Source organism: Medicago truncatula, chromosome 4, assembly GCF_003473485.1.
Source record: "Medicago truncatula cultivar Jemalong A17 chromosome 4, MtrunA17r5.0-ANR, whole genome shotgun sequence".
Lineage (NCBI taxonomy): Eukaryota > Viridiplantae > Streptophyta > Magnoliopsida > Fabales > Fabaceae > Medicago > Medicago truncatula.
In genome coordinates this window covers 32,000,396-32,112,265 of record NC_053045.1, presented here as the reverse complement: position 1 = coordinate 32,112,265, position 111,870 = coordinate 32,000,396, and the positions used below count along the sequence as shown (strand labels likewise).

The window sequence follows — 111,870 nt, the reverse complement described above, 5'->3', positions numbered from 1 at the left end:
TGCAAATATATTTTTGACCTATTGAGATTCTTTTTGATGTATATTCCGTTGATATGTATTCATCCATGTTCTTAATTTTATTACATGATTGTTCTCGAATGGTTTTCTTTTATTCATTGATATCAATGCCTTTAATTTTATTTTTCCGTCGATACCTTTATGATTAGCCTTGCGATGACTTTCTGCTTGGCATATGTTAATCCATACTTACCTTTAATTCACCCAATGATTATTGATACCTACATATGTTAATTGTCGACATTAATGCCATCAGTAATTAGTAAATGCCAAAATAGTTTAAGGGAGTAATAGTATACTAGTATTTGCTACAGGATGTTTTAGTCTTGATACTTTTTTTTTATAATTATAATCTCTATATGGTTCATTATTAGTTAGTTATTTCCATGTCCAAGAGAGCCTCATGCCTAGAAGTTTATAGGTTTCCCCTTATTATTATTTGGTTAATAACTAATATTTGCCTCTTTTGGTGACTAAGGACATGTCTACAAGAGTTAATTAAAGGAACGGTCTTGGCCGAACAGCTAAGATGGTAAAACAAGAAAAATATAATTTTTGAATACTAAGTTGCTCACATTATTTGATAATGTTTTCGCCTTATCTAATGCCTAGAAGTTTATAGGTTTCCCCTTATCTAATGTTTGCACTATTTTTATATTTTGTTCTAGGCCTGAAGTTTTTGTGTGTCGTAGTTACCATGTTCGGTTCTTATATTTTTAATTTTTAATTTTTAATTTTATGAATAATGTTATGATAAATTGAATTTACGTGTTATATGAAGATGTGTGTTTTAAAGGTGTTATATAAAGATGTGTTATTTGAAGATGTATTATATAATGATGTGCTATTTGAAATTGTGTGATTTAAAGATGTGTTATATAAAGATGTGATATTTGATGATGATGTTATTTAAAGATGTGTATTTGTCGAGTCATTTAAAGATGTGCATTGTCGAGTCATTATTTGGTGTTCATGCATTCATGGTCAGTCCGATTTAAAGATGTGATTTAAAGATGGGGGATAATTCAGTAACATAACTCTGATATCCAAAACTGGTACCACATGCATATAGAGTCGAGTTAGAGACATTGCATACATAACTGTAGGTCTATTTGAAGATGTGTGATTAAAAGATGTGATATTTTAAGATGTGTACCTATTTAAAGATGTGATATTCAATGACGTGCTTCTATATGATTATGTGTGAATGATTTGTTTTTTTATTAATGTCTACTTGATATTCTTAAATGTTGTTGATGCTTATATGTTATTATGAGATGTTGATTGATACCTATTTGATTTTTATTAAATGAAATTTTATATTTAAATGTGAATGTTATCTGACTATGATGCATATATGTCTAAATGTAATTGTTGTGTTCTTTTATCTGAATCTATACATGTGTTTATGCATCTCTTATGTTGAATATATTCTCACCCTCTAGTGGCGGGTTGAGCGCCTGCACCCTTGTGGTGTAGATTTGCAGGAAGAAAATCTTAGTAGCAGTGAGTCTCGGAGGATGGCGTTGGAGCCTTCTCCTTTTTGTGTATTGCTTTTGGGAGTCTTTATTTAGTTGATGCTCTGATCTGTGACGCTATGGATTGAGGATTTATTTTATTTTAGACTAGGCTTTAAAAATCTTTTGAACTCAGTTTTGATTTGGAACTATAAATATGAAAAATCACTTTGATGTTATGAGAACTTTTCCGCTGCGATGTTTTTAATTTAAATGAAGTATGTTTATTGAAGAAGATGTGAGACACCCTTGCATGTTTAATTTTATTTTTTTAAATGTATTTTTATTATAAAATAATATGTGGGTTTTTAGGGTCTTACAGCATAACCCTGAGAGAAAGGTACTTAGGGAGGTGACATACCTAATATTGGTGCATACCTGCCAAAATCAGGAAGTAACTAGTTAGTAATTAAGAAAAATCATAATAGCTTTAATCACAAATGTTTATAACTATAATTTTTATCAAAATTCTATAAGGAACACCCTACCATAATAGACCAAGAAGAAGACTAGGCAAATCCTTCACAAGATGCTATCAGTGGCTACACATAATGGGTTCATGATCCCACTCATAGAAGAAACAAGTGGGACCATAATGTTTTCCTAAAAACCACTTTCAAGAGGTAACTGGAGCACAAACTTATCCTTCCCACAAAAGATGTTATCATTTTTGGATCTTCACAAGGACCACACAATAGTTTTCCAGATTAATAAGAAATCTAACCTCTCATGTTTTCCCCTCACCTATGTCTAACCTAATACTAAGAAGACTCACTAAATTTGAAGGTAAAACAAACTCTCACCCCAACCTCCAAAACACATGATACCACACCTGGTCTAAAAAATGGTATCTAACAAAAACGTGACAAACCAACTATACATGCTCATTACAGAAAACACATTAAATACCACCGTGATCAAATATAATTCTCCTTGAAACGAGACTCTGTCGAGTTGGAATCTTGTCTTGAAGCAGCTGCCAAGAGAAGACATTCACCTTTAGAGGATACCAATACTCTCACACCCTTGATGAATCATTGCTGAAGACCCAAAAGTCTACACCTTCAGAGGTAGGACTCTCTAAAGCTTGGAGAAGCTCTCCAAAAATCACTCAAAATGATCCCTCCTCCACTTAAGATCTCTCGTACCCAAATTAGATTCCTCATCACGGTCATATCAATGACTTAAGCTTTTTTTTTTTTAAAAGAAACTTGGAACCAGTCTGGGGAAACGAATTCTTATTGGAATATCATCCAATCAGGGATTTTTCAAAAAATTTGTAGATCGACCGTCACTAACATTTTTGACAATATTATCAAAGAACCAATTAGTAGACTCAAGCTTACATGTTCTCAATAAGGATATCTCCTTCCACCAGTTAGAGACACCTCTTAAACCCACCACCACCCCCATGATGATCCCACTGAGACCCTTTTGCATATCTAGCTCTACTAATATATTTCCACAAAGTTTCCCCTCCTGTGGAAAATATATATTATCTATACCTATAATTTTAATCAAAATTTCATCAAAGTTAATGTTCATAACTTATACACATTAGCGCAATAAAAAGAGCAGACGGACAGACATGGTGAAATATATTTCATCAAAGGTATTGTATTCTCCTATAACAATATATAAAAGGGATATGAGGTTTTGGTCTGAATTGTTATGTTTCGGGAAGAATACAATTACATGACTCAAATACAGAAAACATTACAAATGTTCCGAAATCATATAAGCAATTGCTCTAATACTCCTTTATTTTGGATGTAAAACCTACTGAAAAACATGCTAAAAATAACGTAAGATGATGTGCCATCAAGCCACACCTTGATATTCTTCATTCAAAACAATAAAAAGCTGGATTATTCTAACCAATGTACATGTCATATTCTGAAACTGTAATAGGACATGTACATTGTGGCATAGGTCTATATTGATCTAATTATTCCAATAATCCTCTTAAATCAATGAAATACTCTGTAATCCTGTGATTTTCTTGCTTCAAGTTAGCAATTTCTTACTGCAATTGTGCTACTCTAATTCTATCTCCTCTCATAAAACAATCCTAAGATCATTCCACATATCAACAACATTTTCTATAAACACAACACTTTGAGCAATAGATAACGAAATAGAATTGATTATCCGTGTATGAACAAGATTATTGCACCTTTCCCATGCAATCCGATTCAAATCATCTTCATCATGAACATGAATAGATTCATCTACAAACTTAAACTTGTTCTTCATTGCGAGCTCTTTTCGCATCTTCATGGACCACGAATGATAGTTATCTCCAGTCAATTGTGGCATAGCACTAACGGTAGTAGAATTTTCTGAAGGATGAACAAAATATGGATCAAGACTGTGAACTTGATTCTGCACATCGTTATTGTTTTTCACCATGATGCAAAACACTTTCAGAGAGAAAGAGTATGAATAACAAAGACGAAAAGATTCAGTGATGAATCAATCCAAAAAATGGATTATGAACGATATCGAAACAATAACAAATCAGAAGATGGACAAGAACAACGAAAGGATTGTTCAATCTTCACGAAGCGGAAGCAGAGCAGGACGAACTTGCTCTAATACCATCTAAAAATTAAGATGGTAATGTGGCTTAGTTTAAGGTGGGATATATTTAGGAAAGCAAAGGGCAAAAAGTGCACAAAGTGGTAACGTGGCTCAAGGGAAAAATAGTCAAAATCGCACAATTTCAAAACTTAAAAAGTGCAATTAAACATATAATATACTGAAACCGGATCCCTTCTCTAGGGCATTTAGCAAAGCTTTCCTTGTTGGAAAGTGGTAAGTTTTCTTTGTTATTTCTTTAACGTAATACCTAATTGGGATTTGGGAAAAAGTTTATTACTTGTATTACATATGTGTGATACCTATTTAACATGCGGTTAGAGTGCTTAAAAGACTTGGACTTGAGGACTGTTTTGAAAGAATTATTAGCTTAGATACAACATTAACCCTCCGAATTACAAAGAATTATTGGACATTTACCGACGGTTTTTGTCGTTGCTATATGACAAATTTCTTGTAGTATACACACGCCGGCCTGATTCTGATATGGTGCTTCCAAAGACATCGGTTATCTGCAAATCCTTTAAGTTTAAAGATGCATTTGATAAGGCTTTCAAATTGGCAGATATTGACCCTCAAAGAACAATAAGAACACATATTTCCCTTATTAATAGATTAACCTCTTGAAGATCTTGTTAATAGATTATCTCTTTCCAATTAAATTACACACTTTTCTTCGCCATCTTCCTTCTATAACTTTTACATTTAATGACTAATCTATTATAGTTTAAACTCCAAAAGGATAGGGCATGATGCTTTAAACCTTAGTTATTAGCAAACAGGTTATGCACGAGAACACTATCAATGTTATCATTGTTCTTGTTCTTTGATGAACAGAATCCACAACTTACCTAAACGTTTTGGCCTCCATACAGTTGCGGTAAGTGGTCCCTATTGGTTACTGATGAATGAACAAATATTACTTGCAGTTGGTTTGAACACATCAATTTAAGTATTAAAATTGTAGTATCCTATATACTAGGGTTTTCCATTTCTAGTTTTTATCTGTTTCTTATGATTCGAAAGTAATTAAGGTCAAAAAAAATTATGAAATAACAATTTGTCAAGTATGTGTGTGCGCGTTTTGTTTTCTTTCTGCAATCTGCGTGTAACATAGCATGTACTATACAAAGTTGATTTATGTGTCAATTCTAATTGCCATATGATGCATGTGGGGACATCCATGCACAGTACAAGAGTGGATCATGCATTAGAGAGTATCCATAATATCAGAGAGGCTTTTCCAAAGGTTGCAATTGAAACAACAGTGAAAGCGTAGCTCAGAAGTTTATCCACTATCATATGTCAGTGAGTGGTGTCTTTTACACAACTCTATCTCTTATACAATCTGATTCCTTAAGCCATTCGTAATGAGATTTCTTTTGCCTGATCTTGTATTACACTGACAGATTAACTTTCCTTTGCATCTATATATCTCTAAGTGTCAATTGAAACACAGAAAAGCAGTTGAAGTCAAAGTGTGTTCACCTTGTTTTCCCTTTTAAAATTTGTTAGATCTGAATGTGAATCTTTTGTTCATTTTTTGCTCTTTCTTTTAGTGCAAATATCAAGTATTTCAAAAACATTGTGATGTAGTGTATCTCTTCTATATGGTTATTAGTAATTCAAAGTGGCGTATAAATAGTGCATGTACGATATTTAATTTTACTCACTAGTAGACAATGTAATGATGAGGTTCAAATAAAGGCAAATTAAATACAAAAAAGACGTTAATTCATTGAATATTTGTTAAATGGTATATTTATAAACTTTCCAAAGCAATAGTCATAATCACAAACTTAAAAGAGAAACATGGATATGCAAGAGTAACATCTGAACTTGTGCTCTAAGCCATGTCAACTAAAAGAAACTATTGAAATCATCTTAATGAATACTTCTTCCCCAAGAAAGCTTGGAACTGCGGGGTATCTGTTTTCTTAGATGACTCTTGACTTGCACTCTTCAAAGAAGCCTGTTAAGCGAAAAAATCATTAGATCATGTCAATAAACCATAAGCTGAATGTAATACAAGTTGCTCCAAAAAGTCAAAAAAATTCACTATAGATGAAACTTACCTTTGGCTGTGTTTGAACATTGGATGCATTGGCATTTGACCCAAAAACAAGCTTCCCAGGAGTTCTAATCGAACTGTTGGTTTTATTTTCAGTTTGTTGCTGCTTTATAATTGGAGTAGAAGTTTGTTCGATTGATTGTGCCGACGGTTTACCATCCAAACGCCTTCCAGAACCACTAAACGGAATTAGTTTGGGAACCTTAGTTGGTGGCTCTTCTTCAACTGAAATGCAAACAAAATAGTCAAAATTCACTAATGAAATATTCACTTGAAAACAAACACGTGAAATTCTTCAAGCATATTCCAACAGATAATAAAAGAATCACAACCTTGTCGATGTTTCTTATGAGACAAATCAGATGGCAAAGGCTTCTCAGGTTCTTTGTAATCAAGAGGTGGAGCAAAATCAACTTCACAGTCTATTTCAATTATACTGATTGCGGGAGAAGGTTTCGTTTCAACCACATCAATGTAATATTTTTTATTGTTATATGGAATCATTATAGTGCGGCCAGTTGTTAAACATGAGTAACTCCTCAATGAAGTTTCTAACCTGCAAATCATAAAGGGGAAAAAGAAAGATATTATACATCGCAATAAGCAACTATTGAGTTCCTCAATGAAGTCTCTAATAATTAAGTTCTTATAGCATATACACATATCTTTGAAGTGTTTATATATAAGCAACTATTTTTATAACAGAGGTAAATTAAATTCAAGTTAAATTCAAATTATATTTATACATGCAATAAGCTATTTTCATAAGCTATCTTGGAGATAACTTACAGAAATAAGTTGAAAACAACTTATGAGCATGTTTTGAAATGTTTTTATAAATTCTCTCAAACAGTTTCACAAGTACTTATGCCAGTAGATAGATAAACTCAAATAAATCAACTCAAGTAAACACTAAATATGATATTTTAGTTATTCATACATGGCTTTTGGATTGGAGATATCCAAAAAATCTTTGCTGTGAGGCTGGAACTTCACAAACTTTCCTTTTTCAAGACTTGTGCTTTTCAGAGAGACAAGGTCTCCTTCCTGTAGGAGCATATCTTCCATCATCTGACAATTACAAAAAAAAATAAAAACTGCTATAAATAAAAACGGTCACTCAATTAACTAAAGAGAAATAAATGTAAACAAAAAAAAAAAAGATATTTTAAATATAAATGGTCACTCAAAAAACTAAAGAGAAATAAATATGAACAAAGAAAGAAAGGAAATCAGATATACCCAATTTGGTAAGAATACAATCCCCTCATCAGCAGTGAATTCCAAGACTCCACAGTGAGTAGTTCTTTCAGCAGAAGTATTTCTCAGTTCAAATAACATTGGATATTCTATGTTCAAACGTGCTGAAATATTTTAACAATAAGAGTACTAATTTAGTATTTGAGGAAAAAAAATCAAATTATTGAAACCTAACTGACAGATATAAGCTTACCAAGGCGATCTAGAGCTGAAGAGGGCATGATAACTGAAAGGAAAAAGAATTTGTATTAGCTATCAAAATTTCACAATGTTTGATACCAAATAATACAATGTAAACTATGTAAGGTGTTAGTGCACTTACTTTTATCACCATTTTCCAGAATTGGCTGCAAAATAGAAAAATCAGAAGTAAGAATTGGTATTGAAATTTGAGGTTTAAAATAGCATCTACACATTAGATTGAAGATGTGTATGGTGTACGACTATGTTTGTGACTGATCGACATAGACACATATTGTTACATTGAATCACTTTCATTTTCGTAAATTATTTTATTATTATTATCTATCTGTCGATAACAGTCATCATATTTGGTGTATATATGTATCGGTCCTTCATAGTTTAGGAGTCACATAAACCCACTTGGGTTGGTCTGGTGTTGTTGGCTTCGGACCTAGAGAGTGCTCCTCTAAAAGTCTTATGTTTAACTCTCCTCAATATTTATTTAGGTGTGCTAGTTTAGCTTCTTTAAAAAATAATAATTTGGGAGTCACATGCAAAGACTAAATTATAAGTAATGAGTAAATAGAAAAAAGTAGTCTATCCAATTTGTGTGCATATAATGAATGTTCAAACATCAGAGTTATATAAATCAAAACAATATGAATGTCTGATACGTAACTGCAATGGGTTTTGCCAAAGATGTAATTCTATATTACAATTTGTTAGTTTTCTTGGTGAGTAGTGATTGATTGTCGTTGTAAAACAATTTTAAACTGTACATAAGAATGAAATTGGGTTAGAGAAGTTAGATATGCATAAGGTGACATACCCTATTCAGAGATGAGACAGAGAAACAACTGTAAACATGTTCAAAGATCTCATTGTGTCGTATATTCCACTGATACTCATGAATATCATCATTATGATCCTCAGACAAATCCTGATTCCACTCACTCTCAGATGAAACCTCATTTGAAGCTTCACTCAACTGATCCTCATATTGATCATCATCCTCGTCCTCATCCGCTTCATCCTCATGTGAATCTTCACTTAACATATCCTCATCCTCACTCTGCTGAAGCTCCGATGAATCTTCATTCAACGGATCCTCATGCAAATCCTCATTCTTCTGATCCTCATGTGAATTCTACAACAGGAAAAAAAAAAAAAAAAAAGTTAACGCGACCAAATCATAATATCATAACCATAATGAACAACATAGAGCAATTTTAGGTAGAACAACTACATAACAGTTTAACATGCGATAACACACATAATTTCATTAAAACCGGGAGATATCAACATTCATTATAAAACAACAACTAAGCATTGAATTATCCTATAAATCAAGAATTGAAATTCAAAATAAAATAAAATGCAACATACCATGTTTAATAAGCCTCTAAGACTATATAATAACCGATTATATATCTGCACAACAATAAAAATAAACAAATAAACAAAGGCGTGAAGTTTGTACTAAACATAAAATAAAAATCAAAGACGCGACGTTTAAAGTAACATAGGTAAGACTCTCATAAAACTAAACATGAGGTTAACCTTTCACTAATCTCGACTTCTCTCAGTTGATTTTTGGTCGGACCTCCTATGCCTCCAAGTTGGTTCACAACTGACTTCCAGTGGTTACCGAAGGGTTTGCGGCTGTTATATTTTTCGGGTTTTGATATGAATGGAAGTCTCGATAAACTAGGTTTGTTCAAAAGTTGCGGGCCTGGGTTGACTACTGATTTGGTTTTCTAATTTAACAACCAGTTTAAAATATTTCCAATAACTTAGATTTTTTTAAGGGATGGTTTTTTTTTTTTGTTTGAAATCTTTCAAAATAAAAGAGCAATGTTATATATCAAGAAAGATTTTATCAAAAAAATTTTAAGAATGACATGGCAGAATAATCACCCTTAGATTTTATCAAGAAATAGTCTTGAAATTAATGTTAGTCAATAAAATCTCAGCCTGACCGGAAATCATGCGGTGGTGGGTGTTATGTATTTTTTTTTTTATGAAAGATTAATAAATGAGATTGAAATCTAAAGATGATTATTATGCCATGTCATTCTTAAATCTTTCTTATAAAATCATTCTTGATATCTTTCTTAGGTTTTTTTAAGGGATGGTTTTTGTTTTTGTTTGAAATCTTTCAAAATAAAATTATCAATATTAATGTAATGTTTTTGTTAAAAAATAATATATGTAAAATTCAGTTAAATATTTGCACACGTTCATTGTATTTTTTTGTGTGACTAAAAATAAACGATATTCATTCATTCAAATTGAGATAATACATTGATACAATATAAATTTGCTAAAAAAATGGTAAATTTGCGAACAAACTCACATCTTTCATGTTAATCGCATAAAACGACAAAGTACAAAAGTCTACAAATATGATTGTATTCAAGTCTCTGGAGTAGTCATGTATCTAGATCTGCAACGTTGCAAAGTAATTGATTGAATCTGCATTGGATCGAAGTTGATATGATAATATGAACCGAACAAACATCTGAACAAGATGAGAATGACAAACAACATCGCACAAAGACGATGAAATCATAAAAGAAAAAACTAACTAGATGTGAAAACAACTTCTTTAAATAAAAGGGGAGGAGAAAAACTATTTAAAGAGGTGATTTTCGCAACAAAAAAAAAAAATTTGACCTCTTTGTTAGATGAAAGAGAAGAAAATGAGGTTTTAGGCGACGGCTCAAAAAAGAGAGAGAGGAATTTTTTTTTTTGGCCCGTTGTAGATTTTATTTGTCTATATATGTGAAAGTCGATATGATAACATTTTAAATGCTTATACCTATTTTATAAATATCAATATTAATATAGTGTTTTTATTAATTATTTTCTATTTTATATGCAGAACATCGTGGTATATATCTTTCACGCCTATTGTCAATTATGTGTTTATATCTATGGGGGAAAATTTTTATGTACTGATATGAGAAAGACGTTATGATAAAATTTTAAAATTCATGAATATTTTTAAAATATCAACATTAATAATGTAGTGTTTCTAATAAAAAGAATTCATTTGATATGTAAAACACTATTGAATATTTGCACTGGACTCGTTGCGAATTTTATGCGTATATATCTGCGAAAACAATTTTTATGTATTGATATGAGATAGTTTTGAAAGCTCGTGACTATTTTCAACATATCAGCACAATGGTAGTGTTTCTATTAATTTTTAGGCTAAATTACACTTTTAGTCCCTTAACTTAATTTTAGGTAACAATTTCGTCCTTTTATCTTTTTTTCATTTCAATTTTATCCTTTTGGTTCATTTGCATATGAATTTTCAAACTTCAAATTCATGGTTTTATTTTCTTATGACATTTCAATCTTCAAATCTATGGTTTTCATCTATGTTTGCATAACAATATTAGATCTGAAACTTGAAATTTTTTATGAAAATGGACCAAAAAGACAAAATTGTAATATACGTCATTTCCAGTTTTCGCCCCTATAAACTTTTTGGTTTGATTTGTGTCCTCGTAAAAAAAATCAAGAAATTTTGGTTTTTGAATGACCTATTAAGGGTGTTTTATGGAAAAAAAAAAAAATTTACGATGATGCAAATCAAACCGAAAATTTGATAGGGACGAAAATCGAAAATGACATATATTACAAGGTAAAAAGCACTATTAACCCAAAAATATATTAAGGACCAACATATTACTTGAAATTAAGTTAAGGAAGTACATACATAATCATGCCTAATTTTAATTTGAACAATAAAAACCTTGATATAGTAAATGTAAGTTTGAAATGCAAAAAAAATAGCATAAGTTAGTGTGAGAAACAAAAATACAATGAGGTGTAAAGAAAAGGGGCTCGGAGCACAAAGAAAAATAAAAGGAGGCGATCTTTTCAAGTAAGGTGATGGTGATTCACTTCCACTCTCACCACAAGTGAGGATTGAGTACTCTTAGAAAAATAGGGTTGCCTGCCAAAATAAAGTGAAAATAACACTTAAAAAGAAATAGAGGGATTATTAACTAAAATCTTTAACATCGAAAAAAAATTAGTTTTTTTTTCTTACAATTTATAGAAGAATCAAAATCCCTAACTAGAATTCTAGTTTAAGATTCCTCCTTGCAGTTAGAAATATCAAATCATTACCTACGATTTTGTATATGCATACTCTACAACTACCAGCGATTTACCGGTCACGATTGCACCTCCTACGTTTACATTTTCGTTGCTTCATTTTTTTTCATGCTATTCAAAGGTCGTCTGTAACGCCCACTTTCGTTTAATCGTTATTTAATCGAGTTTAGGCCATTATATTATAATTATATAGTATATGCATGATTTTGATATGTTTTGATGATTTGTGGTGAATTTAGTGATTTGATTGATGACGTGATAAGTTATGAGTTTTGGAGGATTTGATTATGATATGAGAATTATTTTATTGATAAATAGAATAAAGATTTGAAAATAATATAAAATATTTAGTTGAGGGCTGTTTTGATATTTTAGATAGTTTTGGGGGAGAAAGTGAGATAAGATAAGTATTTTAAGAGGAGATATAAAAGAATAGACCTAGGTTTAGAAAAAACACTTTGTACGTGAAAACTTTTGGAAAAGGGAGAAAAAGCTTAGAGAGGAGCAAGAGACCAAAGAGGGCTGCGATTTCTTCATAACCAGGTAAGGGTGAGACTAATAATTCAATAATGTTATTTACTGTAATTCTGATGATTAGTTGACAAAGTTAGGATTGATTTAGAGAAGTTTTGGAATTAGGTCAAAACCCTAAAAAATTGATGATCAAACGGTAAAACTTGTTTAGATTGATGTAGAAACCGTCCTTTAACCTTAGAACATGTTTAAGATGGATTATGGAATCAAAATTAGGCTTTGAACCAGGTTGTGTGATGGATTTTTGAGAAAAACCCTAGTCTGCCCGTGCTTCTGTTCATCGCTCGCCACGGCGAGTGATGATCCTCGCCTCGCGAGTGATGAACTTCATCGCTCGCCACGCGAGCCCCTTCCCTTCGCCTCGCGAGTTGTTTGGTGCAACTCACCATGGCGAGCAACCTTTCCTCGCCTCGCGAGCTTAGGCAGAGTGCATGTCATATTTCGTGTTTCGACCTTTTTAGTTGAATCTTGTATGCCTTTGAGTACCTGAACATACCTAGCATTGATTAGGAATGAATGTAGGATCAGAGGGAACCCAGAACAACCTTAGTTTGGGAGTTGAGTGGTACTTGCCATGGCGAGTAAGTTATCTCGCCTCGCGAGTACAACCAGGATGAACTTGTTTATGTGTTTATGCGATCTGTGTCGCACTTGTTGATCAAGAGTGAACCCCTAACTGGTAATGAGACCTAGTGATGTCGTTTAATGCAGACTGTAGAGTTGTTTAAGTTATATTAATATTAATTGAATATGAACTATTGTATTGTATATTCATGCAAGATAAGAAGATGTGATAATGATACAAATTATGTGCTTTGATATAATGATATCATCTTGTTATGTGACCTGTTTATGCTGCTTCCGTTATTTAACTAAGTGCATAATTATATGATGAAGTTTAGCTCCAAATTATTGGATGCATGTTGATAAGTTGATTACGATGTTTTGTTCATATGTGTCCATGCATAGCATATCATTGAGCTTAGTCCTCACCACGAATATTAGGAGCTTTGTCCTCCGCACGTTTTATAGGAGCTTTGTCCTCCGCACGATTAAAGTATATTAATACTTATGATGACGATTGGTACCACATGCATATAAGGAGTCTAGGAGCATTGTCACATTGTCATGATTAAGATGCCTTGTTGATAATGAATGAATATGTGATTATGTGATAAGTGTTTATTGATTATGTTACGTTGTTCATAATGAATTGGATATATGATTACGTGATAATTGTTTAGCATTTATGCAAAGTTAGTAATGGAATGATTATGATGTTAATTTATGATTCGCAATTACATTGATTAATGTTATTTTATTATGAAATCTCACCCCTTCTGCTTGAAAATGTTGCCCTTCGTATGGGTAACTTGCAGGTGATCGTGCTTAGTGTGCAGTTGCCGTCGTGAGTGGTCTTGCCTTCACTGTGTCGTCTAGGTCGTTCTGATACGTAACGGGATGGGGTTTTATGCTATAACATGCTTCATTCTCTTACGTGAACTGCCATGAATATTTACTGTTTTGATTAACTCTTTTGAGATACTTGTTGGGCCTGCGTGCCAAAACGTTTCATGAATTATGGTTAAGATTTTCCGCTGCAAATGTTTAAGATATTGGTTAAATTATTATTTAACTGTTGGATTACGTTATATGTGATATCCCGTTGTTTGATGTTTACTCTGATAAATGTTATGTTTTTAAAGAAATTTTAAATATTGGGAAAACGGGGTGTTACAATTGGTATCAGAGCAGGTCGGTCCGTCCGGTCAATTAGAGAGTCGTGTCGAGTCTTAGTAATATTTATATTACTATCTTATGTTGTTGTTGCTACTTTTGTAGAATCTCGGAAATGGCTGGAAGAAACGATGCTGCGTTAGCTGCTGCTCTACAAGCTGTTGCCCAAGCTGTGGGACAACAACCTAACGCAAATGCTGGTGCGAACGCGGAAGCTAGGATGTTGGAGACGTTCATGAAGAAGAACCCTCCGACTTTCAGAGGACGTTATGACCCTGATGGAGCCCAGACGTGGCTTAAGGAAATTGAGAGGATTTTCCGGGTTATGCAGTGCACTGAAGATCAGAAGGTGCGGTTTGGTACTCATCAGCTAGCCGAGGAAGCTGATGACTGGTGGGTTGCTCTTCTGCCTACCCTTGGGCAGGAGGGAGCTGTTGTGACTTGGGCTGTTTTCAGGAGAGAGTTCCTGAGAAGATACTTTCCGGAAGATGTTCGCGGGAAGAAAGAGATCGAATTCCTTGAGCTGAAGCAAGGAAATATGTCCGTGACAGAGTATGCTGCCAAGTTCGTGGAGCTGTCTAAGTTCTATCCGCACTATACTGCAGAGAATGCTGAGTTCTCGAGATGCATCAAGTTCGAGAACGGTTTGAGGCCCGACATTAAGAGGGCGATTGGGTACCAACAGCTGAGAGTTTTTCAGGATTTGGTTAATAGCTGCAGAATCTACGAAGAGGATACGAAGGCTCACTACAAGGTAGTGAATGAAAGGAAGGGCAAGGGACAGCAGAGTCGTCCTAAGCCGTACAGTGCCCCCGCTGACAAAGGTAAACAGAAGATGGTCGATGTTAGGCGGCCTAAGAAGAAGGATGCTGCAGAGATTGTGTGCTTCAATTGTGGTGAGAAAGGCCACAAGAGCAACGCCTGCCCTGAGGAAATCAAGAAGTGTGTCCGGTGTGGTAAGAAAGGTCATGTTGTAGCTGATTGCAATCGTACAGATATTGTGTGCTTTAATTGCAATGGAGAGGGTCACATTAGTTCACAGTGTACTCAGCCTAAGAGGGCGCCGACTACTGGTAGGGTCTTTGCTTTGACTGGGACTCAGACAGAGAATGAGGATCGTTTGATCAGAGGTACTTGCTATATTAATAATACTCCTTTAGTTGCTATTATTGATACTGGTGCTACGCATTGTTTTATTGCTTTCGATTGTGTTTCTGCTTTGGGTCTTGATTTGTCTGATATGAATGGAGAGATGGTTGTCGAAACTCCAGCTAAGGGTTCGGTGACTACTTCTCTCGTATGTTTGAAATGTCCTTTGTCTATGTTTGGTCGTGATTTCGAAATGGATTTAGTTTGTCTACCTTTGAGCGGTATGGATGTGATTCTGGGTATGAACTGGTTAGAGTACAACCACGTTCTTATTAATTGTTTTAGCAAGTCAGTGCATTTCTCTTCCGTCGAAGAGGAAAGTGGTGCAGAGTTTTTATCTACTAAGCAGCTGAAGCAACTGGAACGCGACGGTATCTTGATGTTTTCGTTAATGGCTACTTTATCTATTGAGAATCAAGCAGTGATTGATAGGGTACCGGTGGTGTGTGAATTTCCTGAAGTTTTTCCAGATGAGATTCCTGATGTGCCTCCAGAGAGAGAAGTTGAGTTTTCTATTGATCTTGTTCCTGGAACGAAGCCGGTCTCGATGGCACCTTATCGTATGTCTGCTTCTGAGTTATCTGAGTTGAAGAAACAGTTGGAAGACTTGCTTGAGAAGAAGTTTGTTAGACCGAGTGTTTCACCTTGGGGAGCGCCGGTTTTGTTAGTAAAGAAGAAAGATGGTAGTATGAGGCTATGTATTGATTATCGACAGTTGAACAAGGTAACTATCAAGAATAGGTATCCACTTCCGAGAATTGATGATTTGATGGATCAGCTAGTGGGTGCACGTGTTTTTAGCAAGATTGATTTGAGGTCAGGATATCACCAGATTAAAGTAAAGGATGAAGATATGCAGAAGACAGCTTTCAGAACGCGTTATGGTCACTATGAATATAAAGTTATGCCTTTTGGTGTTACCAATGCACCTGGAGTGTTTATGGAGTATATGAATCGCATCTTCCATGCATTTTTGGATCGGTTTGTGGTTGTGTTTATCGACGATATTTTGATTTACTCCAAGACTGAAGAAGAACATGCTGAGCATCTGAAGATTGTTTTGCAAGTGTTGAAAGAGAAGAAGCTTTATGCTAAATTGTCTAAGTGTGAATTCTGGTTGAAAGAAGTGAGTTTTCTAGGCCATGTTATTTCTGGTGATGGAATTGCAGTGGATCCGTCTAAAGTTGAAGCGGTATCACAGTGGGAGACTCCTAAGTCAGTTACTGAGATTAGAAGTTTCTTGGGTTTAGCTGGTTACTATAGAAGATTTATTGAAGGATTTTCTAAGTTAGCTCTTCCGCTAACGCAGTTGACTTGTAAAGGTAAAACTTTTGTGTGGGACGTCCAGTGTGAGAAAAGTTTCGGTGAATTGAAGAAGCGTTTGACGACTGCTCCAGTGTTAATTTTGCCGAAGTCAGATGAACCTTTTGTGGTATATTGTGATGCGTCCAAGTTGGGTTTAGGAGGTGTACTTATGCAAGAAGGTAAAGTGGTAGCTTATGCTTCAAGACAGTTGAGAATTCATGAGAAGAATTATCCTACGCATGATCTCGAGTTGGCGGCAGTAGTCTTTGTATTGAAGATATGGAGACATTACTTGTATGGTTCGAGATTTGAGGTGTTTAGTGATCACAAGAGTTTGAAGTATTTGTTCGATCAGAAGGAATTGAATATGAGGCAGCGAAGATGGCTAGAGTTGCTAAAGGATTACGACTTTGGTTTGAATTATCATCCGGGTAAAGCTAATGTTGTTGCAGATGCCTTGAGTAGGAAGACATTGCATATGTCCGCTATGATGGTCAGAGAGTTCGAATTGCTTGAACAGTTTAGAGATTTGAGTTTGGTTTGTGAATGGTCACCTCAGAGTGTGAAACTGGGTATGCTGAAGATTGATAGTGAATTTCTAAAAAGTATCAAGGAAGCACAGAAAGTTGATGTAAAGTTTGTGGACTTGTTGGTTGCTAGAGATCAGACTGAAGACAGTGATTTTAAAATCGATGATCAAGGTGTGTTGAGATTCCGAGGAAGAATTTGTATCCAGGACAATGAAGAGATTAAGAAGATGATTCTTGAAGAGAGTCATAGAAGTAGCTTGAGTATTCATCCGGGAGCTACGAAGATGTACCATGATTTAAAGAAGATTTTCTGGTGGTCTGGTTTGAAACGAGATGTGGCACAGTTTGTGTATTCCTGTTTAGTTTGTCAGAAGTCGAAAGTTGAGCATCAGAAACCTGCTGGAATGATGGTACCTTTAGACGTGCCAGAATGGAAATGGGATAGTATATCGATGGATTTTGTGACGAGTTTGCCAAATACTCCTAGAGGGAACGACGCAATTTGGGTTATTGTTGATAGGTTGACGAAGTCAACTCATTTTCTACCTATTAATATTAGTTTCCCTGTTGCCCAGTTGGCAGAGATTTATATCAAGGAGATTGTGAAGTTGCATGGTGTTCCTTCGAGCATTGTGTCAGATAGAGATCCAAGATTTACTTCTAGATTTTGGAAAAGTTTGCAAGAGGCCTTGGGTTCGAAGTTGAGATTAAGTTCGGCGTATCATCCACAGACAGATGGTCAGTCGGAGAGGACAATTCAGTCGCTAGAGGATTTGTTGAGAATTTGTGTTCTTGAACAAGGAGGAACTTAGGACCGTCATCTTCCGTTGATCGAGTTCACTTATAATAATAGTTACCATTCTAGTATTGGAATGGCACCGTTCGAGGCCTTGTATGGTCGGAGATGCAGAACTCCGTTGTGTTGGTTTGAATCAGGAGAAAGAGTGGTCTTAGGACCAGAGATTGTTCAGCAAACTACTGAGAAAGTTCAGATGATCCAAGAGAAAATGAAAGCGTCGCAGAGTCGACAAAAGAGTTATCATGATAAGCGTAGAAAAGATCTTGAGTTCCAAGAAGGAGACCACGTGTTTTTGAGAGTCACTCCTATGACTGGTGTAGGACGTGCTTTGAAGTCAAAGAAGTTGACCCCGAAGTTCATTGGTCCGTATCAGATATTGGAAAGAGTTGGAACGGTGGCTTACCGAGTGGGTTTACCGCCGCATCTTGCGAATTTGCATAACGTTTTCCATGTGTCGCAACTTCGAAAGTATGTTCCGGATCCATCTCATGTAATCCAAAGCGACGATGTGCAAGTTAGAGACAACCTTACGGTAGAGACTTTACCGGTGAGGATTGATGATCGTAAAGTGAAGACGTTGAGAGGCAAGGAGATACCTCTCGTGAGAGTCGTTTGGACGGGAGCGACTGGTGAAAGCTTGACGTGGGAGCTTGAGAGTAAGATGCTGGAGTCTTATCCAGAGTTGTTTGCTTGAGGTAAATTTTCGAGGACGAAAATCTTTTAAGTGGGGGAGAGTTGTAACGCCCACTTTCGTTTAATCGTTATTTAATCGAGTTTAGGCCATTATATTATAATTATATAGTATATGCATGATTTTGATATGTTTTGATGATTTGTGGTGAATTTAGTGATTTGATTGATGACGTGATAAGTTATGAGTTTTGGAGGATTTGATTATGATATGAGAATTATTTTATTGATAAATAGAATAAAGATTTGAAAATAATATAAAATATTTAGTTGAGGGCTGTTTTGATATTTTAGATAGTTTTGGGGGAGAAAGTGAGATAAGATAAGTATTTTAAGAGGAGATATAAAAGAATAGACCTAGGTTTAGAAAAAACACTTTGTACGTGAAAACTTTTGGAAAAGGGAGAAAAAGCTTAGAGAGGAGCAAGAGACCAAAGAGGGCTGCGATTTCTTCATAACCAGGTAAGGGTGAGACTAATAATTCAATAATGTTATTTACTGTAATTCTGATGATTAGTTGACAAAGTTAGGATTGATTTAAAGAAGTTTTGGAATTAGGTCAAAACCCTAAAAAATTGATGATCAAACGGTAAAACTTGTTTAGATTGATGTAGAAACCGTCCTTTAACCTTAGAACATGTTTAGATGGATTATGGAATCAAAATTAGGCTTTAAACCATGTTGTGTGATGGATTTTTGAGAAAAACTCTAGTCTGCCCGTGCTTCTGTTCATCGCTCGCCACGGCGAGTGATGATCCTCGCCTCGCGAGTGATGAACTTCATCGCTCGCCACGCGAGCCCCTTCCCTTCGCCTCGCGAGTTGTTTGGTGCAACTCGCCATGGCGAGCAACCTTTCCTCGCCTCGCGAGCTTAGGCAGAGTGCATGTCATATTTCGTGTTTCGACCTTTTTAGTTGAATCTTGTATGCCTTTGAGTACCTGAACATACCTAGCATTGATTAGGAATGAATGTAGGATCAGAGGGAACCCAGAACAACCTTAGTTTGGGAGTTGAGTGGTACTTGCCATGGCGAGTAAGTTATCTCGCCTCGCGAGTACAACCAGGATGAACTTGTTTATGTGTTTATGCGATCTGTGTCGCACTTGTTGATCAAGAGTGAACCCCTAACTGGTAATGAGACCTAGTGATGTCGTTTAATGCAGACTGTAGAGTTGTTTAAGTTATATTAATATTAATTGAATATGAACTATTGTATTGTATATTCATGCAAGATAAGAAGATGTGATAATGATACAAATTATGTGCTTTGATATAATGATATCATCTTGTTATGTGACCTGTTTATGCTGCTTCCGTTATTTAACTAAGTGCATAATTATATGATGAAGTTTAGCTCCAAATTATTGGATGCATGTTGATAAGTTGATTACGATGTTTTGTTCATATGTGTCCATGCATAGCATATCATTGAGCTTAGTCCTCACCACGAATATTAGGAGCTTTGTCCTCCGCACGTTTTATAGGAGCTTTGTCCTCCGCACGATTAAAGTATATTAATACTTATGATGACGATTGGTACCACATGCATATAAGGAGTCTAGGAGCATTGTCACATTGTCATGATTAAGATGCCTTGTTGATAATGAATGAATATGTGATTATGTGATAAGTGTTTATTGATTATGTTACGTTGTTCATAATGAATTGGATATATGATTACGTGATAATTGTTTAGCATTTATGCAAAGTTAGTAATGGAATGATTATGATGTTAATTTATGATTCGCAATTACATTGATTAATGTTATTTTATTATGAAATCTCACCCCTTCTGCTTGAAAATGTTGCCCTTCGTATGAGTAACTTGCAGGTGATCGTGCTTAGTGTGCAGTTGCCGTCGTGAGTGGCCTTGCCTTCACTGTGTCGTCTAGATCGTTCTGATACGTAACAGGATGGGGTTTTATGCTATAGCATGCTTCATTCTCTTACGTGAACTGCCATGAATATTTACTGTTTTGATTAACTCTTTTGAGATACTTGTTGGGCCTGCGTGCCAAAACGTTTCATGAATTATGGTTAAGATTTTCCGCTGCAAATGTTTAAGATATTGGTTAAATTATTATTTAACTGTTGGATTACGTTATATGTGATATCCCGTTGTTTGATGTTTACTCTGATAAATGTTATGTTTTTAAAGAAATTTTAAATATTGGGAAAACGGAGTGTTACATCGTCTTAGTCTGGTCATTCTCTGACAAACCTCAAGATATTCAACTTTCTTATATCCTTAATTTCTTATAATCTTAGATGTCTAATAATTTTGAATCTATCTTATTTTTAAAAAAAAAAAATATCTTAAATATACTGTGCATTTGAAATTTATTTTTTCTTTACTAAATTATACTTTCAACTCAGTCTTCCCTAAACTAAATTCCTGGCATCGTCCATGAAAGAGTATAACATCAAAATAAAAAAGTTTCAGGCAAATACAAGACCTAGTTATATCAATCCAGTATCTAAAAACAAAAACTCAAATGCATAAAGAAAGAAAAGAAGATAATATTGCAAATGCATAAACTGATATAAACTTGTATATAAAGTACATAAATAAGAACATATCCAATCTTAATTCAACTTAAAATATGAAATGCTTATTTATTAATTTTGTTACGTCTGCAGCAATTTAACCTAATTTTTTTCCGCTCATTTGTTTTATTAGGTTTGCAATTATTTAACTTAACAAATTCCATCTAAAAAAATGCATCGCGCCAATTTCATTCTATCATCTTGCCTTTTTTCTTTGAAGAAAATATTTTCTACACTTATCCTTATTATTTATTAATTTTGTTACGTCTGCAGTAATTTAACCTAATTTTTCCTTATTTATTAATTTTGTTACGTCTGCAGTAATTTAACCTAATTTTTCCTTATTTATTAATTTTGTTACGTCTGCAGCAATTTAACCTAATTTTTTCACGCTCATTTGCTTTATTAGGTTTGCAATTATTTAACCTAAAAAATTCCATTTAAAAAATGCATCGCACCAATTTCATTCCTATCCTCTTGCCATTTTTTCTTTTGAAGAAAATATTTTCTACACTTATTTGGTGCTGCACGTTTGTTCTAGAAACTATGAGCATATCAATGATCACGTTTGATGCCTTCTATTTTATACTTTTTTTTCGGCTACCCTAATTTCTATGTAAACTTGGGTATATATACTCTAATTATTGATAGGATTACCGAATTTTCTTTTGTAATATTTTCAGATTTCATACATTTTATGAAGTGTTTTATTTTGTCTACGGATTATCACGTGTTATTTTTTCACCTTACCTATTATATATTGCATTTTATTATTCGTATGTCAATCCCTTTACAATAAACCCGAGCGGAGCACGGGTGATAAATCTAGGGATTGTCTAAACCTACTTAAATCCAAGATTAGTATACCCTTACTCAGCACTCTACAGTTTACCACTTCACACAAAATTTAGAAGTTAATCACCGTTACTTCAGCACAACATCTATAGGACAAGTCACCGTACGTCACTGTTTCATCAGGAATCTTGTAAACTTCTTCAATCAGGCCAAATTTGTCTGGTATGAATTCAAGGTCAAAGATGGTAACAACCTGTTAATAATTTAAAAAATAAATAAAAAAATCAGGAAACCAAATGTTAAGCCATCATCACGAGCAATTAAGAAACAACTTCCTTTTCTGGGAAATAAAGGAATTCACAGATAGACAGACAAGGAAAACTCACTTGTGTTTTAAATTTAAAGACTCGGAGAAATCGTCACTAAACATAGTCGCCATGGCCCCTTGCGTAAGATCCACTGCAGATAGAGACGGAACTTAAACTTGAGGAATGAAAATAAATAGGATAGGAAGGAAACTTAAAACACAATAAGTCATACCGTCCGAAGAAAAAGCAGAATTTGGTAGCGGGATGGGTTCTCCTATCTGATCACATTCTTTGACTATAACATCAATTTCAGTGATGATAATACGCTTACTGTCGAACTCCATAGGTTCATCGACTGAGAAGTTATTGAGTTTAACAATGGAGCCTATCTTCAACCTTCCGGAAAGGACCAAATGGCGGACAAACACAGCAGGATTAAAATGCTTACCATCAGCAGGATTAAAGTGACATCAATAATTTGCAGCACCGGATTAAATTCCTCTTCATCATCATCACGGAAATGAAGGAAACGGAAACTGTCGCCGCAAATTCTCTTATCGCTCCATCAGTCAGAACCACACCCATTGTTATTGTTTGCTACGATTTTAGAAACCCTATTCGGGTCCAAATGCAAATAAATAGTTTCATAATAATGCTATATTGTTTTGATATTATAAAAGATAAGAATTTTTGTTATATTTGTTATATTATTGTTTCTTTTTTTTGAAGGAATTGTTATATTATTGTTGTTATTGAAAAGATAAATATGATTTGTTATTTTTAGGGATAATATGGTTTGTTAGATGGCTAAAATAAAATATGTCTCCTTTTGATTTTAATATCTTTAAAAAAATTTGTAGAAAAAATATTTTACATGACTTTTTTCTACAAAATGAGATCAGTCATCAGGTGTCACGTATGGAAATCAGCACAAAAGTGGATAGGGCCTTCCAACTGCAACAATTGTCCTATCATTACATTCGGGTACAACCTTCCAACTACAATTATCTTACCTAAAATTGGGTAAATTCAAACTTACTAAACAACACCTCTCAAGCATTCACCAGACATCTCTATTGTTCCATTCAAAAGATTGAATTATTGAATTGTGCATAAACGTCAAACATAAAAATAACAAATCATGAACGTCGAACCAAAAGATTGAATTACTGAATGTCTTTTTAAGTGACACCAAGGTGTCGAACAAGGTGTCGGGAGAACCTTAGAAGTTGAAGGTTCGAACCAAGTAGTTGGAAGAATTGTGCATGAACGTCGAACATATCGGTCATCGCTTCAAATATACACAATAAGAAATTAAAAACAATTAATGAAAAAGTCATTCAAACATTTCATCAAACACTTTTAGTGCAAATTATACATAAACCCTAAAAATCATAAAAATAACCCTAAAATGTTTAACTCTAAAAAAACATAAAATGCAAAAAAATATAACCTAAATTATTCATCTTATATCTACTCTTAAAATAAATCATATACTCTTAGATGTAAATATACTTAAAAACTAAAATAAAAAAATAAATATAAAACACCAAAATTAAAAATAACCCTAAAATTCTAAACTATAGCATAAACATCATGCAAACATTTTAACTAAATTAATCTACTTACATCTACTCTAAAAATGAATTATAACATATAAATCTACTCGAAAACTAAAAAAAAAATATACTCAAAAACTAAAAAAAAAAAAATTATAACAACTAAAATGTAAGTTATTAGTTTTAAAGAACTAAAATGTAAGTTAATAGCACTATGTTTTATTTGTGATTTTGTTCAATAAATTTGGTTGGAGTTTTTAGAGAGATTGGAGAATTTTTTTGAGATTTTGAGAGTAATAATGGATGAGAGAGCTTCTGTCAAATTTGTATCAGGAACGTACCGACAGTTAACTGCCGATAAAATGCTCGGCACTTAACTACTGTCGATTCCTTTCATAATCATAATTCGGCAGTTAACTATCGCCACCGAAGCTTTCCGTCTTTTACACGTGTTTTTCAGTCTAAACAAATACTTCCTCCATCCCAAATTGTATGTCACTTTAGAGAAAAAAGATTATCTCAAATTATATGTCGCTTTACAATATAAATGCAACATTAATGTTATTTTTTCTATTATATATAACCTTAACTATTTATCACTCTCTTTTCTTTTAATTATTTCTTTTATCTTTCTAATATTATTTATTAAGAACAATTTTTTAAAACAACTCATGATATCTCTTTTTAAAACAATATTAATTGCATTTCTTAATAGATGTGAAGTGCTCAAGACATCATACATTTTTGGAACTGAGGGAGTATGTGTTTTTCGGTCTAAACAAATGAACAGTAATTTTCCAGAGCATATTGGGCAAAGCCCAATTGGAAATTTCTCATTACAAAGTCTACTTTCACATTCTCAAAACAACCTATCGAGATTGTCTATCCTCTCTAGCAATTTCATCGACTTTAGCATAGAATCGGACTTTCACAAACCGATTCAAAGATTATTGATCTGAATTCAAATTCAAGAAACAATCCTTTGCTAATTGTATGGTATTATACGGTGCCACCGATTCAATAACGCCAGGTTCTCTCTCTCGCTCTTTCTATTTTTCGATTCATTGATATCTTCTGAGAATTGTAGGGCTTTGGTTTTATTACTGTTTCCAAATTGTGTTGATTTTATTATTAATTTATTGTTTAGTTTCAGACACATGAATATACAGATGAAGGTTTCCATCTGAATAATAAATTTGATTATATATATATATATATATATATACACACACACACACACATATATCTGATTTTTCTCCTAATTTTTTTTCTTTCAATAATACGAAACAAGATGAATAGATGAAAAAATTCTTCTCACTGCTGTGTTAAGCCACCATGCCGTTCATATGTTTGCGGTGTAGAAGAAAGACCCTAGATAATCAGAAGGAGAAAGTGACATTATTGCCCTTTGCTTATATTATAGAAAACGTTGGGCTGTGATTGTGATGCAAGAGAAGATACATGGACCTGAACTTTTTGCTATTTAACATAATGCTACTTCTAAATAATTAAAATAAATATTTGTATGTTTTTTTTTTAAAGGAATAAATATTTGTATAGTTTTATTTTTTGTTTGATCAATTGATTTTATTTGAAAATTTACACATTTTAATAGTACTAATGATAAAAAAATCTAAAGAAATTAGGTTTTTTTTTTTTTTGTGTTTACCATGCTTTAAATTCATTGTGATTTGTGGTTAAAGACTCTTACTTTTAAAAAGACTTTAATATTGTCCAAATAGGCTTTAAGACTCGTATAACCTATTAAAATATTTATATTATTTTATTATAGGTGGTGTTCAACGTCGGAGCTCGACCTCCGACCATTGTGGGTCATTGGAGTTTTGATCATTGTGTACCACCGAATGCCATTACCATCACATTTTTAATTATTGAATTAATAATATTAATTATTTCTAAATTATTAAATTCGTTGGGCTTCTACAAAAAAATAATTGGGCTAAATATACAAGTATTGGGTCTTGTTACATAAAATCAATTTGGATTGAATTCATTAAAAAAATACAACTTTACTATATGGATCGGATGAACATCCATCCATTAATAATCTAATAATGGATAGATCAGATGAATTTATACTTAATGGATGAATTTTTTAGAAAATTGTTTAGTGAATTTTTAATGAACTGGTGGATTTTAACTAAAGGCTTTAGGTTAGGCCTACAAATTTATCATAGGCTAGGCGCAGACCTTTCAATACATACTCTGGTCTGGCCTGACCTATTCACACCCTTATTTTAGAGGTTTCTTCCGGTGCACTTGGTTTTAAGATAAGATTTGTTCTGAGCTTTCTTTGTTATTTCATGATACAGGTATGTTGTTTTTGTGCAGAAGAAACTAGAGTCCTTCCTTCCCTTTCTTTTTTTTTTGGGTTTGTCTGCGGCGTAAGCGACAAGAATAAGAATAATGGATGATGATGAATTGGAATTAGAATGTTCAATTGATGATCCTTCAATCTCAATTCCAAGGGGTGGACCCATTTTCGTCTCCAATATGTCTGGCCCAATTGTTAGGGTTCCTCTTTTTCAGGATTCAATTCTTACTCAACTTCACTCTCTCCAATCCGAATTACCACCTGATTCGAATCATGATATTAGCGTCGATGATCTTAAAGTTTTTACAGAGGACGATTTAATGGACATGGCTTTGAAACAAGTCTTTCAAGGTAGAGACAACAATCAAGATCCTCCTAATGCAGAGTTAGTCACATCACTTCCCCTCTTCTTTTTTATTCTCTGATATCATTAATTGATTACGATGGATGTAGTTGTTCTGAATAATATAGATTGAATATTGGATTTGGTTGCCGGGGTCAGAAGAAGCAATTAAGGAGAAAGTCTCGTCTAACAAATAAACCCATTCTTGATGTATGTTATGTTACTTAACTCTCTCTTTCTCTCTCTAAAACCATTTATTTATTTTATGCTTCTCTTCTCTGTTAATTATTATATTTGCTGCTGCAGAGTAATTGTAAAGAAAAGGTGGAGGAGGTTGTCAGAATCAAACAGAAGCAGGAGGAAGATAAGGCACAAGTCAGACTTCATTCATTTCAGTTAGTATTCTTAATATTCATTCATTTTATTATGTGTAAGATAAAATCTATCTAATCTAATTCAGCTATCTTTCTTTAGTCCTGATTGCAGGATCAATAAATCTGCCAACAAATCAATCAAAACTCAAAGGATGATGTCTCTTAGGTCCACAAGTTCCGCCAGAAAGGTCAACACACTGGGTCTTCAGGAGCACATACCTGTGCAGGATTCAGAAGTTGTTCTCTCTGTCGAGATTTACCATAATTTTCGTAAAGGTGTCAAGCTATCCAATGCCAAAAAAAAGGTATTCAATGTCATGCCTACATAATTTTGAAAATAATAATTCAGTTCATTTTGGATAACTACTACCATCAAAGTTAACATGTAGGACCTCTATTCTTTTTCTTTTGGGTAGACCCAAGAGCTGTTAGTTCTTGGTGGGTAGAACTTATCTGTATTGAGGGACAAGATCAATTGCTCAACGGACCAGGTTATGCAAAAGGCTGGCCAACATGACCCTTCTGGTTATTTTCTAATTGAGGTATGCGCCTATACTCCCTCTTGTGACGAGATGACTATTTCTTCATCGAATCTGTTGACAAAAAACCAGTTTCTTGCAGGATGTATTTTACACTGATTTGAGGGATCCATCTGCTATTGATTTGACCAGACCCATACTCGATTGGCTTCAAAACTCCAAGGAAGAGGCACAGAAGAAATGGGAATATACTATAAATGGGGAACTACAGCAGAAACAAAAGGCAATTGTAGGGGAAGCATCTGTATCACACTTGCCTCGCTTTGCATCTTTTGAGATGCACAAGATACATTTTTGTGACTTAGGCTTTCGGCTTGGTGCTGGATACCTTTATTGTCATCAGGTACATTCTTTTATCTAGGTTTATTGTTTTGTTGTTGCCTTTAGATTTTCCATTTTAAAAATTTTTTGCTTTAAATGTGGCACTGCTTATGAAATTTGTCTCATGGTAATTGAAAGAGAAGTTTGGCTGAGGTTCTCCTATTTTTCAATAGTACAATGCCTCTCAAGTGAAAAGGCGAAACTTCAGTAATGTTTGATGCAATGATAAAATGGATTGTAACAACCTGTTCCGTACAACTCTTAGTGTTTTGTTTGGTTTCATCAATTTTGGTGTAATCAAAGTTTCATATTTTTTACTTTATGCCGTGTTCTGTTTTATTTTTAATTTGCATCAAACATAGTAAAGAATCCATACATTTTGTTGTGTGCTCTGTGCTACCTTTAAACAAAATGGTTTAGCATCCATAACTGACGCTAGATCAAGATGTAAGTTCTCTTTAGATAAACATGTTCTTTAAGACATTGTTGGGAAGTTACAAGAGGAAGGGAGGGGAAAGGAAAAGAGAGGAGGGGACAACCCCCACCTTGCATGTCTTTATTTTTCTTTAATTTTGGGGGTTAAAAAAAATTGGAAACTTTGGAATGTTTTGAAAAATTCTCTATAATACTCCCAAAACAAAGAGAATACTAGTCATAAGTCTTGTTTTCTCCTCCCATCTAAAAACACTTGCAAACATTGTTGGGGATTCTCCTCTCCCTCCCCCCTCCTCTCATCTACTGCTAACTGACTCTCAACATATTCTAAGTGAGTAGCCAACTAGTCATCGTGAAAGAATGAGACCATAAAAAAAGTAGTCATAGTGAAGTGACTATGCTAGGCATAATATTTGTTGATCCTTTTCTGATCAGCTAGGGCCCTTTCATATTGGATCCAAATAAGCCCATAGCGTGGAGAGTTTACTCTAGGAGGGGTAAAAGAGGGAAAAAGGGGTGACTCTTAGGTAAAATGATGACGTGGATGAGAGAAGTGAGGTTGTAACCGTTTGTCCATAGTATAAGGAATGAAGATGTGGGTTCAGAGAGTATCCTAAGAATTTTGCAGTTAGATATAGGAGCTACGCTCTGGGCAGTTTAGGGTTCTATTTCCTCGAATCTGTAAATATTCCATTTCCGCTGATCATTCAAGATTACATATTTATTCAACATATTTGTTTATTTTTTACTGCTTCTGAAAATTGGTTCCTAACACCATCATTGGCCAATATATAAATTAAAGGAGATTACTTATTTAGCACTAGCAAATTTGAAAGGGGCTGCATTTTCATTGAGCCCTAACTACGATGGTGTTTGATGTGGCCAAATTGATAATCGTTTTCTTAGAAATTGGATCTTTATATATTTTGTTAATCGATAATTAAAAATAGGGTTAATAGTGTTTTTCACCCCTGTAATATAGGCCATTTCCGGTTTTCGCCCTTATTAAATTTTCGGTTTGATTTTTGTCCTTGTAAATTTTTTTTTTCCGGAATACCCCCCTCCTCCCTCCAACTCAGCAAATCAGCCTATGTGGCGCTGACATGGAATTTATTTTTTTTTTTTCTTTTTTTTTTTCACTTGCCACGTGTATAATTCGTTTTTTTTTTAATTGTGAAATTTTAATTTCGTTTTTTAATTTTAATTTTAAAAAACTCAATTTTTTTTTAATTATCTACATCAGATTTTATTTTTAAAATATTTAAAAATTAATTTTCAAAAATAAAAAAAATATTCAGATTTTTTTCCAAAAAATTTAAAAATCGAAAAAGAAAAAATTCAAATATTAAAAAAAATCAGAAAAAACGATAAGAATTTTTCGGTTTTATTTTAAATTCGAATATTAAAAAAATCAGAAAAAATATTCGGTTTTTTTTTCGAAATTAATTTTTTTTAAAGATTCTGGAGTTTAATTTTCAAAATTAAAAAAAAGTTAAATTAGAAGAAACAAATTCGAAATTTTTAAAAAAAAGTCATATTTTTTTTATGGAAAATATTTTATTTTTAATAATCTGGATACAGATTTTTTTTTTAATTCAGATTTTATTTTCGAAAATTTTATTCTAGATTTTTATAAAATCATTTTTGAAATTAAAATTAAAAAAAATCATTTTCTAAAATTTTAAAAATTCTAAAAAATCATATTTTTAATATTTTAAAATTTTTGGAAAAAAAATCTGAATATTTTATTTTTGAAAATTAATTTTCAAATATTTTAAAAAATAAAACAATTAAAACAAAATTAAAATTTCACAATTTAAAAAAAGAAAAAAAAACGAATTATACACGTGGCAAGTGAAAAAAAAAAGAAAAAAGAAAAATAAATTCCTTGTCAGCGCCACATAGGCTGATTTGCTGAGTTGGAGGGAGGAGGGGGGTATTCCGGAAAAAAAAAAAAAAATTTACAAGGACAGAAATCAAACCGAAAATTTTATAAGGGCGAAAACCGGAAATGGCCTATATTACAGGGGTGAAAAACACTATTAACCCTTAAAAATATTAAAGGTCAAAATTGTACGTTGGAATATTTGAAGTAATCGTGTACAACATACCGCGAAAACATTGAGATACTTGTCCAGATTCTTTTAATGGCCAAATAATCTTTTTTTCGTCTTGTAACGAATAGACATAATAGCCTCTTAATGTATGAAAATATAATATCTCTTGGACAACATTTTTTTTGTCAAATAGCCTAGTTTATGTGGCTCACACATTTTATTAATGAAATTTTCTATACTTCTAAATTAATGGAATAATTCATACTTTTTTTTTTTGCACTTTTTTGTGCAAAATTTCTCTGTATCATGGAATTATTGGCAGATGTGTGCATCACCCATGCAAAATTGATCTGATTTTTCCATGCACATTACCTGCAGGCTAGAACTACATTTCCGTTGAGAAGACCATCTGTTACACCTAAGGATGACGAGGACGGAGAGTGGTCGCCGGTGTATGAGGCACGACAATGAGCGGCTCTTGACAGCTTCTAGAGGAACCGAATCACATCAAAATGATAGGGATCCTGAGGCGTGTAGGTATGTCACATGGTTGAAGGAAGACTTATAAAAAATATTTGGTACTACCTATATCAACAAGATGCATCTTCTTTTTGGTAGCACATTCCATAAGAACTCCACAGTTAAGCGTGCTTGACTTGGAGTAGTCTTTGGATGGGTGACCAACCGGGAAGTTTCCCGGTAAGCGTGCGAGTGAGGACAAAACACGCTGAAAAGACTCGTGTTGGTTTGTAGGGTCAGTCGACAATGCTTAAAGTCGTCTGGGATGTTACAAATGGTATCAGAGCATACCTCTCCCAGTACGGTGTGGTTCGGGGACGAACCAAGCGGAAGCTGGTGGGCATGTAACACCTAAGGATGACGAGGGCGGGGAGTGGTCGCCGGTGCACAAGGCACGACAATGAGCTCCTGACAGCTTCTAGAGGAACCGAATCACATCGGAATGAGAGGGATCCTGGGGCCGTGTAGGTATGGAACTACATGGTTGAAGGAAAGCTTATAAGAATTGTTTGGTACTACCTATATCAACAAGATGCATCTTCTTTTTTGTAGCACATTCCATAAGAACTCCACAGTTAAGCGTGCTTGACTTGGAGTAGTCTTTGGATGGATGACCTACCGGAAAGTTTCCAAATAAGCGTGCGAGTGAGGACAAAACACGTTGAAAGGACCCGTGTTGGTTTGTAGGAATAGTCAACAATGCTTAAAGTTGTATGGGATGTTACACCGTCACTCTCAATGTGCAAGTAGAACATAATATTTTCATCAACCAATGACTATACGTGCACAAATAGGCATTACTAGAAAGTATGCCAAAATTGTGTGGATTTTTCGGTATGATTATCACAACTCTTTTAATTTAAATATAATAAATAATTCTAAAAGTATATAAAATCAGTCAATTTAGTCCCTCTTATCAAGATGTTACAAACTAAATTTTCATATATTTTAAGAACTAACGAAATTCGTTTTGGGGACTGCTTATTATCATTATATAATTTAGGAATTATATTGGAGAGAGACAGAAAATTTAGGGATTAAATGATGGTTTATTCGATAAAGATAAAGAACATAAGTGGTCGGATAGGCGTGCATGACTTAAAGCATGTTTGGTCGATAAAGAACCCACCACACGTCTATGGAAAGTGAGTTGAACGCCATGTAGAATTGTTTTCGAATAAATTGATATTGTAAATTTTGATTAAGATCAGGTTGAAATGAAGTAATTTATACATTCACAAAAAAAATAAAAACGATTTTAGTTTATTCATTTTGTTTGGATAGTCTTAGCTGAAGCTTTGAATATTCTGCATTGTGTTCATCTTCACTCTCAAAACAAAAGTTTCCAACGTCATTGAGAATGACAATTCAGTGGAGATGTATATACTTCAATTTAAGATGTGAATTAATTAGTAGAACTGTCTGTCAATGAATCGGACTTCAAAGTTATGTTTTTTGTGAATGAATATAATGAAGAGAGAGGAGACTCAATTAGTTAAAAATATAGTAATCTTGTTTTGAATTCTTTTAGAGGGAGGATATTTTGACTCCAAGAATAAGTTTGTTTACTTACTCCAAATCTTAGCCTTTAATTGAATTTTATTTAATGGCTTAGATTGGTTAAAAATAAGTGATACAATAAACTTTAATTTTCTTCTCTATTAGAGTTAACACTCATCATCCCAAAATGGCAAAACAATTAATGACTTTTAATTGGTTGCTTTTATATTCTTCTACCCTAGCTCTTTTTTTTTATACACAAAAAATAAATACATAGGCTAGCAAAGAAAAAATAAAATATATGTTGATTTTTTTAGATAATTTTTTTTTGTCAATAATTCAATAATAATAAAAAAATTGTAGGTTTGTCGGAGAAAAAAACATGAGATACATGGAAAAACATATGTGTAAAAAAAAGAAAGATCGTAAAAAACTATGCTTAACTGGTAACCAATTAAAAAAGAGCAAAGGGATAGAATAAAAAAACTATCAATTAAATTAAAAGTAATTAATTGTTTTACTATTTTTGGGTGAAGAATGTCAACTCTAATAGAGAAGAAAATGAATGCCTATCTTATCACTTATTATCAAATCAATCTAAGTCATTAATTGATAATAGAATTAAAGGTCAAGATTGAAAGTAGGTAAAAGAATTTACTCTTGGAATCAAAATATCCCTCCTCATAATATTGTTGTTGATATCCTGACATAAGAATGAAAATAAATTATGATTTTATACGAAAACCCTTCACTTTCTATTGTGATCACCAATATTACCTTTTGTAAATTGAGATCTTTATAATTATATATTACTGAAAAATAATCAAGTATTTCTTTCAAGTATTTTACATGCATATAAGATTTATTATAAATATTTTTTTGACAAAATTTATTATAAGTATTTGTTAACGTATCTTAGATTTATTATATCATAAATTTTAAAAAATTCACATGTCTGCCTATTCATCGCATCCGTACTCATACTTCGTATCAGGAGATTCATATTTGATATGTTTGGACACAAGTTGAAGTCCAGAATTTTTCACTTCATATTAAATGTTTGATTCTTACCACTAGACTATTTAACAAAAAAAATTGAATATTTTAATCCAAGAGCTTCATATAGACTAGGGTTTGCAGTTCGGGTTTGTGAAAAGTTGTAGCGAATTTTGCACCTTGTGAGTTCTATATATAGACTCACTTGTGCGCACCGTATCTTATGGTGCACTGCATTTCACTTATTTTGAAACAAATGATTTTTTCTAAAATGACACTCATTTTAAAACGGAATGAGTATAAGCGAGGTAATTAAATTATACAATTACATCAACTTATTTGGCATTGTTTTGTTGCATGTGACATGGAGACCTAAACTTTAAAAGCAGGATTACCGACAACGAACATATACTAATTAATAGATTTCCAACTCTATCATTGCATATTCACTTAAGCGAAGCTGGAACATCAACTTAGTAAAAGCTATAGTTGAACCCACTTATGTTGTTTTGGTACTTTGAAGTATGTTCTTTTAAGGTTGTTGTAGATTCGATTTTCTCCACAATTTTGGTGGGTTAGTTCAAATCTTTGGATTTAAATGGAAACTGCACCTAGACGGTGGGATTGACCCCTCAAATTAAAATTGAATTTATACTAATACTTTCTTAAAACTTGATGAAGAGTATATTTAATGATCCTTTAAGCCCTTATATGCAAAACCTTAAATAGAAAGCAAGCACATATTTTGTTTCTGAAATTTAAAAAATTGCAATTGCTACCGAGAGAAAATGACTAGTAATAAATAGAAAATAATAATTAAAATCAATAATTTCAAGCTATGACTTTACTTGTTTTTTTTTTCCAATCCTCCAACAAAAAATATCAATACTAATTGATGCATACCTAAATCTAATAATAATACCTAAATCTAATAATAAAAATTCTAATCTAACCTTTAAGTCCTCCAACTGAAATTGGACTCCAACATGGTGTGCCATCTGACCAAGTTAGGCCTCCAAATACAGTAGCCATGTTGGTGAAGAGAAGAGTATTAGTTTGACAAAAGTTAGATTAGTTTTTTTTTTTTTATTCTTTCTAAATAATTTTTTTAGAAGAAACTAGGTATGGGATGGAGGGAGTATTTGACAACACTGGTTCAAAATGTATATCAAATTTCTCCTTGCTTCTGATCTTCAATTTTGCATAAAGTTTGTATGTCCTATACATTTTTATGCAGTGTGGTTTTAGTGGAAGGTGATCCTCATCCAAGTGCACTTAAAGGTCGAATGTCATTTCAAAATTTTAATCCTTCTTTTGAAGTAAGTACATAGATCATGAGTTTCAAAGCATTTTTTCCTTATTCCTTCAATTTTAGTGGAATGTATTTTTCTTCTTCTTCTTTTGATGATGTTCAGATACCAAAAAGCCATGCCTTTGTAGAAACTAATCGCCGAAGAAGAAACACAAACTGAAACAACTGTTTTTAAAAATCAAAGTGAAAATGTATCTATCAGGTTGGTTTCATAAGTTTACCTAAATTTGCAGGTGGATATTTTATGCTGTCCACACTTCATGGTTTTTACCGTAGATAACAGACAGCTGAAGACAAAGTTTCTTTGGATTATTGCTCACTGATTTTAAATATGATTATTCTTACATTTTTGCAGAGAAAATAACTCTTTATAGGGCCAGGACAAAAAAAGTTATAAGGTTAATGGCAATGCTAAAAGGAAACATATTTAAAATAGGTTGAGTTCTTTGATTGTTAGTATAAATCATGGTAGAGGGTTTCAACCACTAGGTTTTTATGTCTGTATTATTCTTTTTCTTTCTTTTGTTCCATTAATTAACCTTAAATAATGATTTTAAATTTATCACTTTTTTCATAATTTTTAATATTTTGTATACTGAGCTTCAGCATTTTGCAAGATGTAGATAGAATATTTTATGTTGATTGTCTATCAAGGTTCTATTGCCATAACCAATTAGTCTTTCCATTAAGTACTAAAATATAACTAATTTTTTAGTTTCTTCTAAAAAAAAAAAATTTATGTTAACCCTCCAATTCAGAAAGAATAAATTTTGTTTGGAAAAACAACTGACATCTTTCTTATTTTCTAAATTGAGCAATTTGCCAATATATTAAAATAAAACAAATTTGCTAATTAGTGTAAGACATAATTTGTGAATGATACAATCTTCTCTCTTTTGTGAGAGATATTATTAGAAAGAAGAAATGCTTTTAAGAACTTTAAATCATAATTTTTTATGAAAAATTGTGTATTCGAATGCATTTGAAATTGTAGCATTTGAATTTACTAAGGAATAATTTCATAATTTAGATGCCTTAAAGAGTGTTTTAGAGGTTAATAAATGAAGATGATCTTTACTGGTTTTAGATACGCTTGTTTGTTAGCAAGACCCAAAAATACCGTTGTATTAACTAGAAATCAATAATTGGCATATGGTGTTCAAGGTCATCAAATCGTTAAATTAAGTGACGTAATTTTCTGGCAAAGTTGGATGGAGATAGGTGCCCTTGTGTTAGATTAAGTCTGAAGGATTTGTGTTAACGTCTGAAATTCTCCAAACTCAACGCATTAGGAAAGTTATGTGTCAAAAGACTTCTCAGTTAGTGAGACACAAAAACACATTCAACTAATGACTTATCCTGTTTCAATTATGATAAAGTCTGACTCATGATTCATTTGTTTCAAGTTTCAACCCAAGTATGACTAATAGGCACGATAAAAGCACATCCAACTAGTAATGACTAATATGCTAGAAATAGTAAGATTAAGTATGACTTAAGACTCATTTGTAACCCAGTTCTTTTTGTCAAGATTTGTAATCCATTATTTTATTTTACTTTTTATCGAGTGGTTTATTGGTTAGAAATTCATCTTATTAAGATGAATAAATTGTATATCCAGCGTTCGAACTCCAACCTTTACAAATATTATACAATGTCCCGACCAACTGAGTTAAGCTCACAAAGACAACACGACGATTTGCAACCCAATTTTAACTTTTAATAAAGTGTCTTAACTCTTGATACAGTTATGTTAGAAGTTTTTTCCGTCTTTTTGGAAAAGAATATGGCTTCTCCAAATAAAATGCAACAACGGGAAACACATTTTGTATTTATCTGTAACAATATATAAAGGAAATATTTTTGTTTGTTTGAATTTTTCATTATTTCAGTTAGGGATGTTCGTGGTGCGGTTTGATTTAGTTTTGAGCATAAAAGTCATCTAAACTACGAGATAAAAAAATATGCGGTTTGGTTTGGTTCGGTTGATTTTTAAAAAGTCATCCAAACCAAACCAATGCAGCTTGGATTGGTTCGGTTTGTGCGGTTTATTGCGAGATTAAAAAAATATTACATTAACTCTAATATTGCAAACTTGTTACAAAATAAACATAGGACATTTTATTTTGTTGTTTATATGATAAAATATTAGGTAAAGCTTATATCAAAATAGGTAAAATTAAGAAGAAACATAAGCATGAAACAAATTATTGGGAAATAAATGAAACAAATTCATCACTAGAAATGAATTGAAAGAGATGGAAAGGAATTAGAATAGAACATGATGGTGCAACAATGGAAAAATCAAATCTAAAGAGATTATTCTTGAGTTATGTAATTGGACTAGTATATGTTTAAGTAATATTTATTATTCTTGCGGTTTAGTTTGGTTTGGTTCAGTTGTTGAGATGCAAACCACAAAGATAATAATTATTGAAAGTAATATTCATTATTCATTATATTGATATTGTTATTGAAAAGATAATAATTTTTATTATATTTGTTATATAGTTGTTAAAAGATAAATATGATTTGTTACTATTTAAAAATCACAAACATCTTTTTATATATAAAGGGGTCAACCCTTTAATTAATATATAAAGGGGTGAACCCTTATCAAAAGACAAACCCTTTAATTTATGGTTTGTTTCTAAAAAACAAAAAACAAGAATGAGAAAGTATTAATGAAACACTGCTAGGTGGCTAGCCCCAAACACATCAAGGAATTAGCTCACCAATGATTTAAATCAAAAGCTAAATTTAAATTGTTTGCTTTCAACCACTAAAAAGTGGAAGAAGAAAACATTGAACAAACGATCAACTGACTCTTGTTGCTGAAAACAACAATAATTCCTTACCTTCCAGATGATCCAAACACAAAGTGACCAAATAGTATAAAAATACTAACGTATTTGTTGAAGAAACCACCTAGTGCGCCAAAAAGTAAGCCATGATCATACACATTGTAAAGGGTTCGTGAATGAATACCCAATCATCGTCTAACTAGTAACCAAATACTTCCAAAGACTTCCAAGACCAAAAAATAAATGGTCGGTATTTTCATCATTGCCATATCCTCATTCCTCAAGCACAAACATTTGCATTTTTTTGAAAAATTCCTTGCTTTACAAAATTTTCTTTAGTTGGTAACCACTTTTGTAACAAATGCCAAGCATAAATTGATGCTTTTATTTTTGTTTTAAGTTAACTATGCTCTGATTTCTCGTGTCCTGTACAGATGGATTTCTCGTGTCCTGTACAGATGATTAAGGTCTCTGAAAGCACATCTCGACTCCACGCGACTGATACAGACGAGTTGCAGGGCCGGTCCTAGGGCATAGGTCGGAGGTGCGACGGCCTAAGACCCATGTCGGTAGTGGGCCCAAAAACAAAATTAAGGTGGGGGTGTATATAGAAATATTTTGTTTTTTTGGGGATATATAGCAAAATTCTCTGAAAAGGTCCCTAACATTGACATGATGAAGGACTGAGCTGAAACATGTTATTGTTTTTTGCCCTTTTGACGCGATTTTCTTTATATACCCCATGTAGCACAATAATTTCTATATACACCTTCTAAAAAAATTGTTGCTCTTACTAATGTGCTCTAAAATTTATTATTGAAGAAATTGGTGATATTTTTTTGGACCCTTTATTCCTAATAATGTGCCTCACTAATATTAATAATATTGGTGATATTTATTATCCAAGAAATTGGAATAATATAGCATTTGATTTATTTTCAGATGTTGTCTAGAAAAACATTTATTTGGTAGTGAAAAGTGAAATAAAAAACGAAATGAAAAGCCAATAAAAATACAACAATATACTAAAAAAAATTATGTATTATGTAAGGGGCCCTCTTCTCATATTATGTCTAAGGCCCGTAAAACTCTAGGAACGGTCCTGACGAGTTGCACCCTAGTCCATGTGGGGCCATACTCAAAACAGTCAACTAATGAGAGGCTCTAGATCACAACTTAATGGACTTTGAATGATCAGTGAAAGGCCCATCAAACCAACACTTTGAGGACTATAAAACGGAGACACTTAGATTTGATGGGACGGATTTCAGATAGTGAAACATTGTATTTTTATCTAAAGTCTTATTCAGAGTGATCTCGGAATTTCATCTAGAACATTTCACTAGCAGCTCACATTATATAATTAATTTGCGTTTACATACATGAATAGTTATCATTAATTAAGAAGAAGAAAAAAATATCAGTTGAATGGTTTGTGAAAATGAGAACATTTGTTGTTAGCTTTGATATAAAATAGTAGAATGTCATGTGGAATGACTATTTTAACTATGTTAAAATGTATGTATAATAATATAGGAGAAGAGATATGCATATATTACGAAACAAAATGAGTTATGTTCGTTGTGATCTTGATAATCCGAATTAAATTAATCAAATAAGTATTCCGTAAACATAGTTCAGTTGGCAGGGACATACATTATTGTATATAAGAGTTAAGGTTCGAACCTCAGACACCCCACTTATTCTCCTTAAAAAAGAGAATTCTAACAATTAGGTTACATGATAAAAAAAAATATTAATCAAATCAGTTAGAATAATTGACAATAAGTTACTTGTCTGATTCATGCTTTTCGGTTCAAGATCATCAGCATATAGATAAGTCACCTAATCTACGTTTTTTAAAATTTGTTGCTATGCTTTTAAAATAACAGAGGTTAGGTTTGTTCTCTCACCTTTGACTTTTGCACTTTTATTGTAAAATCCTTATCTTGTAATCCCACAAGGTCTCTGGTATAAACTCTTTTAAATATTTCTTCGGTCTTTTTTATAAAAAAAGAATAGATATTTATAGTAAATATTCTTTCCCTTTCTTTTTATAAGAAATAAATAATAAATCGATAAAAGTTAATGTATTTAATTTATAACATAGATCAAATACATCAATATTTATTGATTTATTTTTCTCTTATAAAAAAGATCGGAGAAAGTAGATCATTTTCTTATACAAACCAACATCTGTTAATTAATGTCCTAAAAACAATTGTCATCATTTTTCATTTTTATTTTTTGAAGTTAAGTTAAATTCAAAAAAAAAAAAAATCAATGCCTAAGATTTTGTTTGGATGGATGTTTACCATGAACAGTGGATCACTTTAGTGAGATAGTAAGGTTCTTTTGACGAAAAAAAAAAAAAACAGTAGATCACTAATAAACTAGCTTATAGATTATAGTGAAAAGCTTATAAGCTTGTTTATAGTTTAAATCATATAAACTAGTTGATTGAATTTTGAATACATTATAGTCAAACGAAATTATTAATATGCAATGACAAAAAAGAATATGTTTATTTAATATTTAATTTTTTCAAGTAAGATGACAAGTAAATTTGATAGAAAAAATGAAAAGCATTAACCTATAAGCTAGTATAAATAAGCTATAAGCTTGCGAAAAAAAATGTCACAAGTCTTTTTAAGCTCAAAATCTGGCACAGAGCCTAAGTATTGAACAAGAATACTATAGCAAGTGTTGACTTCTCAAGTTTGTTTATATGCATTTCTCTGAGAAAAGTGTTGACTTTTCTGAGTCAAAATTTGAACATTCTAATTTTAGCCAGACAAAACCAGGATCAGATGCACTTGATACTTAACTGCCAAGAAATTTCTCTTAAATAGAATATGAAATCTGAACATTAAACCTTAGAAGAATTTTTCTTCCTTTATTAAATCCACTCAACTAACTTCATTTTTTTTTTTTGAAAAGAACTAACATCAAATTAAATAGGTGAGATCTATGTTACCCTATCTTGTTTAGAGGGTAATTACCATCTCATGATATCAACCAATTAAAATGTAATATACATAGATAACATCAAATGTCAAATAAATAAATAGATTTTTTTAAAAAATAAAAGAGTTAATCTTAATCTTATTATTTTTTTTTAAGAGCTAATCTTAATCATAAGGTAACTTTTAATACTTTTAATTTTTATTTAATTTTTTTTTTAAACGTCAAATGATTTTTTTTTTATATTAAGGTGTTCAATCTTAATTAATTTATACCACAAGACTTATAACAAATAAAATTTTACATCAAATTTCTTTCATTTGGATGTCCTTAAATTCATCACTTACATTTATAAAATTCCTTCCATTCCAGAACCCCGAACATGAGAACAAAAACATTTCATTCGTTCAAATTTCTTCTTCTTTATTCTTCGTTATTGATCAATTCTTGTTTCTTTTTCATTCTTCTTCCCATTTTGATTGTTCAATTTTGTCGTTCCAAACTGCCGAAGTTTCCAATTATAGTGAGAATTGTCGTTGTTTCTAGAACTGCGTCGGATATCGTAACTTTTTTTTTTATTTAAACAGTCAACCTAATAAAATCTGCTAACACGCATAGACCTGCCTCACTATCAGCCAAAGCCTTTAAGTCCAAACAAAAGAACAAAAGCCTCATCACATAACAATTTCAGCAGCAACCGAAAAAATGCTAGCAGACTCCCACAAAATCACAGCGGCAACACCTGCCAGCAGCCCTCAAAGTACAACACATGACTTACTCAATTGTTATAATTAACTACCTCACAACCAAGAAAAATCAAATCAAAAAGAAAAATCAAGTCACCATACCTGACGTGGTACTGGAAATAACGAGAATTCTCACGATATTTGGAATCAAATGAACAACGACATTCTCACGAAAATTAAAAAATGCGGCAGTTTTGGGAACGAAAAAATTGAACAATCAAAATGGGAAGAAGAAATTTTATGAATATAACTGATAAATTTAAGGACATTCAGCTGAAAGAAATTTGATGTGAAATTTTTATTGTTCTAAGTCAGTCCTGTAGTGTAAATTAATTAAGATTGAACACCTAAATATAATTAAGGCAAGATTACATTATGTGTCTTTTATCTTATTTATTTGTTACACTTTGGTCATTTATCTTTATTTTTTCCCGTTTAGGTCATTTATCTCTCTTAGAAGCACATATACATCTTTTTTTCTCATTTTTTTTTATTAAAAATGAAAAAATAATGCAGAAATATGATGAAGATGTTCATCATCTTCATCTTCTTCCTTTGAATCTTCATCATATTCTTTAAATAAAAAAAATTCTACTAAAATATATCTCCAAATATCGTGAATTAATGTTATATTCACATCAATCTTCTATTAAACACAAAAATCAAAACCTTAATTTCACAAATGTTGCAAGGCGGATGGTGGAGGCTTAGTCACTGGCGGAAGGGTTAGGCTTTACGAAAGTTAAGATTGTTCTGAAAACAACAAAATTGATGTGCAAAGTTGCTCTCAATTTTGGGGTTATTTTTATGTCGGATTTGAATATTGAGTTAGAAAATAATAATAATAATAATAATAATAATATACGGTGTGACAATCTTTTTTTTTCTTTTTCCGATGAAACTAAATCTCTTATTCTACAGGGTTTTGGTTTTTGTGTTTAAAAGAAGATTTGAGGTGAATATACATTAATTTATGATATTGGGAGATATATTTGTGTAGAAATTTTTTTGATTCAATGAAGATGATGAAGATTCAAAGGAAGAAGATGAAGATGATGGACATCTTCATTATATTTCTGGATTTTTTTTATTTTTAATAAAAATATATTTTAAAAAATAAAATTATGTATTTTAAAAAAAAAATGAGAAAAATGATGTATATGTGCTTTTATAAGAGATAAAATATCTAAATGGAAAAAAATAAAGATAAAGGACCAAAGTGTTACAAATAAATAAGATAAATGATCTCTAATGTAATCATGTCTATAATTACATAAAATTAAAAGTATTAAAAGTTACCTAATGATTATAATTGATTTTTTTTTTAGGAAAAATTGACTCATTTATGATATTTAATGTTGTCAATGTATATTACATTTTGATTTGTTGATATCATAAGAGAGTAAATACCCTCTAAACAAGAGAGGGTAATCTAGAAAATACCAATTAAATAGAGTCTAAAAGACAAACACTTCAGGAAGAGTATAACATCAAAATAGAAAAGTTTGACGCATATACAAGACCTCGTTAAACACACTAGTTAGCTAATAGTAAATCAATCCAATATCTAAAACAAAAACTCAAATGCATAAAGAAAGAAAAGAAGAATATTGCAAATGCATAAGCTGATATAAACTTGTATATAAAGTACATAAGTAAGAATATATCCAATCTTAATCCAACTTTAAAGTATAATAGGATGGTTTAAACCTACTAAAATCCAAGATTAGTATTACCCTTACTCAGTACTTTACAGTTTACCAGTTCACACACAAATTAGCAAAGAAAATAAATTCCCTAGAGAAGAGTGCTATGACTATAGTCTATATAATTTGATTAAGAAGGAACCCAGCAAGAAACAGCTAGCAGAATACGCCCTTTCCAACCCTGCAGAACCCACTTCCCATCCTCATCAACTACAAAATCTTTCGGATACTCCTTCTTCACCATTTCTTTCACTCTATCCACCAGTTCTGGAGCCAATGGAAGTTGTTTGAACCTTGCTCTCTTGTTCCTAACCTGCCACTGCTTGTAAGTCTCTGGCCTTTCAACCCTCTCTGCTCCTTCACAAGCTATCACATTTACTGCATCCCTTCCGAATAACCCTTTCTCAATCATCAGCCTATATTGATCATCTTCACGCGGCACCGTAGCTTCAAGCATATCAAACAATGATGAGAAATGGAATAGTGCTTCCCTGAACCTAGTAAGAAAAAAGGGTGCGTTATAAGTTCCATTCACTACACCATGTATGAAAATGTTTGGATTAATCCTCCTGATCAACCTCAACACAGCATCTCTAGGACAATTTTCCGTCACCGTTTCATCAGAAACATTCTTCAATCTGTGTAAGCAGTTAACCACTGTTACTTCTTCTCTATCAATCTTGAGATCCTCAAGTCTTAAAGTGTCCCATTTCTGAGCAAGGCAATTGTACTCAAATGGAACTCCAAACCTCTTGCAGTACTTCACAAGTCGCCGACCTGTCTCTTCAACCCTTTCTGCAGGCCTAAATCCTGGCTGAGGAAGATCAATTCCTGTAATACGAAGCCTTGGTGGCCCACCGGATCTCTCTGAAAGACGCTGGATGAGACAAGGCCACTGAAAGCCATAGAAAACACCAAAGTCGATAATGTGGAGGCTGCTTTTATTTTCTACCAGCTTCAGAATAGTTCTGTTGGCCAAGAAATTCGACATCCTTTGAAATGGAGAAGCTGTGATATAAACTTTATGAGCTCTCAACATATCTGCAGCAGACGATGACTGAAGGAGTTTATACATCGGTGTACCAGCAGATAATCGCGCCTCAAGTCCATCAGCAAAGTAATGAGCTAAACGCTGAAGTCCATCGCCACTTGGCGAAGAATGCTGCCTAATCTGCTTCAGTATATCATTTGCATTCCTTTGATCATAGCTACCAACAGCTTGTGCACATTGAGTTAACAAAGTCCATAAATCTACCGTAGTACTTAGTTTTTTCCCCTTACCGGAACCTTTCTTGGATCGCGATGTCTTTCCATTAGAGGTTCCATTAGATCTTCCTGAACCAGAAATCTGTGATTGCGACGACTCAGAATTATCACAAAAAATCGACGGACTTTTACCATCCTTACAAAGAAGAACATCATCAAACATCTCTGATAACTCTGTATCATCATAATAAACAGCTGAAACCTTGTTTCTTCTCAGATCTTCTTCATGTGAAATACCAATATCATTACAATTCATCAAATAACCTCTCTTTTCCCCTAAACCTCTAGAACCCAAAACAAAACTACCCTCTTCATTCATCTTCCAAACATCACTCGGAGAACCGAAAAAACCTCGCGGATCATAAGGAATTTTATCAAACACCTCATATGCATTATTTTCCGGCGAATCGCAATCAACAACAGAATTATCAGTATTATAACTACAATTACTATAGCTCTCAGAACTAGAACTAGTTCCAGTTACTGATCCTAAAACATCATAAAACGATTTTTCAGCAGCTTGAAGCTTCAAACAATCTTGCAACATACAAGGCTTTGTCTCCAAATCTTCTTCATCCATAAGAATATCACTTATATATCTAAGAATAGGATTTGAATACTTACTACTCTCAGAAGATTCACCATTTGAGGTTATTACAGAAGAAGGAACAGAATCACTTGAAGGTGATATTGAATTTGAATCTTCGAATTTAAACGCGTTTTCTGGGTTTTGGTTTGAAAAAACAGACACGGGTATGTTTCCAAACATGCATCCGTTAACAGAACCAGGAAAATTTTCTACGAGTGTTTCAGTAGAAAACATGTTTGAATCTGAACAAGAAATTAAGGTTTTGTTTTTTCAAAGAGAATAGATCTAGTGATTAAGGTAATGGTTTTTTTGAATAAAGGGAAAAGAAAAAAGTGATAATAATAATATTTGTGGATATGTATGAAAAATGAAGATGAAAATGAAAGGAGAAAAAGAGAAGAAAGTGTACAAGTTTTGTGGTCAACGCAAGTTGGAAGAGATGAGAAGAGTAAACACGGTGGAAGCTTGGAGAAGAAGTGTTATCTTTTGATTTTATAAATGAGATTACAGAAAACAGAGAAAAGGGGAAAATTTATGTGACTACGAGGAAGTTGCTAGGAAGATGATTAAGCCCTTTATTTATGAGGTGGCATTCTCAAGATATTGTTAATAACTGTTTTAAAAAGGTGATTCTGACATTGAATCGGTGTTTAATTATTGATTGATAAAAATCATCACTTGTTAGAATTTGTCTTTAAATATAAATTTCTTTTAAAATTACTAATTTATTTATGGAGAAAACTTATGTACAATTCCTTAGGTGCTTTGCGTATGATTCTTAACTAAAAATATATTTTTTTTGGATATAACAAATTTTGAGAAAATTATGGATTTGAGGAAATCATGGTGAATTTAGTTAAGAATCATACGAAAAACACTAAGGAATTGTACCTAAGTTTTCTCCTTTATTTATTATTTTTTCCTAAACATACCTTAATATTTTTTGTGGTCGAGGTTTGAACTCACCATACATATATTATGTATTGTCTCTATCAACTGAATTAAGTTCGTGAGGATTAAATATACATTAATTAATATTACTAACTTGTCTATTTAAAGTCAGATTTAATACAATTTAGTAATATTAACACGCAAAATAAACACATTAATTGCACTAACTTTTTTTTTTAAAAATGTGAAAAACACAAAAGAAACTTATATATAGGAACGGAGGGAGTAATAATTTGTGTCGGGTGTAATAATTTGTGTCATTTGACCATCCACAATGGTGAGGTATCTATTAGGTACTATTATTAAAAAATTATAAAAAAGTGATGTGTCCATATGAGACTCGTTTAAGACCTTATGATTGAGGGTCTCCATTTTGGATGCTCTTAAGAACACATGTTAAGAAAATTAATCAGGCGTGATAATGTGGGGGTGGGGACGGCTTTTATCTTCCTTGTCTTGATACCCTACTCTAATATACTTATTCACTACTCTACGTATATTCAATGTACCATATACGCAATTGATAATTATTTTTTAATAAAAATAAAATATTTTTCAACTACAAGCGCAATGTTATAATGCCTTATCCATCAAATAGATGATGACTATTGGTGACTATGGTGATGGAGAATATATAATCTGAGAGTGTAAGATATGGAATGAGAAAAGAGAGAATTATGTTAAGTGATTGTCATCCGAAAAATTGAGATTCTAAGTGTGTGAGTGAAATTATTTATGGTTTGGATTTATTTATAATAAAGAGGTAATAAATTAATTTTCTAATTCGAGATGAGTTTGGGTAGGGGTTCGGGGTGGATACCTATATCCATGTTAACCGTCTTGTACTTGTGTTTTGAAATCGAGCAAAACTCAAACCCAACCAAAGCGGAAAAACCCATCAAATTAGGTTTGGTTTGGGCGGATACCGCGTGTATGAGTTTTGTTGTCATGCCTAAAACTAAATGTAGAAATATCCGATTGAAAATTGTACATTTAACATCTAAAAAGTTTTTTTTTTTAATAAACATCTAAAAAGTTTAAAAGTTTATTTTCTCAATGCAAAATTTAGTTTTCATTTCTTTTTTTAAAAAAAGGTTCAATTTTTAGTTCTTAACTTGTGTCCTAAGAGCACAAATTAGCATGACCTTAAAAAAGTTATTGATATGAAACTAGCGTTGCTAACGTTTTTTTTTATATGATTGCGCACAATGATAAAATTTAATTATTTGAGTTAGATAATACCATATTGGATGATTGATGCTTGCACTGAACTGGTTTCGACATTATAATCTCTTATTAAACTATAAGATATTTTAGAAAAGGCAAAATAGAATTATACATAACCACTACAAAGAAGCCCTTACTAGAACAGTCTTAACAAGTCATTACAAAATAATGTTAATGAAATGAAAAATAAAAAGCCAAACAATAAACAAGCTAAGAAACTGAAGTTAGGCACCGAAGAGGATTGAGTTGTATGTTGTGGTAGTAAAAAACAAAGGTTGGGCATCTTGCATTCAACCACCAAAACAGCAAAAGCTTAATTTTATCACATAAAGATTTGTGTGCTTTTCTCCTTTAGCTATAAAATACGCTGGTTTCTTTCTTTCAAAATAATCCAGACACTAAGGAACCAAATTATGTGAAGACTCCTACGAATAATCTAAAAAAATAACCTCATAAAGTGGTTTACTATAACAAATCAAGACATTATGAAAGCAAGAACCAAATTCAACCAAAAAAGACAAACCAGACAAATAAGTAATCTACATTTTCATCCATACCACACCCTCATGTACATTTATGTGTTTCCTAATATGGATCGCGGTAAGGTTTTAAATCAGCTAATTTTTCTTTGAACAATTGAATATAACTTTTTCCAAAATAAAAATAAAAAATAATGTTTTTAAGACAAAAATTAAATATTTTGATAACGATGTTTTAGAGTAAATGCCAACGGGGACCATGACCTTTTTATGGGGGTGATGTTTTTCTTCAACTATCTCCTTCACTAATTTATTTATTTATTTTTTTTACAAAATCAAACGACATTCGTTCAAATTGATAGAGTACATTGATACAATACAAATTCGCTAAAAACAAAAAGGATGAATCTGTGAACAAACTCACAACATCTATGTTAATAGCATCAAACGGCAAAGTACATAAGCCTACAAATATGACTATATTAAAATCTCCGGAATAGTCATGTCTCTGGATCTGCAACGTTGATGATGCCAAAGTCATTGGTTGGATCTGCATTTAATCGAAGCTGATATGAGAATTTGAACCGAACAAACACCTGAACAAGAGGGAAACGACAAGCAACGCTGCACAAAGACGGCAAACAAAACAACGCCGCACTAAGACGACGAAATCACGAAAGAAAAACCTAACTCGATGTGAAAATCACTTATTTAAATAGAAGGGAAGGAGAAAAACAAGTTAGAGGGGTGATTTGAGATCAAAAAATGACCCAAAACTACCCCTCTTTGATGGATAAAGGAGAATAAATTAAGGTTTTAACCGACATCTCCTTCACTAACTTGAACATGCTAAATGCAAACAAGTAATAAATGCCAAGGACCCTTATTTTTTGAAGCAAGGGACACTTAATAAAAAACCAAAACAAAAAGAAAGCTCTATGCTGAAAGAGTATTTTTTATAATTTTAAAGAAGTTTTCATGATATTGTTATTAAATTTCCACTGTTGCAAATCGGTGACTAATCTCCAACGAAGAATATATAGGTATATAAGATGAGTTTTTCCTTCTCAACCAGATTTATTTCATACATATGAGCCAGAAAAAGAACCCCGACTTGTTGTTTGTGGCTACAAAAAAAAAATATCTTTTGATTTTTCAACGAGTAGTCTAAAGATATTTGTTAGCATGATCATTTTATCTATATCTCTTTTACATTTTCTCATTGTTGTTGTTATTTATTTCTCTCTCCTCTTACATTTATTTTGCTTGAAGGAGAGAAAGAATGTTGAAAGGAAATGATCCAAGAGCGTATCAATTTAGTTCGCACTTTTTTTTTTTTTTTTATTTTAGTTTTGAATACTTGCTATTTCTTGTTTTGTTTTGAAAACTTGATATATGGTTTAAATATCGACTAATTTAAGGGATCTAATTGCTAGATCGACTAAATTGAGAGATTCTATTTCAAAGACACTTGTGAGCATTTCTAAAAAAAAAATAAAAGATGTTTTCAAAAGCAACGGAGGGAGCACATAACATATCTTTAATTTTGATTTTTTTTACTAAACATCCTTTAATTTGCTTTATGTAGCATTTCATATGCATAATGTCACGGTCTCACGGATTAGCTAGAAGCTATTAGACAACTTCATGGTTTAATACTTGAATCTAGTCAAAAGAAAAACTTTATAATAGAAAATTCTTCCACTTGAAGTTTAACACCATCCTCTTTACATTTTAAATAATGTTTGCAACAGTCCAGATGCATTCCCCCCAGTTCTAGTTCTAGTTTATGAAAGCAGTTACCATTCATTTTTGTTTTGTTTATTTCAATTAACTATTAATTTTTATTATTTAAAAATATCACAATCTGTCCCCGTGAACTTAACTCAATTGGTAGGGACATTGCATAATTTATGCAGGGGCCGGGGTTCGAACCCCGGACACTTCACTTCTCCACATTTATTTGTGTGAGCTCTAGCCACTAGGCTATTAGACAAAAAAAATCACAATCTTCAATTTAATTCTTAACAATTATCAACATAATAAGAGTCTATTAAATATAAAATCTGTCAATTTTGGTCATTGATATTAAAATATTAGAGACTATCAAGTCGGATTTTCATAAATTTTAAGAACTGAATTGATGAATTTCATATCATTTAAGGAGTAATTGTGTATTGATGTACCACTTGTAAGTTTCCAACTACATACCCGTATTATAAAACTCACTGTTGGTTGAATTAAAAACTTACATCATATAGACAAACTCTATATATTTTACATGAATATGAATTATTATTTTTTTGAAGGGAATATGAAATTATTTGTTAATTATGTTATTGAAATATATACATATTAAGATTTTTTAATAAAAAGGTTCAATACAACGTTTTTGATTGTTTCTTTTTGATGAAGTATGCAATCTTTTTCAATAAAAGCTATGCAAACGTGGTAAAATTGATCATGATAGTTCATATCTAAATTAGTCAAATAAAATTGTAAAATCGACAAAGAAAGAATAGAAGGTGTACACAATTGAAAATTAAATAGAAAATGTACAAAATTGAACATTATTAGATGTTTTAGAGCCTACATTTATACTTATTTTTTAGTACGAAATGTTGTATTAATGTATTACTCTTCGAGTCACCTAACGAGTGCTGTATTTATAATAAAAAAAATGTCTTAAAAATGTCTGAAAATTTATGGGATCGAAGCTACGTCTCAAAATATTAATTGTCTGTCTTTTATCATTTGAGTTAACTTATTGGAAATAGTATTTATTAGTTTTTTTTTAAGAGACATGCTAATGTGTTATGGGCACTTGTTAACGCGTTTTCTTTCGTAATACTATTTAATAGTTAAGGAATTTAAAATTAGAAGTTTTGTGTTGAAAGTAGTAATATTTTTTAAACTTTTAAAACATCGACTACACAAGTTTCAATCAATTATTACTATATTAGATTCCTTAACAAATGTTCACGTGGGAACATTTGTTAACATTTTCATTTTTGTAATTATATTTATGTTATTGGTATAAAGTTTCTAATATTGTTTAAGGCTAGTCTTCATCGGAAAACATGTAGACACAAGGTGATTTGTTACATCCCAACTAAATTTTCTATATTGATGAATCGATAATCACTTGCTTAACGTGTTCAAGTTTCTGAGCGCTTACCTCAATATATCTTAGGTTTTAGAGAGACATAACATAAATACATAATATATAAAATGATTCAATCTAAATCACACTTAATCGGATCAATTTACTAGTCATAGAGTCCTCCATGTGAAAGCATACCAAGTTCATTTTACTACTATATAATTATGTTGTCAAAGGGGATGCTTCTCTATGATAAATGAATCTATTCCTCTTACGTAACTTCATTTTCTGCTTCCTTCTGAGTTCTTCCATGTCTTCAAACCACCAATAATTCATGGTCAGTTATATTCAGTTAATTCAATTCATATCTTATTATTATTATTATTATTATTATTATTACACTATTATTCTCATAGTTTATCTTTCCTCAACAAAGAGAAAATAACTATGGATCCAAACTGTGATGAGTTTCAACAATATGAGAAACCTATAGAAGGTTATATGGCTTCAGTGACAGATTCTTCCATGGAAGACACTGATTTTTCAGAAACCATAAAGTTCATAACTCAAATCCTCATGGAAGAAAACGTTGACCAGAGACCTTTTTATGATCCACTTAGCTTACAAATCACAGAAAAATCATTCCATGATGCTCTTTCACCTAATGGCACAACCAGCACCAGTTGCAATAGTAATAGTAACAGCAGCATCGACGATTCTCACGAGTCGAAACCCTTTTCACCTGATACTCCTGTTTCTGATCTTGTTAATCATGGTTTTCAGTTTAATTCCTGTGCTTCAAGTAGTGTTAGTGATGGACCCATAAATTTCGATTCATCTATTACCAATATGTTGGCAGAGAACATTTTCAGTAATGCAGATTCTGTTTCTCAATTCAATAGAGGTTTTGAAGAAGCCAACAAGTTTCTTCCTCCTCAGCCTCAACTCTTGACTGGTTTAGAATCATCCAATTTCAATATGATGAAGAGTAGAAAGAATCACGGGCGCGAAGAAGAAGAAGGGAGTAGTAACAAGCAATCGGCTATTAGTGTTGTTGATGAGGATGAATTATCAGAAATGTTTGATAAAGCTTTGCTTAACGTGGAACGTGAATTTTTGCAGAATGAGCAACCACCTTCATCTAACGAAGGAAAGGTTCGTCCCAAGAAACGTGATAGCAAAAACAAAACGATAGACTTAAGGAATCTTCTGCTTATGTGTTCACAAGCTATGTATGCCAATGACAATAGAAATGCTAATGATCTTTTAAAGCAGATTAGGCAACATTCTTCACCCTTTGGAGAAGCATCTCAAAGGGTGGCTCATTACTTTGCCAATGGCCTTGAGGCGCGCCTTGTATGCGATAGAGCTTGTGCGCAAACATTCTATTCCTCACCTAGCACCAAGAGAATCACTGCTGCTGAGTTTTTGAAAGCATATCAAGTTCATTTTACTAGCCCTCCATTCAAGAAATTTGCATATTTGTTTGGAAATGAAATGATTATGAAAGTTGCTGCAAAAGCTGAAACCCTTCATATCATTGATTTTGGTATCCTTTATGGTTTTCAGTGGCCAATGCTTATTAAGTTTCTATCAAATAGAGAAGGTGGACCGCCAAAACTGAGGATCACTGGGATAGAATTCCCCTTACCAGGCTTTCGCCCGAAAGAAAGAATCGAGGAGACCGGTCGTCGACTTGCTAACTATTGCAAGCGTTTCAATGTTCTGTTCGAGTACAATGCCCTAGCATCGCGGAAATGGGAAACAATTCGAGTTGAAGATCTTAAAATCAAGAGCAACGAGGTAGTTGCTGTGAACTGTGTGGGGAGGTTTAAGAATTTACTAGATGAGAGTATTGAGATTAATAGTCCTAGAAACGTGGTTCTGCATTTGATTAGGAAGATAAATCCGGATATTTTCACTCTGTCTACTATTAATGGATCATATAATTCACCTTTCTTTGCTACAAGGTTTAGGGAGGCACTGTTTAATTTTTCTGCTATTTATGATATGTTGGATGCCGTCATACCGAAGGGAAGTGAATGGAGGAGGATGCTTGAGAGGGAAATTATGGGTAGGGAAGTTATGAATGTTGTAGCATGTGAAGGTTTAGAAAGAGTTGAAAGGCCAGAGACATATAAACAATGGCAGGTTAGGAATACAAGAGCTGGTTTCAAGCAACTTCCATTGGACTCGCAATTAATGGAGAAATTTAGGACTAAATTAAGGCAATGGTACCATAGAGATTTTGTATTTGATGAAGACAGCAATTGGATGCTTCAAGGTTGGAAGGGTCGTATTTTATATGCTTCAACTTGTTTGGTGCCGGCATAATCAACTAGTATCTTACTACTTTTAGTGTGAGTTTGATATTTGTACAAGACTTACATGGCATCAGTCAGCTTTAAATGCTCGTTTATGGCAAGAATTTGGGATTCACTCCTCATTTTTTCTAACTTTCCGACATTTGTGATTTGATTTCTCTCTTATATCTAGTTAAAATATAGAAGGTTTAGAAACAATTCTTGGATTTCAGCATGTATAATTAGATTTCACCATGTGTAACTAGATTTTTAGCTTAGATTCATGTGATTTCTACTGTATATTGTGTTCACTGTATTTTATTTTGGTTGAATTTGGATTAACACATGCTTTTGATTCTAGTCTTAAATGGTCTTTTGTGATTCATCATCATTAGTGGTGTTCAAGGGATAAGTTAATTCTAAAGGTCCATGCGAATGATTTTTAAAATAACACAATTATATGAGACTCATTGACAGACCCAAGATCAAGTATATGATGCAAAAACACAGTGTTGAGCGCTTGACAGCGGGTTCTAGGCGCCCTGCCTGTGTTTGAGGGCGGTAGGCGCCCTGGTTCCGCAACATGGGGCACTATGCGCCCAGCCTACGTGCAGCCTGCAGCACCAGGTGACCTTATGAGTGCTAGGTGCTTGTTTGCCATGAAGAATCTTGTGCAGAATCGGTTTTCTCATGTCTTTGAGTCCCAATGATTGTATCTCTTCATATATTTAATTAAGATGTGTTGCTTCATGATCATTATTTGTCTGAAAGTGAACAAACGCAACTCTTGTTTCAAAAATCTGATCATATATGATTGTTACCCTTGGTTAAAGGTTACTTTTCATGTGTTAAACGATGTGTCTTGTATTATAAATACATGGTCCTTACACCTCATAAAGTGCACTAATTAGGAAAATTACACAGCCATTTTCTCTCACATTTTCTCACTCTAAATCACTCCTCCCTTCTCTAATGCTAATGCATGAGTGAAATGTAAGAAACATAATTCCGTAAACTACTATTAAGAGATAAGCTTGATATGTGTTGTCAAAGTATTCTGAAGGAGATTCAGTGGTCATTCTGTTTGCATCCAATATACAAATATTGGTGGGGGCGAATTGAATCCAAAAGTTTGCGTGAAAATACACCCTTTGGTGTTCACAAGTGCATCCTTCGTCGTCTTCTTCATTGTTTAAGTGTGCTGCAGCATTTTCCACTGTTATTACTGGTATTTTAAGAATCCACTGTTATTATTACTAGTGGTGACTGGTGTTCAAGAGATAAGTAAGTTTGTCCCGGCACCAATCATAAATGTTTACTAAGCCATTTTTTTCAATCTCAATCTTGACCCCAAACCTGAGTAAAATTTATAATGTAATAGTGTAATTATGTTTGTGTTTATGAAGGATATAATCGAATTGATCTAAAGGACAACAAAGGAAAATTACAAAATAATCGTGCAGTGAAACCCGACCTAAGCAATGTATCTAATGAATCAGAATTGATCATAAACTTTGTTCCTGTATAAATCGACACTGATAATTCAGTCACAATGCAATGAGGTCATACCTATTTTCCTTCAACTTTTTGAAAGCAATCTAGAATATTTTCTGCCAGTTTTGTTTCCCTTTTTTACTTCAGACAAACTTGATTCTGCAGTTCCTATCTTCTCAATGACTCAATCAAAACTGAATGAAGATGTTTCTGGCAGTAATTGGTAATCTATTATGAAGCAATCACAATCTTAGTAATTGGTAATCTTTGATTCAGATGAGATGCTGAATTGGTTATCTTCACATCTCCATTGTAACTTCCATTTCCTCAAACCAAATAATATGGAGTTTTGTAAAGAGCCCTCACTGTGTCGTTTTCCCTGTCCACCTTGCCATAAGATAGAAACCGCGAAGTGGAAAACCTTAGAGTGCTTCGAGTTCAAGAAAGGTGTCTCAAATTTTGGACCAAATATTCTTCTTCTTTTGAGCTTTGTTTGCGAGTTTTGAGGGAAAGGAAAGGAAGGGAAGGGAGATAGGAGGAAAAATCTTCTTTTGTTTGAGAGTTAAAAAACCAACAAAAAAAAGGAGATGGATGACTTATGTTATAATTTTACTATTTTATTCTTTTTTCTCTTTAAATCAATACATTGTGTTATACTTTGTAATTTTTCTTGTGATTTATTCAAGATAACTTATCTCACGAAAAACAAATTATTACTATCTATTTTTGAAAAACACTTATTCAAAATAGTTTATTTATAAAAAAAAACTTATTACGATCTCTTTTTAAAAAATAACTTATTTAAAACAGCTTATTACGGTATCTTTCTAAAAAAACAACTTATCTAATGAAAAACAAATTATTACGATCTCTTTTTAAAAAACAGCTTATTACGATAAGTTGTTTTCAATATTTTTTTTAAAAAAGAGATCGTAATAAAAAAAAATTTGAAAAAAAAAATCGTAATAAGTTGTTTTGTATAAATAAACTGTTTTTTTTTTTATAAAAAAAAAAGTGATACAATAATGATAAATTAATTTCACTATATATACAAAATTATATACAATAATTGTAATTATATTTCCTTTTATTTCATAATAATTATTTTTGGGTACAAATTTCATTAATAATTTAAAAAAATAAAAGAATTGAAATTTTAAATTATTGTAAGGGTAAAATTGTAAATTTGTATCTTTAACCCTCAAAATCCATCAATTTTGGAGAACTTTAAAGTGGACAAATAAATCCCTTTAAAACCGCCAAAACTTTTCCCTCTTTTTTTAAAACTCTAAAACAAAGGATTACCTCTCCATAAGCCTTTGATTCCCCCGCTTTCCCTCCAAAACCCAACTCACAAAGCCTAAAAAACAACTATTTTTTTTTTCATTTTCAAATCATTAATAATTTTTTTAGATATATGTTAACATTATCCATAAAAAAATCCAAATTACCGGTCAAAATTAATGCAATCAGGGTGATATGTGAGGACAGACTTTGAAGATCATGGAGTCAAGATTGAACAAACAAGTTGAAATTGAAGGTTGACAATAGGTCCCAACAAGATTCTGTGATCTGTCACCGTTCTCTTTCACTCTTGTTAATGCCATCTCCACCAACTACATTAGATAACGGAATCAAACCAATAAATTGAGATAAAATGAAATAATTAATGATCTTCATTAAAAATTAGTTCAATAAAATGTTCTTTTATTAAACTTTGGATCAAACTTTAAATTACTAGACTAGATTTTCTTTTTCTGTGATAACCGAAACATCAGGTTATCTAAAAATAAAAATAATATCTCACATCTTCTCTGTCAGAAACAACACTCACTCAATCATTTATTCATTTTTGTTAATTAAAACCTCCTTTCTTTCTTCTTCCACTTCATAATAATCACCGCTTCAAGATCTTAAATTATTAAACATTATCCCCAAATCACTCATAGATGGATCACACCTTTGGATTTATGGACAAACCTTTTCTTCAACCTGATCCAAACAATGCTACAGAAGAAGAAGAAGATTCACCTTTGGATGAAATTGATTTCTCTTCCACTGTTCTTCGTTACATAAACCAAATGCTTATGGAAGAAGACATGGATATGAAACCATGTATGTTTCATGATTCATTGGCTTTACAAGCTGCTGAAAAATCTTTCTATGAAGTCATTGGTCAGACTTACCCTTCTTCTTCTGTACAAAGCCCTGATGATAGTTTTAACAGTAATTTCAGTAGTAGTAATTCTGTTGAAGTTGAATCATATTTGAGTAAATTTGATGTTTCTGAGCATAATCCTTCTATATTGAAAACCCATTTTCCTGTTGATTTTGTTTTTCAAGCTAGTTCAATCAATGGTAGTAGTAATAGCAGTAGCGATTTCGGTGTAACCGGTGGTGGATTTAGGGATGGATTTCCTGATTCAAATTTGATTAGTAAGAATGAGTCTGTATTGCAATTTGAGAGGGGTGTGGAGGAAGCTAATAAGTTTCTACCTAAAGTGAATCCATTTATTATTGATTTGGAGAGTAACCCTTTTGTTCCTTCTTTTAGAAGGGAGGTTCAGGTTCAGGAGGTAGTGGTTGAGAGGGAGAGCGATGAAAGGGAACATTTTTCAGCTGAGTCGAGGGGGAGGAAGAATCATGAGCGGGGAGATGAATTGGGTTTACAAGATGAGAGAAGTAACAAGCAGTCAGCTTTTTATACTGATGATGACAGTGAGCTATCCGAGCTGTTTGATAAGGTGCTGCTTGGAACGGGGTGCAGAAAGGAAGAAAAGGCTAATGGGTCGGATATGAGTGTGCAGCAGAAAGAAGAAGCAAATAATTCTGGTGGTGGAAAAAGCCGTGGTAAGAAACAAGGCAACAAGAAGGGTGTTGTGGATTTGAGGACAATGTTGGTTCTGTGTGCTCAATATGTTTCTTCTGATGATCGTGCAAATGCTAATGAGTTATTGAGGCAGATAAGGCAGTATTCTTCTCCACTGGGTGATGGATCTCAGAGGCTGGCACATTGTTTTGCGAATGCTCTTGAAGCACGCATGGCTGGCACTGGAACTCAGATTTATACTGCTTTATACTCCAAAAGAAACTCTGCTGCCGACATGGTGAAAGCGTACCAAATGTATATTTCAGCCTGTCCATTCAAGAAGCTTGCAATCATTTTCGCGAACCATACAATTCTGAATCTAGCCAAGGAAGTAGAAACTCTTCACATTGTAGATTTTGGCATCCGTTACGGCTTTCAATGGCCTGCCCTTATTTATCGTTTATCAAAGCGACCTGGGGGGCCTCCTAAGCTGCGCTTGACAGGGATAGAACTCCCCCAACCTGGCTTCAGGCCTGCAGAGAGAGTCCAGGAGACAGGACTTCGCCTGGCAAGGTATTGTGAACGTTTTAATGTTCCGTTTGAGTTCAATGCTATTGCACAGAAATGGGAAACCATCAAAGTTGAGGACTTGAAGATAAAGAAAAATGAACTTCTTGTGGTGAATTCTGTTTGTCGGCTTAAAAATTTACTTGATGAGACAGTTGTGTTGAATAGTCCCAGGGATGCTGTTTTGAAATTAATTAGGGACACAAATCCCAATATCTTTATACATACTACTGTCAATGGGAGCTACAATGCCCCATTCTTTGCGACACGGTTCAAGGAGGCTCTTTTCAATTACTCTACAATGTTTGATGTGCTTGACATCAATGTTGCTCGTGAAGATCAAACGAGGTTGATGTTTGAGAAAGAGTTCTGGGGGAGGGAAGTAATGAATATTATAGCCTGTGAAGGTTCTCAGAGGGTTGAGAGGCCAGAGACATACAGGAAATGGCAGGTTCGGAATACAAGGGCTGGATTTAGGCATCTGCCCTTGGATAAACATCTCATTAACAAGTTAAGATGCAAGTTGAAAGACGTGTATCATAGTGATTTCATGCTTGTTGAAGATGGAAACTGCATGCTGCAAGGATGGAAGGGCCGTATAATTTACGCTTCCTCCTGCTGGGTACCTGCATAGGACTTGGCAATGATCTGCTCAAGGAATCTGCATAGGGCTATGGGTGACATATTCTAGAAGCTGACCCCTGCCAATGGAATGGTATAGAACAGTTCAGTTTCAGTAGCCATAATATTTTTATTTGGTTAAGTTTGTGTATGATATAACTAATGCTATGTAAATGACGTATTTAGATGCATATTAGCTGAACTTTTCTTTTGTTGGGTAGTCGCTCATAAGGATGCAGCAGAATCGTGAGTACTTCCCCGTCTCACAATAAGTGTTCTCTTTATTATTTTTTGTTTTGTCTTAAAATATTTGTCCCTTTTACAATACCAATACAACATTTATTATTCTTTTCTACTAACACACTCTTATTTATTGTATTTCAATCACCTAACTACTCCACTAACTATAATTAATAATGATGTTTTAGTAAATTAAACATATTTTACCATTAAAATCAACACTACTAATCATTTCCTTAATAACTGCGTAAAACTCACAACACTCACAACAGAAACCTATTGTGAGACGAAGGGAGTAACATTTAGGGTCTGAAATTGAGCTACCAATACCATGATATGTTTTCTACCAAGTATAGGTCAAACATGAGCTTTCTTTTCTTAAAAGGTGTTTGAATTATCTACACAAAAATAATTAAAAGTGTTTGAGTTGGTGTAGTGAAATCAATTCCATTGGAGCCGACTCTTCTAATTGAAGGTGTATCCTTTGTTCGATACGGACACATGTAATTATATTGAATTATGTTATTTTCTCAAATGATTATTGGTGTCGATGTAGTGCCTGTGTGTCTGGCGTCAATGTCTTTGTTTGTGCTTCATTCCATCAACCCAAAATCTATTTCAATTGAAGCCATTGTTCCTAGCTTTTCACGGTGATTGCAGATTGATTATTGTAAGCTGTAATATATTGTTTGTTGAGACAATTATTGTTGGATAGCAGTTACACACCACTATTCCTTTGTTGTTCTTCATAAGTGTCATCAATAGCTTCTACCATTTCTGTGCTTCTGTACGGTTGGCAACCCCTATTCACCAACTTTCATTCCTTCTTTATGCAAAATCTTCCATATCAGAATGTATATCACGGACTTTAAATTACCGGCATGATACATATTTGACTCTTTGAAGTTCTTCATTTTGCAACTAGCGTTATTGGAGAGTTGCAGGTAACTTCTTTAGAGGTCCAAGGTAAACTTGAAAACTGCTCTGTTCATATTTTCTTCATCTGATACTTTGAAATAATTTCTTTGAATCGGACGACATTTTGTCTCAAAATGATTTAAATTGAGCTGCGAACCCCCATATCCCACGACTTGTTTAAGCTGTCTGAATCTTTTATCACTCTTACCAACCATATTTAACAAATAGTTTCAAAGTTCGTTATAACTAAATATACTTTAAAAAAAATATTACCTTATTGACGCAACGGTAAAGTTGTTATCATGAGACGGATTCAAGTCCTGAAAACGTCTTGTGTAAAAATAGGGTAAGACTGCATACAATACATCAAATATGGTGGGATCCCTTCATGAATCCTGCGTATGTGAGAGCTTTGGTGTATGAGACTACTTTTTTTCCTTCTTATCTCAAAGATGATGGAATTTTGTTTTTGAACACGTGTTTACAAATACGTTATGGATTCAAAGAAAAGACATTTACTTATAAATAACTGTGTGCAAAACCATTTAATTTGTCGGGGTATCTAGATGTTCCCTTCAAATAAATCTAACAAATATTGGAGACTTTTCTCACTCTTTGACAACGTGAAGAAAGTAAAAAGTTTGAGCTTGGCAAACAAGCTACACTAACCATAAAAGCCATCACACTCTACATTGTTTGTCCATCACGTCTAAATTCACATGACCAAGACTACAATTTTCATTTGTATTATTATATTATATCTATGTATTGGTCAAAAAGTTTAGCATCTCTATGTATTGTCCACCCATGTTTTATCATTTTCTTTTGGCAACAGTGCCAGCATGAGGCTTCTTCGTAGGTTCGTGTATTATCCATCCTAAATATTACTTTGCATTATTATATGCTTTAGTCAAAGTGGCTGCTTCTCTATAAAATACAAGTAACACATCACAACCTAAGTGAGCATCTCTATGTTGCATCTCCAAACTTCAATCCAACCATTCTTTTAAATCAAGCAACAATTCAGGTTAGTTCATTTCAAATCTTACTTATATGAAATGAAACCATTTCATATTACTTTATTCTCACTGTTCCATTTCATGCTTTGTTTAAGTTTTCATTAGTTATTCCTCAACAATAGTGATTTGAATGTCGGTAACTGTTTCTTAAAATACAGAAAAACAGAACTATGGATCCAAACTTTCCTCCAGCTAGTGATTTCACAAACGGTTACTACCACTTTGGTGAAGAACGGAGTATATTGGTTTCTGAGTTTGATCCAAATCAATATGATAGCTACCTTGATGCTGATCCAAATCAATATGATAGCTTTCTTGAGGCTGATCCAAATCAATATGATAGCTTCCTTGGTGCTGATCCACTTGATTTTGCTGCTACCACCTTCCCTATAGAAGGTTGTATGGCCTCGGCGACAGATCCTTCGTTGGAAGACACTGATTTTTCAGATACTGGTAAGTTCATAAACCAAATTCTGATGGAAGAAAATGTTGACCAGAGACCGTTTTATGACCCACTTAGCTTACAAATGACAGAAAAATCATTCTATGATGCTCTTTTACACACAAATAAACCTCTTTCCCCTAATCAACACCCCTTAGATATTCATAACTCTGATGGCACAACCAGCAGCAACAGCAATAGCAATAGCAGCGTCGACGATTCTCGAGAGTCAAAACCCCTTTCACCTGATACTCCTGTTTCTGATCATGTTAATCATGTTTTTCAGTTTAATTCCCCTGCTGTTTCTCAGCCTCATTCTACTGGTGTTAGTAATGGGCTCAGAGATTTGGATTCTTCTATTACGCAGATGGCACAAAACATTTTCAGTGATGCAGATTCTGTTTCTCTATTCAATAAAAGTTTAGAAGAAGCCAACAAGTTTCTTCCTCCGCAGCCTCAACTCTTTACTGGTTTTGAGTCATCCAATTTGGATATAGCTAGGGAGGAAGAGAATCCGTTTGTGTTGAAGAGTAGAAAGAATCACAAGCGCGAAGAAAGTTTTAGTCAAGAACAAGAAGAAGAAGCTTGGAGAAGTAGCAAGCAATCAGCTATTAGTGCTGTTGATGAGGATGAATTATCAGAGATGTTTGATAAGGTTTTGCTTAATGTGGGACATATGCCACTATGCAATGAACATGATTGCCTGCAGAATGGACAAGTGAAAACGGAGGAGCTGCCTCCATCAAATGGAGCGAAGACTCGTCCTAAGAAACAAGGCAAGAAGAATGAAACAATAGATTTAAGGAATCTTCTGCTTATGTGTTCACAATCTGTGTATGCCAATGACAACAGGAATGCTAATGAGCTACTGAAGCAGATTAGGCAACATTCTTCACCCTCTGGGGATGGACCACAAAGGTTGGCTCATTACTTTGCCAATGGCCTTGAGGCACGCATTGTCGGCGACGGTACTAGAGCACAAACATTCTATTCCTCCCCGAGCACCAAGAGGATCTCTACTGCTGAGTTTTTGAAAGCATATCAAGTTCATCTATCTACTAGTCCTTTCAAAAAGTTTGCATACTTCTTTGCAAATAAAATGATTATGAAAGCTTCTGCAAATGCTGAAACCCTTCATATCATTGATTTTGGTATCCTATATGGTTTTCAGTGGCCAATACTTATAAAGTTTTTATCAGATAGAGAAGGTGGACCTCCAAACCTGAAGATCACCGGGATAGAGTTCCCTTTACCTGGTTTTCGTCCAATGGAAAAAATCGAAGAAACTGGTCGTCGTCTTGCCGACTACTGCAAGCGCTTCCATGTTCCCTTTGAGTTTAATGCCATACCATCGCGTTATTGGGAAACAATTCAAGTGGAGGATCTTAAAATCAAGAGCAATGAGGTTGTTGTTGTGAACTCTTTGATGAGATTTAAGAATTTATTGGATGAAAGTATTGAAGTGAACAGTCCTAGAAACGCGGTTCTGCATTTAATCAGAAAGATAAATCCTGCTATTTTTGTTCAGTCAATTGTTAATGGATCATATAATTCGCCATTCTTTGCTACACGGTTTAGGGAGGCACTGTTTCATTTTTCTGCTCTTTATGATATGTTTGACACTGTCATACCACGCGAAAACAAATACAGGATGCTGATGGAGAGGGAAAGTATAGGTAGAGAAGCTATGAACGTTGTAGCTTGTGAAGGTTTAGAGAGAGTTGAGAGGCCAGAGACATATAAACAGTGGCAGGTTAGGAATACAAGAGCTGGTTTCAAGCAGCTTCCATTGAATTCGGAATTAATGGACAAATTTAGGACAAAGTTACAGCAATGTTACCATAAAGATTTTGTTTTTGATGTAGACAACGATTGGATGCTTCAAGGTTGGAAAGGACGCATTTTATATGCTTCAACATGTTGGGTGCCGGCATAATCAACTCACATCACAATACCAGACTTATAGTGTGACTGTGATTATAAGAATCAGTTGTAGCATTTTACTCTATACTTTACCTTTGTGAAAGTTTAGAGTTGTAGTAGTGGTAGTAATACTAGGACGAGGTTACTTGAGATACTATTTCAGCATGTATGTTGTAATGGTTAGCTTATTTTGGTAGCTCTTTAGAAGCTTGTTTCTTTTATGTAACAGAAGCTTGTTTTTCTTAGTACCTTTGAGATAGTTGCATGCCATGGCCTTATTCACATAAATTTGATTGTTTTCTTTCTTGCCAATTATTCTGTTGGCTGTACTATATGCAGACCATAATTTTGTTTTGTTCCATAATAAATTGCAGTTACAAAGTGATGAACCCTAATTTAGTGTACTGTTAAGGGATATTTAATATTATTTGTAGAGAAATTATAAGCTATTGATATAAATCAATTACTTGATTTGTAGTATATTATGTGGAAAAGAAACAAAAATGAGAAAAAGAATGCAAGTCTATTTTTTTTTGTTACACGAGAGAAAAAGGAAAAGAAAAACATAAGCGAAAATCATGATCAACAAACAATGTTGAGAATAGACTAGGTAAAGGTTCATTTATCACTATCAGCGGGTCCGAGAAATTTGATCCCAACTTAGCAAGAATATCCGCGTAAGCATCGCCTTTCCGAAGAGTATGATGAAGAGAAAAAATCCCAGTTCTTTATATAATTACGAATAATCGCCAACAGGTTTGGCATAATTGTGAAAATGAGCATTTCCTTTAGCAACCAATTGCACTACATAAAGTGAGTTTGAATGGCAAACTTCCCTCCTTAGCCTCGCTTGCTAGAAAAGTTCAATATCCACCACAAGAGTTGAGTTTTTGCATGAAACACACTGGACCATAGAAGCCAAAATGAAAACTGTCATCATGTTTTCGAATGAGACCTCCAAAGTCTGTTTGACAGCAGTTGGACAAAGCACCACCGTTAACATTCAGAATCGTGGCATCCTGATGAACACCACTTGGCCAACAGAATTCAGAAACTGGACGAGGTGAGGGTACAAATGCACTTCCAAACACCTGCTGAGCTATATGAAACTGGCAAAAAATGGAGGCTATGATAGTATGTCTCATCGGCTGAGTGCCATCGAAAATGAATTTATATATATCTTGTTACGCATATACTCCACATAGTGAGGGAGGGGGCAGGAATACCAAAATCCTTGATTAATAAGGTCAACATGCTTGACATATTATCACCATCACAGAGTTTTAAAAGATTTACATAATGCCACAACCTTGCCAAATATCTACAGCACGCTGACAAGACATAAAACAATGAAAAATGGTCTCGGTGTCCTCATCACAAAATGAGCAACACAGTGATTTAACTACAAACATGATGATTTAACTATCTGTGTATTTAAAGAAATACAAATCAATGATTACTGTTCATCAAATTAAAAGCGAAAAATAAAAACCCTAGAAAAAGAATATTTGGTCCAAAATTTGAGGCACCTTTCTTCAACTCGAAGCACTCTAAAGTTTTCCACTGCACGGTTTCTATATTATGGCGTGGTGGACAATGGAAGTTACACTGGAGATGTGAAGGGTAGTATGATAACCAATTCAGCATCTCATCTGAATCAAAGATTATGACATGCTGACCAAACTGTCTTTTTCTTGTGCTTAGCAGAGTGATTCTAGGCAGGTATACCTTAGAATCATTTCTATTAACTATATATTTATTTTTTGTATTGTTGAAGTTGATTCATTCCATTTACTAAGATTGTGATTGATTCATAGATTACCAATTACTTCCAGAAACATCTTCATTCAGTTTTGGTTGAGAAGATAGAAACTGCAGAATCAAGTAAGGGAAACACAACTGGCATGACTAATGGGAGAAAAATACTCTAGATTGCTTTCAAAAAGTTGAAGGAACATAGGTATGTGTTTTGGTAGCGTCAAGGTCCATAGGTATGACCTCATTGCATTGTGTCTGAATTATCAGTGTCAATTTATACAGGAACAAAGTCTATGATCAATTCTGAATCATTAGATACATTGCGTAGGTCGGGTTTCACTGCACGATTATTTTGTATTTTTCCTTTGTTTGTCCTTTGGATCAATTCGATTATATCCTTGATAAACACAAATGTAATTACACTATTACATTATAAATTTTACTCAGGTTTGCGGTCAAGATTGAGATTGAAAAAAAATGGCTTAGTAAACATTTATGATTGGTGCCGGGACAAACTTACTAATCTCTTGAACACCAGTCACCACTAGTAATAATAACAGTGAATTCTTAAAATTCCAGTAATACTAGAATCATGTATTTATCCAAATTCAACAAAAAAATCAAACAGAATGAACACAATTTACAGTAGAAATCACATGGTCTAATCTAAAAATCGAAACTGTTAGGGAAAATGCTGCAGCACACTCAAACAATGAAAAAGAAGATGAAGGATGCACTTGAGAACACCAAAGGGTGTATTTCCACACAAACTTTTGGGTTGATTCGCCCCCACCAATATTTATATATTGGATGCAAATAGAATGACCACTGAATTTCCTTCAGAATACTTTGACAACACATACCAAGCTTATCTCTTAATAGTAGTTTACGTAATTATGTTTCTTACATTTCACTCATGCATTAGCATTAGAGAAGGGAAGAGTGATTTAGAGTGAGAAAATGTGAGAGAAAATGGCTGTGTAATTTTCCTAATTAGTGCACTTTATGAGGTGTAAGGACCATGTATTCATAATACAAGACACATCGTTTAACACATGAAAAGTAACCTTTAACCAAGGGTAACAATCATATATGATCATATTTTTGAAACAAGAGTTACGTTTGTTCACTTTCAGACGAATAATGATCATGAAGCAACACGTCTTAATTAAATATATGAAGAGATACAATCATTGGGACTAAGATACAATCAAGTGGTGGCATTTAAAGGGTGAAAAACTAAGGATATTCCAACACAAGATATTAGAGGGAGGCTTCAGGCAACCACATGGAAGTGCAAATGATATGTGGGAGAGGATGGCACATGAGATTAAAAAGGTAACAAAAGAGACGTTGGGAGAATCTCGAGGTTTTGGACCTAGGGGTAAAGAATCTTGGTGGTGGAATGACAGTGTTCAGAGTAAAGTTCGGATCGAAAGAGATTGTTTTAAAGATTGCTCTAGGTGTAAAAATGTCGAAACTTGGGATAAATATAAGATAGCTAGGAAAGAGGCTAAGAAGGCGGTGAGCGAAGCGAGAACTCAAGCTTTTGAAGGATTATACCAATCTTTAGGTACCAAGGAGGGAGACAAATCTATATATAAGCTTGCTATTGGACGAGAAAGAAAGACAAGAGATTTGGACCAAGTAAAGTGTATTAAGGATGAAGAGGGTAGAGTTCTGGTTCAGGAAAGAGATATTAAGGGTAGATGGAAGAAGTATTTTCACAACCTATTTAATGAAGGATATGAGATCTTACCAAACTCTAACAGGTTAGACATCGGAGAGGAGGACCGAAACTATAATTATTACCGTCGGATTCAAGAGCACGAGGTTAGAGAAGCGTTGAAAAGGATGATTAGTGGCAAGGCAGTTGGGCTGGACAACATACCTATCGAAGTGTGGAAGAGTCTTGGCGATAGAGGGATTGTGTGGCTCACCAACCTTTTTAACGAGATTATGAGGACGAAGAAAATGCTGGACGAGTGGAGAAGAAGCACTTTAATTCCAATTTATAAGAACAAGGGGGATATACAAAATTCCGCGAATTATAGGGGAATTAAGCTAATGAGTCATACCATAAAGTTATGGGAAAGGGTGATCGAAAGAAGACTAAGAAAGGAGACTCGAGTTACGGATAATCAATTTGGTTTTATGCCTGGGAGGTCGACTATGGAAGCAATCTACTTACTTCGACGCGTGATGGAGCGATATCGAACGGATAAAAAAGACTTGCACTTAGTTTTCATTGATTTGGAAAAGGCGTATGATAGAGTACCAAGAGAGATTTTGTGGAAAGCCCTGGAGAAGAAAGGGGTTAGGATTGTCTATATTAGAGCTATCAAGGATATGTATGAGGGAGCTTCGACTAGTGTGAGGACGCAGGATGAGACTACCGAAGATTTTCCCATAACAATAGGATTGCACCAAGGGTCAACCCTAAGTCCTTATCTTTTTACTTTAGTTTTGGATGTATTGACGGAACACAACCAAGAGTTAGCACCGAGATGTATGCTTTTTGCAAGATGATGTAGTCTTGGTGGGTGAGTCGAGGAAGGAAGTGAACGGGAGGCTAGAGACCTGGAGGCAAGCCTTAGAAGCGTATGGATTCCGCTTGAGTAGAAGCAAGACGGAGTATATGGAATGTAACTTCAACGGAAGGAGAAGTAGGTCTACCTTGGAGGTGAAAGTTGGAGATCATATCATACCCCAAGTTACACGGTTTAAATATCTTGGGTCCTTCGTACAAAATGACGGAGAAATAGAAGCAGATGTAAGCCATCGTATTCAAGCTGGGTGGTTGAAATGGAGAAGAGCCTCAGGTGTTTTGTGCGATAAGAAAGTACCACTTAAGTTGAAAGGAAAGTTCTATCGGACAGCAGTCCGACCGGCGTTGTTGTATGGTACGAAGTGTTGGGCGGTTAAGAGTCAACATGAGAATCAAGTAAGTGTAGCAGAGATGAGGATGTTGCGTTGGATGAGTGGCAAGACTAGACAAGATAGGATTAGGAATGACACCATTAGAGAGAGAGAGAGAGTGGGGGTAGCACCTATAGTAGAAAAGTTTGTAGAAAATAGGCTTAGATGGTTTGAGCATGTAGAGAGAAGACGTAGATGCCGTGGTAAGAAGAGTAGATTAAATGGAGGAGAGTCAAGTTAAAAAAGGTAAATGAAGACCTAGAAAAACTATTAGAGAAACCATTAGAAAGGATTTAGAGGTCAATGAGTTGGATCCAAATTTGGTGTATGATAGAACACTATGGCGTCATTTGATCCATGTAGCTGACCCCACTTAGTGGGATAAGGCTTGGTTGTTGTTGTATACAATCATTGGGACTCAAAGACATGAGAAAACCGGTTCTGCACAAGATTCTTCATGGCAAACAAGCACCTAGCACTCATAAGGTCACCTAGTGCTGCAGGCTGCACGTAGGCAGGGCGCATAGTGCCCCATGTTGCAGAACCAGGGCGCCTACCCCCTTCAAACAGAGGCAGGGCCGAGCCCACTGTCAAGCGCTCAGCGCTGTACTTTTCTCATTTTCTTGTGTTTTTGCATCTTATACTTGATCCTGGGTCTTTCAACGAGTCTCATATGATTGTGTTATTTTGAAAATCACTCGCATGGACCTTTAGAATTAGGACCAGGACAAACCTAACTTATCCCTTGAACACCACTAATGATGATGAATCACAAAAGACCATTATGACTATAATCAAGAGCATTTGTTAATCCAAGTTCAACCAAAATCAAATACAGTGAACACAATATACAATAGAAATCACCTGATCTAAGCTAAAAGTCTAGTTACACATGCTGAAATCCAAGAATTGTTTCTAAACCTTCTACATTTTAACTAGATATAGGAGAGAAATCAAATCACAAATGTCGAAAAGTTAGAAAAAATGAGGAGTGAGTCCCAAATTCTTGCTATAAACGAGCATTTAAAGCTGACTGGCACCATGTGAGTACAAATATCAAACTCACACTAAGTGTAGTAAGATACGAGTTGATTATGCCGGCACCAAACAAGTTGAAGCATATAAAATACGACCTTTCCAACCTTGAAGCATCCATTTGCTGTCTTCATCAAATACAAAATCTCTATGGTACCATTGCTTTAACTTAGTCCTAAATTTCTCCATTAATTGCGAGTCCAATGGAAGTTGCTTGAAACCAGCTCTTGTATTTCTAACCTGCCATTGTTTATATGTCTCTGGCCTTTCAACTCTTTCTAAACCTTCACATGCTACAACATTCATAACTTCCCTACCCATAATTTCCCTCTCAATCATCCTCCTCCATTCACTTCCCTTCGGTATGACGGCGTCCAACATATCATAAATAGCAGAAAAATTAAACAGTGCCTCCCTAAACCTTGTCGCAAAGAAAGGTGAATTATATGATCCATTAATAATAGACAGAGCGAAAATATCCGGATTTATCTTCCTAATCAAATGCAGAACCACGTTTCTAGGACTATTAACTTCAATACTCTCATCTAGTAAATTCTTAAACCTCCCCACACAGTTCACAGCAACTACCTCGTTGCTCTTGATTTTAAGATCTTCAACTCGAATTGTTTCCCATTTCCGCGATGCTAGGGCATTGTACTCGAAAGGAACATTGAAACGCTTGCAATAGTTAGCAAGTCGACGACCGGTCTCCTCGATTCTTTCTGTCGGGCGAAAGCCTGGTAAGGGGAACTCTATCCCAGTGATCCTCAGTTTTGGCGGTCCACCTTCTCTATTTGATAGAAACTTAATAAGCATTGGCCACTGAAAACCATAAAGGACACCAAAATCAATGATATGAAGGGTTTCAGCTTTTGCAGCAACTTTCATAATCATTTCATTTCCAAACAAATATGCAAATTTCTTGAATGGAGGGCTAGTAAAATGAACTTGATATGCTTTCAAAAACTCAGCAGCAGTAATTCTCTTAGTGCTCGGCGAGGAATAGAATGTTTGTGCACCAGCTCTATCGCCTACAAGGCGAGCCTCAAGGCCATTGGCAAAGTAATGAGCCACCCTTTGTGATGCATCTCCAAAGGGTGAAGAATGTTGCCTAATCTGCTTTAAAAGATCATTAGCATTTCTATTGTCATTGGCATACATAGCTTGTGAACACATAAGCAGAAGATTCCTTAAGTCTATCGTTTTGTTTTTGCTATCACGTTTCTTCGGACGAACCTTTCCTTCATTAGATGAAGGTGGTTGCTCATTCTGCAAAGGTTCACGGTCCACATTAAGCAAAGCTTTATCAAACATTTCTGATAATTCATCCTCATCAACAACACTAATAGCCGATTGCTTGTTACTACTCCCTTCTTCTTCTTCGCGCCCGTGATTCTTTCTACTCTTCATCATATTGAAATTGGATGATTCTAAACCAGTCAAGAGTTGAGGCTGAGGAGGAAGAAACTTGTTGGCTTCTTCAAAACCTCTATTGAATTGAGAAACAGAATCTGCATTACTGAAAATGTTCTCTGCCAACATATTGGTAATAGATGAATCGAAATTTATGGGTCCATCACTAACACTACTTGAAGCACAGGAATTAAACTGAAAACCATGATTAACAAGATCAGAAACAGGAGTATCAGGTGAAAAGGGTTTCGACTCGTGAGAATCGTCGATGCTGCTGTTACTATTACTATTGCAACTGGTGCTGGTTGTGCCATTAGGTGAAAGAGCATCATGGAATGATTTTTCTGTGATTTGTAAGCTAAGTGGATCATAAAAAGGTCTCTGGTCAACGTTTTCTTCCATGAGGATTTGAGTTATGAACTTTATGGTTTCTGAAAAATCAGTGTCTTCCATGGAAGAATCTGTCACTGAAGCCATATAACCTTCTATAGGTTTCTCATATTGTTGAAACTCATCACAGTTTGGATCCATAGTTATTTTCTCTTTGTTGAGGAAAGATAAACTATGAGAATAATAGTGTAATAATAATAATAATAATAATAATAAGATATGAATTGAATTAACTGAATATAACTGACCATGAATTATTGGTGGTTTGAAGACATGGAAGAACTCAGAAGGAAGCAGAAAATGAAGTTACGTAAGAGGAATAGATTCATTTATCATAGAGAAGCATCCCCTTTGACAACATAATTATATAGTAGTAAAATGAACTTGGTATGCTTTCACATGGAGGACTCTATGACTAGTAAATTGATCCGATTAAGTGTGATTTAGATTGAATCATTTCAATTTGTTTACCAACACATAATTACATATTTATATCATGTCTCTAAAACCTATAATATATTGAACACCTTAAACAAGTGATTATTGATTCGATCAATGCAGAAAATTTAGTTGGGATGAAATAAACCACCTTATGTGTCTACGTGTTTTTCGACGAAGATTAGCCTTAAACGATATCAGAAACTTTATACCCATAACATAAATATAATTACAAAAGTGAAAATGTTAACAAGTATCCCATAAGCATTTGTTAAAGAGTATAATATACCAATAATTAATTGAAACTTGTGTAGTTGATGCTTTAAAAGTCTAAAAAAAACACAACTTCTAATTTTAAATTTCTTAATTAGTAAGTAGTATTACGAAAAGAAAAGGGTTAACAAGTGACCATAACGTACTTGTGAGCATGTCTCTTAAAAAATCTAATAAGTAGTATTGAAAAATCTAAAAATTTCTGATAAATTAACTCAAATGACAAAAGACAAACAATTATTATTGAGACTATATTCGAACCATAAATTTTCACTTTTCTACATTTTAGTGTGTGTGAGTTTGATTGCTAAATTATTTGAAATTAGAAAATACCAGGGGTTGGGTCTAATGCAAGGTTAGATTACAAACCAAAATTATTGGTATGAAGAAGTCTAATGCAAGGTTAGATTACAAACCAAAATTATTGGTATGAAGAAAATAGTATTACATTAAACTAAAGGAGAAAAAGAATAATAACTTCATATTTGTAAGTGGATTCTAAAGCTTTGTTTACAAGTTTGAAAGGGAAGAGAGTGAAGGGTTTGGAAGAAAAAAAAGAAAAAAAGGAATAAGTGGTAGAAATGTAGGACATTAGGAGGAGGGGCTTTAGGAGTTTATTTTTCTTCAAAATATGAAACCCTCCTCATTTGAGGAAACTAAAAAAATCTATATTATTATAATATTCTTAAATTAAAAAAACACTCTTCCAAAAAAATGCAAAATTTTTTTTTAATTTTCCCCTATATTTCTCACCCCACAAAGTCATTCCTTTCCTTCCCCATCAAACTTTCGAACAAAAATCTAAGAGGGTGTGTTGAAAGTTGAAACAGCAATTGAAAATCACTTAAAATATCAACGCAATTAGTGTTGCAGTTGAAAATATAAGCTCGCAATTATCCTTGTTTAAATGAGTGAGATGACGCGATTGGTGCTTAGTTTGACGAAAACAAGTATGAGCTGAATTTTAAGACTTTTCGTTTTCCCCTTTTTTTCCTTCAAACCGATGAGAATCAGAGGTACCAAGTCACTGTCTCTCACTGAATTGAGGAAAGACCGTAACTGCTACTTCCAATAAGTACCATGAGTTTTGTGGTTAAAATTTTGATTCATTTTCAAGTGTTGATCCATTATATACTCTAGTTACCAAAATGATCCACAATTTTGACTTGAACAGCATTACCTAGTTAACAGGAATCCTCATATACTCAGAAAATCCAATGCAACATGTCATATACAAAGGATATAAGGATCTTGTTCTAATAAACAAAGGATATAAGGACTGTAACACCAATGTGGAAACTTTTAGCCAAAACACAAACCTTTTTCAATTGCATATTTAGGTAAACCAAGGGTCGTTGATTACCCTCTCTTTTGCATCGAACAAACTATTAAGAGGATCCTTCACAATCTTGCATGTTGCAACACCAAGAAAAAAATCACTAGGCAAAAATATATGATCTAAAAACAATGTTTTCACTTGTTGAAAAACAGCACAGGATATATACAATTTCAAGGTAACTCAAGGTAACCAGTACAGGCACTGGCAATGCAACATATTCCTTATCCTTATCACAATCAAAATACTAAGATAGGCAGAAAGTGAATAGTAGATACAATGTACACAGGACAAAAGTTAGATTTCTTCCAATGTATCAGTAAAAAGTTCAATGCAGCATCTAAAAATAAAAGTACATTGAAAATACTTCATTCCGTGGCCAAGTCAGCAAACTGCCATGGATTGAACTCAATTGATTTAACATCAACATTATCAATACTGCCAGAGTTATCTGCAGCAGCCCGATATTCCGCATATTTACCATTATATTGGTAGATTTCCAAATCACCCCAAGGAGTCGATGTCACTTCTTCAGTCAACTCAAACCATCTTGGTGCAAATTTTTGCCCCTTTTCTTCCCTGGCTCTCTTTTCAGCACGCTGCCTCTCCTCCAAACTGAAAAGAAGCAAACAAAATTAACACCCTGGGGAGCAATCTCACAGCATCTCTCTGGTGAATCTCAAATCCATTTTCTATTTAAGGGAGGTGGTTGAGAGTGAGGCAGAGGCCAATCTCAAGGGGGAAAAGAGATCAATACAAAAGGTAACAAGTTACATGACTCTACCAATTTGATCATCCAAAACTAAACCTGCTAGGATACTGAAACAGAAAGAAAACAGAATCCCAAAAATAGCATTCCAAATGACAGAATAAAATAGTATGGTATTCTTCAATCAGAAGTAACTGATAAACTAGTCCAGAGACAGGGCTCCTCGGAGAATGATTGTCTTATGCCACGCAGTTCAAAATAGGAAGTTCTCCCACTCCTCTATTTCCACCCTCCTATAACTACTCTCTCTGTTAGGAACCTGATTCACATGGTAATAATTTACAAGGAAATTAGATCAACAAAGGAAAAACAAGAGGCAAGATGCCACTGTCGGTAGCAAACTCATACTCTCCAAGATACCCCCTCACTCTCCTCCAAGTTCCCATGTAACATAACACATTACACAATCCATATGTTCCCTCAATCCCTGTCACATCAACACTCTCAACTGCTTCCTCCTATCATAAAATATCCACACAATAGGTTTGGACAGTTGCTGTGCAAAATTTACTACTATCACTCTCACACGAGTACTTCTGTATCTCCTAATAGAATGATAACAGCATAACAGAATGATAACAGCCTGTCCAGTCGCACCTTTCTTCTCTCAGATATAACCATCCACACTCTAGGATTCTCCCTCTACTGATCAGAGCATAGGATCATCTTCCGAAATACATGTCCTAACAGAACCCCAACCCAACCAAAAGGAACTATAACCCACCTCAACCAAGTTATTTCAACAAACAGAATAGTTATAGAATGCAACATTGAACATGTTAAACTGTTACAAAATTTTATAAACATCACTTAAACAGTGCTCAAATATATATTTTTGGGCACAAGGAGACAGAAAGGGAACAAAAGATATGAACCTGCTCTTTTCTGTCCCGGATTTTGACAGATCACCCATCTCAAGTGCATATCTATCTGGGCGTAGACGGGAGTCTGATGCCAACAACTTTCTAGGGGCAGTGTCAAAGCTGTTTAATTTATGAGCAAAATGTGTGTACTGGAATTTATCATTTGGTGGAACATCAGCAATGTGCCAAACCTGCATTACCAAAATCACTGATGAAATGCCAATGACAATGATAAGGAACTTTGAGGTATTAATGTCGTTACCAATCAATATATCGGCAAAGTATAAGAGTAAGGTTACTTTTCTTTTATCACATAGCATGTCAAATTCTTGATTGCAATGGTTATAACTTCAAATTGAAGATTTTCAAAGAATGCTAAATTTGGATCGTAAGAGTGTGTGCATGTAAGCAAGATATGGCCAAAAGATGCCTAATTACATCCTTGTCTTCTTCCATCATATCATGAAGTTTATCTAAACGATTATTGTTTCAAAGACAAGTTCAAAATCACAAGCAGAAATTCAGTTGTCTTAAAATGATAAGACCAAAGTAATACATTACCCGGAAAAAATTGTTTGATTTGATATACAAGAATAAAAGTAATGGCTTAAAATTTATATAGTGTCAGTGTAGAGAGTTTTTATACTGTCAAATCAATCATAGTTGTCAGATCGTTAAAAAAAATTACTTTAATTGTAACTACTTCTGAAGTCATATTTGATTGTTTGTGACATTGTGTGAAAATCAAACTGTACATATAAACTAATTAAATAGAAATATTTGAAAAATTGTAAGAGGTGTCCTCATTCCCATGCTTGCTGGGAAGGTGGAAGAAAAGATGAAGTTTGTTCTTTTCTTCTTGTAAAGGTCGTGGTGGCTGATCAGGGACCAAGGGGCTGACGGATGGAGGACATTCAAATCGGTCAACATGTATTATCGTCATGTGAAAATTCCATAACTGGAAAGAGGCTATGGCAAAAAAAACGTCACTCGCTGCAACTTAACCTACCAAGCATGACTAGATGGGCAATGATTTTGTCATTAAAGAGCAAGACCGAGAAAATGGAAAGATGCTTAACGTTTAAAGCTAAGTTACTGTGAACTTTGACTGCATATAACTCTCAAGATCAATTTGAAGATTAATGAAGAAAATATCACCTCTTTCAATTCTGTGTTAGGAAGAGGCTCTCCTTCTGAATCACAAGGTTGATAATTCATTGACTGATTCCACTTCCCAGTCATCAAAATTTTGGGCTCTTCAGAAGAATTGTAAACATAACCATCCACTTCGTAGCGACCAGCACTACATAAGATGAGGAAACAGGTAGAGCTTAATTAAAGGCTGTAGATAAATGATACTGATATTAGACTATTAGTAAGATACCTAAACAACCAATGGGGAAAGATGAAGGTAAAACATAGGCATCATAAATGAAGGGGAACAAAGTTCAGAGCCACTCAATTGTCGTCAAATCAAAATATCAGGTGAAACAGGAATAATTTTCATTTCAATATACATCAAGTCAATTGATATACTAACAACAAATTGCTCAAAGGATGAAACCTAAATCCTAATAAAGAAAGGTATAAACAAATGTATCTTTTTTTAAAAACAAAAATTCGAACTGGAAATGTTACTGACCCAAACCATCCACATTGTTGAAAGTAGAGTACGGCTTTGTCTCCAGTTGTCAAATTTGTCATTATCATTTCCCCAGGTGAATCAATCCAAGTCCGGCCAAAAATCAGGTTATTAACCTTTGTAGGAGGCGGCACCAGATCCAAGACTACACCATGCTTCTTAAGGGTCACACGCGTTCTACAAACATCAATCCACAAAAACATTATTCCTCCTTAAATAGGAAACAGCAACAAGCTTATCAACTGATAACAGAAAGAGTTAAATCAAGTATTACTATTAATTAATCATATATATGATATAACCATGAATAACTTTAAGATTGAATCTCATACAACAGCTCAAGACCCTAAAACCTATATTGGCATTTGGCGACCTTTTATGGAGATCTTAAGAGAGCATTATAATTATATTGAAACACACATGTCATGTAGTTATCAAGTATCACTATATGTGTCTCCTCTGCTTTAAAACACTATGTGGATGTCAAATATCACTATGTGTCTCCTCTGTTTTAAAACACTAAAGAGAGTAGATCAGAGATGAGATGGAAATTGTTTCAATTAGGGTGTGACAGGTGAAAGCAGCAATAAGTGTGTGAACTTGAAAGAATACAAATAGTATTGGTAACAATAGGAGAAAAACAATATCACAGAAAATCTACTAAACAAATGCAATATATTATCACCTTCCAACAGGGTACACATCAACAGAATTCCCCAAAAACTTAGTTTTTAACTTTGAAGTAACGTCATATGTAAAATGTTCATTCTCGGCATGCCCAGCACTCATTGGGGGATGATGACTAACCTGAAATTCAAAATGACGTTTTGATATACAGAAATAAAAAAAGAAATGAAATAATATCAGTTTATTTTGACAAAACAAAATTAGAAAGCAAGAGAAGTTAATATTTCTTCCAACGGCTAGCATATGTATCACGCATGGAGAGAGAGAGACAGAGAGAGATCCATTGATCCCAAGTGCCTAGACATATTGATATTTACATCTCCTGAAAACATTTTTTTATAAATGATGAATGTTATCGATCCAACCATTGAATTAACAATTATCATGAAGTAGATCATTCAAGTCTGCAAAATTCAAAATAATTTTATATTTCATCACACCAGCACCGCTTTATTTAAATATAGATATTAAGTTAACTCGATATATTTGTGCGTGCTACTAGATTATGTACCTACAAATGTCTAAATTAAATATATTTTGAATATACCGTGCAATCCATATAATATAACACGATTATATAGCCACATTACTTAATTTTGTATTAAACAAAAAGATTGGTTGTGAAATTGAACAAGACACACACACACACACACAGATTGAAAAGATACCTGTTCCGCAAGAAATGTAATTCCATTATGGTTAGTCAATTCATAAGTCTCTCCAAGGATAGGATTAAAAGGTTTCCAAGTTCGTTGGTATGCAAAGTACACAGATATAGCCCACGATGCTGCAATCATCATTATGTAATTTAAATTAAATAGTGAAGAAATAGTAATAAGAAACAAACGCCTGATATTTATAGTTACTTCAATGCAATAAGAAAAATAAAAATCATTACAAAAAGCATCAGTTTAAGATAAATAAGGCTGGTCATCCAAATACTTCAACAAAACTAGTTCTGATGATTCATATGCTTCTTATTTGTTAATCATTGATACTAAAAACTATGTCTCTAAGATGACTTTTCAATTCAACTAGAAAAGAAAATTATATGATAAAAACAAGGGAGAAAAATAACTCACATGCATAAACCAACTGCATGTATGGATCCTCTGATTGATCTGCTTGATCTAACAAGTGAGAGTACTCCATCAACTAGTTCAAACAAATTTAATGTTACAATATCAGTCAACTAACAATACAAATTAACAAATTATTAACAGAAAAACTTAAAATCTAGCAGACCTCAGCCATTTTCTGAAGCATAGTCATTGGTTCAAATATAATAACCGGCAGCGTCACCAGTGACGTTACATCTGCGCCAATATAATTCTGCATCATCTTCCAGTAACCATCTCTTTCCTGTATATATAAAACCCAAAAAGATAAAAAGGGATAATTATTTTCAGACTACAAGCATGTATAGAGTAAGGGTTACACAACGAAAAAAATGACATGAAATAAAGAGTTTTAAAAATAACTACATACTCCATTGTCTATTCTTACTGGATGTCAGTGTAAAACTAGTTTATACTAACGATGGATATATTTTAAAAATAACTACCACATACTCTATTCTTACTATATGTAAGTATAAAACTAGTTTATAACGAGGATGGACGCCTTTTTAAGATTAACTACCACATACTATATTGTTATTTCTTCATGTCATACTGTTTAGTGGGGCAATTTGGCGGAATACACGGTTCATATTGGATGATAGTGTAAAATGGTCTACACTATCAGTGTGTATCCTATTTTCTAACATATCTTAGCATCTTTCCTTATCTTTAACAATGAATAAAAGTTGAAAACAAAAGAAACAAAATTAAGCACCTCAGGTTTCCATCTTCCTCTCTGAACTTCATCATCTACATCATCTTTACCACCATCTGGGTTTATAACTTCTACACCTTCATATCCAAGAAGCCTAAAACCAAATATTAAAAATAAAAAATAAAAAAACACAAAAATGCATAGCATGTATTAGTGATTAAACTAAAATTGACCAATCTTGATGAATTTATGAATTATATAAATCATAAAAAAAAATTGAAGGGGTTTTGGAGGTGAATTAAGGAAGGGGAAGTTACCCGTTAACAGATCGGGTCATAGCGTTGCTGAAGACGGAAAAACGGGAAGACATCGCGGAGAAGAAGCCCTTGCTTTCATTCTCCTTCTGCGGAGTACCCATTTTTTTGTTTCTCTCTGAAACTAAGAAACCCTAATTCACAACACGATGGGGATGAGCTCGGCGAATCCAAATCGAACTGAAATGGAGATGGATAGAGAGTGGTGTGTGTGTAGTGTTTTCTAGATCATTTCATTTTTAAGTTTTATCTTTACAAATAGATCAATTTATTTAAGTTTATTTTTACGTTAATTAAGTAAATTGCATGTATAAATATATAAATTTTTGTTTTTTTTTTCTTATAAAAATTAAATTTTTTATTTTCTATCACATTTTTATCCTTAAAAATGCTATAAAAAATATTACATAGACTAAAAAATATAATTTTTGTAACGACCAAAAAAGAATACAGACAATTTACTTAAGAGTTTTTCTACTTGCACCCTAGTTAATCATGGTTGCATCCCAAAATGACAAGATTATCCTTTCATAAAATTTGATTTTCAAAAAGCCTATTCCTTCTTTTTTTGGTTACACCCCAAAACCATTCTTCCAAAACCATAATTCTCCAACCGATCGATTGTGTTCTGCGAAGATTTTCAAAACCATACTTTCTCACGTCCATTCATGATTTCGAAGAAAATTCGAAGCAAATCAGGTTAGCAAGTGTTGTTCTTCAATCGATTGTGTTTTTCTTGTTATGGGTTCTCAGTTCTGATTTTGTGTTTTCCTTGTTCTGCGATTCACAGTTCTGCAATTTTGTAAACTCAGTTTAAGTAGGTTCATGTAAACTCAGTTTAAGTATGTTCATGTAAACTCAGTTTAAGTAGGTTCATGTTAACTCAATTTAAGTAGGTTCATGTAAACTCAGTTTAAGTAGTTTACATGAACCTACTTAAACTGAATTTAAGTTAACCTTGCCAATGTAAATTAAAACCGTAATCGTACAGTGCATCAGTGCAGTTGAAGGAAAAAAATTGAAACTAGCAAATAGAAGAAGAAATTCACTTACTTATATCCAATTGAGTATGGATGAAAAATATTTTGATTCACTCTTTAATTTTCATGGAGATTGATATTGAACATCAAATTGTTTGATCGATCGCTTTATGGGGTGAAAGAGGGTGAAACTCACTGACAATGAATAAAATTAAGGTTTTAATAAAATTTATATAAAAGGACAATTTTGATATTATAAAAAAATTTTAAGAAAATTCGGGTGTAACTAGAAAAACATGGGGTGTAAATAGAAAAACTCTTTACTTAATTAATCCTAACAAAAAATACAGCATTATCTTTACATTTAAAGGTAAGTAAATGTGTCCCATAAGTGTAGCTCATTTGGTAACTATCACGGATAATTTGTGTAGGGTTTAGGGTTCGAACCTCAGATTTCCTACTTCTCTATACATAATGTGTGTGAATCTGACCACTAGACTACTTGACAAAAAAAGGAAAGTAAATGTAAATATTTTTGTAAATGTTAAGTCTAAAGTTTTTTTTCCCCTTCAAGTAAAAAGTCGGAAGATTTTTCCTTCTTTGAATTAAAGCATCATCTTCACTCTAAATTTTTTTGTTTTATCAAAAAATGTTGTTTTTTTTTTTTTGAGGGAATCAAAAAATGTAGTTGTAAAGTGGACTTGTGCAATGATATTGAAGAAATATGGATGAATTTGTAATTTTCCTCTAAAAAAAATGAATTTGTAACTTTCCTCTAAAAAATATGAATTGGTTGTTTTCTTGAGGAGACTGAAAGAAAAATTCACATGGTCGTGTTCAATTTTTTTTTTTTTTTTTTGAAGAAACATGGTTGTGTTTAATAGCATAACAAGTATTTAAAATTATTTTTCCTCAAAAAAAAATATTTAAATTATTTTGTGAAAAAATTATATGTATTAATAGTGTAAAACAGTTTTACATTGTGGTATCAATATATTATATCATACCAACTAATTTTAAAATATTTTTTCTGAGTTTGTTAAACATTTTACACAAACAGTACTACAACAAAATTTTAAGGATAATTTAGTGTTTAATTTTTAATGCACCGCCAATATTAAAAAAATAAAAAATTATGATGTCATTTTACCACAATCGATCATGGACACTTTATATGCGTACAACGAATGTGATTAATTGATGGTGTAATTTTTTTTTTACTATGAATTCAATTAAATCACACAATTACACTTCTTTTATAGGTTAATTCTTAAAATATTTTTACAAATATCTATATCTATGTTGTGTGGTTTTATTGATTGTACCTTATGTGTGAATTTACACCGTCAATATATGCAAATTAAAATTACCTATCATTGTTGGAGGAAAATGATTGAATGCTATGAACTTATGTCACCAATTTTAGAGACCGACTGGTCCTACAAATTCTAATAAATGAAAGAAAGTACTTCAAATATTTTGCAACAAGACTTATAGAAACTAGACCTTGCACCCGTGCGGCCGCACGGGTCATATTGATTGCAAACAAAATATTCAATTATATTGTAACTAAGAATCTGTATGTGCAAATACAATGTTAAAAATAATAATACAACTTAAAAAAGGGAAAAAATGGAAGCCATTGTGGGTTTCTTCATGCTCAATACAATACAGAATCTTGTCTTACAATAATACTACATTGATATAAATTTACAATCATATACATCATGAAAATTTTTAATGAGCATTTTTATGTCTCTCTTGACCATTTTACATTCTCCTGTAAATCCTTTTCTTTATCTATTGCACTTTCAAGCCTTTCCAAAGTCCAAAAATGAATTCGGACATGTATGATATTGTCTTTGAATTTGAGCCTTGTCAAAAAAATATACAAATGATTTGCTTCCAGAAATTTGTTATATAAATATTACATAAGGATAAATGATGAGTTAGTACCATGTGTTTTAAGACCATGATGCTGGAAACTTATACGACAGCTTTGGAATGAAAACATGTAGTAGTAACATATAGTAAAGAATGAAAACTCCAGAAACATAGATCAGGAAAAAAGTCAATTTATATCTTCAACAAAAGATCATTGCAGTCTCTCAAGAAGACACCTTGGCCCTCTCATGTTCAACAATGTTTACCTTTTGAAATTGTAATCCTCGCAACTCATGATCCTTAAATTTGTCATAGAAGCGAAAGAACAATTTGAAAAAAATAAAGGGTCATTAGGACTAAATTGAATATAAAATGAGACAATATTATGAGCAAACTGGATTTAAAAATAAGATAAATAACCAAACTAAAACTAAACAAATATGTTGCATTTCAAGATTTAGGGACCCAATTATTGGCAAAAGAAGATTGTGGAACTCTCAAACGTGTTTTGAATGACTTTCGAGCCATATATCTCATAAAGTCCTTCCCATTCAATTTAAACTTTGAAAAAGATTGTGGAACTCTCAAACGTGTTTTCAATGATGAGCACAATGTATTAGCAATTTAAGACTCGAACTTCACATGTCTGCATATAAAACAAACCATTGTCTTGATTTAAAACAGGAAAATCAGTCTGCATATAACTAAACCATATTTTACTAAATGCTTGTTTATGATATTCTTTTGCTAATCACAATCAATAATCATTTCCAGTTTTTACTTCTAAGCCAATATCTTCAAATAGAAGCATTCAACTAAGAAACTAATCCAAAAATTATTACAAACCAAGGCACATATTTTATGCGACTGTTTACATTTGCTTATCCATTATGCATTTTGTAAAAAATCTAGGAGGTTTTTCAAATTTTTCTTTTCAAAACCATGCCTTTAAATAAAGAAATGAATTAACCTGGTATTTCTAGAGCCAACGCAATAGGTAGATGGTACAATGTCAAAAAGTGAAAGAACTTCATAAATAATTAGAACAAAATGGTAATAAGATAGAAAAAATAATGGCAAAGGAAAAAAAAACAATGGAAAGTGGGGGGAAAATCCAGATAAAGGAAAGTAAGGGACTTAGAGAAAAATGGACATATGACATTAAAGATGAAAATTTGCTCAAAATATCTGCATAATTTGCAGTTAGCATTAAACTTGTGATTCTATAACAATTATATATAGGACCTTTGATTTCATGTATCAGGAAAAAAATTGATATTCTACTTCACTTAAAAATAAGCTATATAAAGAAAAAACACTAACTTAACATTTGATCTTATAAAAAATCACATGTCACAACTATCTAATTCAATTCAACAACAAAACAAAAACAGATAAAATCTTTACTTAGCGTAGAAAAAAAAATGGCTATAAGCCTACAAATGTGAACTGTTATCGAAACATCGCAACTAACAATGGATAAATAATTGTTTTCAGGCAAGAAGACACATCCAGGAGTATCAATCACATTATTATTTATCTAACTAATTCATTAATAGTTGAATGTATTTCTTTTAGAACAGTGAGACATATTACTTACCTACAATACTTCTCATCCTGATATCGGAAACAAATATGATTATTTGATCATAATCGTTATCGGAAACATCCAAATATTCACCATTCTCATCTGCCTCCTAAAGTCCTTCCCCTGCAACCAGATATCAAAATTTAAAAAGAAACTATCAATAAGTTAGAAGAAGAAAAATTGGAAATCAAGATTTGTATTTTGCAATGAAGCATTAGCTCCTAATTCAGCCGAAACATAATTAATAGCTCATTTACAAAAGATAACAGACAAAATAATCATCAAATAGTACCAAATACAATGTTTATAGAGAATAAGAGAAATGGACAATAAACCTTTATCTTATTGTCACAGTTGCAAGTGACCGGCCACAGTGAACACAACAACAGTTCATAAATGTCTCCCTCTATTCATGATAGCACCAAAACAGCAGTGTTATGTTTCAGAACTGCACTGCAACCATCATCCAATTCCTAAATTATTTACCAGGGAAAAGAAAAAACAATTACCTTTAGCCCTATTGCTTTAATTTCAGGTATTGTTATTTGGTGAATAGGAATCCGACCAAGAACTTTTGCAAAACTAAATTCAAAATTGAGACATTAATTCAATTAAGAGAATGCAAATTTGTTATAACAATTACCTTTAGCCATAGATCGACCACTGTCCCAAACAAACCACCACCAACCGCCGAACCCGCCGTTATCCTTCCAACCAAAACAACTGACGACGTCGGAAGTCACGGCGGCGTTCGGCGTCGTCGATCTTCCATCGTTAACCGATGAAGAACCGAAGCCACTGACTTCGATCTTGACAACTTCCTCCGGTTATCGGTTTTCTGGAACCTCTTGGTAGAATAATCAGTTGGAAACTGGTATCGCTGCTCTTGCTGATCTTGCTAATCCTTCTGATGATGAAATTGGTTATCAAGGTTTCTCGATTCGCATAAATCTTGCTTCGTATAATAGCCGTAAACCTTTTGAAATCGATAACGGCGATGAGGACAAATCGGAGGAGTAAGGAGTGGCATGTTTCTGGTGAGGAGGTGTAGAAAGGAGTAGATAATAAGAAAGGAGATCATCGGGAATGATGAAGAAAGGGGAAAGAGATGAATAGAATTAAGAGAAAGGAAAATGGGACATTAAAGTAAAAATGGATTGAAGTTGAAGAGAAAGAGAAGGCATGGATAATAGGAAAGGTAGATGAAGAAGGGGAAAAGGTCATAAAAGGATCGGATGTGTAAAACATCCTGTAATCCCAAACGGTTTTTTTTTTTTTTCCTTGGGACAATAAGAATGAAACTAAAGAAATTTGTGCCAGAATGAGAGAAGACAGAGTTTGATCTTTTTTTTTTGGAAATTGAACAAAAATAGGAGTGTGGCAGACAAACAACAAAATTTGTATTTCCTAGCAGTGAAATTTGAATTTCAAATTCGGCAATTAATGAGCATTTTTCCGCCCAGTGCATTAGGGTTTAGAAAATGGGGTATGCATAATGTACTTTAGGATTAGATATTAAGATGACCTTCCAATATGTTAAAAAAATATAAAGCTTATCATTCGCTTTGTTTTTTGCAACAAAACTTGCACACATTTCATTTTGCTTTTTATCATCCACTTCTTGAGAAATTTTAAAATAAAAATTTAAATCTTTACAACAATGATATCTGCACCTGTGGCAATAGCACCATGTACAAGAAAAAGAATACATAGATCAACAAGTGTACACAACCATTGTGTTTCTGCATTACATGAGATTATCAACTGTCATGATAATTCAACATTCCTATAAAATGAATATTATCAAATGAAATAAATAAACATGGACATTCTACTTAAGATCTGCTATCAAATGAATTATGTAAAAAAAAGTTGCATATCAAACTGCAAAATCTTGCACAGTACCAATTGAATTTGCATTCAAATCAAAGAAATAATTGTCCATCCCAACATGTCCACTTCGTCCTTACAAAAAGTATATCAAATTGGTTTCAGGCAAAAACTGTTAAAAAAAAATTGATGCTATTCATATCCTTGCTATTGACTATTGCTGAAGCAAATCACAAAAGCTGAAAAGGTAATTTACAGTTGCCTTTGGCGTTGGGATCTTCCTCTCGGTGAAACAAGGTGAATACGCCCATAAACCCACTGTCTACCGAATCTTGAAACTGATCGCTGAAAATTGATAACACTACCTGTTAGGCAAATTGCAGGATCATCTTTTGGAGGGCATAACAATACATGCATTGCCAAACAGCAGTCTAGTTTTATGAACGAAATTTTTGTAAAATGTTAAAAAAAAATGCTTCACATTATTACCTCCATGTTGGTGCGAAATTCTAATAAGCATTCACACACACACATGACAATCTGTTTGTGAGGTGAGTCAATATTCCTGTCTATTCTCACAAATGCGAATACCTGAAAGAAATCAACCCAATCCAGTACGTTTGAGTTAAGCGTAGTTAAACTTTACACGTGTGCCCCCTCAAGCTCGACAGACATAAACATGAATTATATGAATGTTCACTTGCAAAGTGAACTAACCTCTTCTCCACAATTTGGACATGCACCTTTTAGTGACACCAAATCATTCCTCCACAGTCCTTGAAGCACCTTAACTGTGAAAATACATACACATAAGCAGTGGCAATGTGAGGAATAATTGATTAGTTTTCTGAGGCTACATAAAGAGAACTTTCCAACCAATTGAACACAATTGAAATGTTGTATTCAGTAGAAATAAATTTGAAAATTAAAGCGTCAAATGAAGAAGAGTGATAACAGCAGAGAGATTTTTACCTGAAGCTGACACAACACAATGAACATAATGCTATTCACCGAGGCCAGAAACCCGAATGCAGCTGGCTGGCTACTATATATATGATAAACCTGAACTGAAGGCATTTTGATAAGCCATGCCAACGGTGTAAGATATTGGCCCAATACACACTAAACTTCCAAATGCAATGAACATGGTCCATGTGCTGGCTAATGCAAGAGCCATAGATAGATCCTCCTGCCTTAAGAGCATATCACTCAATATTCTAGTAAAGAAACTGAGAAGAAAAGATGGTGGAAAAGATGAGCATTGGGGAGGGATACCCAATAATTTAAAATATGTTATGTTACTAAGGATGCTTTTGGTTAAATGAGTTAATTAGGCGATTACTCAATACAATCTTTTAAGGAGCTTAATTAAGTGCTTATTCAATGCTATTATAGAGAGTGTATTGAAATAAGTTGAAAGCAACTAATAAACATGTCATAAGTTATTCGTATAAATGAACTCAAGTTCAAACACTATTAAAAACGATTAGTAATAGTATGGTGTAAGATAAAAATAAACAAGCTCTTTCAAATATCTCCTAGATATGTAGCATAGCAAATACAGACATTGAATAGAATCATAATGATCATGTGTGTGTGTGTGTGTGTGTGTGTATTGCACAGAAACCTAACTTTCTCGGCCACATAAAGAGTCAATGAATAGAACCAAATAATTACCTCAGCATCAGCATATACTGCATTGAGAACTGACTTTGAACCAAACCATCTTAGCCTTTGCCGTTTATAGATACATAAATACAACATCGCTTATTAGTTGAATACCAATCAACAAACTTGTATATGTGATTTAGTCTTACTGCTGCGAACAAATATATCTGTTAAACATTTGCGATTATGATTGTTTTCATAGTTATTGTCTATGATAATTCTATCATTATCACTGTTTTCAGTCTATTATTACCATTAGATTTTTAGTTGAGGTAATATACATAGGGGTAGATTATTTGTTTATTTTTGCCAAAGATCTTCATTCTGGATTGCAATTTCAAAAATCAAGTGATATTAATTAGCTGTAGTATGGCTATAAAAATTGAACAATTAAAACAGTATAACTGCAATATTATTCAACATATGTATACAGAACAATTCATAACAAAAATCAATACAAGTAAGGAATAACAGCTTTTCTTTTCTTAGGATAATCCTCTCCAAATTTCTCCAAATACCATTGATGATTAGCACGTGCCCTAGGCCCCAAATTAGCAAAAGTATAAAGAAAAAAGCCCAATCCAGCCCAAGACCATGTCATCAAAGCCCAACCAAACCACTCCACAATCTCCCCAAAATAATTAGGACAACTCACAACCTCAAACAACCCTCCTTTAGGAATTAAATATCCTTTCCCTTCACTTTTAAGTCTCAACAATTCCTTATCCGACAAAACATTAATCATCATCCCAACAAAAAAAACAAAAACCCCACAAAAAAACACAACCCAAAAACACCATCCATCATCAAAATCTTTGTAGTGAGAAACCCATCTAGCTTGAACAAAAGAATTCAACAAATTGAACAAAAAAGCTATAACAGCTATACTAAAAGGAAACCCAGATGGGTTTTTTGTTGTTTTTGTGAAGAATAAACGAAGAGGGTAGATTATTGTGCGGTTGAAGTAATGAACAAGAAAAGGGGTTATGAGGATTATTGATTTTGGATTTGAGGAGTTGCTACCGTGTGGGAAAAGATAAAGGGTGAACCAGAGAGTAGGACTTTCCATGAGAAACCATGCAAGAGGTGGAGAGAGATTTGGACCCCAACCTGGTCTATGGTGTTTACCGTATGGAGCTTGGAGGAATGTGAGAGAGATGAAGGTTGGTGGTGCTATGAGGAAAAGTGTGTGGAGGGAGTAGCTGAAGAGTGACGGGTCTTGTAAGAAGAACAACATTGTTGCGAGGAGTTGTGAATGTGTATTGTGTGATGATACTACTAAAAAACAAGATCTACTTATTAGAAGAGAATTGATTTTTGTTTTTGACGGAACTTTTGACTATATTCTAATTTATCTACTTTTTTTTTTCGGATTTTCCAAGGCTTATTAGAATATCGTCGTTTAATTAATCAAGGTATCTGTGGGGGGTTTTTGCCAGGCTCTGATTAAAGACAACAACAAACTCTTCAGCATTTCTCGACACGTCAATTAAAATATCTGACGATCCTAAAATCTGATAAAGTTAATTTAACCAGCAAGCTTACTAAAAAAAATTAAACAAGTGCAAAATCAACCAAATTGAACAATAGAAACATTTTTGAAGTCCGATTTCATTAAATTTCACCATTATCATACTTCATACACAAAAGCCATTACTTCATTAAAATTTAAAACTACCAATGGTTCCTACAATTAGATCCCAACAAATCTAAGAACTAGTAAACTTGGTCACAGCTTTGGTTCCCTCAGAGACAGCATGCTTGGCCAATTCACCAGGAAGAACAAGCCTGACTGCAGTCTGAATTTCCCTTGAAGTGATTGTTGGCTTCTTGTTGTAACGAGCAAGTCTGGATGATTCTTGAGCAAGCTTCTCGAAGATATCATTGATGAAACTGTTCATGATACCCATGGCCTTGCTTGAGATACCAATGTCTGGGTGAACCTGCTTCAGAACTTTGAAGATGTAGATCTTGTATGTTTCAACATTCTTCTTGCTTCTCTTCTTCTTCTTATCTCCGGCGGCTGAACCACCTTCCTTTGGAAGCTTCTTTCCAGCCTTGGGCTTCTTCTCAGCAGGAGCTTTCTCGGCGACGGTGGACTTCTTCTCCTCAGCTGGTTTCTTCTCTGCTGGCTTCTTCTCTCCCTTTGGTGCCATTGAGAATTTGGAACTTGGAAGAAAGTTAGGGTTTTGAATTGGGAATTGAAAATTAAACGATTGCAGAAGAAAAGTAGATGGTGATGAAAAACGATAGATGCGGTTTGACTAATATATAAGATAGCTCTCGCATTTCTATTGGCTAGTGAAGGTTGCCGTGGATCGATGACGTGGAATTTTTTCATCCGTTAGAAGGAGATAGTGATGGACGCTCAGGATTTTGTTTTGATACAACGATGATACGGATCGATGTGCTGGTTGAAACGTTTTTTCCTTATTTTGTTTCCTTGTTTTCCCGGTTTAGTTTTTGAAAGAGTTTTTTTGTTTTGTTTAAAGCAGCCAAATAAAAAATCCACTACTAGTTATTCAAAAAAAAAAAAACCACCACTAAGAAACATTGATTTTAATTTTTCAAAAATCTTTATTGTACATTTTTTTAGGGTTTTACTTTTATATTTTTCAGTAATTATAATATGTAGTATAGTTTTTTTTTTTTTGAAGGAATGTTATATAGGATAGTTAAAATTCACTCTATTGAATAAAAATTATTTTTTTATTTAAATGAATAAAATTATCACACATGTATAAATGCTGTGTCTTTTTTCTTTTTTTTTTGAAGGAAAATTATGTGTCTTTTGTTCAATATTATAGGCAGCTTCTCATTCATTGAAGTTATTTCATTATATCATTTCTTATAACCAAAATTATATTACGTTAGTTATTTTTAATTTTTCCAAGATTTGAACATAGAGAAATCAAATTGTAGCTTAGTGGGTGTTGCATATGATTATCAAGGTTAAATAATATGGAAAATGTTAACAAGTGTTTTGTTAAGAAGCTTAAAGAAGAAGTTTTATCTTAGGATTGATGCATTCAAAACTTTGAAACTTGAAAAATAATCTTTTTTACATAAAAACTTACCAATTATTTCTATTTTAAAATCTTTAACTAGTGTCCTAAAGGCACTTGTTAACAAGATCTAAATAATATTTTATAAAAGATAGTTTAGAAATAATATTGTACAAATGAATGAAAAACTTGCTTATAGTCAACAATTGAGTAAAAGTATGACTTGCATGCTGGGTATTTGTACAAACATTTGTTGCTGCAAAATTTTCCTTCATAGCTGAAATATAAGTGACTTATATTACAAAAATATATATATAGTAGTAAAGTTAGGAGTAAATTACCAAAAATATTAAAGATTTTTTCATTTTCCATGGTATATTTGCCTTTCTTTTTCTAGTCAACTTCTCATAACTAAGATTTAGGTCATTTTTTACTCTTACGAGCATTCTAACCTTTTTACTCTTAGCGTTTGGCAATGTGCTAGGAGAGTACATCATATCAGACCACGACTCAGCAACAGACACGACACATGTTGCAGTTTGGCAACCTATCAGTGTTGATTTGTTAAAATGCAATATCCTCCCGATGTTGGTTTGATATTATTTAGAGATAATTATTATAAGTAAATTTTTCAACAATTTTGAAGATTTTATCTGGTTCATAAGCGCATATCCTCCCATAACTGTTGTGTATAAGACTCATAAAAATCTTTTCATGTAAAACTTGAAGCATAAAAAGTAAAGAGGGGTTTCTTCTATGTAAAAGGAAAACGTTGAACTACTAACAAAATTAGCCTGTCAAAGGAGATAATTGTTTTGTATTTATACTGCACAAAACCAAGTCAAAACGTGTAACATTCATTTAGTACGTGAGTCAAAATTGTTTTGTTGGCAATCTGTAACTGTTGGGTTCAGAAAAATAACGCCTTAAAATTGGCTAATAAATAGGAACGTTATAAATGTGTTTGACTCAGTATGAAGCACATATACAATTTCCTTTTGAAGAATTGTTAAATAAAATTACTGAAAATATTATTTCATAAAAGCATATAATGGAAACGGTCAAGCACAATAAAATTGAGCAAAAACTCATTATTGATAACAATAACTCTTGAACTAAAAATACTTTTGAAATATCCAATAATTACAACAATATCGACGCCACAATTTCCACAACTGATCTACTATGTTGCAAAACATCAGACATTAAAGCACTCCACAATTTTCCAATCCCACTTCACTTAATGTCTGATGTTTTGCACTATACTCTTACCTGCCACAGTCCCTCATTTACTATCTGAAAGCGTAAAACCACTACTTGCGAGTGAAAATGAAGCTCGATCTTATGGAAACTAGCCAAATTCAAACCTTCAAAATCTATCCAAAGTTCTGCCACATACGCGCTGCTTGCCCGCAATCTCTTCCAAAAGACACTGATCAATTTGCCATTCTCCCCATGCAACACTCCCTCCTTTATATGTGCCATCGGTGATCAAACGAATCCAACCACTTTTAGGGAGGCTGCCAGTTGATATTTTCCAAAATTGTCATTGTAATGTTTTGCATATATAGTAGCAGTTTTAGCACTAGCTGCATGACAATTAACAAGCCTGCTAATTTCCAGCCAAGGATTACTAGGTGACACAAAATCCTCATCATGCATCCTTCTGTTCCTCCAATTCCACGAAGTATGACATGCCTTAGCCCAAAAACCAGTCCAATTTCGGGTCTTCCCCTCACTCAACACTATATCCATACTCATATCCAACCATTGCTGCAAATCTGCGTTGAAAAGTTCCTTGTGATATCTAAAATTAACAGTCCTAAGCAAACAACCATTGCTATGGGATAATCGCGAAGAACATGCAATATCCTTTCGATAGTATCTATTAAGTGATGACAGTACGCAGTTCTGAGATGCATGTCCTGCAAACTGCTATTAGTTAACCGTCCATCTTGTTTGAGCTCTCGGGCATTATTTTTCAACACGCACATCCAATAGCTGAAAATTGGTTCAGCTAAATCACCACATAACTCTTTATAAGTTTGAGCAAGTGAGAAATCACCAACACTCACACCAGGCCCTACGCACAAACATAGTTACCATAATCAATATTTGGCGGCGGGATGGCTCTATATCTGTCCAGAATTTCAACAGGGAGTTATCCTTGCAAATGATTCATTCTCCACTCCTCATGCTCATTGACAAGCTCTTCAACTTTAACATATTGCATGCCAATAGGGATATTAATATCAAGGTGTATTTGCAAAAAGCACAATAAGAGATTCTAGGGTTAAGAATCGTATATTAGGGTTTTAGATTGACTATTGGATACCTGAGAGTGTTGTCAAGGGTGGTATTTATAGCCTTCTATGGGCTTGGGTTTCGGTTGCTTAGACTCCAAGTAATAGGGGTATTTATGTATTTAGGGGCGGTTTCTAGAAGATTCTAAAGATTATTGAGGCGGCGCCATGGATAATGCGCGCCCGGGGCCCTTGGGCCTCTTTTAATGGTATTAAGGCCTTCTTGAGGGGTCTAGACGCCCTTCCGGAGGTCTTTAAGGTCTTTAGGAATATTATGACGGTCCCCAGCCCCCAAGCACAAGTCTTGGTACAAGGCGTGGTGCTTTTCAAGCTTATGTACTTTTCAGAATACCTTCACTGCTTTGGGGCGAGATGTTTTTTAGAAGCATCTAGAGGTTTATGAGGGCGGCATCCCTTGAGAGGATACGCTTAAACTCTTAAAATCTATAGAAAAACATTTAGGTTTTTGCCAAAGGCGTTCTACGCTACTTAGGAATATTATGACGGTCCACAGCCCCCAAGCACAAGTCTTGGTACAAGGCGTGGTGCTTTTAAAGCTTAAGACTTCTTTAGAATACTTTTAGGCAAGTTCTGAAGGTTCGGGAGGGGGCGCCTAAACCCAGTAACCCTTTTGGAAAACCTTTTAGGTCCTTACGAAGGGCATTTAAGACCTTTCCGAGGGTTTCCAAGCTTTGAAGAATATTAGGACGGTCCACAGCCCCCAAGCACAAGTCTTGGTACAAGGCGTGGTGTTTTAAATCTTATGAGATCTTTGGCGTTTGATTTTAAACGAAATGCAGACGTCTTCATAACATTACTATCTTCATGACTTTTGAGCTTTTATCGGGTCGCCGAGTTCAGAGCCTATAAAAGGTTGACCCAGTTTAGGCGTCCTCCCTATAATCTTCTTTTTACCGGGTCGCCAAGTGCAGAGCCTTTAATAAGGTTGATGGCGCTCTCTCGGATTTTTTACCGGGTCACCAAGTGCAGAGCCTTTAATAAGGTTGATGGCACTCTCTCGGATTTTTTACCAGGTCACCAAGTGCAGAGCCTTTAATAAGGTTGATGGCGCTCTCTCGGATTTTTTACCGGGTCACCAAGTGCAGAGCCTTTTAATAAGGTTGATGGCGCTCTCTCGGATTTTTTTACCAGGTCACCAAGTGCAGAGCCTTTAATAAGGTTGATGGCGCTCTCTCGAATTTTTTTACCGGGTCACCAAGTGCAGAGCCTTTAATAAGGTTGATGGCGCTCTCTCGGTAGTCTTCTTTTTATCGGGCCGCCGAGTTCAGAGCCTATAAAAGGTTGACCCAGTTTGGGCGGTCTCTCGATAATCTTCTTTTTATCGGGCCGCCGAGTTCAGAGCCTATAAAAGGTTGACCTAGTTTGGGCGGTCTCTCGATAATCTTCTTTTTATCAGGCCACCGAGTTCAGAGCCTATAAAAGGTTGACCCAGTTTGGGCGGTCTCTCGATAAACTTCTTTTTAAAAAACCTGCAAAACAAATCTCAAAGGTCGAAAAAGTTATTTTAGAATATAATTCCGCGTTTCATCTTTATGTTTTCCATGGCGGGACTGTTGCTTCCATGCTCGTTTAATTATGGCGTGTTGATTGGCGAGTTCTATCCTTTCATACATCTAGCCCCTGGGCGGGCTTGTTAGTATCCCAACCTTGTTTTATCTGACATATAACAATTCTTCCAAACTTCCAAAGTAATTAGTATCATAAATATACCCAACATAAATAGATGTAAAACATAAAACGGTGGTATACAAGAGACAAATAGAAACCGCCACCGCTGCTTGGTAAGTATGAGAGATAATATGATATTCTTTCCTGACGTTGTTGGCGGTTGAGAAAACAACCAAGCATTTCTCTTCATTCACTGATAACCAGGACGTCCAAGTAGTTAAAAAGTGTTTAAATAATTTTGTTAGTTGTTTTATGACGCTATTCAATAAGTATGATTACAACTATCCTAGTTCTTCTCTTATTAAATGAACTACGTCTTCTGCTTGAATATCCAACTATATTATTCTATTTCGTCTCGTGTTAAAAAGGGGCTACTTCTTCTACCTATGTTTCTTATTTTCTTCTGTTCGCTTCTCTCTCATGTCAACTTGTGACTTTAACTCATCTAATTAAATTGGAATTAACTCGCCCATTATCTTATTTTTACTTCTCTTATACCCACTCGCCCATTTAGAATAAGGGTCATGTTAACTTGTGCCCTAAAGACACATGTGTATAGCAAAGTTTATTCAAGAGCAGGATTAATACCTCCAAGAGTGTATCACTATCTCATTGAAAATCTTTAAAACGACCTTGCGGCAGCAACTAAGCTTAGTTTGTAGAGTTTTATATACTTTGAATAAATGATATAACATCGAATAAATAGTATGTCAGTTCCACCAATGACAATTTTGGAAAAATCGAACCTGATATTACTCCATAATGTTTGTGGATTTTAAGGTGAGGATGACGGTCAAGCGATAGATTATTATCCTTCACTTCCTTTATTCTTTGACTCAGCGACAATAAGGATAAGGTCGTCCAACTTGAACAGGACTGGACCTAAGGCTGGACTCGGCTTGCTGCCGAACTTTTTCTTTTTATTTTTTTTTAAAAAACTCGGTATCTGGTCGCTTCCTGCCGAACTTTGATGCTTGCATATGGAGAAAATTGTTAGTAATCAATAATAACATATCCTCTACAAAACTATAACAAAGTAGTGTTTTTCATTGACCTAAGCACCACTACAATTATGCTTGCTGGAATTTTCTGTCACAGACAGTAAAACAATAGATTTTGGTATATAATGGTTTCCTCGTATAATAGCCTTATCATTTGTGGAAGAGAAAACAGAATGTAAAGCACTTTGCAACTTATACCGATACTTGATAAGCAGAATTATATATATATAAAAGAATAACGATATTAGAAGATCACATGATATCCATTGAAATCATGCACTTAATAAAAATCAATTCAACATGATATCCATTGAAATCAAGCACTTAAAAAATCAATTCATATAATAGGTTGGAGATTTAAAAGGCTTATAATCACATCAGTTATGGTATCACGTGATTGCGAATACTAAATAAAATACATATTCATTATTTTTGTCACCGATTCAAGAAAGTTTTTGACTCCCTTGTGAATGATTGAGTCACCGATTTGTGATTACTGCAAGGTAATTGTCATTCCAGTGTATATATGTACTTATCAAGAAAGGGATTTACAAGAATCACAGAGATAACATGACACATATTGAATCGCAAAAATAAAGAACAAATGCTATCAAAAACACGTGAAACATATAGGAAGGGAGTTATTTTGTAAACCGCTTTTTGGATGGATAATCGTCTTAGAAGTCTGAAGGATTTCCTATTGCCGCTTCAGTTGTTCTATTAGTAATTTTATCGTTTTCACAATGTCATGTGATCTTTGCCGGCCACCGTATTTTGGAGATAGCCGTGAGGGATTTTAGGTTTGTGAGTGTGGTCTAGGTTAGTTTTACCGTTTCCCACAGACGGTGCCAACGGTACTTGCAAAAAGCACAATAAGAGATTCTAGTGTTAAGAATCGTGTATATTAGGGTTTTAGACTGACTATTGGATACCTGAGACTGTTCTCAAGGGTGGTATTTATAGCTTCTATGAGCTTGGGTTTCGGTTGCTTAGTCTCCAAGTAATAAGGGTATTTATGTATTTAGAGGCGGTTTCTAGAAGATTCTAGAGATTATTGAGGCGGTGCCATGGATAATGCGCACCCGGGGCCCTTGGGCCTCTTTTAATGGTATTAAGGCCTTCTTGAGGGGTCTAGACGCCCTTCCGGATGTCTTTAAGGTCTTTAGGAATATTATGACGGTCCACAAGGTTGATCTGTTTTAATCCTTAATCCAACCAACAATACTTCTAAGCTTGAACTGGTTCGCCATTTCAAAAAATCCAATGCGCCAAGCTACTGACATTAGTTATAATTTCACCATAACTTTCCACAAACTAGAATCATTTGATTTTGCTACAACCTCAACCAATAACAAATTTTCTCTATCATACTATCTTCTTGAGATTCTACAACAAAGAGCGTTATCACCAGATTTCTATAATATTGGTGATAATTTGTTTTCAAAAGAATGTTACAAGTAAAATCCATAATTCTCTGCAATGATTTGGTCACTGAACTGCAGAGTATTCCATCACACTAGAGTACTTGGACACAAATCTTATGCTGAATTATAACAAAAATTGCAGGACTATTTTAGTAGCATTATAAGTTATAACAAGGATATAGCAGATTATTCTGCAGCAATTTTTTTACTATTTACAGCAAACTTGGAATTAAACTACAGTTTTATAATTGTGGTAAAGTTCTATACATAGTCAATTTTCTGGTTTATCAAACTCAGCTTAGGAGAAATAGGTCTCAAGCTTTTTCAAAAATGTTAACTAGTGCACATTGGCAAATGGACTTTAAAGTATAAATCTCTTGTACTAAATTCCTATCATAATATTAAGATCTTAAAATGTTAAAAACTAATGGCTTCTTCCCTCCTTTTGGTGTCATTGAACGGATTGGAATTTTATCACTTCAGCTATATCATCACCTTTTCTATTCTATATACTTTTTTGTATTTTAATTAAAAAACTTTAGTAGCACAGTAATCCTAATAAACATCCTCCTAATGCAGTGTTCAAAATTGCGGTGGACAGGCCATCAACGATGTCTAGGCTGAAGCAAGAATTTCTAGCTTCATAAAATTCACGTTAAAGTGGCATTGTGACGCTAGAATTCAATTGCAAATGCCAAACTAAACGATTATTAAATCATTGAGACCACTAAAATTCATGTTGAAGTGGCATTGTGATGCTAGAATTCAATTGCAAATGCCAAACTAAACGATTATTAAATCATTGAGACCACAATAGTATACCACCAGCTCATGTGACATAAGTCTGTGAAACATCTGTTTCTTCTACCTTTTTTCACTACAAAACAAGTTCTTTCCTAATTTGTTTCTAGAGTTGTTGACAACCGTATTATTCCCTTCACTTGAAACTTTCATTATTTGTTAATATTTACACCTTAAATTTTCAACAACTTCATTTGGAAAGTTCACTTTTTTTCTTTCTTGCTAGCTTGGATTTCTCATTGTGGCTACTGAAACTGTTTAGCTTCTGATCATGCTTCTACAACTCATGAGGTTCATTCATATTCACAGCTCTCATGTTCAAAGTTCTTGTGATCTTAAACTTGTACCAATTGCATCTAGTTTTAAATTTAATCACAAGTTATCTTGATCGTGGCTACATGTATTTTGAAAGCGTAGTAACCACTACTTGCAAGTCAACATGAAGCACAATCTTATGGAAACCATGCGGTCGAGCCAAATTAAAACCTTCAAAAACTCCCAAAAGTTCCGCCACATACGTGCTACACACCCCCAATCTCTTCGAAAAGACACAGATCAAATGTGTCATTCTACCCATGCAACACTCCTCTACTTCCAGCAACACTCCCTCCTTTATGTGTCATCCATGTTAAAACGGACCCAATCCAACCACTTTCAGGGGCCTGCCAAAAATTTTCCAAAACAGTCATTGTAGTGTTCTGCTCAGAAGCAGTTTTAGCACTAACCACATAACAATTAACACGCCAAGGATTACCTAGTTGACACAAAGTATGACGTCCAAAAATCAGTCCACTCCAAGGCTTCCTCCTCACGAAACACCATAAACATCCATAATCAACCGCGTTAAGTCACCATTGCTAAGAGACAACCGCGAAGAACATGCAATGTCGTTTTGATAGTTTCTATACAGTGGTGACAGTGTGCAGTATGACCTGCAATCTGCTTTAAGAGTTTATCGTGTAAGCAACCACGCAAACGTATTCCCTTTGGGGCATTAATTTTACACATCCGTGACCAATAGCTGGAAACAGGTTAAATAAAACACCACATATATGTTTATTTGAGCAACTGAGAATTCCACAAAACTCACCAGGCCACGCGCAAACATTACTACCCTTGCAAATCATTCATTCTCTATTCCTCTTGCTCATTAACAAGTTCTAGAGATATTAATATCAAGATCAATCACTTTTAATCCCTCATCAAACCAACAATGCTCTCAAGCTTGAACTGGTTCACTGTTTCAAATAATCCTATGTGTCAAGCTACTTAAGATTATAGGCCATAATTTCACCATATTTTTCCACAAATTAGAATCTTTTGATTTTGTTAAACACTCATCCAATAACAAAAAGATTATAGGCCATAATTTCACCATATTATTCCACAAATTAGAATCTTTTGATTTTGCTAAACACCCATCCAATAACAAATTTTCTCTAGCATACTTTCCTCTTGAAATTCTACAACAAAAGAGCATTATCACCAGTTTTCTATAATATTTGTGCCAATTTATTTTCTACAGAATTAACTATTTACAGCAAACTTCGGATTAATCTGCAGTTAATTTTGTGATAAAAGTTCTGTACATAGACAATTTTCTGATTTATCAAACCAGGTTAGGAGAAACAGGGTCTAAGACTTTTTCAAATATGTAAACTAACGAACAAGTAACAATTAGCCAATGAGCTTTTAAAGTATAAATCTCATTTACTAAATTACTATCATAATATTAAAATCTTGAAATGCAATAAGATTCTAGTTTATAATATTGAAATTGAATAAATTTCATTGATAGATAAAAGTCCTAAAGGAGAAATGCAATAAGATGGAGTTACATTGCATTATATGAAAGCACTAAAACCGATTTCTATGACATAAAGTAACCCTAGTCTTAGATATAAACACAATCATCTAAAGATTGAAAACAGATCAGATCTAAGCCTTCTTTGGAGACTTTCCAGCCTTCTTTGGCTCCTTAGAAACAGCCTTTTCAGTCTTCTTAGGCAAGAGGATGGGGTTAATGTTTGGAAGAACACCACCATGAGCAATGGTAACACCATTAAGCAATTTACCAAGCTCTTCATCATTCCTAACAGCCAACAACACATGCCTTGGAATGATTCTATTCTTCTTGTTATCACGTGCTGCATTTCCAGCCAACTCAAGAACCTCAGCAGCGAGATATTCAAGAACTGCTGCTAGGTATACTGGAGCACCTGTGCCTACACGCTGAGCGTATCTTCCTTTCTTCAAGTATCTACCGATTCTTCCCACTGGAAATTGAAGACCGGCTCTGATTGATCTTGTCACCGACTTCTTCCTTGGACCTCCTCCTTTCCTTCCACCGGCTCCCTTCTTTGTTGTCTTGGTGCTTGCCTCCATTTCAAACTGAGAAAAATTTTGAGAGAAAAAGAAAATTTGAATGCGAAGAAGGTTTGAATTGAGAATTTGATGAATGAATCCAGAGCGTTGCGGTGATTTATATAGGAAAGGGTTTTCGTGTTTCTATTGGATAATGAGGTTTGCCGCGGATCGATGATGTGGAATTCTTTTGATCCGTTAAATACAGCAATAGGGATATGACAATAGACGGTCACGATCTTACTTTGAGTAAACGAAGACGCGGATCGATCTGACATATAAGACGGTTATTTCGTGTTTCTATTGGCTAGTTAGGTTCGTTTTGGATCGGTGACGTGGGATTGTTTTATCCGTTTCAAGGATATAAGTGATAGACGGTCAGGATATTGGTTTGAGTATGATGCGGATTGATTTTGAAAGTTGAAAGTTGAAACGCATACGTGTGCAGTGTGCCTGGTGACTGCACACTCAATTAAGATCACTAGTCACCTAAATGAAATTTCCCCATTTTTTTTTTTATTTGAGAGAAAATTTCCCCTTTTTTATTTTCCATTTTACCTCTTAGTAAATAAATAAATTACCATGCATTATTGACAAAGATTAATACTCAAATTAGTCCCTTAAATTTTAATATATCGAACAAATTAGTCCTTCTATTTATTTTGATTCATTATAGCATACTAACTTTTTTTTTGACAAATTATGACATACTAACTTATCTTCGTATAAGAATGCCATAGACTAATTTATGTATTATTTGTCATGGTCCGAATGTGTCGCGAGAAAATTGTGACCTGCCAATTTTGATATTTATTCAGGCTATTATATTAACTAACGAACAATTAACTATGATTACTCCTCCAAAAAAAAATTATGATTACTGATGAGAGACTGGCTTAGTGACTTATAACTTATAGTGGGTATGTCTAGCAAAAAAAAAAAAACAAGTATGTCTCATCAAATCAATGATGTTAATGCTCTAGTCGTACTTGGGTATAAACTTTTTTTTGAACAAGCCAAAATGGAATTATATACGAATTAGTAGTTTCAAACGCACAAGGTGTGCCTTTAGAGACTACCTCAGAAACCAAGAGTTACAACGGTTACATACAAAACACAACAGAAAAACCTTAGCCAATACCCAAACAAACAAGAGGGCTTGACCACCACTGCTGAGTCCCAAAAACAAAGGTAGCTTTTTTAGCTTTCAACCAACCTAGAGACAACAGCTTAATCTTATCAAGTAAACAGGGGATGGGGGTCACAACATGATTAAACATACGGTTATTACGTTCATTCCAAACAACCCAGGCACAAAGAAGCCAGATTAGTTGCATAAAAGAACGTCTAGCAGCACCTCCACCTATCAAATGAGTGAACTGTAAAAAATGATCTGAAATATTATCTGTGTCCACCCCAAAGCAACCGATCCAATCACGCACCAAATGCCACAGAGAACCAAAAGTATCACACAATAAAAATAGATGACGAGCCGATTCAGGATGACCGCAACCAGCAACACACGAAGACATGTCAGACGACAACACCCGTCGAGCAATCAAATTTGTCCTTGTTGGTAAACGATCACGGAGGAGCCTCCACGCAAAAACGGAAACCTTCAAGGGAACCTGTTTGTGCCACACCAAATCCAGATCATCGACGGCGACCGGAGGTACCTGGGAGATTAACAAACTATAGGCACCTCGAACTGTGTAACCACCAGATGGGTCCGGAAGCCACACCCAGCTATCTGAAACAATAGGATTCAAGGAAACATCAAGAAGTAAAGCCCTACACTCATCTAGCAACTCCTCCTCCCACTGCCATTACCTACGTCTCCACCTCCACACCTCCCCCCACCGCTCCGAATCAACAGAGAGCAAGTCGGCAACGGACATAGACTTATTCTCTGTTAACTCAAACAACCGCCTAAACCGCACACACAGAGGAGCCTCCCCAATCCACCTATCAGACCAAAACGAAGTATCGACCCCATCACCAACTCTCCTCAACACCTGATCCTCAAACCACCCGCTACCACCATCGCCTACCCCATCCCTAAGACGCCTCACCTCCGACCACCAGCAAGAAACACTCCGGCCCCCAACCTCCAACCTGCCACCTAATTCGCCATACCTGGCGACTAAAACCCGATACCACAAACCACCTCTATCTACCAACATCCGCCAACACCATTTTCCTAACAAAGCTAAATTAAACTCCTTCAATTTCCGTACCCCCAAACCGCCATACTCCTTTTTTAAACAAACAGTTTGCCAACTTAACCAAGAAATTTTCCTATTATCCTCACTCCCCCCCAAAAAAAATTAATAAACAAAGAATCAATAGAGGAGATTATACCTGCTGGAGCTTTGAAGAAGGAAAGTGCATAGACAGGCAGAGAGGTCAAGACAGATTTGAGTAGAACCAAGCGACCACCAAAAGAGAGAAACCGACTATTCCAACCCGACAGTCTAGATTTAATACGATTCACAATAGGTTCCCAGAAACACAATCTTCGAGGGTTACCACCAATAGGCATACCTAGGTACAAGAAAGGGACAGTTCCAACTTTACAACTCAACACGGATGCAGCTTCATATAACCAGGACGACCCAATATTCACCCCCACCAGCATACTCTTATGAAAATTCACTTTCAAACCCGACTACCAACCTAGAGCTATAAACAAAGGTAGCATATGTGATTCATTTGTTTTAGCTATAAACATCTTCTAATGAGTCATCATTTGGTAAAACAAATGAATCACATATGCAATGAAATTACAAGCAACTTTGATCAAAAATTCATCCACTCACGGTCTGGAAACAAATTGGAAGCATAAACAAAGAAATAGAACATCATCTGATACAAGAGCAAGATTGACGAAACTATATAGAAAGAAGTGTCTAGTATAAGAGCATTCAACATATCAAAATTTGATTGAGTTTTTCTTTTTGGTTGAGAAATTGAATGAATTATGTGTTGGCCTGGTGGGTGCAAAGGAACTAGTTATTGCATCACGAAGATAAGCAAGAGGAATGAAGCTCTAACTGTAATAGCTTGCCGTACAAGTAACTAGCTTAGATTAGTTTAGTTAGTTACTGAGTTGTAATCCTATACTTCTAGGTTCATGTTAGTTAGCATGTGGGTATAACAACTTATAAAAGAAGAAAAATGAGAAAGGGATGGATGCTATATTTTATTAGAATTGTGAACACGGCTGTTACAGGAGTTGGTCATGGGAATTTATTTATATAAAAGCAATGTGCAACGGTCAACGGTTCTGCACAATCACATATGATAATTCCTAAAACATAGAGAAGTTTCCTTTATTTGCTGAGCTAAACATTCTGGTTAGTTGACTGATGTGAATGCTGCAATAACAGCTCTTTAATCCTCCAACGGCTCTTCATGTATTGTGCCATTAATATGAAATTTCTTTTTGCTACAGTCTTGTGTTTCCTTTTCTGTCCAACATATATCATTACTATTGTCCAAGGACAAAATGCATACTGCTAATAATAAATACTTGTTGTACAAGCTTATTCAATCAATGAGAATCATATTTTCCATTCTATTTCTAAACTCATAATACTAGTCACAGAGTGTTGGAAATGAGTAAAATGCTCTCAGATTTCTCATTTCAACTGAATTAGAAACTGAAAGTGAACATTTCAAAATTGTACAGAGAGTATTCTATAGCTAAATACTCTAACTGTAAAGTAGAATTCACAACTGAATTAACAATGGTTTGCATTTACAACTGATATAATCTTCAGTAACTAGTTTAGTGAAGCCATAATACTAAATTTCAGAATATAGCATTGATAGTATTTCATTATGTTTGTGTACTAAACACTATCTCAGTGTCATTGCATGTAAAAGAACCAGTCTTGGTTCTACATGTGGTTAATTTATTTATCAAAACAATTTTGTGTTGATGAGTTAATGCTTGAAAAGTTTAACAGTTAAACTTAAGTTGGTTCTGACACTAACATTTTTTGATGTTATGCTGCAGGATCCCAAATCAGATACCAACTTAACATGACATGCTTGACCAATGGCATAAGTGGCATTTTTCCTCTGTGAAACAGTTGCAAGCAGGCTGAAGAGCTATGTTTTCACCTTTGTATTTTATATTACGCACAGTTGGTTCTTATAATTGCAATATTGATCAACATTTATACGAAGGGACAACTTAAACAAAAGAGGGATTAAATTGAATGATTTTATATTTTGCATAGGAGGCTGTGGTACAATTGAAACTGAAAATATCTCTTTTTTCATTTTACAATTGACTGTTCAAAGAACTAGGGAATGGTGATAAAAAAAGGCTACAGAGAAGTTAAGGGTAATTTAGTTTTCAAACATTTCAATTATTTGGAAAGCAAGAAAAGCAACGAATTTTAATCAAGAGGGATTTAATTGGGAGAAGGTGATGAAGGAGTCAAAAGTTTTGTCATGGAGAATTCTAAGAACCAAGCCTAAAGGATTTAATTTTACATTAAGTCAGTGGTTGTTGAACTCTTTGGATTGTTTAGGGGTGGATAAAAGAGTTTAGGAGTTGGTGGGAGTCTAATTTCGATATATTTAGGTAAATGCTTGCATTGGTGATTATTTCTTTTGGGTGAAGTTCATCAGGGATTAGGGTGCTTTGATCATCTCCTATTAGCAGCAGTGGCTTTGAAGACAGTGTTGTCTTAGTCAACGAGCCTATTATTAGTAGAAAGAAGCTGTGTTCAGAATTTTCGCCTGGTGTGTGTGGCAACCTTGCAGAGTATGAGTCAGTTTTGCTTCACTTCAGTGGACATATCGTGTGGGATACATTTTGATGGGAATATATTACTGTTTCTGCGATTTGAATCCTTGTAATTTGATAGTCTTGTTGTAACATGCGACCACAGGGCCGGTCCTAAGATTTTTGGTGCCTTGGCCGAAACAATAAATTGAACCTTTTTAATTATTACAATTTTTTTTTCTTGCTTTTTTTGTTGCAAAATATTCATTTATAATCAAAGTTATCTAAAAATATATTTTCAATAGAATTAATCAAAACGAATTAAAAAAATATATATCTATATAGTACTAACTACTAAGTAAAAATAATAATTTTGGTGCCCCTAAAAAAGTGGTGCCCTGGGCTGTCGCCCCTCGAGCCCGCCCTCAGGGCCACCCCTGCATGACCATTTGTTCTTGGAGCTGTTGTTTTGTTTGTGGGTCGTCGGTGAGCAGAGCCATTTTAGGAGACTGGGGAGTGAGGAGTGACTGCACTATACCTGAGAAAGAACTTAAATGACTCCTGCCCTCTTTCGAAAACACTATGCTAACTCCCAACTAATTTTAGCAGAAATTCAAAAGTAGGTGATCGACACAATCTAAATTAGTTTTGGGTTTAACTCTTTTTAAGATCATGCGCCAAGCAAAAATATGCTTTGAAAGGGATAAAATTGTGCCAAAACATAGAATTGAAATGTTTCATTCCCCCTTTACAAATCACAATATAGAATTAAGTTTGAACAATGTATTCATATATCCTTGAGCTTGACACAGAATCATCACATCATGTGATTTTCTCTCTAGCTCACACCTCAGAACTTTCATACACGAATGTTAAGAATGCAATAGGCAATACACGTACCTAATAGACAGGCCTGTACTTACAAATACAATTCTAAAAACACTAGGTTAGATAGAAATTTTGGAAAGTCTAACAGTAAGAATTAAAAACCAGTCCATTGTTTGTCATTAAAAGTCAATTAAAATTCATTATTCTAAAACAAAACATGATCAACTATATATCATTACTCAGTAAAACCCGTAGCAATTGTTCAAAAAAAAAAAAAAAACTTGTGATAAAGTTCTTGGCATAATGATATAAGATGGTTTTACTTTCTTGGTTTAAATAGCGCTTCATGCTTTCTCATACAAATTAAACAACCAAGAAACTAAGCAAATTGAACCATGCAAATTTTTTGTAGTCAAAATATCATTCATTCCATCATTATGATACACAGAAAGACCAACCAGATCCAATTACTACTTCACTACAAATTCGAAAGCAAAAATTTAAAATATCTAAGAGTTCCTAAGATCAGATAAAGTAACATCAAACCAAGCAAATAAATCCCACAAAAGTCAACGAAATTATCTTAGATCTAAGAACTAGTGAACTTAGTCACAGCTTTTGTTCCTTCAGAAACAGCATGTTTGGCCAATTCACCAGGAAGAACAAGTCTGACAGCAGTCTGAATTTCCCTTGAAGTGATTGTTGGCTTCTTGTTGTAACGAGCAAGTCTGGATGATTCTTGAGCAAGTTTCTCGAAGATATCATTGATGAAACTGTTCATTATTCCCATGGCTTTGCTTGAGATACCAATGTCTGGGTGAACCTGCTTCAGAACTTTGAAGATGTAGATCTTGTATGTTTCAACATTCTTCTTGCTTCTCTTCTTCTTCTTGTCTCCGGCGGCTGAACCACCTTCCTTTGGAAGCTTCTTTCCAGCCTTGGGCTTCTTCTCAGCAGGAGCTTTCTCGGCGACGGTGGACTTCTTCTCCTCTGCGGGTTTCTTCTCCGCTGGCTTCTTCTCTCCCTTTGGTGCCATTGAATCGAATTTGAAATTTTGAAAAGAAAAAAAAGTTAGGGTTTCGAATTGAGAATCGAAAATGAAACAATTGCTAGAAAGGTGGGTGTGGATGAATTCAGATTGATGCGGTGTGGTTAGTTAATATAGGAAGAGATTCTCGTGTTTCTATTGGCTAGTGAGGTTCGCTGCGGATCGATGACGTGGTAATCTTTTAATCCGTTAATTACATTGGATTGAAAGAGTGATCGACGGTTGGGATCTTGCTTTGATTAAACAAAGACACCGATGAGCTGGTTGGAAGGACGCTCTAAGATACTTTTCTCAATTCAAGTGGGACCCGATCCAATTAATTTTCATTGCGCGCCCAAGTGAACCTTTATTGTTTTTCCCGGGTTAATTTCCAAGTGAACATTTCCTATTTTCCCGGTTTAGTTTTTGAAACAGTTTATGTTATTAAAGAAGCCGAACAAAATATTCATCACTGAGAAACAAAGTCTTTTTGAAGTGGGCATAGGAATGTGTATTCGAGATGATGGGTCTGTTTAGGAAACTAAAAAAAGAGCTTTTAGCTTATAGCTTATAAGCTCTTTTGACAAAAAAAGCTCTGTTTGGTAACACTTTTTCACCATGAGCTTATAGCTTATTTCACGAGCTTATAAGCTATTTTTTAGAAGCTATTCCAAGTAGCGTTTGAGCTTATAGCTTATAGCTTCTCACTTTTTCTTCTAATTTTACCCTTATTATTTCATTTAAATTATATTTTTATCCATTATAATAAGCTACGTAATAAAGACTACTATCCCTTTATTCCAATTTTTGTATATATATCAGCTGACCTTTTTTTTTTTTTTTTTTTAAATATATACCTTCGTTTTTTTTTTACGAAACAAAATACTATTATTCTATTAGTGTTACTTTTTATTTTTATTTTTTTGAGGTAAGTGTTATTTTCTTTATTCTCTATTATTAGTATTACTCTATCAGTACTACTTTTTTTTTTTTTTGAGGTAAATGTTATTTTCTTTATAAAGTAGAAACACTTAAACGATAATAAATATAAGATAAAATTTTAGTGAATAAAATTTAATTTAATTTATAATACATAGGATATATTAAATTAATAAATTTAAAGTATTTTTTTAAAGAAAAATTAATTTACAAAATTACAAATACTTAAATTAATGATATAATTTTTATTATGAATTAAGAATACCCTTTATATCATTTTACATTTATCAGCTAGTTGAACCGCTATTTTTACCAAACACTTCAGTTAGCTTATCAGCTAAAAGCTACCAGCTAGCTTATAAGCTAAAAGCTACCAGCTAGCTTATAAGCTAAAAGCTATCAGCTATCCGCTATTTTTACCAAACAGAGCCGATATAGATGTGTATGTTCTTATCAAAATTTTATGATTTCCAACCATGTGTTATGTGGATATAGGAGAGACTTTGGGACTCTATCATGTAATTATATGGGTCAAAGATATACGTTGTATTTTGAGGTGGACTCAAAAAGTCGTTGACTACTTTAGGAGAGATACCATAGATATTACGGAGTTCGGACAGTCATGCAATCTTGTAAGTGTAATTGTAATTTATTTTTTCAAACTCGTATGTCGAGCTTATTGAAGACAAACAAGTGAAGTCGTTCATGTTTTAGGAAGGATAGTCACATCTCAAGCTAGTCCTGATGTCTTTAATAATGTACGGATATGTATTACCATTTTCATAGTTAATGAGATGCTTTAAGCTTTTTCCACTCGAAAAAAAAAAACAAAGTGATTTCAATTTTGCAAAAGACTTTATCTATACTAACGGTCCGCTCTTTTATTATTCTAATAGTGAGTATTCAGCTAGCTTAGGTTATAGGTGAATTGGTACACTTCTTCCACAACAACTAGCGCTCATTATTTTTTGGAATCAGGTTTGGCGTATTCCAGTATCTTAAATTGTGATACTTTTGTTGGTTAGTGATGCATGGCAGTCTCCCTACTCATGCTTTCAAATGCTCCAGACGCCTTACCATAGTACTTGTCATAGATGTGGTGCATTGTCGAGGATGATGTTCACACTCTTCATGATTGTCTTAGTGATATGTTCATTTGGAGGTCTATCTATCCAAATAGGTTAAGTGTCTTTCTCATGCAAGACTATCAAACTTGGTTCAAATAACATGTTAATATTGCATTAGGGTCATTATTTAATTATTAACGGTGCTATGTTCATTTTGATCATCATCATTTAATCTTTTGTATTTTTGAATCAATTTTTAGTTCTAAAAGAACAAGATTCTGAGCACACTTAAGAGCAATTGAAACTTGAGAGAAGCTGGAGTTCTGGACCAGACTCTGAAGGATATAAGACTATGAAGGACTCAAACTTTGATGACTTGAACTCTGAAGAAGTAGAGCCTTTGAAGGACCTAGACTCTGAAGGCCACATTAGCATCAACAGACTCTAGCCAGTTTTTTCATCTTTTGAATAAAGATTGCCATCAGACTCAGATAGTACAGTTTGTCCTCTTCTGATCATGTGCATAAACAAACAAAGAACTTCAAGGACAATTGGAATGAAACGAATAATTCCTTTTGAAGCAAAGGAATTTTAAATGACATTCAAACGACATTAATCATATCAAGAAACATTCCACCGTCTATGAATACGCTTCTAAAGGACTTGAGTAATGCGTTGGCACCTTTGCAACGTCTGTCAAATTCTCTATATAAGAAACTAAAGACATGAAGAAATCAACAACAATCTGCATACTTTGAAAGCGCATAAACACTTAGAACTTCTTAAAAACTTTATATCTTAGAAATTCTTAAATTTTAAGAGTCCATGCTAATTTGTATTTGTTTACACCTCATGTTAAGTTAGACTGGAGAAGTCTCTTTCAGCTGTGATTGAGTAGATGAAGTCTCTTTCTTGTGTGATTGAACATTTGAAGTATTTTGCTTATGTGCTTGAGCATTTGTAATCTTTAGTGATTTTAGTAAAATCTCTTATAAATGCAAATGAACTAGACTACCCTCGATTCGTAGAAAAACTATTATAAATTGCTCTATCTTCGTTTGTTTTTAACCACTGCATTCATATTGTTTCAATAAACACTTAAAAAAAAAACAGACCAATACAATCGAAGCTCATCTTATGTTTTTTCTCACCTTAGAAGATTGTGTGCTTAGGGGTGACAAATCAGTAATTGGAGGAGAAGGAAAGGTGATTAGCAATGCACAATGAAAGCTTCATATCCAATCTGGGGTGCCGTTTAATTTGTGAAAGGAGACTTGTTTCCCACCATGGGACAGTCCCTTTACCCAGGACACCTATCAGTTTTGAACTGGCAAAAAAAAAAAAAAAAAAAACTCAGTTATTGCACCTCCTCATTTCTTCAGCACACCACAAAGTACACGTCACACACTATTGATTGATTAAAACATGAAAATTTGTTCTTCTTCTTCTCGCGTTCCATTTCTGCCATTTTTTTCATCTGGTTTCCTCAAGGAATTTACCTCAACTTCCATACTTTTGTTCACAGAGGAGATCTTAATTTCTAATTATTTTTTTCAGTTCATCAATCATATACATCAATCAAGGTTTCAATTTGTTCTTCCATGGTTAAGGAACGAACAATTGAACCCTGTCTAGCTACTCCCATCTTTTGTCCGATTTCTGCTTCTCCTTCAATGGGCTCACACCAACAACGAAATTGTATTTAGTACACTCATGGACCAACCGATCCTTCATGAATAAACCTTGATATCTGTCATTTTTTGACACCACCAATTTTTGTTGGCATAGTGAATCCAGTTTGCTTTGGACCCAGATGCCTTGTCTCTATTAAAATAAAACAATAAATAAAATAAATGCATAATTGTTTTTTAATAGTCTGGTGAGGTCAGTTTTTTTGTTACACAATAGCCAACAAAAAGTTTTAAACCATTATCGGGTAATAGATCCAAGCCATCCACATAAAAAAATATTAAATCAATCGCTATTATTAAACTTTTCCATCAAGAGAAAGAACTTCCCTTTCCCAAATTAAACGGCACCCCAATTTGGTCCTCCATGTATCATATTTTACAACCGCACGCATAATGAAGGTTTACGTGTACTGTCCTAATTGGCTCGCGTGTATCATAATGTTTGGAGTAACTACAAGATCTTCTTTTAGCATGCACGATCTGCGTGGGAAGCACATGGCATTGGTGTGTCTTTGAAGGGAGAAAGCGTGGAGAGAGGATGTGACAGCCCCACCACCAAATTCACCTAACGCCAATGCTAAGCACACCCTCTTTTTATTTGTTGATTCACCCACCTTTTGTTACCCCTTAGTCATTATCATTTTCCCATATGATTTAACCTTATTATGGTTATTGCATTAACACAATTTGAATTTAAGCCATTGCATGCGTGATGTCCCCCAATTTAGTTTAGATGTATTATTACAAGCAAACAATAAAGAGGCCTAAATATTTATTAAAAGAGAGAACCCAATGTAAATTGTGACAAGTTAGCTAGGACCCCGTTTCACCCCCCACAAGGGTCATTACTCAACGATACTAATAGTTTTATATCAACGGTAATGCCGTTATAATAATACTTAATTAAGGACGTATAAAATAAGCTTATAGGGTAGTTAGGTTTAACGATGAATTATTGTCTTCTTTAGTTAGGTTTAACAATGAATTATTGTCTTCTTTTAGTATGTGACTGGTTATGTGTAGTGTATATGTGTCTGGCTAGCTTTCTATTGAGCCTTGATAGATGATACATACCTCCCATTCTATTCTTATTAATTTATCAAAAAAATTGTTACCCTGGTACAAGTGAGGATGTGATAACAAACAAATTAATCGGTAGACTCACATTTTACGAGGTCACTTTAAAATGTCTTCGAATTGAATTCGGGTTTTATAGTTGAAATTGACTAAAAAAAATTAAGGTTAATTCGCTTCAAAAATTAAATGACTTGAATTGAAATGATGATTGAAATTAAAGAGTTTGAATGTAAAAAGACTTTGATTTTAGAGGCATAAATAAATGACTCGAAAGTTAAATCGCATAATTGAAAATGACTTGAAAAGCAAATTTGCGAGTAAATAAAAGAATGTAAAAACAATGTTTGGAATTGAAAGATTAATGGGGAAATAGATTGTTTAAAAGTTAGATTACATAATTGAAAAGAATTCAAAGACAATGGAAGATATACATAATGTTTTGAAAAACTTGAGTCACTTACTTTTTAGGAGTACACTTCAATTTTTAAGTATGTGACTTTTAGTTCTTTTGTGAGAGCTATCATTTATTGATAAAAAAAAAACTAAATAATTGTCACTTCAATGACCGACTATGATCGTGGCAGTCACTTTAGTGAATTATTTTCGATCGAACTTGCGCTTGAAATTAACACCTCCTTAAACTTGTCTTCGTCAAATTGATGTTTTAGTCCATAATGTGTTGAATGATCATGTTTCACACTATCTGTTTATAGGGAGAACTCATTGTGGTTCGAGATACGTACTGATTTTGTTTATGTTGACCCTTCCATCATTGAAGTTGTGGTTTTCGCCGAGCCCTTTTATATTTCGATAGATTCATGATTTGTTGAGTTGATTTGCCAGATTGTTATGAAAAAAATTGTTTTATTGTTAGATTGACCCATGTTAACTTCGTTGTGCTAGCTACCCTCAGACATATGTGCTCTAAGGCTGCGTTTGGATCCAGAGAAATATAAAGGAAAGATTGAAGAAGGAAAGAAAGTTTGTGGGAAGATTGACTTTCCATAGTTTGGAAGCACTTCAAAAAGTAGAGGAAAGAAAGTTTGAGGTGGGACCCATGTTCAAAATCTTTCCTCCCTATTTTGGACGGAAACACAGAAGAAACATTCACTTTTTGGAAAAATGTCAAAAATACCCTTGCTGTATTATAAATATTACTACTATGTTGAACCAAGGCAATGGTCTGATAAGCAATGCTTTAGGATCATGCTCCAAAAAAATTTCTCTTGGCATGATCTTTTGAACAAAAAGGTCATTAACAAAATTTTTAACAAATGTTATGTAAATTGAAAAATATTAATAAAATATATTTAAATGTGTAGATAGCATAATTAATTTGAAATTAACACATTCAGTTAAAACCTTTTAAGGTTATAAATGTAATTTTGCAAATATACATATCTTTCTTTCCTCTCACAATCTATTCAATGTCTTTCATACCAAACAACTAAACAAATCATCTCACTTTCTTCTACCTTTCTTTCCTTCTACTATCTATCCTTACACTTTCTTTCCTTTAACTTTCTTCTCCAAACCAAACATAGCCTAAAAGCTAAGGATAGTCTTCAATGTATACTTGACTGATACTTTGTACAAAAGCAAACGAATTATAGTACATATGTTTGGGAACGTGATTTCCCCAATCCCATGACAAATTGGAGCTTTTGTTTGGAGTTAAACTTGAGCTTTTACTTCGAATTTCCTTGTT

General features: G+C 33.9%; 12 protein-coding genes, 1 long non-coding RNA gene and 1 pseudogene across 15 annotated transcripts; 4 read left to right on the top strand and 10 right to left on the bottom strand.

Moving 5' to 3' along the window:
- Positions 1-5,889: 5,889 nt before the first annotated feature.
- Positions 5,890-9,077, bottom strand: LOC11412947 (ubiquitin recognition factor in ER-associated degradation protein 1). Its single transcript, XM_003606630.3, has 9 exons — positions 9,037-9,077; positions 8,480-8,797; positions 7,790-7,814; positions 7,661-7,693; positions 7,450-7,571; positions 7,148-7,278; positions 6,540-6,763; positions 6,212-6,432; positions 5,890-6,108 (listed from the first exon to the last, which is right to left on the bottom strand). The coding sequence occupies exons 1-9, from the start codon at positions 9,037-9,039 to the stop codon at positions 6,016-6,018; spliced, it is 1,170 nt and encodes a 389-aa protein (XP_003606678.1). The 5' UTR covers positions 9,040-9,077; the 3' UTR covers positions 5,890-6,015.
- Positions 9,078-24,560: 15,483 nt separating this feature from the next.
- Positions 24,561-31,506, top strand: LOC11412946 (snRNA-activating protein complex subunit-like; annotated as a pseudogene).
- An 11,081-nt stretch (positions 31,507-42,587) lies between these two features.
- Positions 42,588-45,117, bottom strand: LOC11408765 (scarecrow-like protein 14). The gene has a single exon (XM_003606625.4). It carries the CDS (start codon positions 44,778-44,780, stop codon positions 42,822-42,824), a length of 1,959 nt encoding a protein of 652 aa, XP_003606673.1. The 5' UTR covers positions 44,781-45,117; the 3' UTR covers positions 42,588-42,821.
- Positions 45,118-50,448: 5,331 nt separating this feature from the next.
- On the top strand, positions 50,449-52,977 carry LOC11415946 (scarecrow-like protein 14). Its single transcript, XM_003606623.4, has one exon. It carries the CDS (start codon positions 50,754-50,756, stop codon positions 52,638-52,640), a length of 1,887 nt encoding a protein of 628 aa, XP_003606671.1. The 5' UTR covers positions 50,449-50,753; the 3' UTR covers positions 52,641-52,977.
- Positions 52,978-55,797: 2,820 nt separating this feature from the next.
- On the top strand, positions 55,798-58,359 carry LOC11422027 (scarecrow-like protein 14). Its single transcript, XM_003606622.4, has one exon. The coding sequence runs from the start codon at positions 56,053-56,055 to the stop codon at positions 58,111-58,113; it is 2,061 nt and encodes a 686-aa protein (XP_003606670.1). The 5' UTR covers positions 55,798-56,052; the 3' UTR covers positions 58,114-58,359.
- A 1,687-nt stretch (positions 58,360-60,046) lies between these two features.
- On the top strand, positions 60,047-63,023 carry LOC11415945 (scarecrow-like protein 14). Of its 2 annotated transcripts, XM_039833906.1 has the most exons (3): positions 60,047-60,285; positions 60,436-60,564; positions 60,598-63,023. In XM_039833906.1, the coding sequence occupies exons 2-3, from the start codon at positions 60,448-60,450 to the stop codon at positions 62,653-62,655; spliced, it is 2,175 nt and encodes a 724-aa protein (XP_039689840.1). In that variant the 5' UTR covers positions 60,047-60,285; positions 60,436-60,447; the 3' UTR covers positions 62,656-63,023. The 2 variants fall into 2 exon arrangements, with proteins under 2 accessions (XP_039689840.1, XP_003606669.1); XM_003606621.4 differs by having other exon boundaries at positions 60,436-63,023.
- A 5,061-nt stretch (positions 63,024-68,084) lies between these two features.
- LOC11416797 (scarecrow-like protein 14) lies at positions 68,085-70,601 on the bottom strand. Its single transcript, XM_003606619.4, has one exon. It carries the CDS (start codon positions 70,296-70,298, stop codon positions 68,412-68,414), a length of 1,887 nt encoding a protein of 628 aa, XP_003606667.1. The 5' UTR covers positions 70,299-70,601; the 3' UTR covers positions 68,085-68,411.
- Positions 70,602-72,345: 1,744 nt separating this feature from the next.
- LOC11417445 (oxysterol-binding protein-related protein 3C) lies at positions 72,346-78,496 on the bottom strand. The gene is made up of 10 exons (XM_003606617.4): positions 78,259-78,496; positions 78,002-78,095; positions 77,411-77,527; positions 77,248-77,320; positions 76,834-76,952; positions 76,164-76,285; positions 75,479-75,655; positions 74,995-75,139; positions 73,849-74,027; positions 72,346-72,819 (listed from the first exon to the last, which is right to left on the bottom strand). Exons 1-10 carry the CDS (start codon positions 78,357-78,359, stop codon positions 72,573-72,575), a joined length of 1,374 nt encoding a protein of 457 aa, XP_003606665.1. The 5' UTR covers positions 78,360-78,496; the 3' UTR covers positions 72,346-72,572.
- Positions 78,497-80,726: 2,230 nt separating this feature from the next.
- Positions 80,727-84,214, bottom strand: LOC112420864 (uncharacterized). Of its 2 annotated transcripts, none has more exons than XR_003010869.2 (3): positions 83,351-84,214; positions 83,043-83,180; positions 80,727-82,830 (listed from the first exon to the last, which is right to left on the bottom strand). It is a non-coding gene; the product is annotated as an uncharacterized lncRNA (long non-coding RNA). The 2 variants fall into 2 exon arrangements; XR_005645989.1 differs by having other exon boundaries at positions 83,043-83,160.
- A 164-nt stretch (positions 84,215-84,378) lies between these two features.
- Positions 84,379-86,301, bottom strand: LOC25492535 (uncharacterized). The gene is made up of 5 exons (XM_024780619.2): positions 86,215-86,301; positions 85,600-85,726; positions 85,255-85,328; positions 85,027-85,128; positions 84,379-84,882 (listed from the first exon to the last, which is right to left on the bottom strand). The coding sequence occupies exons 1-5, from the start codon at positions 86,299-86,301 to the stop codon at positions 84,790-84,792; spliced, it is 483 nt and encodes a 160-aa protein (XP_024636387.1). The 3' UTR covers positions 84,379-84,789.
- A 294-nt stretch (positions 86,302-86,595) lies between these two features.
- LOC25492534 (steroid 5-alpha-reductase DET2) lies at positions 86,596-87,587 on the bottom strand. Its single transcript, XM_013600689.3, has one exon. It carries the CDS (start codon positions 87,440-87,442, stop codon positions 86,657-86,659), a length of 786 nt encoding a protein of 261 aa, XP_013456143.1. The 5' UTR covers positions 87,443-87,587; the 3' UTR covers positions 86,596-86,656.
- Positions 87,588-87,784: 197 nt separating this feature from the next.
- On the bottom strand, positions 87,785-88,461 carry LOC25492533 (probable histone H2B.1). Its single transcript, XM_013600688.3, has one exon. The coding sequence runs from the start codon at positions 88,359-88,361 to the stop codon at positions 87,915-87,917; it is 447 nt and encodes a 148-aa protein (XP_013456142.1). The 5' UTR covers positions 88,362-88,461; the 3' UTR covers positions 87,785-87,914.
- A 9,729-nt stretch (positions 88,462-98,190) lies between these two features.
- Positions 98,191-98,894, bottom strand: LOC25492532 (probable histone H2A.3). Its single transcript, XM_013600687.3, has one exon. It carries the CDS (start codon positions 98,811-98,813, stop codon positions 98,367-98,369), a length of 447 nt encoding a protein of 148 aa, XP_013456141.2. The 5' UTR covers positions 98,814-98,894; the 3' UTR covers positions 98,191-98,366.
- Positions 98,895-104,749: 5,855 nt separating this feature from the next.
- On the bottom strand, positions 104,750-105,496 carry LOC25492530 (probable histone H2B.1). Its single transcript, XM_013600685.3, has one exon. It carries the CDS (start codon positions 105,395-105,397, stop codon positions 104,951-104,953), a length of 447 nt encoding a protein of 148 aa, XP_013456139.1. The 5' UTR covers positions 105,398-105,496; the 3' UTR covers positions 104,750-104,950.
- Between the last annotated feature and the right edge of the window lie 6,374 nt (positions 105,497-111,870).

What these genes read in the sequence shown, in the direction of transcription:
- LOC11412947 (XM_003606630.3), bottom strand. An exon ending in CTGTCTCATCTCTGAATAGG is followed by an intron (nt 7,815 to 8,479) that starts GTATGTCACCTT and finishes TCTATTTTGCAG; the next exon opens with CCAATTCTGGAAAATGGTGA. An exon ending in TTGTATTCTTACCAAATTGG is followed by an intron (nt 7,279 to 7,449) that starts GTATATCTGATT and finishes TGTAATTGTCAG; the next exon opens with ATGATGGAAGATATGCTCCT.
- LOC11408765 (XM_003606625.4), bottom strand. Translation starts at nt 44,780, where the DNA reads ATGTTTTCTACTGAAACACTCGTAGAAAATTTTCCTGGTTCTGTTAAC.
- LOC11415946 (XM_003606623.4), top strand. Translation starts at nt 50,754, where the DNA reads ATGGATCCAAACTGTGATGAGTTTCAACAATATGAGAAACCTATAGAA.
- LOC11422027 (XM_003606622.4), top strand. Translation starts at nt 56,053, where the DNA reads ATGGATCACACCTTTGGATTTATGGACAAACCTTTTCTTCAACCTGAT.
- LOC11415945 (XM_003606621.4), top strand. Translation starts at nt 60,448, where the DNA reads ATGGATCCAAACTTTCCTCCAGCTAGTGATTTCACAAACGGTTACTAC.
- LOC11416797 (XM_003606619.4), bottom strand. Translation starts at nt 70,298, where the DNA reads ATGGATCCAAACTGTGATGAGTTTCAACAATATGAGAAACCTATAGAA.
- LOC11417445 (XM_003606617.4), bottom strand. Translation starts at nt 78,359, where the DNA reads ATGGGTACTCCGCAGAAGGAGAATGAAAGCAAGGGCTTCTTCTCCGCG. An exon ending in TTACATTTCTTGCGGAACAG is followed by an intron (nt 76,286 to 76,833) that starts GTATCTTTTCAA and finishes TTTGAATTTCAG; the next exon opens with GTTAGTCATCATCCCCCAAT. An exon ending in CAACAATGTGGATGGTTTGG is followed by an intron (nt 75,140 to 75,478) that starts GTCAGTAACATT and finishes CATCTTATGTAG; the next exon opens with TGCTGGTCGCTACGAAGTGG.
- LOC25492535 (XM_024780619.2), bottom strand. Translation starts at nt 86,301, where the DNA reads ATGTTGTATTTATGTATCTATAAACGGCAAAGGCTAAGATGGTTTGGT. An exon ending in TCAAAATGCCTTCAGTTCAG is followed by an intron (nt 85,329 to 85,599) that starts GTTTATCATATA and finishes GTATTTTCACAG; the next exon opens with TTAAGGTGCTTCAAGGACTG. An exon ending in GTCCAAATTGTGGAGAAGAG is followed by an intron (nt 85,129 to 85,254) that starts GTTAGTTCACTT and finishes GATTTCTTTCAG; the next exon opens with GTATTCGCATTTGTGAGAAT.
- LOC25492534 (XM_013600689.3), bottom strand. Translation starts at nt 87,442, where the DNA reads ATGTTGTTCTTCTTACAAGACCCGTCACTCTTCAGCTACTCCCTCCAC.
- LOC25492533 (XM_013600688.3), bottom strand. Translation starts at nt 88,361, where the DNA reads ATGGCACCAAAGGGAGAGAAGAAGCCAGCAGAGAAGAAACCAGCTGAG.
- LOC25492532 (XM_013600687.3), bottom strand. Translation starts at nt 98,813, where the DNA reads ATGGAGGCAAGCACCAAGACAACAAAGAAGGGAGCCGGTGGAAGGAAA.
- LOC25492530 (XM_013600685.3), bottom strand. Translation starts at nt 105,397, where the DNA reads ATGGCACCAAAGGGAGAGAAGAAGCCAGCGGAGAAGAAACCCGCAGAG.